This window comes from Carex rostrata, chromosome 18 (genome assembly GCF_964058835.1).
Source record: "Carex rostrata chromosome 18, lpCarRost1.2, whole genome shotgun sequence".
In the NCBI taxonomy this organism is placed as follows: Eukaryota; Viridiplantae; Streptophyta; class Magnoliopsida; order Poales; family Cyperaceae; genus Carex; species Carex rostrata.
In genome coordinates, this window is record NC_135935.1 from 3,444,131 (window position 1) to 3,588,309 (window position 144,179).

At 34.7% G+C, this 144,179-nt stretch overlaps 6 protein-coding genes and 3 long non-coding RNA genes across 26 annotated transcripts; 3 read left to right on the plus strand and 6 right to left on the minus strand.

Moving 5' to 3' along the window:
• The first annotated feature begins 15,334 nt into the window (after positions 1-15,334).
• LOC144569192 (uncharacterized) lies at positions 15,335-35,077 on the plus strand. The gene is made up of 22 exons (XM_078319414.1): positions 15,335-15,400; positions 16,618-16,772; positions 17,046-17,177; positions 17,493-17,624; positions 17,864-17,959; positions 18,040-18,186; positions 21,580-21,630; positions 21,992-22,666; positions 22,768-22,968; positions 23,497-23,586; positions 23,902-24,033; positions 24,273-24,368; positions 24,449-24,595; positions 24,792-24,899; positions 28,796-29,470; positions 29,572-29,787; positions 30,323-30,412; positions 30,729-30,860; positions 31,100-31,195; positions 31,276-31,422; positions 34,230-34,791; positions 34,927-35,077. Exons 2-21 carry the CDS (start codon positions 16,674-16,676, stop codon positions 34,419-34,421), a joined length of 3,654 nt encoding a protein of 1,217 aa, XP_078175540.1. The 5' UTR covers positions 15,335-15,400; positions 16,618-16,673; the 3' UTR covers positions 34,422-34,791; positions 34,927-35,077.
• Positions 35,078-37,796: 2,719 nt separating this feature from the next.
• Positions 37,797-41,600, minus strand: LOC144569193 (choline monooxygenase, chloroplastic-like). Of its 2 annotated transcripts, none has more exons than XM_078319416.1 (10): positions 41,214-41,534; positions 40,644-40,689; positions 40,406-40,557; positions 40,037-40,111; positions 39,720-39,932; positions 39,247-39,342; positions 39,024-39,142; positions 38,822-38,915; positions 38,293-38,343; positions 37,797-38,198 (listed from the first exon to the last, which is right to left on the minus strand). In XM_078319416.1, the coding sequence occupies exons 2-10, from the start codon at positions 40,660-40,662 to the stop codon at positions 38,058-38,060; spliced, it is 960 nt and encodes a 319-aa protein (XP_078175542.1). In that variant the 5' UTR covers positions 40,663-40,689; positions 41,214-41,534; the 3' UTR covers positions 37,797-38,057. The 2 variants fall into 2 exon arrangements, with proteins under 2 accessions (XP_078175542.1, XP_078175541.1); XM_078319415.1 differs by having other exon boundaries at positions 37,826-38,198; positions 40,406-40,541; positions 41,214-41,600.
• A 1,478-nt stretch (positions 41,601-43,078) lies between these two features.
• LOC144569195 (uncharacterized) lies at positions 43,079-57,962 on the minus strand. Of its 17 annotated transcripts, XR_013516016.1 has the most exons (14): positions 57,615-57,962; positions 57,316-57,480; positions 56,633-56,692; positions 56,446-56,505; positions 56,112-56,195; positions 54,867-54,967; positions 54,599-54,629; positions 54,137-54,251; positions 52,332-52,464; positions 52,004-52,055; positions 45,435-45,497; positions 44,958-45,026; positions 44,679-44,727; positions 43,079-44,308 (listed from the first exon to the last, which is right to left on the minus strand). XR_013516016.1 is itself a non-coding variant. In XM_078319418.1 (6 exons), the coding sequence occupies exons 1-6, from the start codon at positions 46,053-46,055 to the stop codon at positions 43,729-43,731; spliced, it is 384 nt and encodes a 127-aa protein (XP_078175544.1). In that variant the 3' UTR covers positions 43,079-43,728. The 17 variants fall into 17 exon arrangements, 1 of the variants encoding a protein (XP_078175544.1); XR_013516015.1 differs by lacking the exon at positions 52,332-52,464; XR_013516014.1 differs by lacking the exon at positions 52,332-52,464 and having other exon boundaries at positions 54,137-54,629; positions 54,867-54,954.
• A 17,631-nt stretch (positions 57,963-75,593) lies between these two features.
• On the plus strand, positions 75,594-77,748 carry LOC144569194 (uncharacterized). Its single transcript, XM_078319417.1, has 4 exons — positions 75,594-76,210; positions 76,391-76,486; positions 76,668-76,763; positions 77,396-77,748. The coding sequence occupies exons 1-4, from the start codon at positions 75,782-75,784 to the stop codon at positions 77,546-77,548; spliced, it is 774 nt and encodes a 257-aa protein (XP_078175543.1). The 5' UTR covers positions 75,594-75,781; the 3' UTR covers positions 77,549-77,748.
• A 4,512-nt stretch (positions 77,749-82,260) lies between these two features.
• On the minus strand, positions 82,261-83,785 carry LOC144569481 (uncharacterized). Its single transcript, XR_013516067.1, has 3 exons — positions 83,457-83,785; positions 82,837-83,369; positions 82,261-82,749 (listed from the first exon to the last, which is right to left on the minus strand). It is a non-coding gene; the product is annotated as an uncharacterized LOC144569481 (long non-coding RNA).
• A 20,585-nt stretch (positions 83,786-104,370) lies between these two features.
• LOC144569355 (protein OXIDATIVE STRESS 3 LIKE 4-like) lies at positions 104,371-105,764 on the minus strand. The gene is made up of 2 exons (XM_078319659.1): positions 105,275-105,764; positions 104,371-104,963 (listed from the first exon to the last, which is right to left on the minus strand). Exons 1-2 carry the CDS (start codon positions 105,559-105,561, stop codon positions 104,591-104,593), a joined length of 660 nt encoding a protein of 219 aa, XP_078175785.1. The 5' UTR covers positions 105,562-105,764; the 3' UTR covers positions 104,371-104,590.
• A 13,402-nt stretch (positions 105,765-119,166) lies between these two features.
• LOC144569645 (uncharacterized) lies at positions 119,167-120,878 on the plus strand. Its single transcript, XR_013516115.1, has 3 exons — positions 119,167-119,294; positions 119,661-120,081; positions 120,416-120,878. It is a non-coding gene; the product is annotated as an uncharacterized LOC144569645 (long non-coding RNA).
• A 352-nt stretch (positions 120,879-121,230) lies between these two features.
• LOC144569079 (uncharacterized) lies at positions 121,231-122,572 on the minus strand. The gene is made up of 2 exons (XR_013515970.1): positions 122,323-122,572; positions 121,231-121,552 (listed from the first exon to the last, which is right to left on the minus strand). It is a non-coding gene; the product is annotated as an uncharacterized LOC144569079 (long non-coding RNA).
• Positions 122,573-140,480: 17,908 nt separating this feature from the next.
• On the minus strand, positions 140,481-143,369 carry EXO70G1 (exocyst subunit exo70 family protein G1). Its single transcript, XM_078319540.1, has one exon. It carries the CDS (start codon positions 142,973-142,975, stop codon positions 140,924-140,926), a length of 2,052 nt encoding a protein of 683 aa, XP_078175666.1. The 5' UTR covers positions 142,976-143,369; the 3' UTR covers positions 140,481-140,923.
• Between the last annotated feature and the right edge of the window lie 810 nt (positions 143,370-144,179).

Here is a 144,179-nt window from a genome sequence, read left to right on the forward strand (position 1 = left end):
TCCTTAGACACAAACTGTAGTGCCATGGTAATGAATGAATTGCCCAAAAAGTTGGATGATCCGGGTAAATTTTCCATACCATGTTCTATCGGAAATGTCCAATTCAAACGTGCACTATGTGATCTAGGAGCTAGTGTAAGTCTCATGCCCAAGTCGGTCTATGATAGGTTAGGTGTAGGGGAACTTAAGCCAACCAGAATTTCTCTTCAATTGGCAGACCAATCAGTTAAGTTACCCCTAGGAGTAGTGGAAGATTTACCGATCCAAATTGGCAAGTTCTTTGTACCAATTGACTTTGTTGTGGTTGACATGGATGAGGACACTCACACTCCACTCTTGTTAGGTCGACCATTTCTCAATACGGCAAAAGCCGTGATTTATGTTCATGATGGAATTATAACAATGAACATTGGTGAAGAAAAATTAACATTTGACATCAAAAGATCCATGAGATATCCATCTAATGATCAAAGTGTTTTTAGTGTTGAGATTCTTGACAGGTTGATAGATGAGGAGCTGTTGAACAACTTGGAGAAGGGTTCCTTTGAGTATTGGATGGATCAGGAGTGCGAAAAAGCCAACCAAACGGGTTCTGTAGATGTTATTGCGGCCCGCAATGAAAGTTATTGCGGTCCGCAACCAATCCAGACAGAGAAGGAAGAGATTCGCACAGTTATTGCGGCCCGCAATGAAAGTTATTGCGGCCCGCAACCAATTCAGACAGAGAATCTGCAGAAATCAGAATTTATTGCGGCCCGCAATAACCCTTCCCAGATTGACAAAGAGCCTATTCTGAGCTCAATTTTTCAGGTTTCAACCGCCGAGACCCTTCCAAACTTTGCCGAAACCTCGAAGGATGCACCCAAGGTTGAACTTAAGCCATTACCTTCGACCCTTCGATATGAATACCTCGGTCCAAACCAAACCTATCCCGTTATTGTCAACGCATCCCTCAACCAAAACCAAACCTCACAACTTCTACAAATCTTGAGGATGCACCGAAAGGCCATTGGATACACCATTGATGACCTCAAAGGAATCAACCCTTCCATCTGCATGCACCGCATTCTCATGGAGGAAGGACACAAGCCAACCATTGAAGGACAGCGAAGATTGAACCCGAACCTTAGTGAGGTGGTGCAGAAGGAGATTCAGAAACTTCTTGATGCCGGCATCATCTATTCAATCTCCGATAGCAAATGGGTGAGCCCAATCCATGTGGTGCCAAAGAAGGGAGGGACAACAGTGATAAAAGGGGAGAATGGCAAACCGATTGCAACACGACTCGTGACGGGATGGCGCATGCGCATCGATTATCGAAAGCTCAATATCGGCACGCGCAAGGATCACTTCCCTCTTCCGTTCATTGATCAATTGCTTGAACGGCTAGCTAAGCACTCTTTCTTTTGTTATCTCGATGGTTATAGTGGGTTCTTTCAAGTACCAATTCACCCTGATGACCAAGAAAAAACCACTTTTACATGTCCATACGGTACCTTTGCATATCGTAGGATGCCCTTTGGTTTGTGCAATGCACCTGCAACATTTCAAAGGGCTATGATGGGTATATTTTCTGACCTAATTGAGAAATCTATGGAAGTTTTCATGGATGACTTCTCGGTTTATGGTACCACTTTTGATGAATGTTTGCTAAACCTATCCAAAGTCCTACAAAGATGTGAAGAGGTAAACCTTGTCTTGAATTGGGAAAAATGTCACTTTATGGTACAAGAGGGTGTTGTTTTAGGTCATGTTATTTCTGCTAAGGGTTTAGAGGTTGATCGTGCAAAGATTGAAGTAATTGAAAAATTGTCTCCACCAACAAATGTTAAAGGGGTTAGAAGTATTCTAGGACACGCTGGGTTTTATAGAAGGTTCATCAAGGACTTTTCTAAAATTGCCAAACCTTTGACTAACCTGTTGCTTAAAGATGCCCCTTTTGATTTTAATGAGGATTGTCTAGATGCCTTTAATAGGTTGAAGGAAGCTTTGATTTCAGCACCTATCTTGCAACCCCCAAATTGGAGTGAGCCATTTGAGATTATGTGTGACGCGAGTGATTATGCTGTTGGAGCAGTTTTGGGGCAGCGAGTCGACAAGAAGCCGTATGCAATCTACTACTCAAGTAAGGTGCTAGATGAGGCCCAAGTCAACTACACCACAACTGAAAAGGAGTTGCTTGCGGTAGTCTTCGCCATCAACAAGTTCCGCCCTTACTTGGTGGGTTCTAAGGTCATTGTCTACACTGATCATGCGGCAGTCCGTTACCTCCTTACAAAAAAAGATGCAAAACCGCGCCTCATCCGATGGATCCTCCTCCTTCAAGAGTTTGACCTTGAAATAAGAGACAAGAAGGGTACCGAAAACCTAGTAGCTGATCATCTTTCACGCATTGTGGCTGAACCTTCAAGCCAAGAAGTGCCAATAGATGACTCTTTTGCCGATGAGCAGCTCTACCAAGTGGGTAGGATCGAATACCCATGGTTCGCAGACATTGCCAATTTTCTTGCATGCGGGGCTCTACCACCAAACCTCACATACCAATCCCGAAAGAAGTTCTATGCGGATGCCAAGCATTACTATTGGGACGACCCATATCTCTTCAAGCTTGGTGTTGATGGGATTCATAGAAGATGCATTCCACATGATGAGGTTCAATCGATTCTCTACCACTGTCATTCATCACCCTATCACGGATATGCTTCAACCAACAAAACGGCCGCCAAAGTCCTGCAAGCCGATTTCTATTGGCCAACCCTTTTTAAGGACACAAGGTTGTTTGTTCTCTCTTGTGACAAATGTCAAAAGATGGGCAGCATAACCAAGCGACACGAGATGCCTCAACAAAGCATTCTGGAAGTCGAATTATTCGATGTATGGGGCATCGACTTCATGGGGCCATTTCCAAGTTCATGCAACAACAAGTACATCCTTGTAGCGGTGGACTATGTCTCCAAGTGGGTAGAAGCAATACCAAGTCCAGGAGCCGACTCAAAGACTGTCAAGCGCCTTTTCCAAAAGATAATTTTTCCAAGATTCGGTGTTCCAAGGGTAGTGATCAGTGATGGAGGTTCTCACTTCATCAACCGCTCCTTTCAAACCCTAATGGAGAAATATGGCGTAAGGCACAAAGTCGCGACTCCGTATCATCCGCAAACAAGTGGCCAAGTTGAAGTATCGAACCGAGAGATCAAGCACATCCTCCAAACCGCTGTAGGCTTGACCCGAAAAGATTGGAGTTTGAGACTGGATGACGCACTTTGGGCGTACCGCACAGCCTACAAAACCCCAATTGGCATGACTCCTTTCAAGCTTGTCTATGGCAAGCCATGTCATTTGCCCGTTGAACTGGAGCACAAGGCGTTTTGGGCTATCAAATCTCTCAACTTTGACATGCTTCAAGCGGGTAACAAGCGCGTCCTCGACTTGCATGAACTTGAGGAAATCCGCCTCAACGCATATGAGAATGCCAAAATTTACAAGGAGAAAACGAAACAATGGCATGACAAGCACATCATAAGAAGGGAGTTTAATATTGGTGATTATGTTTTATTGTTCAATTCACGTTTTAAACTCTTTGCAGGCAAACTTAAATCCAAATGGAGCGGCCCGTTTCAGGTGAAACGCGTGCATGAACATGGGGCGGTAGAAATCTGGAGCGAACGAACTGGCGTATTTAAAGTAAATGGCCAGAGGCTCAAGGTGTACAATCATGGAGAACCGGTTGAAGGGAAGATTAACATCTCCCTTACCGATGCACCAATGAACTAAAAGAGGAGAATGGTCAAGCTCGAGACCCTAAACGAGCGCTTCTTGGGAGGCAACCCAGGCAATTTACCTTTTTGCATTTTTAAATTTCGTATTTTAAAATTTATTTGCATTTAGATAGGTTAATTTATGTGTTTCAGAAGATTTCAGCCTTCTTTGCGGGCCGCAATTAATTTATTGCGGGCCGCAATGAAGCAAACAGAGACTTCTGAAGCTCAAGTTTTAATTTTTGAGTGAATTGCGGTCCGCAATTAATTTATTGCGGGCCGCAACCAAGCAGTCAGAGTCAGAGTCAAAAAAAAAAAAAAAATTCTCAGGTTCATTGCGGTCCGCAACCAACCTATTGCGGCCCGCAATGGAGGCCCAACAGGCGCGAATTTGTGATAAAAAGGGGACCTTTTTGCAAAATTCTCTCTCTCTCTCTGCCATTCTCTCTTCCTTTCTCCCTCTTCCCGCACCTCTCTCCATATCTCTCTCTCTATCTCTCTCTCCATCTCTCTCTCACATCTCTCAATCTCCCTCTCCACCTTTCTCTCCATCATTCTCTACAACCCTTTCTCTCCATTTCTCTCTACAAAAGCCAAACCATCTCTCTCTCCCAAAGCAGCCAGATCAGCCGCCGCCTCTCCACCGCGCGCATCGCGGCCCGCAACACCGGCTTTTGCGGCCCGCAACCAAGCAGCCAGATCAGCCACCCTTCTGACGAAGACCCATTGCGGCCCGCAATTCCATTTATTGCGGTCCGCAACAAAGAAGACATAGGCGATTTTTGAGATCTCCACGGCTATTGCGGCCCGCAACCAGGTTTATTGCGGCCCGCAATAAGTTAAACAGAAGGCATTTCCTTACTGATTTTGATGGAAATTTGGCGCATCGACTCGGCGTTTGGACTTCTCGGTTGCTCTACTCGACTCCATCACTTCACATTGGTTTGATTGCACACATTTGGTTGTATCTGAAACTCTCTTTAATTTCAATTGCTTGAATTGAATCATATTGGTAAATTGTGAATTACCCAAATTGAAGAAAATTGTGAATTGTGATTCAACCGACCAAATTGGTAATTGAATTGAGTGTGAATTGTATTTGAATTGAACCAACTGAACACCAACCATGCCACCAAAAACAAGGAACAAGGGTAAGGCGGTAGCAGAGGATGACTTCATCCCCTCAAAGCGTTCCAAACAATATAGGGGAGGAGCCAATACCACTAGTGGATCTGGTGATATCGAAATGTCTGACCAACCTGACTGGACCACTTTACCTCAAAGTCAGTGGCCTGAAAACCGTGAATCTGACTATGGTCTAAGGTTTGTGCATCCAAAAGCACGTGAAAATTTTCAGATTCTTAAGACCAAAAAGGTTGTCCAGCCCAAGTACGTTCACATACCTACCCTTCAGCAGTTGGGCATTTTAGATGAGGTTCAGTCCCTTGTGTCTTCCCTTGGTATTTGGGACTATTGTACCAGACCATTTCCTACGTACCGCACTTTAACTTATGAGTTTTTATCTACTCTTCACATGGAGGATGATACTTTACTGCAGTACTATTTGGACGGTGCGGAGTACCAGATCACACTTGAGGAACTCAGCAACCTCCTGGGGTTCCCTCACCAGCCTGAGGCAGTGACGGTGCCAAATTGGGAGCCGGATTCCAGTTTTTATGACTTCTCCTGCCAGCTGATCGGTGGTCCTCGGCGGACTTACAAGGCCAGTCAGATCAGCCACCCAGTGTTTCGCTACATCCAGCGTGCGCTCGCCTTCACTATCTTTGCACGCGGTGAGACGGTGGGTACCATGGGCGAGTGCGAGACATACTTCATCTATGCCATGATCCATGCTCTGACCAGTCCCGAGAAATTACCCCACGTTGGCAGCTTCTTCATTGACAATCTCCTGAACGTGAGGACAAATACCACTCCGGGCGGTATGATCTCATGTGGTGGCTTTGTGACTCGTCTTGCCATTTACCATGGGGTCATTCCTGCAGACGGGCCAGTTTACAAAGTCCCTGCCCATCGCCTCCAAAAGCAAACCGAGTTCATTGACATGGCATATCTTCAGTCAGCTGGCATTTTCTCTCACATTGGAAACTCCTTCTTCTTCATCTCCAGCGGTCGGCAGATTCCTATGCCTTTGCCGATACCGGTCGATAGGGCGGATCCCTCAACTTGGATTCTGCCCCTTAATGTGGCATAACCACACCATCCTGCCGCACAAGCCGCTGTTGATCCATTTGGGATCCCTCCACCTGAGCAGCCTCAGCCTCCTCCTCCATTTTGGGCTCCCGGTCCCAACCAAGTGACACCGCAACAAATGTACGAGTTGATGCAGACTATGAACACCAACATCACAAAATTGCGCGATTATGTGGATGAGCGGTTCAACTCTGTAGATCGCCAGATTGCCGACCTCCGTACTCACATAGGAGGGCAGTTTACTGAGCATCGGACCTACATGACGGGTCAGTTCGGCACTTCTCATTCCGACATGACTCAGCTCTCCGCACAGATGGGGCGTATGCATGTCCAGTACACGGACCTTGCAGGGACGGTGGATGAGATAGCTGAGCAGCAGCATGGTACTTACCATCGGACGGATCGCATCTACGGGCATATGTCTGACTCCGGCTTTGTTTCCGCTGACCCGATACCGCGGCGCCGCCGACCTACGCGTCCCTCACCACCAGCGACTGGTACATCTTCTCAGGGGACTGATCCACCACCTCCACCTGCCTGATTCTCATTGTGAGTTTCTTTCATCTCCTCTTTTTACCTTTCAATAGCTTGTTTATTGCACCAAGGCGGTGCCAATGTTTAGGCTTGGGGGGGGGTAAAAATTGGAATTGTATCTTAGGGTTAGGTTCTATGATATTTAGGGGAAAAACAATTAAATTTGAAGCCTTGAGAAAACATAAAAATCTAAGTGGGGATTTCAATGGTATAACCACATGGCGCAAGTTGGCATAATACTTGGTGAGATTATGTTTTATGACACTTTAGTACTTGTGGTCTTAAATTAGAACCCCTCTACATGTTGAAAATCAAGTCTCAGATGCGCAATGCCAAGAGTTTCAGAAAGGCTTGGTGCCCGTAGGAGACTTTGCGCGAGACTCAGAAATCCTTTTCTAATTGAACTTAATTGAACAAAGGTGTAGGCTGAAAAAAAAGTGAGCTATGTTGGATTGAAGTCCATAGGACAGATACATCCGCATAATAAAAAAAATAAAAAATAAATAATAAAAAATAAAAAAAAAATAATAAAAAAAAAATAATAATAAAAATGAGTGGAAAAATGAGTGAGCCAAAAGCAGACGGATGCACAAGTAAAAAAAGTCAAAGCATCAGGCACAGTCTACACCCCTAACAAAAACTTAATTTTTCAAAGGAGTTTCTGGAATTGGTTGTCACTTGTAGAACGGGGAGAAAAATTTAAGATTAACTAATTCTAAAAGTATCATATAGATATAAGCTTGCTTAATTAAAATCAAAACTTGCGTTTGTGAGGTGAAGAAGATCATTGAAAGAAACCCGCATAATTGTTCTACACACTCATGCTTTGGATTGAATTGTTTGGACCCTAATTTGCCTCGACCGACCAATTTTATGTTTAAGTTTTTATTATTAGGATAGTTTAGATAACTTGGTCTAAAATACATTAACCAGCCCCGGGGATTCCTGTGAGTGTTTAGACTTGCTTGGGACAAGCAAAAACTAAGCTTGGGGGAATTTGATAAGCCAAAATGATATATGTTGAAACCTAGGGTTTGTTGTGTAAATTAAGCCGAGTTTTGTTGAAATTAGAATTTAATTAGGTTAGAAATGTTTAAAAGTTCAAGTTACTGCCCTAGTTGTGTTTATTTTGTAGGCAATCAAGTGCTTGGAGCTCAACGGAGAAAGACGAATTTTCTGGAGCAAGACAGCACGAATTCTGGCGAATTTTCTCTTTTATTGCGGGCCGCAACCAACTCAGACAGAACAGCATTTTCAGAACAGATTTCTGTATTATTATTGCGGCCCGCAATGGAGGTTATTGCGGCCCGCAATAAACAGTTCCAGAACGATATTTTTGCTATTATTAGTTGTTTTTATTTCTGGAAGAAGAATAACTGTTTTTTTTGGAGGACGAATTTTAGACATTAGAAAGAGAGAAAAGCAGAGGAGAATAGGGAGAGAAAGGAGAGACAAAAGGAAGGAGAAGAAGATAGCGAATTATTCGAGCGGTTATATTGACTTCTTTCTTTTAGAACTCTCTTACTTGTTTATTCTCTTTTGTGCTTTAGCCATGATCGGCTAAGGTCATTTCTAGGGTTGATTAGGGTTATGTTTGAAACTTGTGTCATGAATTAGTTGATTTTATATTATATTTACTTGTTCCTTGGTATGATCTATTCTTTATATTATTTGATTGTGATGACTTAATCAAAATTGCATGAAACCCTAGGATTTTATATTTGCAATCGAGAGATTGAATATTTAGTCCTGACCATAAAGAATAGGGTATTTGATAGGCTAAGTACCGAGAGGCGACGCTTGTCTTATACGGGCTTCACCCGATAGGTTAGAAAATTGTACTAAGTACCGAGAGGTGATGAATAGCTTTCTACATCAATTGGGACAGTTAAGGACTTAATGACTTTGGATTAGTGTAACCAAGTACCGAGAGGTGACATTTATACTAATTTAAAGATGGTATTAATATAGAGATATCACTTTATACCTATAACACTCGACTGTGCCTTCATAATTATAAGAACAACTTTAATAAATCAATTAATCGTGACATTAGTGGATAGGAACCCTAAGAAACCCTAATTTCTCATTCTTGCTTAAAAACCACATTTCGACCTTAGAATTTAGTTAATTCAGTTTGATCACCTACAAACAAACATAACTAAAAACAACAAATTCCTTTTATTTCCTGTTACTAAATTAAATTGATTAGGTAGGGTCTAATATTCTGAATTGTCCCTGTGGAGACGATCCTTAAATACTACTTGATAAGGTTGTACACTTGCAACCGGATTGAGTGCCATTTAGGATTTATTACTTGTGTAGTAAAGACCACATCACAAGTGACACCAAGACGGAATGAAGTCACTCGGCTCTGCTCAGCTCTCACCAGTGCATGCGTATGCACGTAAAATAATAATAATATATTGTCTTCCACGAGAAGAAGACAAACTAATAACCTAATATTCTAATAATATATATAATATTATTTAATTACTCTACTCCTAAAATACAGTAAATTCGGATTTTTCAGGGTTTATGCAATTCTATCTAAAGTGCAGAAAAGGATAAATATGCTCTACAGTTTTAATGCAACTACTTAAAATAAAGTGCGGATGTCAGGTCAGATGGATCGACTGGTAAGAGTACGCCCACGAAAGAAAATAATTCATATATCCCACACTTGTATGGCTGGAGTCTCTATCGCTAATAATCAGCGTGCTCCGTGTATGCTCCGAACTACGGGTCAGTCGGATCGGTCCACGGGTCGGACTCGTACGGAGTTGACTGATCTGTGATCACGTAATTTAAACTAATTAAAATCTATGCTAATTTTATTCTAACCCTCATCCCAATTAATGTGCAAGTCAAATTCTCGATTATTTTGATTTTATAAAATTACCGGTTCAGCCAGTCTGACTGATCCGATTAGGCATTTATTAATTATTTAATTTCATGTCATTGAGCTTAGCATTAATCTTAATTTCTTTATAAGTTCGTCAGATATTGATCATTCACCTTGATCTAATTTAATCTAATTTAATCCTAATTAAATTTATATTTTTAATAATTTAATTTGATGGTATATTGCTTGTGAAAATTTAAATATCGAATTATTTCCAGACCAAAAATAATTATTCGAGAATTATGACAAATTAAATGTGTTTTACTTAATTATTTTATTCTAATTCCTTATCTACTTTAATTTATTTTAAATGATTATTTTGCCATAATTAAACCCTAAACCCTAAACCCGTACCCGTCCCCATAACCCGTACCCGACCCAGATTTTGAAATTCAAATTCTTTTGAATTTTTCCGCCGGTTCAAGAGGGGCACGGGCCGGGTCAAATCAAACCCGGCCGGACCCACCCGGGTCACCTCCACCGGTTTTTTTTATTTTTTTATTTTTTTATTTTTTATTTCAAATTTTATTCCCTCTCCATTTTTTTCTTTAAATACACCCCTCTAATCCTCTTCCTCTCCACATTCTAAATTTCTAACTCAAATAATTAGATTTATATGTGAACTTGTGAAATAATTAGATTTATTTTGAATATGTTAGATTTTATTTTTGAAATTCGGATTTATTTTTAATAGGTTAAAAAAATATGTTAGATTCATTTTTGTGAATATGTGAAATATTTTGAATATGTTAGATTTATTTTTGAAAATGATAGATTTATTTTGAATAAGTTATATTTATTTCGAATATGATAGATTTATTATTAAGATTTATTTTTTGAATATGTTAAGTAATTGTATTTATTTTTTAATATGTTAGATTTATTTTTAAATAGATTAGATTTTATTTTTGTTTTTTCAAATTCTTTTTTTTTCTGTTTTTTCCGGATTTTTTTAATTATATTTTTTTCTGTTTTTTTTAAAAAGAAGTTGTATTTGAAATTCATTATATAACTAGGTTAGATTTATTTGTTGAATATGGTAAGTAATTGTATTTATTTTTGAATATGTTAGATTTATTTTTAAATAGATTAGATTTTATTTCTGTTTTTTTTCTGTTTTTTCCGGATTTTTTTAGATTTATTTTTTTCTGTTTTTTTTTTAAATATAGTTGTATTGGAAATTCATTATATAACTAGGTTAGATTTATTTGTTGAATATGGTAAGTAATTGTATTTATTTTTGAATATAGGTTTACATTTTAAAAAAATGTCATCTCATCGTGATTCGGTGCAAGAAGATATCGCGAGAATGTCGGCCGATATTTTTGGCCCCGAAATACCAACTACAAATTATCCACAAGATTATCCACAAAATTATTTTGATAGTTCCTCTCAAATGCCGCCACCTAATTATCCACAACCTCCCCAAAATTATCAAAGAAGAGACCAAATGCTACAAACAAATTATCAACAAAACCCCCAAACGGGTGCACCGTATTATACTTCAAATGATCCAAACATATTCATTCCACAAGAATCACATCAACTACCACCACCGTATGCATATGGAGGCACTTCTTCCATTGCATCGTCGAGTCAACTCAACCTCCCTATTTCAGGTACTCCTTCGACAAGTGTCACTGAAATTCAAGAAGAAGGTCTCGCTCCTCCTCCGCCAATTGTCCCCCGCCCCCCACAACAACCAGCAGCAAAGAAGGCTAGAAGACCTCCCGAATACAACCAATATTGGTTTGAATGGTATGATGTGACCAAAGATGACGACGGTTACTTGAAAACTCTTTATTGTAAGGTAGACCATTGCAAGAAACCTTATTTTGTTTATAAACAAGCTAGTGGTATGAGTAGCTTTAAAAGACATGTTGATGTGTATATTAGAAAGGGTGAAAACTATAACCCGAATAATACCGCGCAAATTCAAACCCAAATCACCCCGGATGGTACTTTAACCAACGCAAAATTTGATGAAACAAGAATGCTTAGTGAATTGGCCCGGTACATAACCCACAAAGAACAACCAATCAGTATGGGTGGTTGCACAGCCTTTGCCCGGTTGGTCATTCGGGGGTCTGCTCAACCAATGTACAAGAGGATGCATCATAGAAAGTTGGTTGGTGAAATAAAAAAACAGTTTACAACCATAAAAGATGACCTCAAAGGTACATTTGCATATCAATCCAATAAGGTCTCAATTACCTCCGATATATGGACTGCTGGTAAACATGGCATTGGATACTCTTGTATTACTGGGCATTGGATCGATGATCAGTGGGTATTACAAAAGAGGATATTAAGTTTTCGAGTGTTAGATTCCCCGCACACCGCAAATGTAATTTTTAAATCTATTATTGAGGTTTTACAAGAGTATAACCTTAAGAGGGATATGGCTAACAAGGTTTTTTCAATATCTTTCGATAATGCTAGCAACAACATTGCTTCCATTGAAATTTTTAAACGGTCACTAAACCCGATTATGAATGGTGAAATGTTTCACCAAAAGTGTGCTTGTCATATACTTAACCTCGTCGTGAAGTCGGGACTTAAAACAGAAGCCATAAAATTATTGATAGTTAAATTTAAGGATGCCCTCAACCACATTGTTTCAAACCATGAAAGAAGACAAGAGTTTGCGAAGTTGTGTGTAACCTATCGAATAAGCAAGTTGAAAGTACCTTGGGATATAGATACCCGTTGGAACTCAACCTATAGGATGTTGAACCGATGTCTTCCTTATAAAGCTGTCATAGGGGAGTTTTTGAGGGGATTCACCCCTCAGGGAATGCAATTGGAACTCACCGTCGGGGAATGAGACCAACTATAAAGGCTTTCAACATTCATAGGAACCTTTTTTGAAGCAACCGTCAAACTATCCTGCTCGTATTCACCGACGACATTTGAGTTGTTGGGGGCAAATCTATCAAATTTCCAAGGTTTATCGTAATTTGGAACAAGCAGAAACCCACGATAAATCTCTCACACCGATTGTAGAGGCCATGAAACTAAAATTTCTAAAATATTGGGAAGATGTACCCCTCTTGGCCATTATTGCAAGCTGCCTCAACCCGGCATACAAGAAATATTACACAATCAAAATGGTTGAAGCGTACAAAGATAATCTACATTTAGTCGCAACCGGGGTCGAGGCATACGTGGATGCGAAGTTCGCTGAGATGTTTAACATATACAACTCAAGAATTAGTGGCAACCAGAACCCCTCTTCGTCCCGGGCTGGTCCTAGGTATGAATAAATATACATTATGCTTTTAATCTTTATTATTTATAATATCTACATTATTTGTCCACTAATTTTTTTTTATTTTTTAATAGTTCCACTTTCAGGAGCACTAGCAGTAGTGGATTGTTAGCAGATTTTCAATCAGATAGCGAACCGCACGCATCCACAAACGAGTTAGTGAGCTATTTGAATATGCGCAATGAAAATGAAAACGTTGACATCGTGACGTGGTGGAAGAGGAATCAAAGGTCTTATCCAACACTGGCGATGATGGCCCGCGACGTCTTTGCCGTACCCGTGTCAACCGTCCCTTCAGAAAGTTGTTTTAGTTCGGCGAACAGGATCCTCTCCGACAAACGCAGTAAATTGGGTCCACATATTTTTGAAAGACTTGTGTGCTTGAAAGATTGGATTAATGCTGACGAGCGCAACCAACATCAAGCTCAAGAATCATCTTCTGCAGCTGATACTGAAGAAAGCGTTAACGAGCCGCAGCCTCAACCTAATTCAGATTCAGACGGTGCGAAAGAAAATGAACAATGGTATATGAATCCAAACTACTAGATAGGTAGTGTCGGTATAATTTTCTAACCTCTTTTAATATTTATGGTTATTTTAAAAATTATAATTTCTAAACATTTCAAATAGTTTTTAAATTATTCATTTTAAAGAACAATTACTAACAAAAAAAAAGTTAGAACTCCGCCTATGTTATTTTACATAGCCGGTCCCAAGCCCGGAATAAAGGAGGAGGGTAACTTTTATTTTTTAATCTATTGTTTTCAAATTATTCATAATTATTTTTAATGTAATAAATTAATTTAAGATATTATTATTTATATTTTATTGTTTTAATTATAATGAGAATTTGAAAATAAAATAAAATGACTTGCTTAAAGAAATAAATAAATAGATTTGTACTTAGCCATATAAATATACAAATTTTCGTACGAATAATTTTTATATATAAGGTACAAATTTTATTCATTTATAAATTATAAAGATGTGACTTGATAATTTCATGTATATATATACTCTATTTGATATCGAACTATTCATATTATAAAAATCGAATTATAAACACGTAATAATATTTACACGACACTGTAAAAAAAAACAGAAAAAAAATATTAAACAAAACGGGAAAAAAAAACAGAAACAAAGACATAAAAAAAAAACGGAAAAACAAAACAGAAAAAAAAAACTAAAAGAAAAAAACTGAAAAAAAAAAACTGGAAAAAAACGGAAAAGAAAAACTGAAAAAAAAACTGAAAAAAAAACGGAAAGAAAAACAGAAAAAAGAAGAAGGAAAAAACAGAAAAAAAAAAAAAACGGGCGGACCGGATCCGTACCCGGATACCCGTACCCGCGGTATCCGCGGTACCCGTACCCGTCAACCCGCAACGGGTAATAAACGGACCGGACATAGGTTTTGGAAAAATTACCCGTCTACCCGTTACGGATTTTACCCGTACCCGACCTACCCCTTTACCCGTCCTACCCGTTACCCGTAACGGGTAACCCGTTAGCAAGTGTCTACATTTGCCTAGTTCACTTAATTCACTTGATTTTTGTTTATTATCGTTTTGAGATTTTGGTAATTACTCCAAATGCTTTATCGTTTTGCATTTCTTTAATCAGGTCAACAATTTGTGCCCGAACAGTTCGTGCTAGAAGAAATAATTCGTGTATAACACCTTTTGATTTTTTTTTATTTGAGCAAAACAGAAGGTAAACTCGCAGAACAAATTTGAACAAACACTTTAATAGTTCACACAACAAATTTATTGAAAAGGAAAGAATATTTTCGAAATGAGAGGATAAAGATCAAGAAGAAAAGAGATTTATTGTAATTTTCTGAAAATAATGGATCTCATCTGAAAGATAAAATTAAATACATTACTCTTCTAACTTTTAATCTGCTATTTTCGTGAAGAATCACCGGAGATGAGGTTGAAAAGAGATGGAGAAAGAACTTGTTTCTCTCCTCTGTAACTGTGCAAGAAAGAAGGATACAAATAATAAAAAATAAAAAAGAAGTTTCACGTCACCATAAATGGTAAAAGAGTTTCCTTTTATTACCTATTCCCACGGAATATTCAATTCCAGAGTTCCCTTGGAATTAAAAGGGTTGGAAGAGTATCCATTTCATAGTTTCTAATCTGATTAATATAGAATCTGTTTAGCAGGAATTGGGGCTTTATTCCACTCAAATTCTCTATTCCGGTTCAGCTGAACAGGCCCTGCACGATCCGAATGTACTCTTAAACATTTATTCCAATTTTCCACTCTAAACAGCCCAAAAAACAAGCTTCTTGCTATAAAAATGGAGCCCACCTCTGAGCTGCAATTCTTCCTTCGGCAACGATGCACCGGATACACATAAATATATAATAGATCATGGTTATATCTGTAATTATGACATTGTGGTAAGTCTAAACCAGGAGTCGGGGGTTTCAGACGAGCATGGGCTGTTGGAACCGTCAGATTTGCTTTAGAATTCGTGTGTCGGATTTTAAAGCAGACGCGAAATTGCGGGCGCGACTCCTAAAGCAGATCCGACGGTTCCAACAACCCATCGAACAGGATTTGGTCCGATGCCCATCGGACACCCTCCTTACCCGTCTAAACCTGAATTTTCGTCGAATGGAAAACAGGTAAATAACAAAGAAAGAAATCTTGTTCACTATCCTTTTCTTTCTCCGATTCTGACCTCCAAAAAAGAAAAACCATGCTGGGTGTGTTTGGATCACCCAAGAATAGAGCTATTCTTGGATTAGCTCCACTATTCTCAAATCTTGGTGATCCAAACACAGATTTGGAAATAGGATTAGCTCAAGAATAGCTCTATTCTACTAATCCAAAGAAATGGTGGGTTAGCAAGAATAGCTATAGTGGGGTTAGTGATATTAATAAAATATTTGATTCCTCTCAATTAAAATATGTTTAAATATTAAATTAGTACTAAATATAATATAATATAATATTAGATCAGTATTAAATAAAATATTTGTGTAAATATTAAATATAATATAATATCAATTTAAAATATAGATTAGTATTAAATAAATATAATATTAAATAAAATATTAGATTAAATATCATATCGTAGTCATTTAAATAATAAATATAATATAATATTAGTTTAAATATTATATTAATATTAAATAAATATAATACTATATTAGATTAGTATTAAATAAAATATTATATTAAATATAATATAATATTAGTTTAAATATTAAATGTAATACAGTATTAGTTTAAATGTTAAATGTAATATAATATTAGTTTAAATATTAAATGTAATATAATATTAATTTAAATATTAGATTCATAATTAAATAACTATAATATCAAATTAGATTAATATTAAATAAAATATTAATTTAAATATTATATTAGTATTAAATAAATATAATATAATATTTTTTTGAATATTAAATAAATATAATATAATATTTTTTGAATATTAAATGTAATATAATATTACTTTAAATATTAGATTGGTATTAAACTAAATATTAAATCAAATATTAAATTAAATATTAAATTAAAAATAAAATAATATTAGTTTAAATATTAGATTAGTATTAAATTTAATATTAAATTTAATATTAATTTAAAAATAAAATAATATTAGTTTAAATATTAATATAATTTGATATTAATTTAAATATTAGATTGAAGTATTATTGAAAAATATGATGCTATATATATATTTAACAAGTCATTATAAATATAAAAGTTAGTTGAACAAATAAAAACAAATAAATCATTATTATATTTCTTCCCTCCATTTGCTATTCCTAACATACAATCCAAACAACATTTCTACAAATTCGGAATAGCCAAAGTTAGTGCTATTCTTAAATTCCTTGGGTTAGCACTATTCTCAATCACTAACCCAAAAATCGCTATTCTTGAGCTATTCCTTGCACGATCCAAACGTACCTAAGAACAAGAGCGAAATACTACTTTAATCGTTGAAAGCTTGAGCCTTTATTATTCCACTATGGATGCTAGTCGGAAACTTCAAGGCGAGATCGAGATCGATCGAGTCCTCAAGAAGGTCCAAGAAGGAGTCGATGTCTTTGATAGTACCTGGAACAAGGTCTTATTTTATTCCACTATGTGTATCTCTCCAATCATTAGCGATTTTTATTTTTATTTTTGTTCACATTGTAAATATTCCACAAGGTCTTTGATAGTATCTCTCCAAGCTTGAGCCTTTGATAGTATATCTCAAAGCTTGAGCCTTTTAGTATCCACGAGATCGAGATTGATTGAGTCTTTGATAGTATCTCTCCAAGCTTGAGCCTTTACTATTCCACAAGGTCTTATTTTGTTCACATTGTAAGTATTTTTTTTTTTTTTTTGTGAATAGGTTTATGAAACAGAAAATGAGAACCAGAAGGAGAAATTTGAGGCTGATCTACAGAACGAAATAAAGAAGCTTCGGAGGTATAGACATCAGATCAAGACATGGATCCAATCAAGCAAGATAAAGGATAGGAAGGTCAAATAATGAAACCTCAATTTGTATTCAGGCTTTTATTCATCCTAATTCTCACTGTCATTTACTGAACATATTTAACCATGAAAAGCTTCTAAAACCATTTATAATTTGGCAAAGTACTCCTCTCCTCTCACAAAGAATAATTAAAACGTGACACCTTTATTTGATGATAATTTGATTAAGGTGCATACTGCATAATTTCTTAAATTGGGCTTGATATGATGATATATATTGCTGGTAAACGCTACTGAACATATATTTCTAAGATTTGCTGCAACCGGTGGTTGACATGGATAATGCATTTTATGAGAATAGGCTGTTAAGGATGTGTTGAGATCTATGGCACGTAAGCAGATTGAACGAGAAATGGAGAGATTTAAAGTGTGTGAAAAGGAAACCAAAACTAAAAACTTCTCCATAGAAGGCTTGGGCCAACAACCCAAAACAGTCAGAGTTTTCTTTTATCCCTTCCAACTTATCTTTTCTTTTTATCTTCAAACAATACTGTAGTCTTGTCGGAGATTATCTACTGTAATCTGTTAGGATCCTAAAGAGAAGGCAAAAGCTGAAACAAGAAATTGGTTGAATACTGTGTTATGTTAAATTTAACTTCTGCTTATTCCAATTTATTTTTACTGAATTGAGATATTTTAATTTGACTATATCCATCAACTATTTCATATTAGGTCGGAGATTTGGGGAGCCAGATTGATAACTTTGAAGCTGAGGTAGAAGGCCTCTCTATTAAGAAGGGGAAAGGGAAACTTCGGCCACCCATATTGGTAAGTTAAATAACTATGAACTATGAACTATGCTCTTATTCTTGTTACTAACTGGTTATCTTGAATATATATATTTTTAGACACATCTAGAGACGTCAATAACATGGCACAAAGCTCACATAAAGAATCTTGAGTCCATATTGAGACTACTTGAGAATGATGAATTGTGCCCTGAGCGGGTGAACAATGTAAATGATTTTCCAGAAGACTGTGTCGAACGAAACCAGGTATATTTGTTTTATCATCACTTCTTATGGCCGTCTTTTTACTCTTTTCAATTTCTTCCATATATGCTTTCCTTTTTAAGTGTACTGTAAACATCATCTCTGGCTTAGTAGTTTATCACAGTTCATCCGGTATCCCCAGATAAAAAAAATAATCTTTTGGTGGAGCCCAAGAGATAGTAACGGTTCTTTTTATTTTTCTTTAAAAAAAGACACAAAGCCCAACTCTGTTGAACTCCAAATTTTAAGACTGTCAAATCTTTCTAACTCTGTTACTCCCTGTCTGGAAGCTGCAACTCAACATTGTGACATTTTTCCTCCTTTACCTCAGTTACAAATGGTTTCTATTTCTTGTGAAGAGTTGTTTCTTTTGAATTGGTGGTTTGCCTGACTTGTTATTTTTGGAAGTGGCGGCCTTTTCTTTTTTTGAGTTGGTGGTTGACCTGACGTACTTTTTTGTGAAGCGGTGGTTTCTATAAGTACACTTATGTGGATGCTGTCGTGAAATCTGACGTAAAGTGAATGCAGATAACATGCCATATAGTACCTTTGATGAACCGAAGGTGGTTTCTTGATATTTTTCTTAGTAATGACTCGTACATATTCTATATTCCGTTTTCGCGAATATCACGTCAACAGATATGGTTGCATTGCTTTATTAGACTTTACGCTAGTTTTCCGTCCATTCTCTCCGAATGTTATATAACATAGGAGCTTTACCCATTGTTTCCTTCCAGAGCTCTCACGGTCCATTCTGTATCCAGCTACTTGTCCATTCAATTACAGTATTCAGATCAGAAAAATGTCCAAAACACCGAAGAGGGGAGCAAGAAGGGAGCAATGAGAAATGATGCCAAGGGGCATTTAGATTTTATTCTGATGCATGTGATAGAGTCATATTCTTAGTACCCACTTTCCAGCATTCACAAAGATATTTGCATGATCAACAAAATGTAAGGGTCTGATCGGAACACTGAGGGTGTTGAAGTTCAATTGATTTCAATTCAATGTAATTCAATAGAGATGATTTCTATTTGAACTTTGTTGATTGGAATAAAAATAGAGAAGAATTGAATTCTTCTCTATTATTGATTGAAATGTACATATAACAAAAGATAGATAATTTCATTTGAATAAAAATGACTTCTATACCCTTTAAATAATATACTTCAAAAGATTAAAATAACAAAAGTGATACTAAGCACCGATAAATACATCCACTAACTCAGTACTAGTAAATACAAAACAACATGACACAAGTTGTCTAGATTACATGATTTAGTAACATGAAATGAAAACTTATGAGAAAATAAATTAAAAAACAGTGCAAGGGGTATGGAAAAAAAAATGAATTAGAAAGTTAGAACATTCAATTATTGGCAGTACTTGGAGAATTTAATGCTCACTACCAGGTTCAATACCAGCGCCCACTGCTACCTGGTTAATTTGCAAACCAGCCCTCCATTTTCTTCTATAATTTCCTTTGCCATTGGTTGTGCTGATTTTTGCAAACCAGTGCCTGGAGATTTGAGTGCCGACTATCTGCTCCAATACCAGTGCCTAATGGTATCTGTGTAATTTGTAAAGTGACCCTCCAATTCTTCAATAATTTCCCTTGCTATCAGTTGGCTATCAGTTGTGCTGATTTTTGCCAAATTGAAATAAATAAAGTACATGAGCCCTTCAGGAGTACTCAATGCCAGACTGAAAATAACAAGCACTACATGTCTAAGCAATCAAAATATTTTAATTAAAAAAAGGAACTATAGTAAACGATCTATCATACACATCTGCCAGTGAAGATCCTCTTAATTACAAAACTAATCATCATTCTAAGAGAAAAGCATTAATGTTGTCCTGGTCTGAATCAAACGCAACTTCACTTGCTTCATCATCTCCAATGTAACATAAAATATGACAATTTGATTGAAATGTCGGAATGCTCGCATAGGCACATGCATTGTCCAGACACATTAAAAACTTGTAGATCTGAAATATTAAGAGTCACCAGAACAAAATTATATTTGATCAAATTTATATTAAGGTCGATCATGCCTCGCAGGAGTCATATTATTAAAGGAACAAAATGAACCTTGAATTAGTTTTCACAATGCACTAGCACTGCTTATCAATTCAGTAATAAAATCATTTCTGAAAATTTTCTGAAGCGCACGGCAAGCAAAGAATATTAAGAGTACTGTACCAAAACTTACAAGGCATTGTCAGTGTTAGGATTTGTGATTTTGACCTGAACGTAGTCAACAAAGCGACTTGCTGACTACATACGGCTGCATTCTTCTCGGCCTATCATTCTTGATATCCCTCCTCCTTCGGTTGTTAAGTTAGCGCGTATGAATGACTGTGACTGTGTTGGTGCTGCAAATATTAAGCATCGGAATCTTTTTTATTCTTATTCAAGGACTTCAAACTTGGATTTTAGTCGGTTGGGCATTGAAAGTTCTTATCATACCAGTATTCCCAATTTTATGTTTTTCAATTGCTTGCCAAGTCAATCGACAATCTCACTTTTTTAGTTTGATTTTTTGTTAACTAGAATATTACCTCAAAACTCTCTGGACATTCCCCTTGACTGCCTTACCAGCTTTCAGTTACCTAGCAATTTCACCTTCTCTTCAAGGTGAGCGGCTATGGCTGAGTGATACATGGCGTCAGGATAGGTCCGTGTTTCCGACATCTCCTTGCGATGCACTTTCGCCTTCTCTTCGGTGAACGCTGCAGACCTCCGCCTTGCCACCGGCAGATCCGTCGCTGCTGCATTCTGAGATGCGACAGAGGTGTCCACAACTGTGGTCGGGCTCCGCTGACATTCTGACGAGTGGCGCCCACCAGTTTGGGTATCGGGAAATAGTAGCGCAGTTCTCGGATCTGCCATTAGAGGCTGCTGGAGCGCTGATTCTTCGGAGAGAGGCACGAGCGCAATGATGAGGAGAAGGTAGAGACTCGATTTGAGAGAGAGAGTGGGGGTATTGCTGGAAATAAATTACCGTTAGTTTTTTTAGCAAATGAACTCTCGCCAAATCTTTACATTTTTCACGGCAATTAATGGGAGGAAAATTTTCTCGCCAAATCGCGTTAAAAGAAATCATCTCCTGTCGCTTCCGCTGATCCGATCAGAGAATTTGAGTAAACTTCAATTCCATTTCTCGTTTTGAATAGAAATTGATGGTTCCGATCAGACCCTAAAAGTGCTATTTGGAATCTTCGGAAAATAGGAAGAAGCGGCACAACGGATGTTGCCATATTTTGTCGGCATATAGATTATATTTGAGTGTGTGTGTATGTACATGGAAATTCTTCCTTCATTTATACTTTGTTGAGATCGAATGTAATCCTGGTTTCATGTTTATAATATATCACACGTCTTTTGTTTTCTAGGGTATTGCTTCTAGTTCTGCGAAGAGCTCTACAGCTAGTTCGGGGGCCCAGGTTTTTGTGATCTTCTTGTTGGGTTACTTGAAATACAATATATTTGATTATCTTTTTTATCGCTCTAACATGGCACAAGTTCACGTTCAAGTTTGATTATTCCTTTTATTGATGCTAATTAGAGTCTATATTGACCCTGGTTTAGTTGCGTCATGTAATGTTTATTTGATGCAAAAAATTGGACTGAACGGAATACCAGTTGCATAATGAAAGATTTTGGTTCATTAATTCAGATATTGGTTGGCTTAATTGTGATTTGAGTTATGTACAGCTTACCATACTTGTACTCTCCATGCAGGTCTAAAACTCCACATTTGACTTTTTGATAACCAATGGTCTTTTGTTTTTCCTATTTTACTAGGCTACCGCACCATCTGCAGCTCCACAACCCCCATATCTAGATCCGCTTGAAGAAACAGTATCTCAGGAAAGCAACTCTGACATGCTACCCCGTACTCCACCTTTGAGAACTGGATCTGTGTCCATACCCTCTCCTGCAACTACACCATTGCCAACCAATCCCTCCCCACGCCCGCTGGCAGGCGGGCCCACTGCTGCATCAGTTGTTTCTGGTCCGGCATTCTCCCGCACTGCCTCGGATTCTGGATCAGCTGCTGCTCCATCTGTCACTGCCAATGTACCTGCGGCCGTTAAAAAAAATGACCCCACAAATTTGCCAGGCCGTAGGCCATCCCCGGCTATTCCAGCCCAAAATCGTGCAGTACAGGTGTCAGTGCCACAGGTTGCAGCCCAACTTCCTGTTATGGGACTGGTAACTGGTGGAACGGTTGGTAGTGTTCCTATGAAAAGTATAGTGGCCGGTGATGACAGGGCAGTGGGGGGTAATGTCACCCAACCGCTACGGTCACCTGTGGGAAATCGTCGAATGTTGCAACAGCAATTAAGTGAGGCTGGTGGTGGTGGTAGTGTGGCTATATCGCTTGGAGCGAGGATGTTTCCATCTGCAGCAGCTGCTTCTGGCACTCTGTGGAGACCTCAGACTCCAGGTGTCACTTTCCCAACTCAGAGTGAAACGGTATTTCAACATTTCCTCTTTTATTATTATTCACGATTTGATGCAACATGGAAGCTTGCAAAGTTGGCCCGTGCTGATTAGGGGTGTTGCATGAGTTTCAGGGACAGAGGAGGCCAGAGATAGCACCAGACCATAGGGAAAAATTCTTGCTGAGACTGCAGCAGCAGCAGGTGCAACAACAGCAGTTGCAACAGCAACAGGGCGATGCTAATATGGTGACCATGCCTTCTGACCTCTCTGCTGCTAATCAGAAGCCATTTCCCTCCATTTCCCAAGACGAGCAGAACCTTCTTATGCTACAGGTCTTCTCTCTCTCTCTGTTCTTCGGCACTTATCTGTCTGTATCCGTCTGTAAGTCTATGTTTTATGAAAGCTGAGGATGCACAACCTGTTCTGTATGGTTCTTCCACTGTTATTGGAGTAATTCTGGTGATTAATTTCTAACCTCGATTTATACATAGACCCCTAACTAACCTAGTATAAAAAATGAGAATAAAAACGAAACTCGGACCGTAGAGAGGCTTTGAAATGGTGATATGCACATCGTGTTCAAGTATGAATGGTTTAGTTTCTCCATTGGCAAGATCTGAATTGTATACCATACTAGCTTGGTATTACTTCGGCAGTGTTGCTTCTATTGGAATTCTTTTCAATTTGCTCTTTAGAGACCCCTTTATATATGATCCTCAGCTAGGTACTAGTTTAGTTATGGAAACCCACATAAATGCGTAAAGGAGATCCAAGACTACGTTTCATGCCTCTGATGAACAGCAAAGTTGTTGTGCCCTCTTCTACTAACTAACCCCCTTTTTTTTTTGGTGAAATTTGAGGCTGATATGAAGGAGAAAATTGAGAAGCTTCTGAGGCCTAGAATTGAGTCGAAGACCTGGGTCCAATCATGCATGATAAAGGATGGGAAGGTAAAATAATGAAACCTCAATTTGTATTCAGGCTTTTATTCATCCTAATTCTCACTGTCATTTACTGAACATATTTAACCATGAAAAGCTTCTAAAACCATTTATAATTTGGCAAAGTACTCCTCTCCTCTCACAAGGAATAATTAAAACGTGACACCTTTATTTGATGATAATTTGATTAAGGTGCATACTGCATAATTTCTTAAATTGGGCTTGATATGATGATATATATTGCTGGTAAACGCTACTGAACATATATTTCTAAGATTTGCTGCAACCGGTGGTTGACATGGATAATGCATTTTATGAGAATAGGCTGTTAAGGATGTGTTGAGATCTATGGCACGTAAGCAGATTGAACGAGAAATGGAGAGATTTAAAGTGTGTGAAAAGGAAACCAAAACTAAAAACTTCTCCATAGAAGGCTTGGGCCAACAACCCAAAACAGTCAGAGTTTTCTTTTATCCCTTCCAACTTATCTTTTCTTTTTATCTTCAAACAATACTGTAGTCTTGTCGGAGATTATCTACTGTAATCTGTTAGGATCCTAAAGAGAAGGCAAAAGCTGAAACAAGAAATTGGTTGAATACTGTGTTATGTTAAATTTAACTTCTGCTTATTCCAATTTATTTTTACTGAATTGAGATATTTTAATTTGACTATATCCATCAACTATTTCATATTAGGTCGGAGATTTGGGGAGCCAGATTGATAACTTTGAAGCTGAGGTAGAAGGCCTCTCTATTAAGAAGGGGAAAGGGAAACTTCGGCCACCCATATTGGTAAGTTAAATAACTATGAACTATGAACTATGCTCTTATTCTTGTTACTAACTGGTTATCTTGAATATATATATTTTTAGACACATCTAGAGACGTCAATAACATGGCACAAAGCTCACATAAAGAATCTTGAGTCCATATTGAGACTACTTGAGAATGATGAATTGTGCCCTGAGCGGGTGAACAATGTAAATGATTTTCCAGAAGACTGTGTCGAACGAAACCAGGTATATTTGTTTTATCATCACTTCTTATGGCCGTCTTTTTACTCTTTTCAATTTCTTCCATATATGCTTTCCTTTTTAAGTGTACTGTAAACATCATCTCTGGCTTAGTAGTTTATCACAGTTCATCCGGTATCCCCAGATAAAAAAACAAACAAACCTCTTACCTCTTTTTTATGCTTTGCTCAACAATAAATAGGACGACTTCGATGACTTTAGTGATGTTGAGCTCTATACAATGCTGCCTTTGGAAAAGGTTGAAGCCCTTGAAGATATGGTGTCTCTTGGTCCCTCTACTCTCGCAAAGGTATTATCGCACACTTGTAAACCCTGTTCCCCATTTCCTTCATTTCTTATTATTTCCTTTTTTTTTTAATGTACTTCCGCAAAAATATTATTGCTCTTTATAACTCTGTCCTATGAACGGTTTCCCTTGCAAATAATATTTAAATAGAACTGGGTGTGTTTCTTTCAAATAATTAACAAGCAACCTACCCTTGCATGAAGTTGGCATGATTTTCCATAAAGCGCACGCTGTTTGAAGCATGAAACAAATCAAGGTTTGCTGCTGACAAATCTTTTGGTGGAGCCCAAGAGATAGTAACGGTTCTTTTTATTTTTCTTTAAAAAAAGACACAAAGCCCAACTCTGTTGAACTCCAAATTTTAAGACTGTCAAATCTTTCTAACTCTGTTACTCCCTGGCTGGAAGCTGCAACTCAACATTGTGACATTTTTCCTCTTTTACCTCAGTTACAAATGGTTTCTATTTCTTGTGAAGAGTTGTTTCTTTTGAATTGGTGGTTTGCCTGACTTGTTATTTTTGGAAGTGGCGGCCTTTTCTTTTTTTGAGTTGGTGGTTGACCAGACGTACTTTTTTGTGAAGCGGTGGTTTCTATAAGTACACTTATGCGGATGCTGTCGTGAAATCTGACGTAAAGTGAATGCAGATAACATGCCATATAGTACCTTTGATGAACCGAAGGTGGTTTCTTGATATTTTTCTTAGTAATGACTCGTACATATTCTATATTCCGTTTTCGCGAATATCACGTCAACAGATATGGTTGCATTGCTTTATTAGACTTTACGCTAGTTTTCCGTCCATTCTCTCCGAATGTTATATAACATAGGAGCTTTACCCATTGTTTCCTTCCAGAGCTCTCACGGTCCATTCTGTATCCAGCTACTTGTCCATTCAATTACAGTATTCAGATCAGAAAAATGTCCAAAACACCAAAGAGGGGAGCAAGAAGGGAGCAATGAGAAATGATGCCAAGGGGCATTTAGATTTTATTCTGATGCATGTGATAGAGTCATATTCTTAGTACCCACTTTCCAGCATTCACAAAGATATTTGCATGATCAACAAAATGTAAGGGTCTGATCGGAACACTGAGGGTGTTGAAGTTCAATTGATTTCAATTCAATGTAATTCAATAGAGATGATTTCTATTTGAACTTTGTTGATTGGAATAAAAATAGAGAAGAATTGAATTCTTCTCTATTATTGATTGAAATGTACATATAACAAAAGATAGATGATTTCATTTGAATAAAAATGACTTCTATACCCTTTAAATAATATACTTCAAAAGATTAAAATAACAAAAGTGATACTAAGCACCGATAAATACATCCACTAACTCAGTACTAGTAAATACAAAACAACATGACACAAGTTGTCTAGATTACATGATTTAGTAACATGAAATGAAAACTTATGAGAAAATAAATTAAAAAACAGTGCCAGGGGTATGGAAAGAAAAATGAATTAGAAAGTTAGAACATTCAATTAGTGGCAGTACTTGGAGAATTTAATGCTCACTACCAGGTTCAATACCAGCGCCCACTGGTACCTGGTTAATTTGCAAACCAGCCCTCCATTTTCTTCCATAATTTCCTTTGCCATTGGTTGTGCTGATTTTTGCAAACCAGTGCCTGGAGATTTGAGTGCCGACTAACTGCTCCAATACCAGTGCCTACTGGTATCTGTATAATTTGTAAACTGACCCTCCAATTCTTCAATAATTTCCCTTGCTATCAGTTGGCTATCAGTTGTGCTGATTTTTGCCAAATTAAATAAATAAAGTACTTGAGCACTTCAGGAGTACTCAATGCCAGACTGAAAATAACAAGCACTACATGTCTAAGCAATCAAAATATTTTAATTGAAAAAAGGAACTATAGTAAACGATTTATCATACACATCTGCCAGTGAAGATCCTCTTAATTACAAAACTAATCATCATTCTAAGAGAAAAGCATTAATGTTGTCCTGGTCTGAATCAAACGCAACTTCACTTGCTTCATCATCTCCAATGTAACATAAAATATGACAATTTGATTGAAATGTCGGAATGCTCGCATAGGCACATGCATTGTCCAGACACATTAAAAACTTGTAGATCTGAAATATTAAAAGTCACCAGAACAAAATTATATTTGATCAAATTTATATTAAGGTCGATCATGCCTCGCAGGAGTCATATTATTAAAGGAACAAAATGAACCTTGAATTAGTTTTCACAATGCACTAGCACTGCTTATCAATTCAGTAATAAAATCTTTTCTGACCTGAACGTAGTCAACAAAGCGATTGTCAGTGTTAGGATTTGTGATTTTGACCTGAACGTAGTCAACAAAGCGACTTGCTGACTACATACGGCTGCATTCTTCTCGGCCTATCATTCTTGATATCCCTCCTCCTTCGGTTGTTAAGTTAGGGCGTATGAATGACTGTGACTGTGTTTGTGCTGCAAATATTAAGCATCGGAATCTTTTTTATTCTTATTCAAGGACTTCAAACTTGGATTTTAGTCGGTTGGGCATTGAAAGTTCTTATCATACCAGTAGTCCCAATTTTATGTTTTTCAATTGCTTGCCAAGTCAATCGACAATCTCACTTTTGTAGTTTGATTTTTTGTTAACTAGAATATTACCTCAAAACTCTCTGGACATTCCCCTTGACTGCCTTACCAGCTTTCAGTTACCTAGCAATTTCACCTTCTCTTCAAGGTGAGCGGCTATGGCTGAGTGATACATGGCGTCAGGATAGGTCCCTGTTTCCAACATCTCCTTGCGATGCACTTTCGCCTTCTCTTCGGTGAACGCTGTAGACCTCCGCCTTGCCACCGGCAGATCCGTCGCTGCTGCATTCTGAGATGCGACAGAGGTGTCCACAACTGTGGTCGGGCTCCGCTGACATTCTGACGAGTGGCGCCCACCAGTTTGGGTATCGGGAACTAGTAGCGCAGTTCTCGGATCCGCCATTAGAGGCTGCTGGAGCGCTGATTCTTCGGAGAGAGGCGCGAGCGCAATGATGAGGAGAAGGTAGAGACTCGATTTGAGAGAGAGAGAGTGGGGGTATTGCTGGAAATAAATTACCGTTAGTTTTTTTAGCAAATGAACTCTCGCCAAATCTTTACATTTTTCACGGGAATTAATGGGAGGAAAATTTTCTCGCCAGATCGCGTTAAAAGAAATCATCTCCTGTCGCTTCCGCTGATCCGATCAGAGAATTTGAGAAAACTTCAATTCCATTTCTCGTTTTGAATAGAAATTGATGGTTCCGATCAGACCCTAAAAGTGCTATTTGGAATCTTCGGAAAATAGGAAGAAGCGGCACAACGGATGTTGCCATATTTTGTTGGCATATAGATTATATTTGAGTATATGTGTATGTACATGGAAATTCTTCCTTCATTTATACTTTGTTGAGATCGAATGTAATCCTGGTTTCATGTTTAGAATATATCACACGTCTTTTGTATGTACATGGAAATTCTTCCTTCATTTATATTGCTTCTAGTTCTGCGAAGAGCTCTACAGCTAGTTCGGGGGCCCAGGTTTTCGTGATCTTCTTGTTGGGTTACTTGAAATACAATATATTTGATAATCTTTTTTATCGCTCTAACATGGCACAAGTTCCCGTTCAAGTTTGATTATTCCTTTTATTGATGATAATTAGAGTTTATATTGACCCTGGTTTAGTTGCGTCATGTAATGTTTATTTGATGCAAAAAATTGGACTGAACTGAATACCAGTTGCATAATGAAAGATTTTGGTTCATTAATTCAGATATTGGTTGGCTTAATTGTGATTTATGTACAGCTTACCATACTTGTACTCTCCATGCAGGTCTAAAACTCCACATTTGACTTTTTGATAACCAATGGTCTTTTGTTTTTCCTATTTTACTAGGCTACTGCACCATCTGCTGCTCCACAACCCCCATGTCTAGATCCGCTTGAAGAAACAGTATCTCAGGAAAGCAACTCTGACGTGCTACCCCGTACTCCACCTTCAAGAACTGGACCTGTGTCCATACCCTCTCCTGCAACTACACCATTGCCAACCAATCCCACCCCACGCCCGCTGGCAGGCGGGCCCACTGCTGCATCAGTTGTTTCTGGTCCGGCATTCTCCCGCACTGCCTCGGATTCTGGATCAGCTGCTGCTCCATCTGTCACTGCCAATGTACCTGCAGCCGTTAAAAAAAATGACCCCACAAATTTGCCAGGCCGTAGGCCATCCCCGGCTATTCCAGCCCAAAATCATCCAGTACAGGTGTCAGTGCCACAGGTTGCAGCCCAACTTCCTGTTATGGGACTGGTAACTAGTGGAACGGTTGGTAGTGTTCCTATGAAAAGTATAGTGGCCGGTGATGACAGGGCAGTGGGGGGTAATGCCACCCAACCTCTACGGTCACCTGTGGGAAATCGTCGAATGTTGCAACAGCAATTAAATGAGGCTGGTGGTGGTGGTAGTGAGGCTATATCTCTTGGAGCGAGGATGTTTCCATCTGCAGCAGCTGCTTCTGGCACTCAGTGGAGACCTCAGACTCCAGGTGTCACTCTCCCAACTCAGAGTGAAACGGTATTTCAACATTTCCTCTTTTATTATTATTCACGATTTGATGCAACATGGAAACTTGCAAAGTTGGCCCGTGCTGATTAGGGGTGTTGCATGAGTTTCAGGGACAGAGGAGGCCAGAGATAGCACCAGACCATAGGGAAAAATTCTTGCAGAGACTGCAACAAGTAGGGCAGCAGCAGCAGCAGGTGCAGCAACAGCAGTTGCAACAGCAACAGGACGATGCTAATATGGTGACCATGCCTTCTGACCTCTCTGCTGCTAATCAGAAGCCATTTCCCTCCATTTCCCAAGACGAGCAGAACCTTCTTATGCTACAGGTCTTCTCTCTCTCTCTCTCTCTGTTCTTCGGCACTTATCCGTCTGTATCCGTCTGTAAGTCTGTGTTTTATGAAAGCTGAGGATGCACAACCTGTTCTGTATGGTTCTTCCACTGTTATTGGAGTAATTCTGGTGATTAATTTCTAACCTCGATTTATACATAGACCCCTAACTAACCTAGTATAAAAAATGAGAATAAAAACCAAACTCTGACCGTAGAGAGGCTTTGAAATGGTGATATGCACATCGTGTTCAAGTATGAATGGTTTAGTTTCTCCATTGGCAAGATCTGAATTGTATACCATACTAGCTTGGTATTACTTCGGCAGTGTTGCTTCTATTGGAATTCTTTTCAATTTGCTCTTTAGAGACCCCTTTATATATGATCCTCAGCTAGGTACTAGTTTAGTTATGGAAGCCCACATTAATGCGTAAAGGAGATCCAAGACTACGTTTCATGCCTCTGATGAACAGCAAAGTTGTTGTGCCCTCTTCTACTAACTAACCCCCTTTTTTTTTTTGGTGAAATTTGAGGCTGATATGAAGGAGAAAATTGAGAGGCTTCTGAGGCCTAGAATTGAGTCGAAGACCTGGGTCCAATCATGCATGATAAAGGATGGGAAGGTAAAATAATGAAACCTCAATTTGTATTCAGGCTTTTATTCATGCTAATTCTCACTGTCATTTACTGAACATATTTAACCAGGAAAAGCTTCTAAAACCATTTATAATTTGGCAAAGTAATCCTCTCCTCTCACAAAGAATAATTAAAATCTGATACCTTTATTTGATGATAATTTGATTTAAGGTGCATACTGCATAATTTCTTAAATTGGGCTTGATATGATGATATATATTGCTGGTAAACGCTACTGAACATATATTTCTAAGATTTGCTGCAACCGGTGGTTGACGTGGATAATGCATTTTATGAGAATAGGCTCTTAAGGATGTGTTGAGATCTATGGCACGTAAGCAGATTGAACGAGAAATGGAGAGATTTAAAGTGTGTGAAAAGGAAACCAAAACTAAAAACTTCTCCATAGAAGGCTTGGGCCAACAACCCAAAACAGTCAGAGTTTTGTTTTATCCCTTCCAAGTTATCTTTTCTTTTTATCTTCAAACAATACTGTAGTCTTGTCGGAGATTATCTACTGTAATCTGTTAGGATCCTAAAGAGAAGGCAAAAGCTGAAACAAGAAATTGGTTGAATACTGTGTTATGTTAAATTTAACTTCTGCTTATTCCAATTTATTTTTACTGAATTGAGATATTTTAATTTGACTATATCCATCAACTATTTCATATTAGGTCGGAGATTTGGGGAGCCAGATTGATAACTTTGAAGCTGAGGTAGAAGGCCTCTCTATTAAGAAGGGGAAAGGGAAACTTCGGCCACCCCTAGTGGTAAGTTAAATAACTATGAACTATGAACTATGCTCTTATTCTTGTTACTAACTGGTTATCTTGAATATATATATTTTTAGACACATCTAGAGACGTCAATAACATGGCACAAAGCTCACATAAAGAATCTTGAGTCCATATTGAGACTACTTGACAATGATGAATTGAGCCCTGAGCGGGTGAACAATGTAAATGATTTTCCAGAAGACTGTGTCGAACGAAACCAGGTATATTTGTTTTATCATCACTTCTTATGGAAATGCATGATCTTTTGGAGTAGTCGGTGATGACCAACTTAGAATGAAATGCATTAATGCTTGAGCCTCACAATGACTTTTATACCCTTTAAATAATATACTTCAAAAGATTAAAATAACAAAAGTGATACTAAGCACCGATAAATACATCCACTAACTCAGTACTAGTAAATACAAAACAACATGACACAAGTTGTCTAGATTACATGATTTAGTAACATGAAATGAAAAATTATGAGAAAATAAATTAAAAAACAGTGCAAGGGGTATGGAAAAAAAAATGAATTAGAAAGTTAGAACATTCAATTAGTGGCAGTACTTGGAGAATTTAATGCTCACTACCAGGTTCAATACCAGCGCCCACTGGTACCTGGTTAATTTGCAAACCAGCCCTCCATTTTCTTCCATAATTTCCTTTGCCATTGGTTGTGCTGATTTTTGCAAACCAGTGCCTGGAGATTTGAGTGCCGACTATCTGCTCCAAAACCAGTGCCTACTGGTATCTGTGTCATTTGTAAACTGACCCTCCAATTCTTCAATAATTTCCCTTGCTATCAGTTGGCTATCAGTTGTGCTGATTTTTGCCAAATTGAAATAAATAAAGTACATGAGCACTTCAGGAGTACTCAATGCCAGACTGAAAATAACGAGCACTACATGTCTAAGCAATCAAAATATTTTAATTAAAAAAAGGAACTATAGTAAACGATCTATCATACACATCTGCCAGTGAAGATCCTCTTAATTACAAAACTAATCATCATTCACATCTGCCAGTGAAGATCCTCTTAATTACAAAACTAATCATCATTCTAAGAGAAAAGCATTAATGTTGTCCTGGACTGAATCAAACTCAACTTCACTTGCTTCATCATCTCCAATGTAACATGAAATATGACAATTTGATTGAAATGTCGGAATGCTCGCATAGGCACATGCATTGTCCAGACACATTAAAAACTTGTAGATCTGAAATATTAAAAGTCACCAGAACAAAATTATATTTGATCAAATTTATATTAAGGTCGATCATGCCTCGCAGGAGTCATATTATTAAAGGAACAAAATGAACCTTGAATTAGTTTTCACAATGCACTAGCACTGCTTATCAATTCAGTAATAAAATCATTTCTGAAAATTTTCTTAAGCGCACGGCAAGCAAAGAATATTAAGAGTACTGTACCAAAACTTACAAGGCATTGTCAGTGTTAGGATGACCTGAACGTAGTCAACAAAGCGACTTGCTGACTACATACGGCTGCATTCTTCTCGGCCTATCATTCTTGATATCCCTCCTCCTTCGGTTGTTAAGTTAGTGCGTATGAATGACTGTGACTGTGTTGGTGCTGCAAATATTAAGCATCGGAATCTTTTTTATTCTTATTCAAGGACTTTAAACTTGGATTTTAGTCGGTTGGGCATTGAAAGTTCTTATCATACCAGTAGTCCCAATTTTATGTTTTTCAATTGCTTGCCAAGTCAATCGACAATCTCACTTTTTTAGTTTGATTTTTTGTTAACTAGAATATTACCTCAAAACTCTCTGGACATTCCCCTTGACTGCCTTACCAGCTTTCAGTTACCTAGCAATTTCACCTTCTCTTCAAGGTGAGCGGCTATGGCTGAGTGATACATGGCGTCAGGATAGGTCCCTGTTTCCAACATCTCCTTGCGATGCACTTTCGCCTTCTCTTCGGTGAACGCTGGAGACCTCCGCCTTGCCACCGGCAGATCCGTCGCTGCTGCATTCTGAGATGCGACAGAGGTGTCCACAACTGTGGTCGGGCTCCGCTGACATTCTGACGAGTGGCGCCCACCAGTTTGGGTATCGGGAACTAGTAGCGCAGTTCTCGGATCCGCCATTAGAGGCTGCTGGAGCGCTGATTCTTCGGAGAGAGGCGCGAGCGCAATGATGAGGAGAAGGTAGAGACTCGATTTGAGAGAGAGAGAGTGGGGGTATTGCTGGAAATAAATTACCGTTAGTTTTTTTAGCAAATGAACTCTCGCCAAATCTTTACATTTTTCAAGGGAATTAATGGGAGGAAAATTTTCTCGCCAGATCGCGTTAAAAGAAATCATCTCCTGTCGCTTCCGCTGATCCGATCAGAGAATTTGAGAAAACTTCAATTCCATTTCTCGTTTTGAATAGAAATTGATGGTTCCGATCAGACCCTAAAAGTGCTATTTGGAATCTTCGGAAAATAGGAAGCGGCACAACGGATGTTGCCATATTTTGTTGGCATATAGATTATATTTGAGTATATGTGTATGTACATGGAAATTCTTCCTTCATTTATACTTTGTTGAGATCGAATGTAATCCTGGTTTCATGTTTAGAATATATCACACGTCTTTTTTTTTCTATGGTATTGCTTCTAGTTCTGCGAAGAGCTCTACAGCTAGTTCGGGTGCCCAGGTTTTTGTGATCTTCTTGTTGGGTTACTTGAAATACAATATATTTGATAATCTTTTTTATCGCTCTAACATGGCACAAGTTCCCGTTCAAGTTTGATTATTCCTTTTATTGATGCTAATTAGAGTCTATATTGACCCTGGTTTAGTTGCGTCATGTAATGTTTATTTGATGCAAAAAATTGGACTGAACGGAATACCAGTTGCATAATGAAAGATTTTGGTTCATTAATTCAGATATTGGTTGGCTTAATTGTGATTTGAGTTATGTACAGCTTATCATACTTGTACTCTCCATGCAGGTCTAAAACTCCACATTTGACTTTTTGATAACCAATGGTCTTTTGTTTTTCCTATTATACTAGGCTACTGCACCATCTGCTGCTCCACAGCCCCCATGTCTAGATCCGCTTGAAGAAACAGTATCTCAGGAAAGCAACTCTGACGTGCTACCCCATACTCCACCTTCAAAAACTGGACCTGTGTCCATACCCTCTCCTGCAACTACACCATTGCCAACCAATCCCACCCGACGCCCGCTGGCAAGATCCGAATAGTATACCATACTAGCTTGGTATTACTTCGGCAGTGTTGCTTCTATTGGAATTCTTTTCAATTTGCTCTTTAGATCCCTTTATATATGATCCTCAGCTTGGTACTAGTTTAGTTATGGAAGAAGCCCACATAAATGCGTAAAGGAGATTCAAGACTACATTTCATGCCTCTGCTGCACAGCAAAGTTGTGCCCTCTTCTACTAAGTAACCTTTTTTTATTATTTTGGTGAAATTTGGGGCTGATCTGAAGGAGGAATTTCGGAAGCTTCGGAGGTCTAGAAATCAGTTGAACATATTTGAGGTTGATCTGAAGGAGGAATTTTGGAAATTTTCGGAACCTGGGTCCAATCATTCAAGATAAAGGATGGGAAGGTAAAATAATGAAACCTCAATTTGTATTCAGGCTAATTCTGACTGTCATTTAATGAACATATTTATCCTTGAAATTAATCACAATTTTTTAAAATAATGGAATCTATCTCATTTTTTTTAATTTATATCTTGCAGTTTGTTATCGCCCCTGGTCCTTCACGGATGAATGAACCGGAAACTTAGGTATTCACGGAGAAATAGAATGTTTGTTGCGCCTTACTAGAATCGCATGGAATCTGTATATTTAATATTTTACATTATATATATATATTTTGTTTTAAATAAAGATGGAGATTAAACTATTAAACTATTTAATGTCTTGTTATTACGACAAAGGATATTTCTCATATGATTTTGAACCTATGACCTTTTACATAAAAATTATATTATATGTATTTGTTACAAAATGAAAGACTAATTTTTCATTATGCGCTTTTCTTTAAAATTTACTGTTTAAATAAATATTCATTTCGCCATGCCCTTTTTAAAACTGTGTGAACTTTTTTTAATTGTTTAATAGAACGACGACCGCAGCTCACGAGAAACAATGAGCTCCTCCAGTTGCACAATTAATAAACCAAATCAATGAGCGAGCGGTGGGTAGAATATTTTTAAGGTATATCATTGATCATGATTGATATGGTCTGAAAGAAATAAAACTTATCTATTTATTTCATGCATCGATAATCCGTATAAGAATTCTAACTCCAACTTGATCGTCTAAAACAAGGTAACTACTTCAACTTTTTCAACAAAATAACTCGTACTAAAGTTGACGTTGATATTGTAACTAGTTATCAAAGTAGTAACCGAGTTTGAGAATCTGTATTTTGTTACTGACACATTTTGGAATATTTATTTTTAATCTTTTATATTGGATATAAAAGATAACGGTTTTAAGGAAACAAGGAGAGATTGCTAAGTTAATCCTTGATTAATTATAGTTTTAAGAAAATTTAACATAATTAATCTGAGTTATTGATATATTTGATAGATACTAAAGTTATATTGGATAAATATGTGAGTTCTTAAATTTTCAGATTGTAAATATGTAATTATAAAATTTGGATGATAAATATGTAATTTTACAGTTTTTGAGTGGTATATATGAAATTCTCCTAATTGTACGGATCTGATCAAACCATTCTATTGTCTAAACATACTTTATTGTTATTATTATTATTATTATTATTAAACTGAACTGATTTGTAAAATTTAAATAACTGAATCATATTTATAAATTGAATAATAAGTCAATAACAGAATAACTAGTAATCGTGGCCGTGCACAGCAACGGGAGCAAATTATGTAGTAGAAAACATTAAGCTCCTTAATAAGAAGGAGAGATAATTTAAATCAAATTTGTAGAGAAAAATAGTTAAATACTATATTTATTTACAAGATAACACATGTGAACTCTAGTGTAGTGGTAAGAATTTTGGCACCAACAGAACCCAACTGGGTTCAAATCCCGCCTTCAGCAGAAAAAAGAAAAGAAAAAGGGTGCGCGGTGCACAGGATCGGTCCGCAGGTGCCGTGCGTGGTTCAGAGGCGCGGTCCACGGGTGCGGCGCACAGTCTACAGGAACTGGGATCATATGCGGCGCAGCACTAGGATCATATGCGGCGCGACCAATGCATACTTAAGTGTTGAAGCTCATAATTTGGAAAATTCATCCATGTGCGATCTGAAAATTCAACGGCTGAGCATTATTCCGAAAAAAAAGTAAATCAGAACCCTTGCAGGATCTAGACATTAAGCTCCTTAATAAGGAGGAGAGATAAAGTATGTTTGTTGTTTGATTTGGTCAAAATCAATTCAAAGTTCTCTTGTTATTAATTTTATTATTTCTGACTCCTTCATTATTGATGTTTTTGGTTCAGCATTTGGTGAAATCTTTTAAATAAAACATATAAACTGAATAATAACATAGTAGCAATGATGATAAAACATATAAACTATCTTGTATGTAAAGATGGATTGTTCATTTTTTTAGATAAGGGGGTTTTACTTCTTGTACCCCCCAGATATATTTACAATTCAAAAAATGCATATAGTTAATTATGAAAGTGTTCATACTTTAGTTTGATTGGAATAAAAAGTCAAGTTATACTTTTACTTAACAAAGTAGTTAACTTTTAAATTATTAAAAAGAAAAAAATAATGAACACTTTTTATGCTAGATAGACATACTTGTGAATTCAAAATGAACAAATTATGTGCTGCATTAGTGCATATAAAGAATGCGACAACATCGGCTGTAAGAATATTTTATTAGTTATTGTTATTAATATTATTAATATGAGTCATGTTCTGACATCTAAGTTTTTTAATGGACTTAATTTAAAAATATATTAGATTGATTTTAAATGATAAATCTATACCGTTAGAACATGTCGTAATGTGTAATTCAAAAGAGATTACGTACAAAATTTACAAATTTTCCGATTAATATATAAAGTCAACAGATCGCAACGAAAAACAGCAGGGTGCAGGGCCATCTGCAGGACCATCCCAAAGTTGAAATGATTGATAAATCCTTGCCTGTGCTGAAAGGGATGCATGGTTCTATCTATGCTTCTAGTTGTTTGTATTAACAAGTTTCGGGAATTTTAAATACAACTGTAGTGCGCAAATGTGCTGTGATTGCTTTTAAATGTTTCTTCTACATTAAGATTTTTGCAATTTAAATTTTTATTTTTTTTTCTCATGATATATGCTTTGATAGATTGCTAACATAGTGGTGTTTTTCGAATTGTCTGGTCAGATATATTAATGTTAGCAAAAATCCTGCATTTCGAAGCCTAGTTCTTCTTAAGCATTTGGCAGTTATGGGTGTAACCAGTAGCAAAAATAACAACAAACATGCTAATAGCAGAGCACTTCATTTAAATGCGATTATCAGGGAGAAGGGGGCAATTAAAGCTGAAGCATACCCTCAGATCATGCCATCAAACAAATATAAAGTATGATATTTAGTCGAAAAGTTATATAGACATGAGAAGAACGGAGCACAAGCAAAAAAAAAAAACCAGACTAATCCTGGTTGAGATCAAAAGGAAAGATAGCATTGTCAACGTTTTGTTATGCATATATCTTATTTTTCATAAATAACAAGTAGTCACAAATAAGTACAAAGTCTAAAAGCACCACTTCAATGTTATTTACTGATCACAAAACTAACACAGATGTCACCATTTTTCCAAATTTGTTGGTGGGGTGAAGCTTATTTGACATGTACAATTGACAACAGTTTTCAATTTTGCTCACGGGATAGTGAGACTGCTATGGAGGCGGCAATGGAAGTGGTACATGGCCTTCTCAACGGATGGCGCATATCTCCCACAATTGTAAGCTGGTGATTCAAGTCCTCTCTGCACCCCTTCACACAGTTCTCTGTCCTCCACCTGGTACACAATACACATACATATAATAACTGCAACATTTATACATCAAACCCAATCAGGAAATTTTGGAGAAATTGCAAGTAAAAGACTGCACCTGCACTCTCTCGCTCTCTTCTAGGCTTCTTAAGACGAAAGATTCATCCTCCTAAGAAATTTTGTATACAGCAAATATAAAATTTCATGAAGTACAATAAGTCCATGATAATTGCATTATTTGCAAATTAACAGATTCAAAATGTAGCGAATTCCTGAGAAATTGCTGCCAAGCTCAAGTTTGGCAGGCAAGTACTCTCTACTCTGCATCTCGTCAGTACAGTGATTGGCATGTCATGGCATCAGAGTCCTAATTTTACCCAATTAGGCCTCAATACAACCTCATTTCAACACAATGATGCTCTATTTGTCCTAAATTTAACCCAATGAGCCTGACCTGTTCTAAACCAATTTATCCTCACTAAAAATAAATGAAATATAATAAGAAAAATGAGGAAGACATTGCCTACCAGCAAGAAAACTGGTTTTGGTAAAAGATGGAGAAACAAGAGTATTGAACTTATTCACAATCCCCATTATAGAAGTAATCAAATCCCAACTACAACATAAGAGGTGGTTTGTAAGCTCACCACATGTGCAGGATCTAAGAAGTAATCAAATATGACTTGACACTTTCTTGAGCACAAAGGGATGACCAGGTTAGTGTCCATCCATGGACCGTACCTAAGAATTTTTTAGAACAATCAAAGCTAATCACAAAATCTTACAAAAAATGTAATTTGGTTTTGAGTTTTGAATTTAAATAATCTGTAAATACAGTACCATACACACCTGTTTATCATAAAGTTTGGGTAAACAAATGCATATAATGCTTTGGATCCCAGTCTATCAAAACCGTCCTCTGCTGACGTGGTTCCCCCACATCTTTGAACACTCACCTTCTCATATGTCTATGTAATCCAAATAGCCATCATTTGTTACCCAACTTTATCTTCACATAATTGCTAAAGTGGTAGCGGGAGAATAAAATTTCGTCATAAAAAGAAATGCATACAAGGGTTTCGTAAGAGCTGAGATCAAGGCCAGATGAAAGCCCCCCATGAGCATACAGCACATGATATCCTCCATCTAGATAATTGTCACAGAACACCTGTAGTTGAAAGAAAAAAGTGTACATTGACTCAAAACTAACCAATATACAGGTAAATTGATTCAACAACTAACCAAAATACAACAGTTAAAGCTTCCGCATTTTTCACAACTGGAAGTTTTTTCCTTTTAGTTTCTAAAGTCGAGGTGTATAGCTACTGACCAGTCTGGGACCAGCTGCACTTGACCCGGTCAAGATTTTCCATAGCATTAGGCCAAATCTTTATGTTCAAGCACAGACTCACAAAAAAGAGAGGAAGGAGAGGAAAAAGAGGAATTGAATCAAGCAAGGAAAATTCTGTACTAGTTCAATAAAATACCAGAACTGTACCTGAGTAGTACAGTAAACAAAAGTCTAGTGTCCTGAAAACATTGAACCTTCCAGTTGCAGTTGATAGTGTAGTCTCTCCTGCAAACATGTGTCGAAGATGTATCGATGCCATTAGTACTCAATAAATGTGAAGCAGTTCCTAGCCACTCATCTCCTACTCTCTCTTCATCCCTTCCATCACAGGATATTGCATCATTGTCCAGTCGGATCAGCACAAATGGACCCCATGTCGCTACTTCTATAGGTTTCAGACCAAACTCCTGTTCTCCACCAAAAAATGACAATAAATGATCCCTAATTTAATAGGGTTCTGGCCCTAACGAAAGAAAGTATACCAAGCATGGAATCTAAAAAAGGAGCTTACGTTGATGTTAAAAAACTTTATGCCTGTTATACGAGTAGCTTTCAGTAGCTTTCCATTTAACCCATATGTCCATCCCTGGGCAAAAATGATAACATATGTAAATCAAGGAGATGTAATACAAGAAAACATGCCATAATCAAACAAAAAAATTTGAGAAGGATTATTTGTTTACCATTTTTAATGAAAGTATAACAACTACAATGAGTACTCAACTATTTATATGATCCTCTAACTAATTTTCTAGTAATGCAATTCAGCAATTACTCGAACACATGCTTACATGCATGTAAAAAATCAACAGGAAAAACCTATCAATCTCTAAAGGCATCAGTAAATTAAAAAATATATATATTTAAGTAGAGAACACACATGATAGGGGCATTCAAGGCAAGTCTTTTGGCCAGAGCCAAATGCAAGGAGAGAGGCATGGTGCTGGCAGACATTGTGAAAACAATGGAGGCCTCCATCTGTATCTCGACACACCACATACTCCACATTTCCTAATCTGTTTTTATTTTCATCTACATTTTATTAGATTGTTTCCATTAGAGCTTTTGCAATACTAGATTGAACTTTTTAGGATGTAGGTTTGGGGAGATGGGGGTACCTTCCGGTGAAGAAATCATGTGGATTTCTAATTTGCTCGATGTATCCTGCAAATAGACAGATTCGAGAAATAAATGGATGAAGATTTCATATTCCCCTTAATGCTGATTTTATGAGACGAAAGATATTTGATTGCCACTACCAAAATTAAACTGTAATGGTTTTTGGCATATCTGAATTGTCTCTGTTATTTTTATATATTATAAGTTTGGACTCTCCACGTCTTGAATTGCATAAGCTGATGAATGCCACTATGGAAAGAAGGGATTGCACAAAACCACATTTGGTTGTATATTTGATTGTAAATCATAACGGGAATGATGGTTTCAATTAACTGTGAAAGTAAGAATTCAAGTCCCGTACTTGCACAATTTTACTTGTGCATATGAACAATGTACAGACGCCGATATCATAGAAGTAACAACGCCAAGTTCTGGTAATTACCCCTTTTGTAATTATGTTTTCCGGTTAATGGAAAATGGGCTTTTGCCTCATTTAAAAAAAAAAAACAACGCCAAGTTCTCGCAAACAAAAAATGCTTCAAAAAGGTACTATGATGTCAGAAACTCACCAACAGCCTGCCATCCTCGGAAAAAAACGCGCTCGAGCTCGAGGGAAAGGAAGCTAGGCTGGGTGTACCATGAACCAGGAGGCGTCAACGCTTCCTCTAGAGGTATGGTTATATCGAAAGCGTCCACCGTGCACCGCAGCGGCCGTGCGCTGGAGAAAGTAGCCGAGACACCGGAGATACGCAAGGAGTGACGGAGAGAGAGGAGAGGGTTGGAGGGAGAGAGAAACGGTGTTCGATACAGGGTTAGGGTTTTGGAGGAGGGAAGGTATGCTAAGCTTTGTGCGATCGCCATGGAAGAGAATTTGTCGATGTTGGTCTGGACTCTGGAGAGTGATGTGACGTCCCACTATGGCCTTCTCTGTTCTCAGTTCTCACTTCTCAGCTCCTCTTCATCTGTTTCTTGTTTCTTTGCAGTACTTTTCAGATGCTCTTTCTCTCCAGAGTCCAGAATTCACATTAAGTGTAATACCTGAGGTGCAATTAATGAATCCGGACCGTTTTTTTAACCTGACACAAATCACAAAACAAATTTCTATAATTTTTATAGACACCGAATTAAGTTTAACCGGCTGAAATTAATCCGGACTCTCTCAGATAATTCATCCTTAAGAGTTAACTCAAATTTTGAGTTAAGATCTAAACCGTTTGATTTAAATCCTCATCAATATTAAAGGGTCCGTGTGTTATAGACATGAATTGAATTGATCTGAATTTTGATCCCACGGTTTAAAAATTAATTCAAACAGTACGTTAATGCAGAGGGCAAGGATTCTCAACAAACGCACTGTATTTTTTGTTTGGGTGGGATTACTTCAAAATAATTTTAATTATATTTCTTTAATCATATTAAGAAACAATTGAAGTATCATTTTATGAACATAAAACTCGCATAAAATTTTAATCTTTTTTCATATATAACCTATATAAAGTATAGATATGCATTTTATTCGTCAAATTTTAAAAAATATAAATTATTATCATGGTTGTCAAGATTATCAAATTAATTAATTATCAGTGAATCCGCGCAATTTTTATTCACTCGTTGAACTAAAATTATAAAGTTAACATAGTTAATTTTTTAGAGTTATTTGCTTTTGTTTCCATCAGAAATTCTACTTACTTTTTCCTCAAAAATTAAAAAAATATATTTTTTTTCCTTTAAAACTTAAAAGCCTTTTATATTTCCTCTTTCTTCATTTAATTAGAACTAGTCACCTCTGTTGCGGCTTTGCCGCAACTGCTATGTTGTGTTGTTCGATATCGTACGTAGTTTGTTTGGGTAGGTATTCTTCCTAAGCAGTATCATAATTTGAGGCACTCTTGTACACTGGCAATTTTTTAGTTAAATACGGACATATTTACATATACAGTTCTGGATATAATGCAGTAAACATGTAAATCTATTAGGAAGTGTTTCAAATTATGGTGAAATATGTAAACGTATTCAACAAATACATACAATAGAGATTGCAGAATAAATGGAGAACATAACTATCTTACATAAGAACAATATTGAAATTGAAGAGGCCAAGTGGTTGACACTATTATATAAACTAATTCAATAATGAATCAACATTAACATAGTTTACAGTTGGTGAAAAGTCCAGCTTTTTATTTGCTAGGTGCGTTATTGTTACGGCTCCGCTGCAACTTCATTTTTAGTACATATTGGTGTACACGTATTAGTATACATGGACGATATTATTTTATATTATTTTGTTTACTTACTGTAGCAGATATTTCCCTCGAAATCTGACAAAATAAAAATGTAAGCAAGTACATAGAATCACTGCGACAGTAAATCTTAAAATATCATATGGTATTATTTTCCATGATTTGCAAGTCAAACATGAACACATCAAATATATACCGAATATTCAACATTTTTTAAAAATTTTGTTACTTTGATCTATACAAGGAATTCTATATCTAAGAGATAGTAACAACTAAGTAAAATATATTTCCAACAGTACAATTAAGAAAAAAGAAGCAAACAACAATATATCCAACCCTTTAACCAAAGCTGCACTGGACCTGTATCAAAATGATCCAACTCAAGTTGATATGCAATTAGATGTGAATAGAAGCAACACAATTTGATCTTAAGAATATCGGAAGACCAAAGAAAGACTCCTGACAAGTTTTGGTAATTGGTATAGCAACAAAGAGAATTGGTACAGGAGATAATTAAGGTACGAGTTGATTCCAAGATTTCATACTATTTCATTTTAAAGGAGCTAACCATTCATAGCTTTCTGCACACATTATTCCAGTGATGTAAGGACTTGCTCCCAAGGTTTGAAAATACTCTCCACACTTCCAGGAATACTTCGAGGAATAGACTCGTTCCAGGAAGAAAAATACAAATGTTACCAATAAGCAAAAAGCATGTACAAAAAGTCACATAATATAAATTAAACGAAATAAAGTAAATTGAATTTTGCATTAAAACAGGAAGCGTGTACCGATCAGTATTTTGGGGTTTGTTGAGAATGCTTAAGGTAGTCCACGTTTGTTACATCATAATCCCTATATTTCATGTTAATGTGAAATATATATTTCTTGTTATGGATTGTCCATTTCCACCAAATTTTAGGTTATCAAGTACATAACTTGACAACAATCGTAATAAGTAGAATCAGTCATAATTAACAGTATATATTTTGTTACAAACTGATTAATCGGCGCACCTGAACACTTTCTTATCATTTGTCCTGATACATTAAGATAACCAGTCCAAATAGAATCAATAATTGATAAATGAGATGTATTTTTTTTGCTTTGCATTTTCCCTTTTACCAAAGTTGATAATCTCGCCCCTTGTGTATAATTTACTAAGACATGCATCTATTTGGTACAACTGGTTTCTAACATTAGTTATTACTGGCACACACCTCATCTCCTCTACCCAATGTTATAAATCCCGTATAGTTCCATTACTACATCAATCCAAAACTTGAAGAAATCAATTTCTTCCTTTGGAAATATCAAGCGTTACCTGTAAGTTGTGGGCACGGTTTTCTTGTTTTTCTTGATGGCACCTCTATGGCACCTCCGAGCACTTTCACAACTCCGCCGGTGTTGTAAGCCTCAATCTGCAAAACGACCAATGCTATTGTATTCACAATAAATAAACTTTAGCCCAATGCACCTTTCCAGTTACATGAGGTTGTATTCTATAACAATAAAAAATTGCATGATGAGTGTAGAAGGATTAATAAAAAATATTATATGAGATTGTAAGGCTTGATACATGCAGCAGTATGTCAGTCGCTTTTAAATTTTTTAAAAGCTATGTCAATTGCCAGGACATAAAGATAAAACCAAAAGAAAACAGAAAAGCAGTGAGCTTCTGTTCTCAGTCTCGGGTTACGTTCATTATAATCTTTACATTTGATTGTCATATCCACACACACAGTACCATGAGAAAAGTACCTTGCAAATTAAACTTAGAAGACACTATACCTTCAAGCTAACATTCGACAATGAAGTTGCTCCTACTTGGAGACTGTTTCTGCGCAAGTTGAAAATAAAAAAAAAGATAAAATTAAGGAGGAAAATAAATTGTTAATTACAGCATTGAAGGTTGTCTCATGGCTGGTAAATATTCTTAGTATTATCTGTTGCATCCAGGTACCATATTACTATATCCTTCCAATGAAGATTTTTGGTAATGTATCAACATAGTATATGTATAGGTGGAATTCTACAAATGGTACTAACACAATTTCGGAAAATTTTGACCTTGCCTGGAGGGTTTCTCCTAGAATCTTAAATGATGCTTCTTGTGCTGGCCAACATGGTCCTTGATCGCTGCATACAGTGTTTTTTTTTTCAAAAGAGTGAAATGCGTGTGTGAAATGCAATTCTAATGAAATGAAAACAGTGAGCACTACAGAAAATAACTCATATTTTACCCTCATTTGGCTCATATTTTTTCAGTCTAGACCCTATAATTTTCCATTTCTTTGAAGCAAATGCTATAATCTGAGCCAATTGTGTAAACCACTTCCTAGATCAGATGGCTTCTGTAACAATGAAAGGACGTCACAATGCGAAAACATTAATGAACAAATAGAGGGAGAAACTGATACTCAGAAACCATAAATCAAACTCGTACGAACTACAGAACCTAAATGGAATGGAGGTTTGACAAGCAGTACAGATGCTAAGTTAGTAATCAATAGGAGGAGAAATTGGGGAGGAACAAAATTTACGCACCTGAGTTTGAGTAAGATGGGAGAAGCTGAATAGATGGCAGTACCCAATCCCGGCAAAACCGAGCTTCATAGATAGTGGACGAAAACCAAGGTAGTGAGGAAAAAAAAAGGAGATAAACAGTTAAATTAGAACAGGGTGAAACTGTGCCGACTATCAATTTTACTGACTGAGTCGATTTTGTTGCCAAATAGTGAAGTAGGTGTGAAAATTACTAAGCTTTAAACAGATCATACCAGCTAGAGGAAGGATTAAAATATCAATTTACAGAATTGAATGGCAATATGGAAATTGTTGAGATTGGGACAATATGAATGATGCTATAATTGTTTGTTTGCCCATTGATCTTGTTCTATGTCAAGTGGAGTACATGTATACAAAACTATAATGGGATTTTGGAGTTATTTTTATGTAGGGTGAAAGAATTAAACTATCAATTTACATAATTGAATGCAGCTGGTTATTGATACGTGATGTTTAACCCGTCCTAAATGAACCCCACTAATTATTGGAATCAGAAAAAGTTACGCACTTGAAGTTGAGTAAGAAGGGAGATTCTGAAGCAATGGCAACGCCCAACCCTGGGAAAACCGAGCCGCATGAATAGTGGAGGAAACCCAACATGGCTGGGGAAAATGAGATAAATATTGAAATCAGAAAAGGGGAGGAATGTGCCGACTATCAATTCACTGGAGCTCGGCATCTCGGGGAAAGCTGTTGATGACGATGGATAGTGGGAAGTGGGGCGTCTCTTCATCGTGCCAATACAAAGTGAGGTGGGAAGGTATTGTACGCAAACTGGAGGAATATAATATGTGAAGGTTGAAATACGCACATGTAGAAAGTAAATAGCAAATCAAATTTACTGTTGGCAGGCAACATGGTCAAGAATCATGATGGGTGGTTGAGGAACTGTTGAGAATTATGTATGTTTATCGTATTATGAGAGTTGTAGGGTTATATAGGCAAGAAAGGTATTATAGAAGTTGTAGGGTTGTGTATGCAAAATGTACTGCCTATATAGGCCCAAAAGAACAATGGAATCAATTAGAATTCATTTTAGAACCATTTCCTCTTTGTCAATTTGGTATCAGAGCTGAAAAAAACGAAACCCTAAAATCGCTACTGTAGCGCTACAGTAACCGCGATTTCACAGATTCAAGGCAGAGCCACCTCCGCCCAGCTCCGCCCGACTGCCTGAGCTCCGCCTCTCTCCTTTCAGGTCGCCTGACCCTCCTGGTCACGGCCTGAGCTCCGTCCGGCCGCCGAGCTCCGCCCCGCCCTAGTTCTATCGCCACTGCCATGATCTAGGCTTCTCTGACCTAGATCCGCCGTCCAGCTCTAGATCCGCTGCTCCTCTCTCTCTCTCTGCTCCGCCTTCCCTTTCTCTTGGCCGAGCAGCACTGTAGCTCCGCCTAGCTCCGCCTTGACCACCAGCCATCTTTTCTTTCTCTTCTCTTTGGCTGTTTTTTCCTCTTTTCTAGGCCGTGCCACCACTTCTAGGGCCGGCCAGCCACCAAAGGTAGGTTCCGAGTGTTGATTTGGCCGGCGTGGGAGGCCTAAATCCCACGGTACCCGAGAAGCGGGTTCTTGGTTGGGTTTGATTGGGTTTAAGCTCGAGTCTTGATGCGCTAAATCAAGATCGGGACAAGAGGAAGAGAAAGAAAGGGGGAGATGATGTGGATGTGGATCTAAATCGGGTCAAGAAGTGTCAAGAACTTGATTTTGTAGAGGTGATTCGGACTTAGAATAATACGTGAGGCGTAGATCTAAGTCGGATCAATGTCAGAAGGGGAGATTGAGAACCCGTTCACGAAGGCTTGCGCGAAGCTGACTCCTGATGAGCTTGCTATCATGGTGCGAGCGTTGGCCGTGAGCCAAGCTCCTGTGGAAAGCAAGCCGAAGTCGCAGAAGTTGGAGCTTCAGTCTGTGGACATAAAACTGGATGGGCTAGCCTCGTATTTGAGCTGGTCGCGTCGAGTTAAGAGAGCTCTGGTAGGGAAGAACGTGGATGGGTATATCACGGGTGAGATGGAAGTACCAGCAAAGGATTCAGCTGAGTACAGTGTGTGGAGGTCTACCAATAGTATGCTGCACACTTGGCTCCTAAACTCGATGAATGCCTCTGTTGCCAAGACAGTTGATGCAATAGAGGACGTGAGTGAGGTTTGGGGGAAGTTGATGCGGATCTATGCGGGGATTGACAACAACATGAGGGTGTTTCAGATTGAGAGAGAGATCGAGGAGGTAGCACAGAGAGGTAGGTCGATTGGAGAGTATGCCGCAGATCTGGAGCGACTGTGGGCAGATTACGACCACTTCTCTCCTGCTGAGTGCTGTTTGGATCCAAATTGCAAGAAGGGTGTGAGAGATGTTCAGAGAAGAACTATGCACTTTCTGAGGCATTTGGACTCAGCATTCGAGCAGAGGAGCGCTATGTTGCTAGCCATGTCGAAGATCCCCTCACTGGATGAGGCGATCTCGGCAATGATACAGGAGGAGAGCCGTATGGGATTACAGGCTGGGACAGGGGGGTCTCCAGGAGTGAGGTCAGCACTAGCGATCTCCAACTCAGGTAACACTGGGTACAGAAGTGAGACTCGACAGTGCTACAACTGTGGTGAGGTAGGTCACCTGAGGCAGGCTTGCCCTAAGCCACCAAAGGAGAGAGACACAGGTGGAAGGGGGCAGTATGGGAGTCGTGGTCGCGGTCGTGGAGGCCGAAGAGGTGGAAGAGGCAACCGGGCACATCTGATGGTTGCTGAGGGGGAAGAAGAAGCTGGTGTGGGCTTGTCAGATGAGGATCAGGCACTTGTGGAGGCCTATTCTCAGGGGCTCAAGAACAGGCAGAGACCGACAGGTGATGGGAAGAGTGTGCGCGATGATGCATCCACCTCCTCCCCTTCTGATGTCAGGGGTAATTTTGCCTCTGTTGCTTACTCAACTACAGGTACTAGTGATATACTTGCTCTTTCCTCTAGATCCATCGCTAGATCATCAGATTGGATAGTCGATTCCGGTGCATCTCGCCATGTGACTGGTGCTGCTAAGGAGTTCTCTTCCTATACTCACTTAGCGGTACCAGAGAGCATCCGGACAGCCGATGGTACGGCCCAGCCGGTGGTTGGTAAGAGTACAGTGAAATGTACAAACACTTTGACTTTTTCTAATGTTTTGCATGCTCCTGCTTTTCCTGTGAATCTCCTATCTATAAGTGTCATTATCTCACAACTAAACTGTGTTGTTTTGTTTGATAATCCCAAGGTGATCTTCCGAGAGAAGGGGACGGGCAAGGAGATTGGAACTGGCACAATGCATAGAGGACTGTGGTACATGGATAAAGAGGGTATGAGCTCGGCCCTCTCATCCATTGTTGAGAGAAGTGTGGAAGACCTACTGATGCTCCATCATAGGCGATTGGGTCACTCTTCGTTTCCAGTTTTGAGTAGGATGTATCAGTCTTTATTTGAAAAGGCGAATAAAGAAAAATTGGTGTGTGATGCGTGTGAGTTGGGCAAGCACACCAGAAACTCTTATGTTAGCTCTGGGAGTAGGAAGCCTTGTAGTTTTGATTTGATTCATTCGGATGTATGGGGACCTTGTCCTACAACTACCTTGAATGGATTTAAATACTTTGTGTCTTTTATTGATTGTTTTTCTCGTGTGTCTTGGCTTTACTTGATGAAAAATAAGAGTGATGTGCTTGCTTGCTTTAAAGATTTTCACAAAATGGTTCAGACTCAATATGGTGCAGTTGTGAAAGTATTGAGGTCTGACAATGGGACAGAGTACACTAATAAGGCATTTGGGGAATACTTGTCATCTCAGGGGATACAGCATCAGAACACATGTCCATACACACCAGAGCAGAATGGGGTAGCGGAACGGAAGAACAGACATCTCCTTGAGGTAACTCGGAGTATGATGATTTCGATGAAAGTCCCAAAGCACTTGTGGGGGCAAGCAGTTCTGACAGCAGCCTATTTGATCAATAGGATACCCTCACGGGTATTGGATTGGAAGTCTCCAATTGAGATGCTGACAGGTAAGAATGGAGATATTCTTCCTCTCAAAACTTTTGGGTGTGTGTGCTTTGTACATGACAACAGACCCAATGTGGAAAAACTTGATCCAAGGGCCGTGAGGTGTATCTTTGTGGGATACTCAGCCACTCAAAAGGGGTATGCGTGCTGGAGTCCAGTTGAGAGGCGAATGTTTGTGAGTATGGATGTTACTTTTCACGAGCTTGAACCATACTACTCCTCAGAAGCAACATCACCATTTGAAAGCTTGCTCGATACAGGAGGTATGAGGCGAGAGGAGGAGAGTAGTGGTGATGGTGAGAGGAGGATGGTGAGTGTGGGTGGTATTGGTTGCCCCATGCTCAAAGAGGCTGTGATTGAGCCGGAAAAGGAGACTTCGGCTAGAGTTGAGCCAGAAGTTGAGAGGATTGAGTCCGAGGGTGGTGGAACTCAGGCTCAGGGGGAGTCGAGATATAGTGAAGTGTATGTGAGGAGAAAGAAGCAGAATGAGGGAACCGTGCCTACAGTGCCTACTATTGTGCCAAGTCTCTTGTCCCTGCCCGCTCCGACTCTTGAGACACCTTCACCATCCACCTCAGACCCAGAATACACAGGTGATATGATTCCTCTCTCTACTCCTCCCACTCCCTTATCGGTAAGGAGGACTTCTCGCGAGAATGCAGACATTCCTCCTGACCGGTATGGTTTCCCACATGACATTGCCCAGTTTGTCTCTTACTCACACATATCACCTGTACATGGAGCATTCATTGCATCATTAGACATTGTCTCTATCCCTAAGTGTTGGCAGGTTGCTAAAGAAGATCCGAAGTGGAAAGCAGCCATGTTAGAAGAGCTCGAGGCCCTTGTGAAGAACAGAACCTGGGAGCTCGTGTCACTACCACCAGGCAAGAGGGCAGTTGGATGCAAGTGGGTCTTTACAGTGAAACAGAATCCTGAGGGTCTGGTTGAATGCTACAAGGCTCGGTTGGTAGCGAAGGGGTACAGTCAGACCTATGGAATCGACTATGATGAGACCTTTGCACCTGTGGCGAAGATGAGCACAGTGAGGACACTGGTTTCCATGGTAGCGAATGGAGGATGAAAGTTACACCAACTCGACGTGAAAAATGCGTTTCTTCATGGTGACTTATTAGAGGAGGTGTATATGGAGATACCATCAGGGTTTGGCACGAACCAGACAGTGGGTAAGGTGTGCAGGCTCAAGAAGTCGCTGTATGGGTTGAAGCAATCCCCTCGGGCCTGGTTTGATAGGTTCAGGAAGACTATGGTAGGCATGGGCTACTAGCAGATCAATGCAGACCACACGGTGTTCTTTCGACAACATGGCGGTCACATTACTATGTTAGCTGTGTATGTTGATGATATGATCATTACCGGGGATGACGAGGGGGAGATTGCACAGTTGAAGGCAAGATTGGGGAAGGAATTCGAGGTGAAGGATCTGGGACTGCTTAGGTACTTCCTTGGAATTGAGGTGGCTCGTGGAGCAGAGGGAATTGTTCTATCCCAAAGGAAGTATGTCCTAGACTTGCTCACTGAAACAGGCATGTTGGGGTGCAAGCCTGTGGTTTCTCCAATCGATGTGAAGGCCAAAATAAGTGCAGAGACAGGAGAACAGGTTGATCGTGAGAGGTACCAGAGACTGGTAGGCAGATTGATCTATTTGAGCCACACTCGTCCCGATATCTCATTTGCATTGAGCGTGGTGAGCCGCTACATGCATGACCCTAGGAAGGGCCATATGGACGCAGTGTATCACATTCTGAGGTACCTGAAGAGTGCACCAGGAAAGGGCTTGATTTTCAGGCAGAATGGGCACATGAACATTGAGGGCTATTGTGACTCGGATTGGGCTAGTTCTCTTGATGACAGGAGGTCCACAGCTGGCTACTGCATGTTTGTAGGGGGCAACTTGGTCTCTTGGAAGAGCAAGAAGCAGCCAGTTGTTGCGAGATCGACAGCAGAAGCCGAGTACAGGGCTATGGCATTGGCAGTTGCTGAGATGGTGTGGCTGAAGAGGTTGTTGGAAGAACTCAAGGTGGATAACGGAGCTAAGATGAAATTGTGGTGCGATAGCAAGTCCGCGATTAGCATTGCCAACAACCCTGTGCAGCATGACAGAACCAAGCATGTGGAGATCGATAGGTTCTTCATAAAGGAAAAGCTAGAGGGTGGACTATTGGAGCTGAGTCATGTAGCTACTAGAGATCAAGTAGCTGACTGCCTCACCAAAGGACTTAGCTCGATAGATCTAGATAGGTTTTGTGACAAGATGGGCTTGAAGGATATCTTTTGCCCATCTTGAGGGGGAGTGTTGAGAATTATGTATGTTTATCGTATTATGAGAGTTGTAAGGTTATATAGGCAAGAAAGGTATTATAGAAGTTGTAGGGTTGTGTATGCAAAATGTACCGCCTATATAGGCCCAAAGGAACAATGGAATCAATTAGAATTCATTTTAGAACCATTTCCTCTTTGTCAATTGAAACAATATGTAGGACGCGTAAAATGAGAGAGAGAACTCACTTTTAATGGATATACAGTACGAAGAGCGGTGTAGTCCTTAATGATGGATGACCTGCAATGAACATGATAATATAATGAGGGATGGGTTAGTAAGGAATTTGGCAATCGAACCAAGGATAGTTAGACGGTGAAAATGTTGTACACATTTCAATAGATAAGAAAATAAATGGAAGGTAAGGGTGATGTAAACTACTAAATGGGAAGTTGCATCCAGTGTTAGTCATATTCATAGGGCGGAGATATTACATTGGAGGTCAACTTTCACTTGCATTGAAAATAGAAATAAAACATAAAATGACAAAGGAAGAGAAAGAGGGAGAGTGAAAACCTCGTAGATGGAACAGTGATAGGTAGGCATACCGATCCGTCTATTCGCGCAGTATAGGAATGCCAATATTGGAGATTTGCGATTATGCATTTTTTTGGAGGAAAAACATATTTTTATACCAAAGAGATGATATCTGAAACAATGAGGTATGTAATGGAGATTGGAATTTAATTTGGAAATGCATCGAATTGAGTAAGCATATACGACCTGACTATTTTCATTGCAGCAGACGAAGGGGTGAAATGGAAAAAATAGAAGAAATTACACATATACGAGTAGGAATCAGTGGGACATAATTTAAAATTGAAGGGTTAATGTCAATTAAGTAAACAAAATAACACGAATACATCTGAGATTTGTCTTCATTGGGTGGACTTAGTAAATGATAGCAAAAATTTGTGATTTTTTGAAATTTTTAAATGACAAACGTCTTCACAATGGTGAATTGGAACCGGTCAAAAAATGGCCGGTTGAGATCAAATATATATATTTGTTTTAGAAAATATTATGATTTTTTGTATTAAAATATTAGAAATATTTTATATATTTCTTTCAAAATAGATGCAATACTAAATAATTTGATTTATAAGAAGGATTACAACAAATAATCCTGATCAATATTTTTTATGCCGGATTTTTTGAGGCTGTAAGAAAAATTAAAATATTTATTTCTGTGTTATTGGAAAAAAATAAAAATATTTTGAATCTGAGTTATTGACCTCGGTTCAAAAATCACTTCTAGGTAATACATAAAATATTGTGATCCTTGTAATACATTTAATTTCTAAAAAGTTGTATCTATTTTTAGAAAAAATTTAATAACATTCATTTTGTCTTGATAATTTAAAAAAAAAATCAAAATAGATAACTTTTTAGAAATTAAATATACTAGAAGGACCACAATATTTTATGTATTTATCTAGAAATGACTTTTGAACCGGAATTAATAACTCATATTAATTTTTTTTTATTTTTCAATAACACACAGAAATATTTTAATTTTTCTTACAACCTCGAAAAATCCGACTAAACAATATTGATCCGGTTTATGTGCAGTTAGGAGTGTAAATAGTCGGATACGGATCGGATGGTGATCAAACCGTATCCTTATTCATCATGATTTTTCAGATACAGATATGGATCGGGTATTAAACGCTACGGATATGGATCTGATATCGGACAGATACGGATGAAGTATGAATATAATTCATATAATTAAAGATAAATTACTAATGTATATTCTAGGAAAGAATAACATCTAAATATAATGTTTCATTTATAAATTAAATTTAATATTTTTTATAATAAGTTTGTTGGTTACACAATATATTTAATATTATTAAAATATTAGTCACTAATCATGTCATAGTGTTATATTATTCATAGAAATATATATGTATATGATGCAGTGTTTTAAATAGCGCGCTATAGCGGCGCTATAGCGTTTTCCGACCAAAAAAGCTATGGCGCTATGCCCAAATAGTGCCGCTATAGCGCGCTATTCCGCGCTATAGCGCCGCTATTTGAGCATAGCGCGATTTTTTTAACCCGTACGCTATTTCGCGATAAACGCTATTTAAACCATTGATATGATGTTAATAAATTATTGGTATAAATATGTAATTTAATAATATAAGTAATTTTTTGGATTTGGATCCAGACGACATCGGATAATATCTGATTTGTTTACACCCCTAGAAGAAAAAACTCACGAAGCCTGAATGTAACAATCAAGAACACTGATCCAATTTCATTTGAAATCCGAAAGGATGAAGGGAAGAATATGAAGGAATAAGAACGTTTACCTGATGATGCTTCCTATTTGAGATTTGGATAAAGCTTATCAGCACCAATTCAATATAGGTCAGATTTTCCCAGCTTACGTCAACCTGTGATCGGCTATAAGCAGATTGTATCAACCTGAGAAATGAAGATACTAATTTGCATTTACTAATGTAATGATCTTAAACTTGAAGGTAAAAATTTCGTTAGATTCTCATTGAGGAAATATGCCGAAGCACATCCATGACATGGTTGCCATGAAATTAAGTTAAGTTGGCCTAAATTAAAGCAAGTTGAGCTGGACGAAATTGTAACATGTAAGTACAAATATGATGATAGTGGAAACCAATAGTGCTTTGTAAATTTTGACATGTAGGTTTAAATATGGTGGTAATGGCAAAAAAAATAGTCTTTGTAAAAATATGAAAATACTAATGTTCACATAATTTAAAAGTTTGAAGTGGAAAGTTTCAGTCAAAGATAACCGGAAATGACGCAGCAGCTGCTCTCCATGACCTATTACAGTTAAACAACACATTGGAAGAAATGCAAGAAACTGAAACAAATTAGCGATTTTTTTTACTCGCACTTAATTATGGCTAACAAAATCTGATTTAACTTATGTTCCTGGATACCTGCAAGAAATAATTTTGAGCAAATAATGATTAGGAATAACACAATTCTTTTTTAGTACCAGGGAAATGTAATTTTGAGCAAATAATGATTAGGAATAACACAATTCTTTTTTAGTACCAGGGAAATGTGGTAATAAGTAGGTGAAGCAGTAAGTTAAGCAAATTAAGTGCTCCTAATCGAAGGGCCCATAGGTTGATATCAAATCCTATATAATTCCACTACATTTAGTCAAATAAAATAAGAAGAGTCATCAATAGTTACAAAATTCAAATAAATTCCACATCCAAAGCAAGCGCAAATATTATAATATTGGTTACAGAACAGTTTTGAATCCTGAACTCTTGATTCATATATGACAGATAGCATTAGGCTTACCAGTACAAAGGCTAAAAGAACAATATAAGGTAGCATTAGGCAAGTAGAACTACCAACAATTGGTACAGAAGCTATTTCACACAGAAGTATTTTCATGGTAAATGCAGAACCGGCAGATACATAATATCTGACCAGAATGAACATAATATAAACAGGAAAAGCGCAATACTGGAGACTCATGGCCGAAGTTCTGTACAACCCTGTATGTACGAATATTTCTACAAGAGGGAAATTTACCTTACCGAGGGTGTGCAAAATTTAAGAGAGAAAAGGTGTCAAGATTTAATAAACGGGAGATTTTAACTGAAAGGTGTCAAAATTTGAGAAACAAAAGGGCCTAAGTAAGCAACATATTAAATGCTATACTATTTGGAGACTATATCTTAATCTGGAAAAAAAAAATAATCTTAAGAAGAAATGCAATACAAGGTAGAAAGCAGGAGATTTTAACCGAAAGGTGTCAAAATTTGAGAAACAAAAGGGCCTGAGTAAGCAACATATTAAATGTTGTACTATTTGGAGACTACATCTTAATCTGGAGAAAGCAAAATTAATCTTAAGAAGAAATGCAATACAAGGTAGAAAGCAGCTCATCGGAAAAAATAATACGAAAGTTGAAAATCATGAAGAGAGTTACGATAAAAAGAGGAAAGAATGAGCAATTGAAGAAATTCAAAAGGAAGTTTCCAGCAGACAAACACCAACACAAATAAAACAGGTACAGACTGTGTTCTGAAGAGTAAATTGCTCTACATATAACATTAAGTACAACAGAGTAAATGAGGTTAAAATTATGTAACATTTTGAATGTGATGGCTATGTAAATTTAGGTTTCTGTAGAAGCCATCCATTCCTTCTGGGGAACATTTAATTGGTAGAAATATTGCACATCGACAAGTTGAAATTTGAAAAGTTTGATATATATGTCAACCTCAAATTTTTAGGTAGAATATGGAGGAAGCATTTCTCTGTAGCTAAACAATGTACCTGCCAGTATCTTCACAACCTTGTGGTCTTGTCGGCCTGACCTCAGTTCAATATCTTCCTCTTTTCTTGCGAGTTCAAATTTTGCTGGGTCCGAAGGTAAAAATTAAGGCATCAACATTAGATTAGTACTTCTCATAAATCATTGACGTTAACATTTCAAATGGCTATCTAGGAAGAAATATTCTTCTTGGCAAGCTTTGGGAAAAGACAGGCTTGGAATGGGTTGCCTACTAATAATATGGTTTATGGAGCAAAGCCATATTTTTTATTTTTTTAGTTATAGTACGTGTCATAAAATCTCAACCTCAAAAAAAAAAAAGGGAAAGTAACTTACAAAAGTGGGAGCATAAAATTTCATCACAACTCCATCGAGATTCTCATTTGTTTCTTTCACCTGGATAATAAAAGCATCAGCAAACATGATTCAATGTGATTTGATGAATATTTGAACGAAGTTTTGACAAATTCAATGATATCATACAATACGGGACAAGTAAGAAACAATAGAAGAAGCAACGTACCAAATTGGGTTCGGTAAGTTTCCTGAAAGCTCCATCAATAATATTAGTTGTTTCTGTCACCTGGTAAAGGAAAGCATCATGAAACATGCTTGATTGTGCTTTAATGAACAATTGAACAATGTTTCCACAAATGCAACAGTAATATAAAATGCGGGTCAGCTCTGAATGGAGTGGTCTTCAGTGAATGAACACCAAACCCAGAAGAATAAAATTAGAGGGGGGGGGGGATTTGGGAACTTTCGGTTACGAGGTGTATATTGGACATAATTTTGTAAATATGTAAGGAATGGTAAGAAGGTTTGGGGAAAATAAAAATTGGTCTTAAATTCCATTTTCGAATTAATATCGTACAATTTCTGTGGGAAGACAAGAAAATAACAATAATGAAAAATGTGTCAATATTCTTCCACTTTGTTTGAAATAAACCAAGGAGTACCAAATTGACAACACAGTTGTTGACCCACTGGTACTACCTGCTGATGGTGAGAGTACAAGTAAAAAATATATATTTGAAGCAGGTGGGAAGTGCGAAATACTGGCAGAGATAGTTGGCGTGGGAAATGTTGCTGAACAATTCTGATGTATGGAGTTGGAAGCATTAGCAATTGAAATCATTACAAAGGATGTTTGCAATTACTGACATAAGTGGGACCTGTGCACCGGTATAGTTGAGGGGAACTTACCGAATAAGGAAGAAGAATACTGAGGAGACGGAGAGAAGAACAGTGTTGATAACAGTCAGGTTAGGTTGGCGGCGGAGGAGGAAAAGAGGAGAATAACCTCGACGGGGGAGGACCGAATGAAGAAAAACAGAGGAACATAAGGGAGAAATGAAGAAATTGGAGCTCCTGTAACCTCAAATTAGGAAAAATATTAGAGTTACAAATTCATAAAAATTGACCAATTTGGGCATAGAGTACCATCTGAAATGTTGAATAGAAATGAGAGATGAAATCGGATTTGAAACGAAGGAGAATCTTACCAGATGATTGAAGCGTGGGTGAGGTGACCGGTAGGTAAATCAAGAGAGAAAATCGCAGCAGAGAAAGAAGCGGGAACGCTTCTTCGTTCCCTCTCTAGGACGGCCAAACAGAGAGAGAGGTCGGAGGTGTGGGGCTCGTTGCTCAGCGACAGAGAAGGAGACGGGAGGATGGGCTCTCTGTGAAGAAATTGGAGCTCCGAAGCAGAAAAAGAGAGCGGAGAGATGGAGCGGGAACGCTTCTTCGTTCCCTCTCTAGGACGGCCAAACAGAGAGAGAGGTCGGAGGTGGGGCTCGTTGCTCAGCGACAGAGAAGGAGACGAGAGGATGGGCTCTCTGTGAACAAATTGGAGCTCCGAAGCAGAAAAAGAGAGCGAAGAGATGGAGTGAACACGCGGCCTCAAGCTGAGAGACACGCGTGGAAGAGGTAATGGAGGGAGGTATCAGAAATCGACGGCGGGATGGAAACTGAGATCCGCGCAGATTGAGCGATTTCGTATGGTGACAGTAGATGACATCATATAAACAACTATGAAGCACAGGATATGAATCAGATGGAATGGAGACAGTGTGGCACTGTTGCTAGCTACAGTAACCCCCATTGCCCTTTAATAATATATAATATACTCAATTAAAATTTATTTAATATATCATTATTCTCATGATGATGACTAAAATTACTAAATTACCCTCATTTGGTTTCTAAGTTCTAACACCCCTTCCATACTATTCTTCATAATCATGGTATAAAAAATGTGATAAATTTTATTTCGAGAGAGGAGTACAGTAATTAGTTTTGAATTGACATATGAGAAGTTATTTTTTAAGCAATTATAATTGAAAAGACAAATATATCCTTCTTCTTTTTTCAGAGCTCTTCTCCCGATTTTTTTATTAATATCCAAAAAAATAAATAAAATTTAAAAAAATATCCAAATCCCGAACAAATTTCAAAAACTATCCAAACTGGTTATCCAATAACCGGATTTTCGACAAATTTCCGGTTAATGGTTTCCCGGACTCAAAACAGTATATCCGGTTAACCATTAACATGAAAGTTATATTTTCATTTTTTTTATAATAAAAAAATCCGGTTAATGGTTAACCGGACTTGTATTTTTTTTTTTTAAGTTGTGTTTTTTTTTAAAACAGAAATTTTTTTATTTTTTTATTTTTGTATTGAAATATTAGAAATGTTGAATATATTTCTTTAAAAATAGATGAAATACAATATAATTTGATATATTAGAAAGACTGCAACAAATAACTCGGATCAATATTTTTCAGGCCGGATTTTTCACGGCTGTAAGAAAAATTAATATATTTCTTTATGTGTTATTGGAAAAAAAATAAAAATGCTTGGATTGTGAGTTATTGATCCCGGTTCAAAAATCACTTCTAGGTAATCCAGAAAATATTGTGATATTTCTAGTACATTTAATTTATTAAAAGTTGTATCTATTTTGAGAATTATTTTTGAAAAACAATCATTAAATAAATTAAAGTTTTTATTTATTTTTTCAAAAATAGATACAACTTTTAATAAATTAAATGTACTAGAAATATCACAATATTTTCTGGATTACCTAGAAGTGACTTTTGAACCGGGATCAATAACTCACAATCCAAGCATTTTTATTTTTTTCCAATAACACATAAATAAATATATTAATTTTTCTTACAGCCGCGAAAAATCCGGCCTGAAAAATATTGATCCGGATTATTTGTTGCAGTCTTTCTAATAAATTAAATTATATTGTATACCATCTATTTTTAAAGAAATATATTCAATATTTCTAATATTTCAATACAAAAAAAAAATACAAATCAAATTTCCGGTTAATGGTTAACCGGACTATTTCAAAGGGTCCGGGAAATGGTTAACCGGAAAATTGATTTGAGTCCGGTTACTGGTTAACGGTTTGAGTAATTTTGCAATTTTAATAGCTAGTTGGTTATTTTTTGGATATATATAAAAAAATCGGGCTCTTCTCTCTTCTCAGCTTATAATCTGTGGCAGAGTCACATTCAATCAGAAATAGACAACATGCAATTGTCTATCTCTAGATTTTAAATATCGAGTATATGTTCATGTATAATCAGATTGTTGCTTATTTTCGGGCAACGCAAAATTTGAATTGATTAAATTATCCTATTTCGCAATCAACTAGTCACATCAGCAATTTTGTTTGCCTACTCTTGTAAAAATTATGACCACGACCTTGTCAAGTTTTGTAAGTTTTGTAAAATATGAAGAACAGTTGCATAGACAAAAAAAAAAAAACGTTGGACGAGCTGAAATGGAGCTCTCCATTTCAAATGGTAAAGGAGACTTGTTGAAGTTGGACATCGTATGGCTGAAATCAGCAATAGTTTTTTTTAAAAAAAAAAAAAAAATCAAAGCTGTGTGACTGTGTGAGTGTTAGAGGAAGCTTCCAAACTCTAAAAAACAAAAAAAATAACAATTTGTTGGCGTCATTCAAACAAGTATGCAGAGATGGTGGATTTTATATAGAAAGTTGGAAGGTAAGCTACGTTCTCCGTAAGAATCTAATCAAACAATTAAACAAATCTGAAATCTGAACTTTTTTTTTGAGAAAAAGTCCTTAATAATAAGCAGAATGTCTCTTACAGTAATAATAATAAAAAAAATCTGATTAGGTAACCTACGGAAATAAGCAGAAACAACCCTAGAAACATGAAAATTTAAAATACTCTCCTACAGCCTTGTTTTGCTGGCGTACACTTTCCTTGTGTTGAGAAAGAAAGCTAATCTTCTTTTAGCTGTGATTTGTTCTTGTCTGAAATCCGAACTTGCAATCGAAGATTATGCAAAAAGCGAATGGAAAATTTGCTTGTCATAGTCCGTGATGGACCAACTAGAGAAAGTCGTGGACACGACAATTTTCATTATTAGTAAATACCAAATAGAATATGAATTGAGTTTAAAGAATTTGTATCCCCTCGGGTAACTTGGGAAATTGCAGGGAAAATAGGACGCTGATAACAGTCCCCGCACCCTCCACCCCGCAAAAAACCCCGCACAAAATGACAAAAATAATGACTGGACAAGTAAATCATGCGGGTAAAATGCGAGTATTTAACATTGATATGTAAACTGTTAACACTAACACATTGAAGTATTAATCATTAAGAAGTGAACTCAATTTTTTAATACCAATTTTGTCGATCCATTATCCCCGCACAACAATCCCTTCATTTTTCGTTTTGTCCCCGCACAACTCTATGGTCCCGGAACTTCTTGGCCCAAACTTCATAAGTCGGTACTATAAAAATGTTTTCTAGATAACTCATGGCCCAAATTTGTGGGCCGATACAAATCCAACTCGAACATTCTCTAATAAATTCAAAAGTTGCCTTAACTACTCTGAGATTCGTGCTACTTCGAGATTACGAGAGATGTTACTTCTCAGAGATCGAAACGTTTTCTCGAATAACGAAAAAGTTAATCTGGACGAAAATCGATTCTAACCATCGTCGAATTATAATTGATATGCACCTCTCTGGAGGGAGACGAAGCGACGCTTCGAACTCTCTATAAATACTATCTTACAACAAGGCATAGTACAACACTATACAAAGATAAATACTACTTAACGTATGGCTGCCATCAAGGAAGAACCAGAAGTGATCAACGCCGCACCCCAACCATTCGTGCCTCTTCCCAGGGTACCACCAGGGTTTGAGAAGTATCTCAGGAGAAGCTGGCCGTGGCCACCGCGGCAAAAGCCAAGACGAAGTCCAAGGGGCCATCCTGAAGCAAAGCCCTACATCCGTAGGGCCAAGCGTCTGCCACCGCGTTCCGTTCATCCAAAAGACGAGCCATGAACTGGTCTTTAATTAGATTTTTAGTGTCAACTATGTTTTGTTTTACTTGCTATTGGTTTTTTGCAATTTTGTTTGTTTCATTTTGTGTTACCTGGAACTTTTGCTAAATGCATGTTATCATTGTTTAATATATTACGATTCTGTAATCTGTTGTGTGCTGTTTCAAATTCTCATTTATGCTTTCAAATAGTTAACTACCAAATAGTGCGTAAGGATAAATACTAAATAACGTAAAAATTGAACTTTCAATGAATAATGATAAATACTTGCTTGTCAACGTAAAAAATTAAAAACTCTGAAATTTGAAGATAAACAGTTGTGCCTTTAAAGTTAAATACTTCGATACTTAAAGATAAACACTAAGAAATTAAAAATAGTTATTGAATTGAAACTTATCATCATCAAATAGCTGTTAACGCTAACAAATAATTTTTCATAAAATTTGAAACTTATCATTATCTAGAATAAATACTAAATAACATAAAAGTACAACCTTCAATTGTAGAAGGATAAATACTATGCTGTCAACATAAACCTAACAACTCTGAAATTTAAAGGTAAACACTTGTATGTTTGAAGATAAATACTTCGATGCTTAAACATAAACACTATGAAATTGAATATAAATACTTGTCAAATTAAAGTATATACGCGGGGATGAAGATGCTTCAAATCACAAATATATGCGGGGAAACTGTTAATTGCGGGGTCCACTATATCGTTAATTAGTCAATTATTCTGCGGGGAAAAGGGGGGGACAAGGTTGAGGGGATTGTTATAATTATTCGGAAAAATAACAGTCTAATTAGTCTCAGCCGAATAAAAACGAAATCTGTACATTTTGTAAAAATGGAAAATATGTTTTTAAATAACAGTCTGAATTTTCTAATTGTATTTGGAGAATACGAATTTAAGTTTCAATGACTCATGTTTTTCATATTTTAATTGTGCCTCACATTTTTTTTTTTCTATTTTAAAGTTTAAAGAGTCGTTTCAAACTGTTCAATATGATCTTCATATCAAAATGTACTTTAAGACTAAATCTTTTTATGTTTTTTTTACCTTTTTTTAGATAAGTATAAAATCACTATCTTTTTATGTTTCAAAATTTTATAAAAAAAAAGTGATTTTGTATTTATCTAAAAAATAGTAAATCTTTCCAAAAAAAAATTAAGTACGTTAAAATATGGAGGCCGTGTTGAGATGTTTCGATTAATATTTAGACTTTAAATAAAAATAAAAAAGATATGAACCACGATTGAAACGTGCAAGAGATATGTGAACTCGTAGAATAGATACTATTGTATTGTATGGAGAAAAGACTAGCAATGAAGAGAGAATCTTTTGATTTTTCTTTTCTCAATTAAAGGTAAACCAGTAATTTTCTAAATAGATAATGATAGTTAATATATTAATATATATGTGATGGACAAATAAGAAATACTTGCAATAGTTGAGGGGAACTACGAAACAATGAAAAGTAGAAGAATAAAATACTTAATGAAAAATCAAAGGTACAGAAGATATTAAATCAAAATTTATTTTAAATTAGTATGATGTCTGAGAGAATAAGAATCTATTTTTTTTTTTTAAAAAGTGGGTTATATACCTATATCCATTAGTTTCATATGAAACATAACAGTTCAATTACAAAATTCGACAATAAGCATTTGTCTCGTACAAATAATAAAAATTAGTACGATGTCCGAGAGCATAAGAATCTTTTTTTTTTTTTTTAATAAAAGTAGGTTATATACCTATATCCATTAGTTTCATATGAAACCTAATAGTTCAATTACAAAATTCAACAATAAGGGAGAATTCATCACTGCTACAGTTAACAAAAGATTAAGGATAGAAAGTTCAATTAACATAACAACAAGCATATCAGAATTAAGTAGAAAACTAAAGGTATTACAAAACATAGTTACTCTCAATACGACTACTATCTAAAGCATCATCACAAGAAAAAAAAAGTAGCAGCTTGAATCAAAAGAGTCTAAGGGAGAAACAAAAGTTGGAGGAAGCAATCCAATAGTTCTATCAATTTCTTGGTAGGCAGCCCGGTCAGTCATATAATTCTCCAAAATATCGAAGTCTGAAATCTCTATAATAGTGTCTAATTGATTCAAAAGATCAACATCAAAAGACAATAAATAAGAATCTATTATACACATTTTATGTACGTAGTTTGCTTATATATATAATGTCTCATTGATTTTATGTAGTATGTTTTAATCCTATAAGAGACAACATCGAATTGCAACTTAATTGATTTCTACATAAAATTAATGAGACATTATATATATAAACAAACTACGTGCATAAAATGTGTATAATAGATTCTTATTTATTGTCGTTTGATGTTGATCTTTTGCATAAGTTAGACACTATCTTTCACACTACGAATGTACTTCTATGCATTAATGCATCCAACAATAAGAGCCAAATATTTCCCTAAATATCAGTATCTCGCAAGTTATAAAAAATAATTTCTTAGTACATTAAAAACTTTATGATTATCTCTTATTGCAGCAAGATATGTATTTTATGTCACGCTAAGAATTTTAACAATTATATCTTAAAAAATTTGAATTAACTACATTTTGCAATTCATTCTAGTTTCAATTTAAAAAAAAATAAAGTATCAGTATATAATTTTTTTTTCATCCTTGTAATTTATTTTTTACATTCATGTAAGACAATTTCAAGTGATGACAAATTGGTAATAAATTACACTTATTAAATTTGCAATTCTTTATCATCCTTATAATAATTAGTTCTTGCAATTGGGATGGCGATGCTCCCAGTTAATTTCATATTATCGTCATTCCTGTAAATAATTTCAATTTCAATTGTGGATTAGTAATTTACACTTTTAAGTTTTATATACCTGCAAATGACAATTATCAAAATTTGCAATATGATGCGGCAACTTATAATGGAAGGAGATATCTTTCACACTTGAAATTTTGTTTAATAGCCGCTGTCAAATTTTTTTATAAAAAAAAATTGTTTAATATTGAATCACCTTTTGGTCCAGAAAGTAGGCTGTTACTGTTGCTTGAAACTACAAATCAAACCAATAAAGATTTAGCCCGATTTTTTTATTTATATCCAAAAAATAAATAAAATTTAAAAAATATCCAAATTCCTACTAAAATTCGAAATTTACCCAAACCGGTTATCCAATAACCGAACTTAAGAAATATAACCGGTTAATCACTAACCGGAAAATTGTTGTTGTTTTTTTTAAAAAAAAAACAGAAATTTCTATTTTTTTATTTTTTGTATTAAAATATTAGAAATTTTTGATATATTTCTTTGAAAATAGATGGAATACAATATAATTTGATTTATTAGAAAGACTGTAACAAATAATCCGGATCAATATTTTTCAGGCCGGATTTTTCGCGACTGTAAAAAAAATTAATATATTTCTTTATGTGTTATTGGAAAAAAAATAAAAATGTTTAGATTCTGAGTTATTGATCCCGGTTCAAAAGTCACTTCTAGGTAATCTAGAAAATATTGTGATCCATCTAGTACATTTAATTAATAAAAAGTTGTATCTATTTTTGAAAAAGAAAACAAAAACTTTAATTTATTTAATGATTATTTTTCAAAAAGAATTCTCAAAATAGATACAACTTTTTATTAATTAAATGTACTAGATGGATCACAATATTTTCTAGATTACCTAGAAGTGACTTTTGAACCGGGATCAATAACTCAGAATCTAAGCATTTTTATTTTTTTCCAATAGCACATAAAGAAATATATTAATTTTTCTTACAGCAGCGAAAAATCTGGCATGAAAAATATTGATCCGGGTTATTTGTTGCAGTCTTTCTAATAAATCAAATTATATTGTATTCCATCTATTTTCAAAGAAATATATTCAACATTTCTAATATTTTAATACAAAAAAATAAAAAATAATTTCTGTTTAAAAAAAAAAGAAAAAAAAAGAAGCAAAATGCACAAATCCGGTTAACCAATAACCGGACTCAAATCAAATTTCCAGTTAATGGTTAACCAGACTATTTCAACGGGTTCGGGAAATGGAGGACCGGAAATTTGATTTGAGTCCGGTTTCTGGTTAACCGGTTTGGGTAGTTTTGCAATTTCAACAGCTAGTTGGTTATTTTTTAAAATTTTATTTATTTTTTTGGATATATATATAAAAAAAACGGGATTTAGCCGGCCAGTACTTTCGCACCGGGTAAAGGAAGGTTGGACTTAGATGGTAAGTAGGCATTTAAAATTATTTATTATATGGAAATTTTATAACAATATTTTAGACTTTTTGTCCATCTTTGTTGATTGATTCTAATTTTGTAATGAGGAGGGTTCAAATGCCTCCATTTTTTGTGCCTCCATCATGCCTCTATTTTTTAAAACTTTAATAACTCAAGATTTAAATCTTAAAAGTCAAAATAAAACCGTTAGATGTGATCTATGTTATTTTCTCTATGTGCTCATAAAAAATTGTCACATTTCAATTTTGTTTTTATGTGAATCAATAAGTTCAAAAATCAACGTCTAGAAATGATCCAAATTAGTGCATTTTTTACAAGCTCTTGATGACAATCAAAATAAAATTGAAATGTCATAATTTTTTACATGTGCATAGATAAAATGATGTAGATCATATCCAACGGTGTTATTTTGATTTTTAAGTTTTAAATTTTGAATTATTAAAGTTTTAAAAAATGGAGGCGTGGTGGAGGCACAAAAAATGGAGGCATTTGAACCCTCCTCTTTTGTAATTAGGATTTATCTGATTTTTTTTGTTGTCAAAATTGTCGGGAATTTAAATAGAGGCTTCAAATTTTGCTGAATTGCAAGTGTAGCAATGACAAGAAAAATGCTCTAATGATTTTAACATGTTGAGATTTTAAATGCAGGACGTGTATGTACTATGTACATTTATATATTTTCTATTTAAGGGAAAAAGAGGGTTATTTCTGCATAATAGACTAGATTAGTTCCTTAATTTGTTAAAATAAAACAAAACAAAATAATAGGTTTAAATGTTCAGAAGTATAATTCCATAATTTTACAGTCTATAATTTAAGTCAGTAATATTCTAATTATGTTTTAGTGAATATTTTATGTCATTTGGAATTACTATCAAGTTTATGTTAAAAGTCAAGTTGGCTGCCGTTGCCAAGGTTTAAAAAAAAAGTTTATGTCAAGAGCATCATGCATTTCATATACAATTGTTTATTTATTAGTGGAATCGTCAATCATTGCATGGTTTAGGTTAATATATAATAGTGATCCTTAGGGCTTAGAATTGTATTTTGATTATGTTTTTTTGTTAGCGCTTAGTGTTGGATTTTGTAACAAATTTGAATATTAGTTCATATATTGTACTTGCTTATTTATATACCGTGTTGTTTTTATTAATAGTATATAATGACTAGGAAAGAGATGGCGGTAGAGATAGAAGAGTTAGGCTGGGGTGCTATGGATAGCATAGTGGCCTCTATGCTACGGCTCAATATTCGAGTTTTCAAAATCCAAACGGTCGATCCGAACCGTTCATCTTATTCTCCATATTAATATCTGCTTGGAGACCAAATTTTACATTTTTCTGAATTTTTTTACTATTTATTAAGTATTTTACAAAATTATTGATCCAACGGTGGCTGCACAAAACAGTAAAACCGTTGGATTAACGATTTTCAAAGTGGCTTAATAAATAGTAAAAAAATTCAGAAAATTATAAAATTTGGTCTCCAAGCAGATATTAATATGGAGAATAAGATGAACGGTTCGGATCGACCGTTTGGATTTTGAAAACTCGAATATTGAGCCGTAGCATAGAGGCCACTATGCTATCCATAGCACCCCAGCCTAACTCGAGATAGAACTAAGATAAGATGTCATCAAATCTAACACAATAAAACATCAAACAAGTTGATCGTGGTACAGCAGCCGAGGCCCAATTGCTCTACTTGCATGTTCGATTTTTTTTTTTAAATAGTATTCATTGAAATTATTTCAACAGAATAAGTCTTCTTTGAACGGATTTTCGAAAACTAGCCTTCACCGATCCCTAGAATCGGTGGAGCAAAAAAAACCCCATCTACACCGGTCCTAGGGACCAGTGGAGTCAGTTTTACACCAACGGATAGCCTCGCCACAAAAGATCTCTCATCTATACCTCCACTGATCCCTAGGACCGGTGAAGCCTTGATTTCAATTTTTTAACACCACAGCTTTGAGATTTCTCCTTTGGAAAGTGTGTTTTTTTTTTTTTTTTTTTTTTTTTTTTTTGAGCTGAAATCTTTGGAAAGTGTTGCTGATCATCATGCTTTATGGTCTGTGCTATTATGCTTTATGCCTAGACCTAGATCCAACCTATCAAATCTCACAAGATCCTGTTCGCCCAGAAATTTTTTAACACCATAGCATAGCTTTGAGATATCTCAAAATATAAATATTAAAAAAGAGATTCCAAAAAGTCACGCAGGGGGCAGTATTATTTAAACGGTTGAGATGTGAATTCAAGCCTACACCGGTCCTGTGGACCAGTGGAGATGATTTTTCAAGCTACACTGATCCACAGGATCGGTGTAGGTTTTGATGTGGTCTTTGGTGCAGCATATCTGTGGCGAGGTAAATGTTGACTCCACCGGTCCCTAGGAACGGTGTAGGTGGGTTTTTTTTTTTCTCCACCGATCCTAGGAATCGGTGGAGGCTAGTTTTCGAAAATCCGCCTAAACAAGGCTTGTTCCATTGAAATAATTTAAAGGAATACTATTTTAAAAAAAAAAATCTGCATGTTCGATGAGGTGTATCGCATTTAAAAATTAATTAAAAAAAGAAGAAGATAAATCTAATGTTTTTTAAAAGATAAATTATTTCTAAATGTGCATAATTTTTACCAACCTTTTGTTGTTGCTTTTTGTCACACCCCGCGGCCACGGGTCGTAACAGTCCCCCGCCGTAAGCATACAACGCCGTGTATGCTTACAAGGCTACTCACATTTCAAACCAAACAACAAGTAATTCAAACAAGTTTCTAATATATATATCAGAGTACACAGTCTGGTCAGCATATAATACAACAAAAGTATCTCATCCGGATACCAACCACGAGGCCTACCCTAAATCTATACAACAAAAGATATCTAGGGTCATATACTGGTAAGCTACTAAGGCCTACTACTCTCGTGCCTCTCCGGAATCAGTCGCACCAATACCTGTAAAATAACGGGGAAGGTGGGGGTGAGAATAAATTCTCAGTGCGAATTTGCCACATTTGAATTATTGGACTTGCAATCAAACTCTATATTCAATAATGAAACCCAAACAACAACAATGCAAACAGTTATATAAGAAAACATAAATAACAGAATGCCACTGCTCGACAACAGTTAATCAACCTGAAACACAGTTTACGGAATTTCCAAGATGAATCTCAAACACAACATATAATTTGGCTTAACTCGATTCCTAACTCAGTTCAGTAGGGCTTGTAGCAATTACAGATGTTCTTTCGAGCTGAACCTTTATTAAACCCACATCTGTAGGGTTACTGACACCTACAGATGGCCAACCGCTGGACCCTTTATCTGACACCCATCTGCAACCGCTTGGCTTAACAGTTTATTAAGGTCTGGTTCAAATCATGTAAAGAAAATCCACTTTAGAATCGTTTCCAATATTCGTCATATTCAATCGACCGTTCAAATGCATTAACACGTAGGAAAATGCTACCGAGCCATAGACGTTACACAAGTCAACCACGATTTCCAATCACACATCTCATAACATAATCACCCTCCCTCGTCCCAACCGGTACTGGGAATATCGAGGGCCGTTCACCTAAGGCCATTTAGGATCCTGGGAATCCAAGTCAGCATACAGCCCGACTTGGCAAATTCATTGGATCCAAGTGCTTAACTTCGTAAATCCATTCACATACATTCACATACACAGTTCGTGGTGACTTTCAATCAAAATCAGATCACAATAGATCAACATAACCTATAACCATACCAGCATGCAAATCATTCAATTCAGATCAATTCGAGCTTAATTTAATTGGGCTATGCAAATGCTCTACGCAATTCAGTGATGCAATCAAGGATATTCAACATGACAAACGAATACACAGTTTAATTCCTGAAAATAAAGTATCAAACAAGTCCAAGAATCCCGCACCTGTTTGACGAGCGTACCGCTTAAGCTAAGGATCGGACGTCTCGTATGGTCTCGCAAGTTCTTGCTCGACCGAGCCTACACCTATATCATACGTATACTTGGTTTAATTCGGGTTCAGTGGTCTATACGTTTACTTAGGGTTGGTACAGTCCCAAATCAATTCTTTTCGGATCCTTCTTTATTACCAAAATCCTCTAAAACTACACAAAATCTCATCTAGGTCCTCTGGACCATACAACTCTCCATTTGGTGACCATCAATCACCGTTTCACTACTTTGGTTCTCGGTTCATTTCAATTTACCATTTGGTTAACCCTAATTTGGTCAAAACCTCAAATCAGCCGTTAAATGTTCTAGAAATTCACGATCAGGAGGCAACCCTACCGATTACAAGTCTAATTGGTCGGGTTAAGCAAATCAAATCACGATTATGCCAACTTTCAATTTTGGCACGAAACCCTAGAAATCAGATTTCATAAATCGGAAGAAATCGGGAAAAAGAATGACAAACAAACTAGTAAGAAGTGTAGAGGAACTAGTCCTCGAGCAATTCGAACACAAATCTCGGGTTTAAAACGAGAATCTGAGAAATCGAGAAAATTCGAGGTTTCGAAAGTAACAAGGAGAGAAAGAAATACCAATTAGAAGGGTTCGGAGAGATCCTCGGCTGCTTTCTCGGTTCCAGACTCGATTTCTCGCAACAATCGGGAGTCTGAACGAAACGGAAACTCACGGGATCTTTTCCTTCTCTCTTAACCGAAATTCACTTGAAAATGGGGAAAATGGTGAAGTGAGAGAGAGAGAAGGTTTAATTTGGGTTTTAGGGTTAAAATTACCCTGAATGCGGATTAGCCAATCCGCACTGCGGGTGACTTAATCCGCACTCGAGACTTAGTCGGTTGTCAGCCGAATCCAGGAAAAGTCCGAGCCTACTGCGGATGAACCTGATCCGCACTGCGGTTCACCCTCATCCGCACTCACTACTTAGCCGATTTCAGGAAAAATTCAGTGCAATACAGAAATTCATGAGTGCGGCTAAACTCATCCGCACTGCGGATCCCTCACCCGCACTCACTACTTAGTCATTTTTTTGGCAAAATTCCAGAAAAAGCCTGAGCCACTGCGGATGGCTTCCACCCGCACTGCGGTCAACCTAATCCGCACTGGGGCTATAAAATTCCGAAATCTCAAAATTTCGACGCGGTTTCAATTCACAATTAACTTACTTATTTAGGGGAACCTTAATTAAGGTTTAAACTTCCATTTTATTAACATGATTTATCGATTCTTTCTTTTAAATCATTCGAATTTAATTGTAAAAATTTCATAACGTAACACTTTTAAATCCATAAGTAGTCCAACGCATGCTTGAACAAGCACCTTGCAAAATAATCAAAATCAGACATTGACTTATATGGGGCACTGTAATTTTCTATGGTATAAAGAAAACATTAATCTAGATCCCACCAAATTTAATATCTGACTATGGTATGACGCTGACAATAATTAATGAGACTGGAGAGAAATTTCTTCTGTTGGTGTCTCTTTTTTTTCTCTTCTTGTGTTTTTTTAAATGGTATAAACAGACATGGATCTAAGACTTGGCGAAACCGTAATTTTTAAATATATCATATCTAAAAAAAATTCAAATAATTATATTTTTTGAAAAATTCGAATTTTGACACAGTCACATTCTCTAAGTGTGGCCACTTTTATGGAGGGACGCATCTCCGGAGATGCGGACAATAATTATCTCAATTCAAAGCAAAAGATAGGCGCATCTTTAATTTTTACGAGTCGCTACACAGTGATATTGGTCAACACTTGCCGCAGATGATATGGACTCTATCTGCTTCGATTATGCCCATTTGTCTGAGAATTTTTTATTCATAGTAATTATAAAAAAGAGATGTACGGAAAGAGATAGAGTACCTCGTTTTTAACTAATATAGTAAGATTATCAGCATGGATCACGATCCATATTTTATGGATCTAAGGCAATGTTCATGATCCATTTTTTTTTAAAACTTAGACTGCAGTTTTAAACCGTTTTACAAAAAAAAAAAAGATGGATCGTTGTCAATGCCCACGATCCATAAAAAGTTGAATCGTAATTCGTACTGACGATCTTACTATTATTATTGGAAAACAAGGTACTCTATCTATTTCTGTACATCTCTTTTTTATAATTACTATGAATAAAAAATTCCCCATTTGTCTACTCTAAACCATGGAAATAAATCTGCTGTGATTTCAAAGATCCGCAAGACTGCGAGTCCCTGCGATACCAAATTCCTCTCATTTTTTGAATGTATGGATCTCAAGAGCATTTATTCTTTATGTATGAATTTCAAAAAAAATGAAAAGAGAAATTTCAAATCGCAGGTCCTGAGATTTTTTGGAATCGCGCCAGTTTTATTTTCCTAAACCATACCAACCATTTGAGTTCTGAAAGTCTAACTATTTCCTGATTAGAATTTACAAAAGTAAACCCACCTCTTAGATACTCTGGAAAGTCGCTAATTTGTAATCAATTCTTTACTTAATTTGAAGAAACATGTACAATTACATTGCACTTCGCCTTTATTATTTATGGATAAAAAAAAGTCTTAGCTTCGCAATATCTTTGAAAATAAATAAAAGAAATGATTCGTTGTAGTGATCTAACTAGACCGATAAATAGAGAAAGCTTGCAAGAAAAGGCAACAATTGATGGAATAAATTATAGCAATATCTGTATCTCCGTACTCGTCAATCTTTATCAATATTTATATCTAGTCGATGACTTTAATTATCAGCTTGTGATTTTTTCCCAGCACAAGTCCGTTTCTTTTCCCAAATTTGAAATGTTCTTCCAAACTCATGCCCCGCATGGGTCTCTTTCGGGAGATGATATTCACACTACTGAATTTGTAATTAACACAACAGAACTTAAAATTTAATATTGATTGACAAGTATGCCCTTATTAGTCCAGCAGTTATGACGTTTGTCATACTAAATTAGTACATCTTTAGTTTTCTTTTTATTTATTTTTTCTTTTGCTTATGTTTCCTTTTATTTCAATCGAATAAAATAAAGAGAACTTTATACTGTTTCATAGTAATTAGATCCTTTTGATTTTTTTTATTAAATATTTTAATTTTCCTAGTTAATATGCACAGAACAAAATAACTATTAAAGTGAGAAAACAAAAATTGCATGGTAGTGAAATATCAAATTAAAAAAAAAAAGAACTAACTGATGCACAATATAATAGTTATCTAACAATGATATCAGTTGGACAAAAATCAAGTTAACTACACAATTATAATAATAAGAAAAGAGAAATATTTTTTGCAACAATTATAGTTATTTTTTCTTTAATCAATAAAATTTCCAAGCGATTCTTTTTTAAGTCGAGTAATTAATTTAATTATGTTTTGTTCTCATTTCCACAAAAAAAAAATTCAAACCTCAAATGTTAGATGGAATAGGAAAAAGGAACTTCTACAAAATATACTGATTAATTCTTTGCACAAAACATAAATTTTAATTCATTTTATATTATTTTCATTGATTATATTCAAATTCAATTCATGAATTGAACTTGATTTTGGTCCAGTTGATTTTATTATTCCATAACCATTATACTTTTCATTAACTAGTTCTTTTATTTAATTTTATATTCCACTGCGATGCAACTTTTTATTTCTCGTGTGAGTCGCGTTATTCTTTTGTTTGGTGCATATTAACTTGGAGAATTAAATGTTTAATAAAAAATAATCAAAATGAAAATAGTATCAAGAGTTCTATTTATTTTGTTAGATTGAATAAAAGGAAACTACAGCTGTGCTAATTTGGTATGAGATGGCAATAATTGCTAGATTAAGTTTTTAAGTAGGGGCATATTTGTCAATTAATTTTAAATTTTATGATGTGTTGTGTTAATAACAAATTTAGTAGTGTGAATATGAGCTCCCGTCTCTTTCATACCCCAACTATTGACCTTCTCTTCACAAGTTTTGAAATTCAAAATACAAAAATCAAACTACTGCTATTTATAAATAGTAATTTTAATGTACATTTAAATTTATGATGTATATTATATTTTAATATAAGAGGGTTCAAATGCCTTCATTTTTTGTCTCTATTATGTCTTTATTTTTAGAACGACAATTATTTAAAAGTTAGAACTTAAATGTCAAAATAAAACTATTTGATATGATCTATATTATTTTGTCTATGCACATGCGGGTTTTAGATCTAATAGACGTAACGAAATAAATCTGATAGACGTGTTTTAGATCACTTTTTTCTACACACATAAAAATTACGGTCTTTCAATCTTGTTTTAATTAAACCAATAAATTTTAAAAATAAAATATATATTAAATAAAAGAAAATAACATATAGAAATTGTCCACCGAAATTTTTATAAATATTAAAAAAAATACAAAACTTAAATAATTGAGTTTGAAATAATTCTTCAGAAAAAAGCCTGGATTCGGAGAATTATTCTTCAGGTCAGACAGATTTGGAATTATTTCGATTTTGAGTGCAAAATGTTAAATTTGTTATTTTTTTAAGAGTAAAGATGTTGTCCCCCTTGAATCTGTCCCCTATCTGTCCCCCTAACAACTTTCCTTTTTTGTTCCCTTACGTGGTCAAAACCCACCCTCTTCAATCTTCAATCTTCTCACGTGGCGAGGAGAGCGTGGTGCACCGTCGAGATCCGGCAAGGAGAGCGTGGTGCACCGTCGAGATCTGACAAGGAGAGCATGGTGCACCGTCAAGATTCGGCGGAGAGAGCGTGGTGCACCATTGGAGGGGGTCCATGCTAGCCCAGCGAAGGTTGTCATAATGCAACATATGAATACTTCATTAGTTAGATATGAATACTTCAGTTGTTAGATATGCGTACTTCATGTTACATATGAATACTTCTTGGAAGAGGTGGGATGAGAGAGATGAATCTGACTTTGAATTTTGAATTGTATAAATTATTTTGAACATGTATGAATACTTCGTAATCGTCAGTATGAATACTTCTTGGAAGAGGTGGGGTGAGAGATGAATCTGACTTTGAATTGTATAAATTATTTCAAACATGTATGAATACTTCATAATCGTCAGTATGAATACTTCATTTGTTTAGATATGAATACTTCTATATTTAGATATGAATAATATATAGTTTCGCTGTAGTGGTCCCCAATCTTGGCAAATGTCGCTTTCAGACGATTGCGGTCCCCAATCCAGGCTGTCACAAGACGTCAGCGGTCCCCCTGGTTGTTACTGGTCCCCTCCAGCTTGTGTTTACATATGACAAATGGTTCTGATAATAAGTATGAATACTATAAATTCGTAGGTATGAATACTATACGTTTTGACTATTAATAAGATAGCATTAATCTTGCTCTTTGGTGGTAGTTAGCACGTTTTAACTATTTTTTTTGTCTTTTAGTGCGGAGGACAGATAGGGGACTGTTAGTCGATCCCTTTTTTTAATATTAAGGAATTGTCCATATAAGTTAATATCTATAAATTCGTGATGCTAACAAGAGAAAATCATAATGCTGTAATTTCTTACGTATATACAAAATGCCAATAATCATATCCAACGATTTTATACTAACCTTTAGGAATTGACAGGCTTTTTTTTTTTTTTTTTCCTCTGTTGGAGCACGGTTTTCTGCTGAAATCGACGTTGTCACTGGTCTCTACTCTTCTCTCCTATCTTGGTACGAATATGTTAATGCACTGAATTAGCTGAGTCCAAAAATATTAAATGGCTGAGTGAATATGAAGGTTAATATAATTTGTTCTCCAAGCATATTATAATATGGTGATCAGTGATCATGTTGATTGTTTGGACTTTGAAAACGGAGATAAGAATGTGAGGCATGATTGGGGCACAAAAACAAGAGGGCATTTTAACCCTATTCATCTTTACGTTGCTTTGTTTCATATGAATTTTTTTGTTTTTTTTTAATTGCATGTGCACCTTCATCTGAATTATGACTTCAGAATTTGCACTTGGATCTCCTTAAAAGTATTTCCTTCTTATCTTCAATATAGTAGTGCCCATTTTCGTGAGGTTTTACTTACAGGTACTAGACTTTGGCTGGTTCCTTTTCTTTTTTTATGTTTATAGGAGAAGATGCCAGACCAGTCAGCGAAGCGATTTTCCATGATAATAAATTTAATCAAATCCCTAGATAGTTCAGTACAGGGACTACAAGATAATTCCCCCGTGCGGAAGAGGCATCCCCGCTCTGTATTAAAAAAAGTTTCCACTCTACTGGAAAAGGCGCCGTGGCAATTCATACCTGATATCGTGTCCATTGTACCAAAGCTGGTTGACCCAGCTGATCATACTACTGCTGCATCTTTGATACTTAGCCAGGTGGCCCATAAATTGGATTTGGAGCAAGTCATGAAAGAATTGCTGCAGGTGGCCCATAAAGTGGAGGATGATAATGTGAGGCTCGAGGAGGAGAAGAAAGCTGAAGTTGCCAGGTTTGAGCAGGAGAAGGAGCTCTTGAAGAAGAGGGCTGCTGATTCTGAGGCAGCCTGCAACCTCTTAAAGGTACTCTTTCCTCTCTCTAAATGTATATATAGACACACACACACACACACAAATTTGGTGCCTGGTTGTGCTAGTATCGTTCAGTGTATTTCAACACTTAAAATAATTTTTGTTTCCAGAATATAAGCCTCTATTCTTCTCTATTTTAGTCTTGACCCTCTCTAAATTTTTTTTTTCAAGGAGGAGAAGAAAGCTGAAGCTGCCAGGTTTGAGCAGGAGAAGGAGCTCTTGAAGAAGAGGGCTGCTGATTCTGAGGCAGCCTGCAACCTCTTAAAGGTACTCTTTCCTCTCTCTAAATGTATATATAGACACACACACACACACACACAAATTTGGTGCCTGGTTGTGCTAGTATCGTTCAGTGTATTTCAACACTTAAAATAATTTTTGTTTCCAGAATATAAGCCTCTATTCTTCTCTATTTTAGTCTTAACCCTCTCTAAATTTTTTTTTCAAGGAGGAGAAGAAAGCTGAAGCTGCCAGGTTTGAGCAGGAGGAGGAGCTCTTGAAGAAGAGGGCTGCTGATTCTGAGGCAGCCTGCAACCTCTTAAAGGTACTCTTTCCTCTCTCTAAATGTATATATAGACACACACACACACAAATTTGGTGCCTGGTTGTACTAGTATGAGTTCAGTGTATTTCAACACTTGACATAATTTTTTTTTCCAGAATATAAGCCTCTATTCTTCTCTATTTTAGTCTTAACCCTCTCTATTCTACTCTACACTAGAATAAGAATCTCTATTCCAGATCTACATCCTTATTATTACCCTTAATTCTCTCAAAATCTGAAAAATATTACCCTATTCTTCTATTCTTACAGATCTATTCTCTTTATTCCCTGTTGTCTCATCTCTATTCGACAGATATCAGTTAATGCAGAGTCTTGTTGCTATTATGAGTCTTGTTTTACCAGTTGTTAGTCTGCTAGGAACAGTTATGGTTTTGTTCGTATTGGACAAATTTTTTTAGTTATTTCACTATGATGTGCCAGTCTACATGATGTTGCCACCTATAGTTAAAATGACAATACTGTTAGTACTGGTTAATGAACCAACTTGGGTCTTGTAGCTCATTACTTGTAAACAAAGATAATAATTAGTTGATACTATTTTTATTTCCTAGGTTATTCTTTTATATGAAAATTTATTTTTCTTTTTCCTTTTTTCTCTGTCTGACTTGAAGGAGGAGAAGGACCAATTTGCCATTCAACAAGAGAACTTATTAAAAGAGATACACATGAAGGAGATCAAGCTTGATTTGCTAAAAACAAAGAATAATATGCTAAAAAAACCGAAGGAATGGTCTCTTTTAGATTTCCAGGCAAGTATATATTAGATTAAATATAGACTTTTGATCCTTGACGACATTTTTATGACTTTTAAGGGTCAATAAGATGGAACAGAGAAAAATAGAATTTGATCGCATGAGGGTTAATCGCAACATAAATGAAATCTTATGGGTCAAAATTGCTGTTGGCTGCAAAGTAAAGGCATTGAGGTCGGATTTGAAAATAATGGTAAAGTTGCAGGATTGAGGCCTAAATGAAGCAAAAGATATATGGGTAAACCATTTGGGTTCAATTGCAGAGTTTGGAGTTGATTCAAGGCATAACTGTACTGGATTGCATAATGTACTGTTTTTTAAGCTTCATCAGACTCTTATCTAAAACTGTGGGAATGGGTCTCAACAGAATGACGTGCTAGATAGAGTGGAAGAAAGTGACTTAGATAGAATGGATAAAATCGAGGCTACACAGGACAATGTGGTGGAGCTTCAGGAGAATATTATTCACAAAAAAGAGGCAGAGAAGAGTGAGTTACAAGAGCAGGTCACTCGGTCTGAGACCTATATCAACGACCTTAAGGGCAAGCTCAAAGTCTCGCAAGTAAGACTGCTTTTTTTATTTTTTGTTTAATAGGGACATGGTTGAATGAAGCACTGTGAATTTGATGTATTAAAATGAGGACACGATTTATAGAGTGAGTCTATGGTACTATGCATATCACGGGTTGTTATCGTGCTACGGGTCTATATTTGAGTTTTCAAATCCTAACGGTCGATTCGAACCATTCATCTTGTTCTCCATATTAATATGTGTTTGGAGACCAAATTTAAAATTTTTTGAAATTTTTTTACTATTTTTTTAGATATTTAGAAAATCACTTGATCTGAAAATTCTGGACCATCCAAAAACAGTGATTTTCAATAAATCTAAAAAAATAGTAAAAAAATTTTAAAAAATGTAAAATTTGGTCTCCAAACACATATTAATATGGAGAACAAGATGAACGGTTCGGATCGACCGTTAGGATTTGAAAACTCGAATATAGAGCCGTAGTACGGTGCCAAATCGTAATATGCATAGTACCATAGACTCACTCTGATTTATATGTAACTTTTCTCTTTTCTTGGATTGCACAAAATCGCAAGGAAGTTTTAAATTTCCTGTCCTGCTAAACAAAACCAAAATGTGAATTATCTGGGAGTAGAAACTAGGAATGTTTATGATTTTCTGTTCTGTTTTTTTCCTATCTCCCTTGCAATTACTTTGAATATTACCAAACTACCCTCTTTTTGCTCCCTAGGCAGAGAGGAAAGAGTGCTAAGTTCCACACTGTTAAAGAATACCCATAACAGTATCTAATAGCTATAGTCTGATAATATAGAAGAGTTGGTGAAACTTCAGCTACTATATGACAGTTTATTGAAATAATTTGTATGCCACAGGAAAAGGTTCATCTTCAGGGGTTATTAATTCCACAATAAACAATATTTTTGTCATGTCCACGATAAACTTTGTTTGTCTCTGCAACTTATGTATATTCACTCTGTACTTCTCGCAAACTCGAAATTTGATGGTGTTAAGAGCAATATGGTGTTATTTTCCAAAACTTAACTATTTTCATCATTTTTGTTTGACAGCAATTAGCTCAAACACTGATGAAGTCACTGCATGATGATGAGATGGAGAACCATGATCCTTTAGAAAATATGGGCCTTGAAAAGCTAAACTCAAAAGAGCTTAAAACTATGTCAAAGATACATGAGTCAGGGCTCTGTCAAATCAAGGCAATTCAACAGAAAAGAGGAGAATTATAGTCAATTTCAGTAAATGATATTTTATAACTTTTTCTTAAGCAGTACTGGCACAACACATAGCTGTATCCGTTCTAATTGCATTGACTGCTTTTTAATCTCTATTTTAGTGAATAGAAAATTAATTGGAGGATAGTTAGTCGATCCCTAATTTCAATGCATTAATCTTTAATTCATTTTTGACAGTTTGAATTTATACTAAATTAATTTTTTAATTTTGTATGTGAACAATTTACTAATAAAATATATCAGTTTCAATAATTTGAATTTGTAATTTAAAGTCAATCTAATATATTTTAAAATTAAACTTATCAAATAACTTGGTAAGCTTAAGAACAACTTTAACTCTACTATGTAATATAAGAAGAGGACTTGTTTTGAAAAATATAAAGAGGGCTCAAATGCCTTATAGTATCCGTAGTACTAACACAAGTTCTATTTTACTATTAAAACTGTTCTATTGTAAGCAATTGTGGATTTTTTTGCTCCTGTTATATTTTCATTTAGAATTAATTTTGCCCTTTATTAAAGAGTTGAAATGTCGCTATTTTTAACTCTGTTAGTAAAAATTTTAAAACTTAAAATTTAGAATTTAATGTTAAAATAAAACCATATGATTTATATTTTTTTTTTTATGTTTACATATATAAAAGATTCTGACATTTCAGTTTTGATTCAATTGTTACCAACTGCTTGCTAAAGTCGATTAATATGGATATTTTTAATCTTTGATTTTTTAATTTATTTTTTCATATAAAAATAAAATCAAAATTTGATAATTTATATATGCATGTCATGAAAACAATACATACCACATCTCACAAACTTATTTTATGATAAAATAAATTTAATTTTTTTATTATTGGAAACTTAAATTACAGTCTGGGCCAAATTTTTAATTACAGTCTGGACCAGACTAGAACTAAACTCGGTCCGTACCGGCTTGACCTAATCTAATCTAGCTGCTGATATATGGTGTGTTGCTTGTCTACGGGCCTTTGAAATTCAATAAAAATAAAAATAATATAGGGTGGCCTGCGTAAAAACGTGACCACATTGCAAATGAAACAAAAGAAATGAATGTGATATTTGCAAACGACGACTTCAATTCTTTCCAAATATCCTTTTCGGATCAAGTGACCGCTTTGTTAAATCTGATGCTGTTACGATGTCACACACACACTGACAGACTGTCACAACATTAGTACATACATACTAATGTTGGCTCAATAGGCTGTTACGATGTCACAAATACACTGGCACAAAATACATACTAATGTTGGCTCAATAGGAAAATAACATGAATTCAAATAAACCGAGTAAATAGATATCAAGAAATTGTAGACCGAATGCTCCTAAATCTCCTTAATCTTAAAAGAAAATCAATCTTTCTTTTCTTTATTTAATTTACATTTATTGTTTAAAACTCATCTCTTCCGGATATTAAACCTAAACTTAGAAATTTTAGAACAAACTCCCCCAATTTTGCTTTATTCTACTTTACTTTCCTTATTTATCTGAAATTATTTAGTAGTATATAATGACTAGGAAAACAGATAGTGGTTGAGATAGAACTAAAATAAGATGTCATTAAATCTAATTAAGGTTCTAAATAACTAGCTATAGCTACGCAATAGCTGCTTGCTGCTTTATAGTTTTTTCAGACCTCAAAAGCTATAATGCTGGAGGCCCCTGCCAAGAGGAGAAATGCTCGACAACATTAGTTTGCATAATTACCATTTTATTTGAACTAAGTTGTACTCATTTTGTAACAGGTGCATCGACTCAATAAACTCGTAGGATTTAGGGATTTCTAAGTTTAGGAATGTATCTTATTTAGATATTTTTATTGTATTCTAAGAATTTATGTTGACATCTTTATTGTATTTTTAGGAATGTATCTTATTTAGACATTTTTATTGTATTCTAATATTTTTATATGAAAAATTCTTTTAAGTCATGATATATAAGAATGTAAATTTTTTTTGTAAAACTGGGTCCAGAGCAATGTGAAATATGTGTTTTTGTACAGGGGAATTTGCTAGTAAATGGCAGCAACATTTTTCTGCACAGCTGAATTTTAAAGATTAATTCCCGCTAATTGGCTACACCAAATTTTGTGTTCTTTATATGAAAAATTTCCTTAAGTCATGATATATATGCATGTAAAACTCGGTCCAGAGCTATGTGAAATATGTGTTTTTGTACAGGAGAATCTGCTGGTAAATGACAACAATATTTTTCTGCACAGCTGAACTTTAAAGATTAATTCCTGTCAATTGGCAATACCAAATTTTGTGTTCTTTATATAAAAAAATTCCTTAAGTCATGATATATATGCATGTAAAACAGTTTTGTAAAACTCGGTCTAGAGCTATGTGAAATATATGTTTTTGTACAGGGGAATCTGCTGGTAAATGGCAGCAATATTTTTTTGCACAGCTGAACTTTAAAGATTAATTCCCGCTAATTGGCTACACCAAATTTTGTGTTCTTTATATAAAAATTTTCCTTAAGTCATGATCTATATGCATGTAAAACAGTTTTGTAAAACTCGGTCCAGAGTTATGTGAAATATGTATTTTTATACAAGGTATGTGTTAGAGTTCTTATTCATTGTAGTTTAGCAATATTGAATGTTGGACAAATATATACATGAATTTCAAATATGATTCAAATAAGCATAATTTAAACATCACATTTAGCCATGCTACAAAAATCCAAAAACGCAATAATTTAAAGGATAATTAAAGTTAGTCCAATTAAAGTTACAATAGTCCACTTAACATTATAGATAGCATACATATAATAATGGATCCAATCTAATTACTCTTCAGATACATCTGCAAAAAAAAAAAAAAAAAAGGTATCATGCATTAATCAATAAATAATGGATCCAATTAAAAAATTAAAAGGTATCATGCTTAACAGAGGCACTTACTCAGTAGAAACTTATTAACGCCTTCATCAGCGCGCATGCGGTGGTCCAAGGGCGTCAGTCTCGGGAGTAAACGGCTGAGTAGGATTCCTTCTACGAGGTCCAAGAGGCGGACCTAAAGTGGATGGAGCATAATCTGCTGTAAGATTTTCCAGATCTGCAGAGGATGGTCCCATCATACTAAAGCCTCCCGTTAGTTCATCGATCATGAACTGAGATATAGATCCATGCTCTGTGCCACTAATGAAGTTCTCCCACGTCTGAGGAGGCTCTGGAGTTGCAAGGCGACGATAATGCTGATCAGGTAATCATCATCCAAATTGACCATGTCCAAGTCCATAGGGATCCCATCACTATCGAGTATGCCTCAGAAGATGTGGATCTGATCAATATCCTCCATAATGTCACGAGCATTCTCGAGCATCATCTTGCCATATGCCACTTGTCTCGGGGTTTTCACCATGTCTATTGCCTGCATAGTGAATTGTATCTCTCGAGAAATCTGCATAACACATTTCGAACTGTGACATATTGTACATTAATATTGAAAAATCTAGTTTAATTGAAAATAAATAAATAATGTACGAACCACACGAGAATACCTATGACCATGAGGAACGTATGCCAGTGTAGCAACATCTCTTGTCCACGGGGGAGCCTGACGTCGTAGAGCTTGTGGATTGTTATCTGATAGATACACTGATCTCATACCACGCGCATTGAACCAATGCATGTACATATGATGCCTCGACATGTCATATGGTCTCCGCTCTCCAATTAATACTGCAGGCTTCTCGATAAACTCACTAAGAGTAATCGCCCAACAACTATCCCTTGTTGAATTGCCATCGTGATACCACATCTTTCGTAAATAACTGATCTCATCCCATGGTAGAGGAGGAGAAGGCGGGACCTCTTGGTACTTACTAAACTGGTGCATGACCCTATCCGCATGCTGAAACTCCACCATCCAAAAATGGATCACGTAACCGCAGTTCATCCAATACCTTTTTGGTCGTCGGACATGTCGAGGTAACTGATCATAATAATCAACATATGGTAGCCAGTTAACTGTCTCAACAGCTAGTCTATCGAAACTATCTCTATACGTGGCGGTACCACCTGTCAAAAAAATATAAATATAAATCTTAAAAAATAATTATAAATTTTATCGAAGCTATCTTGAATAATAATTGTAAATCTTTTTACCTAAGTGAGGGTTTTCTGGCCACAAATGGAAAGTGGTCCACTTCACACCGAAAGCATTCCTCGTATCCTCATCGGCACCACCGAAGGGAGGTGGCTCTGATCAGGGTATAGGCCAACCAACAGTCAATCGACTCTATGACCAAATTTGTAACAACAACATCGGACCCGCTATCGTGTCTGCCCCCGCGTGGCAAGCACGTAACAACTCTCGATAGAGATGTGCAAGTATAGCACCTCCCTAATTGTATTCTCGTGGAGTTTCTAGATCATTGATAAATTGCAAGTACATCGTAGGGACTCCAACCGCACTTGAATCTGGAAACATAATCGACCCGCACTTACATTATACTACATGAACACTTAATTACACAAATTTACACTACATATATACCAAAATTATACTAAATTAACATCAAATAAACTCTAAATTAACACTACATTACCACTAAATTACTAAATATACTCCAAATCAACACTAAATTACACCAAATATTAATTTAACACTACATTTCACAAAAACAATCTAAATATACTAAACAAACTAAATTAAATTAGTTATTCATTTTTATTTGGCTAAAATAAAAAATTATACAAAGAGATATTTACCTTATCAAAATCGTAGATCTGAGGAGTTCCTAATTCTCTTAGATGATCCAGAAATTTTGAAATAATTGGATGGAGAAATGATTGAATATATTGAGAGGATAAAAGAAAAAGAAAAAAAAATAAGGGTTCGCTTTTTGATGGAAGAAAAAAAACAATGGAGGAAAGGAAGAGACAGAGATAGAACTTGACGGGATGAAATTTTGAAACCCAGTCTACACCGGTCCTAGGGACCGGTGGAGGTGTAGAACGGATCTTCTGTGGCGAGAGAATGGCGTGGTGAAAAACAGGCTCCACCGGTCCCTATGACTGGTGTAGAATGGGTTTTTTTTGCTCCACCAATCCCTAGGATCGGTGGAGGCTAGTTTTTGAATATCCAACCAAATAAGGCTTGTTCTGTTGAATTAATTTTGAGTAATTCTATTTTTTTTTTTTAAATCGCCCATTTATCTATTCTAATTTCTAAACCATGGAAATAAATCTGCTGTGATTTCAAAGATTCACAAGACTGCGAGTCCCTGTGATACTAAATTTCTCCCTTCATTTTTTGAAATGTTCCGATCTCAAGAGCATTTATTATTTTTGTATGAATTTCGAAACAAATGAAAAGAGAAGTTTGAAATCACAGGTCCTGAGATTTTTGGAATCGTACCAGATTTATTTTCCTAAACCATACCAACCATTTGAGTTTTGGAAGTCTAACTATTTCCTGATTATAATTTACTAAAGAAAACCCCTAAATCCACCTCTTAGACACGCTGGAAAGTAGCTAATTTGTAATCAATTCTTTACTTAATTTAAAGAAGCAAGTACAATTACATTGCACTTCACCTTTATTATTTATGGATAAAAAAAAGTCTTAGCTTCGCAATATATACTGAAAATAAATAAAAGAAATTATTTGTTTTAGCGATCTAACTAGACCGATAAATAGAGAAAGCTTGCAAGAAAAGGCAACAATTGATGGAATAAATTGTAGCAATATCTGTATCTCCGTACTCGTCAATCTTTATCAATATTTATATCTAGTCGATGACTTTAATTATCAGCTTGTGATTTTTTCCCAGCACAAGTCCGTTTCTTTTCCCAAATTTGAAATGTTCTTCCAAACTCATGACCCGCATGGGTCTCTTTCATACCCCAACTATTGACCTTCTCTTCACAAGTTTTGAAATTCAAAATACAAAAATCAAACTACTGCTATTTATAAATAGTAATTTTAATGTACATTTAAATTTATGATGTATATTATATTTTAATATAAGAGGGTTCAAATGCCTTCATTTTTTTGTCTCTATTATGTCTTTATTTTTAGAACGACAATTATTTAAAATTTAGAACTTAAATGTCAAAATAAAACCATTTGATATGATCTATATTATTTTGTCTATGCACATACAAAAGATCAAGATGTTTCAATTTTTTTTTAATTAGTATCAAGAACTTGCAAAAATATATCGATGTGGATAAATTCTAGACATTGAATTTTGAACTTATTGATTCATATAAAACCAATATTGAAAAGTGATATTTTTTTTATGTGCATGTAGAGAAAATAATATAGATCATATCTAACAGTTTTATTTTGACATATTAATCTTAGAATTTTTATTATTAGAAAATTAAGAAATGAAGACATTTGATCCCTCCTCTTTTAATACTCAAGTCTAATAATCATTTTTAATATTTTTTATAAACTCACCTTCTAAACATTTTTATGAGCCTTTCACACACTTTAAAATGCAAACTTGTCTATTGTGTTGATATCAAAATTCTAAATAAAGATTATTGCATCATCGCTGAGGTTTAAAAAACGTTATAGTGCTATAGCGTCGAAAACGACTGATAGCGCTATAGCTTTTAAGGTCCAAAAACAATATAGCGCCTCACACATATCTATTTAAGTTAAGAATAATTATTGATAATTGTTAATAGTTGTCTTGGTTTTTCAGACTCCTTTTTTTCCGAACCTTTTAATACACACTTGGTTAATAGACGTACACTTGCTTATTATTATTATTCTTCTTTTTTGGATGTTGTTTAAGTTGGAGATTGTTTACAGGTGAGAAATTAGGAGCTACATAAAATATTTATTTACTATATATATCCTGTGACTAAAATTTAAATTTGAAAATCGCAGTTATTTTCTTTTTCAATTCCATCTTTTTCTATTTACTTTCAAATAAAAAAAAATAGTTTGTATATAATGTATAGCCATCGAGATTCTGAAATTTTAATACATTTTATCTTATATATATAAAAGTACTCAATTTGATTATTTTTCTGCCCTTTCAAAAATAATTGTTATTATTGTAAATGCAAGCTAAAATATGATTTACATAAAAAATTGAATGTATTTATCTTGCTCATTACAATATTTCTCTTGTAATACTAGCATTTGAGAAAGCTCCACTAAGTAATTGAAGGGAGGTTTTAATTTTATACAAAAGACTAATTTTAATATGTAATCAACTAATTTAAATTATTTATATCCGTGTGACCAAGCAAAAATCAGTTGCACAGATGGAAGAAATATATTTGTTAGGCTACAAAATCTTTCCATGAAGTGACGCAATTATAGTAAACCGGGGCCAAATGGTAGTATCGTGTCAAGTTGACCTTAATAATAAAATTATACAACGATATCTTTAATAATTGTATAATTAATTAATCTTTAGTATTAATGTTGTTGAATGAGCTATCGAATGAGTAAAAAAAGGCAAACAACATATTTTTCTTCTTTTTTTGGTGTGTCAAGAAAGTCTATGTATAGTATTTTGGGGAATTTTTTTTAAAAACCATAAATAAAAAAATAATATTTTATTAATCTAACTTGATTGCTTTGGTTTTTACAAAAATCATAAGAACCAAAATACTATTTTCACAAGTTTTACCATCATTTTATTTATCAAAATTTGTGAAAATGGCTCCGACCTAAATGACATTTCGGTTCGAAAAAAAAAATTCGGACCGAAATAGCATTTCGGTTCTTATGATTCTTGTAAAAACTAAAGCAATTAAGTTGATTTGGTAATATATTATTTTTTATTTATGGGTTTTTGAAAAAAAAAAAAACTATTTTGGGTGTACAATTACGAGCAGAGTCGCGGAGTTCCGATCCAGTGCGGTACCCTACTGTGTAAGATGATATATGTATCATCCATTTTAATCCAGCACAAATTTAAAAGTGGAAACCCTATAATACGAGGATGGTTCAAATGCCTCCATTTTTTGTGCCTCCACCATGCTACCACTTTTTAAAACTTTAATAACTCAAAATTTAAAAGTCAAAATAAAACCATTAGATGTGATATATGTTATTTTCTCTGTGTGCTCATAAAAAATCATCACATTTCAATTTTATTTTTATGTGAATCAATAAGTTCAAAAATCAACGTCTAGAAATTAGTCACATTAATGTGTTTTTTACAAGGCTCTTGATGACAATCAAAATAAAATTGAAATGCCATAATTTTTTACACGTGCATAAATAAAATGACGTAGATCATATCCATCGGTTTTATTTTGACTTTTAAGTTTTAAATTTTAAATTATTAAAGTTTTTAAAAATAAAGGCATGATAAAGACACAAAAAAATGAAGACATTTGAACCTCCTCTAATTTAAATAAGCATCCAAATTATTTTAACTCAATTGAGCCCAAACTTCAACCACTTTGTTACCGTCCTCTTTTCTCTATCATAATCTCTATCTATCGCTTCTAAACGTTCACCCCATTATTATTATTTTTTTAATCTTTAAAGCATACCGAAACCTCTAGCCAGACGATGCTTCTAAACGTTCAGACTCAAAAGTTGTCTTGGTTTAAAGCATACCGAAACCCGAATTTTTTATTAATATTCAAATTTTATATTAAATTTTAAAAAATATCCAAATCGGTTGAAATCTATCCATTCCGGAAAAAAAATTTCCGGAATTAAACTCTAAACCCGGAAAAAAAATTTCCGGAAATTTTTTTTTCCGGATTTAGGATTTCTTTTTTTTTTTTTTTTAAGAAATTTTTTTTTCCGAAATTTTTTTTTTTCAGTTTTTATTTATAATTTATTTATTTTTTGTATTGAAGTATTACAAATATTTAATATATTTTTTAAAAAATAGATGGAATACTATATAATTTGATTTATTCGAAAGACTGCTACAAATAATCCGGATCAACATTTTTCATGTCGGATTTTTTACGGCCGTAAAAAAAAATAATATAATATAATATATGTATATGTATATATATGTATATAGAGATGGGCTACGGTGAGTTGCGAAGTAAAGTGACTATTTTACTTCACGCTCATATTTTGTGATTTTTAAGTTCAAAACGTCGATCCGAAACGTTCATCTTGTTCTCCATATTGAAATGTGCTTGGAGACCAAATTTTATATTTTTTGGAATTTTTTTACTATTTATTAAGCAATTTTGAAAGTCGCTGATCTGATGGTCCAGAAAATTTTACTGTTTTTTACTGTTCACAGCAAAACAGCAATTTTCAAAAATGCTTAATAAATAGTAAAAAAATTCCAAAAAATGTAAAATTTGGTCTCCAAGCACATTTCAATATGGATTAAACATCTAACGGTTCGGATCAGTCGTTTTGACTTTCAAAATAAAAATACGGCTGAAGTAGAAACGCGTTTTACTTCGCAACTCACCGTAGCCCACCTCTATGTATATATAATATATGTAGGCTGTGGCTAATTTGCTGCCGGCGGTGCTGCCACTGTTTTTTCTATTTTTTGATGTTCAAACGACAAATCTAAACCGTTAGATGTTTAATCTATATTATAATCTACTTGGAGACCAAATTTTACATTTTTTGGAATTTTTTTACTATATATTAAGCTGGTTTGAAAACCGCTGATTTCAATGCTGCAGAAATTTACTGAAATCAGCGGTTTTCAAACCAGCTTAATATATAGTAAAAAAATTCAAAAAAATGTAAAATTTGGTCTCCAAGTAGATTATAATATAGATTAAACATCTAACAGTTTGGATTTGTTGTTTGGACATCACACGACTAAATATAGCCCCGGCAGCACCTCTGCCGAAATGCTGCCAGCAGCAATTTAGACAGACCCAATATATGTATATATAATATAATATATATGAAAATGAAGATATAAAATATGAGGTATGATGAGGTATAAAAAATATGAGGTATTGGAACCCTCGTTTAGTGCCTCAAAAATTCAGTTTAAGTTTTCGTTCAACGGTAGGCATTCAACGATCGGTATTTTCAAAGTTTTCAAAGTCCAAACAGATCGTTGAATACCCTTGTTTGATTATGTTTAATTTTCTAAAATTTATATATTTTTAAGTTTTCGTTCAACGGTAGGCATTCAACGATCTGTTTGGACTTTGAAAACTTTGAAAATACCGATCGTTGAATGCCTACCGTTGAACGAAAACTTAAACTGAATTTTTGAAGCACTAAATGAGGGTTCCAATACCTCATATTTTTTATACCTCATCATACCTCATATTTTATATCTTCATTTTCATATATATGAGGTGGGCTACGGTGAGTTGCAATTTTGCTGTGAACAGTAAAAAACAGTAAAATTTTCTGGACCATCAGATCAGCGACTTTCAAAATTGCTTAATAAATAGTAAAACAAATTCCAAAAAATATAAAATTTGGTCTGCACATTTTAATATGGAGAACAAGATGAACGGTTCGGATCGACATTTTGAACTTTAAAATCGCAAAATATGAGCGTGAAGTAAAATAGTCGCTTTACTTCGCAACTCACCGTAGCCCACCTCTATATTATATTATATATACATATATATACATATATTATATTATATATACATATACATATATTATATTACATATACATATACATATACATATATTATATTACATATACATATACATATACATATATTATATTATATTTTTTTTTATGGTCGTAAAAAATCCGGCATGAAAAATGTTTTTAGGATTATTTGTAGCAGTCTTTCGAATAAATCAAATTATATAGTATTCTATCTATTTTTTTAAAAATATATTAAATATTTGTAATACTTCAATACAAAAAATAAATAAATTATAAATAAAAACTGAAAAAAAAAATTCCTAAAAAAAAAAATCCTAAATCCGGAAAAAATTATTCCGGATTTAGCAAAAAAAAAAAAAAAAAAAAGAAATCCTAAATCCGGAAAAAAAAATTCCGGAGTTAGAACCTAGTTTCCGGAAAAAAAATTTTCCGGAAATAGAGTTTAATTCCGGAAAAAAAATTTCCGGAATGGGTAGATTTCGACAAAACCAACCGATTCGGATATTTTTTTAAATTTAATATAAAATTTGGATATTAATAAAAAATTCGGTACCGAAACTCTAGCCAGTTGTTGTCGAGATTTTCAAAAGAGAAAAAAACAAAAAAAGGCAGAGGGAGACGTTTTACTCGACAATCAAATGATTTTTCAAGTTTCTTATTACTACGTCATGCGATGAAATTGAAGAAAGAAGCTAGAAGAGAAGAGAAAAGCATCTCCCTAAATAGGGGAAAGAAAATCACATCCGACCAAAAAAAAAATTCCCATGAATTATTGAAGTGACAGAAACAAACATAAAAAAATCCAAGCTAATAGAAAAATAAAGTGGTGAACTGACTTTTGAGAGTGTTTGCCAAGCATTATCAAAATCCCATCCAATCCTGAAAAGGATGGGATGAAGATTAGGCCGATTTTTTTTATTTATATTAAAAAAATAATCACTTCGGCGTTGAAATTTAAAACCAATCCGGTTATCCAGTAACCGGATTTTTTTTTTCCGGTTATTCAATTCCCAGATTAGTGAAATGAGTTCGGTTATTGGTTAACCGGAAATGTAAAATGGGTTCGGTTATTGGTTAACCGGAAATGAGGAAAATGTTTGATATGTATATGTCCGGTTAATGGTGCACCGGTTTTGTGATTTTTTTTTTTTTAAAACAGAAATTTTTTATTTTTTTTTGTATTAAAATATTAGAAATGTTGAATATATTTCTTTGAAAATAGATGGAATACAATATAATTTGTTTTATTAGAAAGACTGCAACAAATAACCCAGATCAATATTTTTTAGATCAGATTTTTCGCGGCTGTAAGAAAAATTAATATATTTCTTTATGTGTTATTGGAAAAAAAATAAAAATGCTTAGATTCCGAGTTATTGATCCCGGTTCAAAAGTCACTTCTAAGTAATCTAAAAAATATTATGATCTTTCTAATAGATTTAATTTATTAAAAGTTGTATCTATTTTGAAAAAAAAAATAAAAACTTTAATTTATTTGATGATTGTTATTCAAAAATAATTCTCAAAATAGATACAACTTTTAATAAATTAAATGTACTAGAAAGATCATAATATTTTCTAGATTACCTAGAAGTGACTTTTGAACCGGGATCAATAACTCGGAATCTAAGCATTTTTATTTTTTTCCAATAACACATAAAGAAAATATATTAATTTTTCTTACAGCCGCGAAAAATCCGATCTGAAAAATATTGATCCGGGTTATTTGTTGCAGTCTTTCTAATAAAACAAATTATATTGTATTCCATCTATTTTCAAAGAAATGTATTCAACATTTCTAATATTTTAATACAAAAAATAAAATAAAAATTCTGTTTTAAAAAAAAAAAAAAAAAAACCATAAAACCGGTGCACCATTAACCGGACATATACATATCAAACATTTTCCTCATTTCCGGTTAACCAATAACCGGACCCATTTCACATTTCCGGTTAACCAATAACCGGACCCATTTCACTAATCCGGGAATTGGATAACCGGAAAAAAAAAATCCGGTTACTGGGTAACCGGATTGGGTAGTTTTCAAATTTCAGCACCAAAGTGGTTATTTTTTGTAATTTAATTTATTTTTTGGATATAAATAAAAAAATCGGAAGATTAGGCCCGGCAAAAGAGCTTGTAGCTCATGTATTGATCGTGATTTGCATCTGACTCGATTGCTAACAACTCGTTCGTTAGTGGACCGAACTGTTAACGAGTTATCTCATCACTAGCTCGATCCAAAATTAACAAGTTTGAGCTGGGACCTAACTTGCTCGCGAGCTGACGAGCCAGTTCGGACCAAGTATGAATTTGTGTGAATTTAGTATGCATATATTTATTTTGTGAACTATGCTTGTATGAATTTGGAGTTTTAGTACTTTAGTAAATATGAATTAAGTTATAAAACTTAATTTATGGTAGTTGACTTTATAATACATTATTTAATACATTTGGACTTTTGACCCATGAACTTTCATTAGCTGAGTCGGCTCGCTCGTTGTCAAAACAAGCAAGCCAAGAGCCACATTTTCAGCTCCGATCCGAATGTTGGCTCGCTTATGATTCGCTCGTTGCTAAATCAAGCGAGCCATGAACTTGGTCTAGCTCAAACCGAGTCGGCTCGTTGCCAGCCCTAAGCTCTATACATAGCTAGAGAAAAAAAAAATACTATCTAATCTCCTTCGGAATTTTATCCCATTAATTAACAGGAAGGGTGTTAAAAATGTTATAAGCAGGATTATTATCAAAGGCCCGTGGGAGTGTTCACGGATATAACTAGAAAATTTAAATTGAGGAGTTGAAACGTAAAATACATAGTGTGTGGTCCAGATTTGTTTTTTAATTTTCAAAGTCCAAAAATTGATCCGGACCGTTAGAAATTTCTTGTAATTTTAAATTTTGTTTTGTTTTTTTTGTTTAATTATTTTTAGTTTTGTGTTTGATAAATTATTATTATACTGTTGAAATGATATTTTAAGTTATTATTAGTCTTGTATTTCAATTTTTATATGCATGTATTTTAAACTATTTTAGCTTAATCACAATTTAATGAATTTAATAAATAGAAAAAAAAATGAAAACTTTGATTAATGAACAGTGAGAAGGGGATAGAAACAAATTATAGCTCCATTGTGTTTAATCACAAATGAGAATAAGAATTTTAATGAATTATTATTAGCAACTTTGGCTCCATTGCATTTATAATTTATTATTTCTGCGAAGAAAAAAAACAGAATTGGGAGTTCATTATTTTCCTCATGAATAATAAGGCAAGAGATAGGAACAAAAGTACAAAATTCATAAGGTATTACAAATGGAAATTAGAACTAGACCACCAAACACCTTACTAGAAAAAAATACCCTTTACCTCATTCTTTTTTCAAAATTCCTCTGCTGCCGGGTATGGGTATGGATAATGATTTTTTGTATTAGCTAAACGAATAAGAGAACTGGTAAATACTATTTCGTACATGTTATCCTATAGAGTAATTATATAAAATAAAATTATATGATAATGTTTGAGCAATAACTAGCGATGGTGAAATTTATTTGCGTGATATTTCATATGATAATGTTTGAACAAGAATTAGTGATGTACTTTTGTTATTTAGTGTGTGTGTTTTGCTATAAAAATGTTAAATATATTACTTTTATTTGTATGTATTGTTATTTAGTTAAATAATTGAATTTGTCCAAAGAGATATTTGTGTTTTAAAATTCTCTTGCTTTATCAAAAAATAAATTAGTTATAATTAATTGTATATTTGTATTTTTTTTTTATTAGTAATGTAATTGTATATGTGTGAAATGAATGAGTATTGATAGTTTGTTTGTGAAATAAAATAAAATAAAATATTATATTAATATTATTTGTTATTTACTGTTACTATTTTATTATTTGAGAATAATAATAAGTAAAAATAAAATCAAATCAAATCAATTTAATGAGTATGAGTATAAATATATTTTTACTCTACCCATATCTTACCCATTAACACCTTAGTCAATAGGATGTTATTTAACTTATTTTCAAGTAATGTTGACCAAGTCAACCAAAAAACAATTAGTAGATAGTTCAAGTCATATATTGTTTCTAAATGTATATTATTTAGATAAAATAATAACGGAGAATCAAACAATTGGACCAGAAGCAGATCCGAATCTTTCCAGAAGATATAAGCTTATTATAATAAGGAGAATTCAGATTCTTCCATTCCCTTATTGTTATCATACCGTTTTGAATACCTGTTATAAAATTATATAATACACGTAACGAAATAAATCTGATAGACGTGTTTTAGATCACTTTTTTCTACACACATAAAAATTACGGTCTTTCAATCTTGTTTTAATTAAAACCATAAATTTTAAAAATCAAATATATATTAAATAAAAGAAAATAACATATAGAAATTGTTTTATAAATATTAAAAAAATACAAAATTTCAATAATTGAGTTTGGAATAATTCTCCAGAAAAAAAGACTGGATCCGGAGAATTATTCTTCAGGTCAGACAGATTTGGAATTATTTCGATTTTGAGTGCAAAATGTTAAATTTTGTATTTTTTTTAAGAGGAGGGTTCAAATGCACCCTATCTTTCAAATCATTTTCTTCATTTTCAAAGTCCGAATAGTCAATCCGAACCGTTAGATACGATCTATATATTAAGATGTGCTTGGAGACCAAATTTTACATTTTTTGGAATTTTTTTACTATTTATTAAGCCACTTTGAAAATTGCTGATTTTGCATTTTCTGGACCATTGAATCAGCGATTTTTAAAGTGGCTTAATAAATAATAAAAAAATTTCAAAAAATATAAAATTTGGTCTCCAAGCACATCTTAATATATAGATCGCATCTAATGGTTCGGATTGATTATTCGGAATTTGAAAACAGAGAAAAAGGATAGGGTGCATTTGAGTGCATTTGAACCCTCCTCTTTTTTTAATATTAAGGAATTGTCCATATAAGTTAATATTTATAAATTCGTGATGCTAACAAGGGAAAATCATAATGCTGTAATTTCTTACGTATATACAAAATGCCAATAATCATATTCAACGATTTTATCATGGCACATTTGCGTTAAAAAGAAAATCTTAAAATTGGAACCCTCCTTAAATATTAAAAAGCCACTTGAAAAATTATACTTTTAAAGCCAAGTTAATAAATTAATACTCAAATTTTAATACTATAATAATTTAATCATATTTTGTATATGATTTTAACGTTGCTTAAAACAGTACATAATTTCCACCTTTGTATAATGATCTAATCATAATTTAACGTTGCTCAAAACAATACATATTTTGTAAGTGAAATTGGAACCCTTCTTAAAACAGCACATATGGGCAGTAGGTGCATGAACGCTGTGAAGAGAAAGGAACAGGAAATTGTTCTCAAATAAACGGAGAACAGTTCATTGCCTCATAAATGAAACCGCTTTGGAGATCGAAACTTGGAGTAGTATATATTAAGCAGAGGTTTATTTTTTTTTTCTTTTGCAATGAGAATTTATACAATATCCGCCTTTGTATAGTAGATTTCGGTGGATATAGTATTTATTCTAAAATTTTGTAACTAAACCTTTTCTTATCAATATAACTGTTTTAGGCATTTTGCCTGTAACCATCAAAAAGAAAAAAAAAAAAAAAAAAAAAAAGTACATAATTTGGTTGAATTATTATCCTCACATTAATTCGAAAGGATGGTTGTTGGAACTAAAAGTTTGAGATGATAATTCTAACAACTATAAGAAAATTAAAAACTAAATGCGTTATCATTTGGCTGGTTAATTTGTTGCCTTGCCATATTCTGATCTAGTCAATACTCTGCCTAGATATGTTTTTTTAAATTACCTAACAAGGCTGGTTGTTTAGTTGTAGGCCTTAATATTGTTTTGGTAGAAACATTAATATAACAGTAGACAGTTATTTGATTTTCAGATTAAAAGTTCAGCTAGAATTTCTGCACAAACCCCAGCATGAACAATTATATATATATATATATATATATATATATATATATATATATATATATATATATATATATATATATATATATATATATATAGAGTTAGGCTGGGGTGCTATGGATAGCATAGTGGCCTCCCGTGCTACGGCTCAATATTCAAGTTTTCAAAATTCAAACGGTCGATCCGAACCGTTCATCTTGTTCTCCATATTAATATGTGTTTGGAGACCAAATTTTACATTTTTTGAAAAATTTTTACTATTTTTTTAGCTAGGTAGAAAATCACTTGATCTAAAAAATTCTGCACCATTAAGATATTTGATTTTCTACCTATCTAAAAAAATAGTAAAAAATTTTCAAATAATGTAAAATTTGGTCTCCGAACACATATTAATATGGAGAACAAGATGAACGGTTCGGATCGACCGTTTGGATTTTGAAAACTTGAATATTGAGCCGTAGCACGGGAGGCCACTATGCTATCCATAGCACCCCAGCCTAACTATATATATATATATAGATGGGCTACGGTGAGTTGCGAAGTAAAGCAATTATTTTACTTCACGCTCATATTTTGCGACTTTAAAGTTCAAAATGTCGATCCGAACCGTTCATCTTGTTCTCCATATTGAAATGTGCTTGGAGACCAAATTTTATATTTTTTGGATTTTTTTTTACTATTTATTAAGTAATTTTGAAAGTCACTGATCTGATGGTCCAGAAAATTTAACTGTTCACAGGAAAACAGCAATTTTCAAAAATGCTTAATAAATAGTAAAAAAATTCCAAAAAATGTAAAATTTGGTCTCCAAGCACATTTCAATATGGATTAAACATCTAACGGTTCGGATTGGTCGTTTGGACTTTCAAAATAAAAATACGGCGTGAAGTAGAAACGCGTTTTACTTCGCAACTCACCGTAGCCCACCTCTATATATATATATATATATATATATATATATATATATATATAGAGAGAGAGAGAGAGAGAGAGAGAGAGAGTCCGGCTAATGTCATAACGTTATAATTTCAACCTAAGTTATAACGAGTCAGTTTTTGAGATTTCAAAGTCCAAATAGTCGATCTGAACCGTTCATCTTGTTCTCCATATTAATATGTGCTTGGAGACCAAATTTTACATTTTTTGAGATTTTTTTACTATATATTAGGCCACTTTGAAAATCGCTGATCCAACGGTGCATATATATATATATATATATATATATATATATATGGTCCGGCTAATTTGCTGCTGACAGCATTTTAGCTGGAGGTGCTGCCGTGTTTTTTTTTTTTTTGTGATGTCCAAACAACAAATCTAAACAGTTAGATGTTTAATCTATAGTATAATCTACTTGGAGACCAAATTTCACATTTTTTGAAAAATTTTTACTATTTATTAAGCTGGTTTGAAAATCGCTGATTTCAGTAAATTTCTGCAGCATTGAAATCAGTGGTTTTCAAACCAACTTAATAAATAGTAAAAAAATTCCAAAAAATGTAAAATTTGGTCTTCAAGTAGATTATAGTATAGATTAAACATCTAACGATTTAGATTTGTTGTTTGGACATCACAAAATAAAAAAAAGGCCGGCAGCAAATTAGCCACAGCCTATATATATATATATATATAGGAATATGCTAGCATGCTATGCATAGCATAGAGCCCCTCCATGCAACGCCTTGGATTTTGACTTTTCAAAATCCTAACGGTCGATCCGAACCGTTCATCTTGTTCTCCATATTAATATGTATTTGGGGACCAAATTTTACATTTTTTGGAATTTTTTTACTATTTCTTTAGATTTATTGAAAATTGTTGTTTTTTTTATGGTCCAGATTTGCTGAAAACAACGATTTTCAATAAATCTAAAGAAATAGTAAAAAAATTCCAAAAAATGTAAAATTTGGTCCCCAAGTACATATTAATATGGAGAACAAGATGAACGGTTCGGATCGACCGTTAGGATTTTGAAAAGTCGAAATCCAAGGCGTTGCATGGAGGGGCTCTATGTTATGCATAGCATGCTAGCATATTCCATATATATATATAGAGAGAGAGAGAGGGGTAGGCTAATATACAATCGATTGTTCCTGAGGTCCCGTACAACCAAGTTATTTTCCAATTTTTAAAGTCCAAATGATCGATCCAAACCGTTCATCTTGTTCTCCATATTATTATGTGCTTGGAGACCAAATTTTACATTTTTCTGAATTTTTTTACTATTTATTAAGCCACTTTGAAAATTGCTGATCCAACGGTAGCTTCCGGTTTTACTGTTTTGTTAAGCCACCGTTGGATCAGCGGTTTTCAAAGTGGCTTAATAAATAGTAAAAAAATTTAGTCTCCAAGCACATATTAATATGGAGAACAAGATGAACGGTTTGGATCGATCATTTGGACTTTAAAAATCGAAAAATGACTTGGTTGTACGGGACCTCAGGAACAATTGATTGTATATTAGCCTACCTCTATATATATATACTAGTATCATACCCGTGCGTTGCAACGGGGACATATTATAAGAAACAAATATATCAATGAAAATAATAATTATCTAAAAATTAAAACACATGTTAATAGAAAATTTATATGATTATGTATTTTTAATTAACTTTAATCGTGATCTCTGATAACAATTTGATGATGTGATGATTCTTTATTTTTAAGTACCAATGATATCAAATAATAGCTCGATTTGAATCTAATATCAAATATCATATAATAATTCAATATCGACATATAATATGTGTTACGTTATGAAATTTTTACAATTAAATTCGAATGATTTAAAAGAAAGAATCGATAAATCATGTTAATAAAATGGAAGTTTAAACCTTAATTAAGGTTCCCCTAAATAAGTAAGTTAATTGTGAATTGAAACCGCGTCGAAATTTCGAGATTTCGGAATTTTATAGCCCCAGTGCGGATTAGGTTGACCGCAGTGCGGGTGGAAGCCATCCGCAGTGGCTCAGGCTTTTTCTGGAATTTTTCCAAAAAAATGACTAAGTAGTGAGTGCGGGTGAGGGATCCGCAGTGCGGATGAGTTTAGCCGCACTCATGAATTTCTGTATTGCACTGAATTTTCCTGAAATCGGCTAAGTAGTGAGTGCGGATGAGGGTGAACCGCAGTGCGGATCAGGTTCATCCGCAGTAGGCTCGGACTTTTCCTGGATTCGGCTGACAACCGACTAAGTCTCGAGTGCGGATTAGGTAACCCGCAGTGCGGATTGGCTAATCCGCATTCAGGGTAATTTTAACCCTAAAACCCAAATTAAACCTTCTCTCTCTCTCACTTCACCATTATCCCCATTTCTAAGTAATTTTCGGTTAAGAGAGAAGGAAAAGATCCCGTGAGTTTCCGTTTCTTCCAGACTCCCGATTGTTGCGAGAAATCGAGTTTGGAACCGAGAAAGCAGCCGAGGATCTCTCAGAACCCTTCTATTTGGTATTTCTTTCTCTCCTTTTTACTTTCGAAACCTCGAATTTTCTCGATTTCTCGGATTCTCGTTTTAAACCCGAGATTTGTGCTCGAATTGCTCGAGGACTAGTTCCTCTACACTTCTTACTAGTTTGTTTGTCATTCTTTTTCTCGATTTCTTCCGATTTATGAAATCTGATTTCTAGGGTTTCGTGCCAAAATTGAAAGTTGGCATAATCGTGATTTTATTTGCCTAACCCGACCAATTAGACTTGTAATCGGTAGGGTTGCCTCCTGATCGTGAATTTTTAGAACATTTAACGACCGATTTGAGGTTTTGACCAAATTAGGGTTAACCAAACGGTGGATTGAATTGAACCGAGAACCAAAGTAGTGAAACGGTGATTAATGGTCACCAAATGGAGTTTGTATGGTCCCGAGGACCTAGATGAATTTTGTGTGGTTTTAGAGGATTTTGGTAAGAAATAATGAACCGAACGAATTGATACCAAAAACATCGAAATTGATTAGGGAAGGTATAAGCCCTAGAAGTAACTCGAGTAAACCTCTCGACCCTGAACCAATGTTAAACCTAGTATACGTATGATATAGGTGTAGGCTCGGTCGAGCAAGAACTTGCGAGACCATACGAGACGTCCGATCCTTAGCTTAAGCGGTACGCTCGTCAAAAAGGTGCGGGATTCTTGGACTTGTTTGATACTTTATTTTCAGGAATTAAACTGTTTATTCGTTTGTCATGTTGAATGATTAATTGTTGCATACTTTGGAATTCATACTGCATATTGATTCTTGCATAAATGAGAATGATTGAATTGTTTTAGTTAAGGTTGATTTGCATGTTGGTACGGTTATTAATTGTTTAGTTCTGTGAATTGTTCTTGATGTGAATGAATCTGCCAGGCCGACCTGTTTAGGTGGCTGGATAAGGTAACGGTGACCTATCCGTTGACCTGTGTTTATGAATTTGCCAGGCCGACCTGTTTAGGTGGCTGGATAAGGTGACGCTGCTGACTTATGCGTTGACCTGTGAGAATTTGCCAGACCGACCTGTTTAGGTGGCTGGATAAGGTGACGCTGCTGACTTATGCGTTGACCTGTTAGAATTTGCCAGACCGACCTGTTTAGGTGGCTGGATAAGGTGACGCTGCTGACTTATGCGTTGACCTGTTATGATTTTGCGAGACTGACCTATATGTGTGGCTTTGATAAATATATTTGTTGAGATTAAGCAAAGTTGACCTGTATAGGTAACTTTGATTCCGTGTGATTGCATTTGTGTCAAGTTGACCTGTATTGGTGACTTGTAACCGGACCTTAGGAAATGGTTAAGCCAAACAGCAATTGCAGATGGGTGTCTGATAAAAGGGTCCAGCTTGGTTGGCCATCTGTAGGCGTCTGTAACCCTACAGATGTGGGTTTGATAACGGTTCAGCTCGAGAGAACATTTGTAATTGCTACAAGCCCAATTGAACTGAGTTAGGAATCGAGTTAAGCCAAAATATATGTTGTGTTTGAAATTCATCTTGGAAATTCCGTAAACTGTGTTGCATGTTGATTTAACTGTTGTCGTGCATTGGCATTCTGTTATTTATGTTTACGAATATATATCTGTTTGAACTGTTATTGGTTTGGGTTTCATTTTTGAATATAGAGTTTGATTGCAAGTCCAATAATTCAAACTGTGGCAAATTCGCACTGAGAATTTATTCTCACCCCCACCTTCCCCGTTATTTTACAGGTATTGGTGCGACTGATTCCGGAGAGGCACGAGAGTAGTAGGCCTTAGTAGCTTACCAGTATATGACCCTAGATATCTTTTGTTGTATAGATTTAGGGTAGGCCTCGTGGTTGGTATCCGGATGAGATACTTTTGTTGTATTATATGCTGACCAGACTGTGTACTCTGATATATATATATTAGAAACTTGTTTGAATTGCTTGCTGTTTGGTTTGAAATGTGAGTAGCCTTGTAAGCATACACGGCGTTGTATGCTTACGGCGGGGGACTGTTACGACCCGTGGCCGCGGGGTGTGACAATATGATATCAAAAAACATAAATAAAAAGTGTTATCATTTGTATATATAGGATATATATATACACACACACATTATAAGAAAAATATATATTCACACACACGTTCCAATTTATATTCTTCTTTGTTTCCAATTTAGAACACACACACACACACACACACATTGATATATTATATATTGGAAATATATTCTAAATTGCCCACACCAATATGTATAGAAACAAAGAAAGAAAAATAAGGAAATTAAAAAAAAAATTTCCATTGTGATTCGTATAGAAACGAAGAAGTAAGGAAACAATAAATAAGAAAATGGAAGGTGGAGTCTTCTCAATTGAAGATGAGAAATATGGAAATAAAGGAATAAGAAAACAAATAAATATATCGCTAAATTTTAGAATTTGTTCATTTTAAATTGTAACGTATCGTGTGGCAACACATGTGGTAGGTATGTTTTTAACTAAATTTAGACTTCTATACATAAAAGAGATGCATTTAATCAAAAGAAGACAAATTATATAATTGGAGAGCTGAGATCAAATCCGAAGTTTCATCTCTCAATCATAGCCGTTGGCGGATCGGACACCCAACGTGCTTAATAATAGAATGGAGATATATATATATATATATATATATAGAGTACGGCTAACGCGCTTCCTCTAGCATATGGGATGAAATGCTTCCGGTGGAAATTTGAAATTTCAAAATCCAAAAAGTCGATCTGAACCGTTCATCTCCTTCTCCATATTAATATCTGCTTGGAGACCAAATTTTACATTTTTCTGAAATTTTTTACTATTTATTAAGCCACTTTGAAAATCGCTGATCCAATGGTTTTACTGTTTTGTTAAGCCACCGTTGGATCAGCGATTTTCAAAGTGGCTTAATAAATAGTAAAAAATTTCAGAAAAATGTAAAATTTGGTCTCCAAGCAGATATTAATATGGAGAAGGAGATGAACGGTTCAGATCGACTTTTTGGATTTTGAAATTTCAAATTTCCACCGGAAGCATTTCGGCCTATATGCTAGAGGAAGCGCGTTAGCCGTACTCTATATATATATATATATATATATATATATATATATATATTTTTTTTTTTAAGAAAGAAAATCATGCCTATATAACAGTTATTATTACGATTATTAGTCAAATATATATCATATATTAACCCACGATTTGAAATGAAGTTCTAATTTTCTTTTCTTTCTTTTATAATGGGATGCAAAAATTTGACCTTGCTTAGCAAGATTTTTTTTTTTTGTAAGATTGTGATGGAGGAAAACCAGTGGGGCCTAACAGTGACCAGCTTCGATGCTGACGGATTTAACAAATAATTTTCATAATCACATATGAATATATGATACAATAGAAAAAAAACAGCTTTGCATTGCGTAGTTTATCATGTAAATTGTTAATTATCCGATGAGTTTTTGAACTAGCAATTATAATGGGAAAAGGATAAGAATATCCCGATGAATATGTTTTAAGATAAAATTCAAGTGCGTTGAATTGAAAGATTTGCATATAATAATTGTGTTATAAAACCGGACGGAATCACTAATACTGTAATTGATTAATCAAAATCAAGCAAGGAAACGGATAAGATCTCCACGCCTTGCCAACCTGCATCATACTGCTCTTTTCTGGTCCGGTGGGCCCCGCAGTCCTCTCCCAACATCATTATCCTATTCCTCAACCCCCCTTAATTTAATTAAGAAATTGAAAGTTAATCCTAAATCCTAATGCAGAAATTAAAGACTTTAATGGTTACCTAATATTTCCCATTTTTGAAGCAATGGTGTAGTGTACTCCTTAAAGAGTTTAAGGTTGTGCTTCCCAGAGAAGGAACAGAAACGAAGGGAAAGAGGAGAGGAATGCGGTCTGTCCACGTCGTTCATCCGTTTCAGAAGAAGGTAATCGGAGAAGGAAAGAGAGGAACGCGCTACTGTGGCGAGGGAAAGACGTTATACAAAGTTCTGAAATTTATAACTCCAAATCAGGATGTAGGTTTCACTGTAGCGAGAGGAACCACGCTCGGGCTTTTCCTTCCTCTTCCTTCTTCTTTTTCTTTGGAGTCTGTGCCCCCCGTACCTTAGGTACAATTTTAAAAAATGGACGGCCCAGATTAATCCTAGCTGGGTCAAACTCAATCTGGAACCACTTGGAACTATACGTAGTCAGCTTTAAGATTCGTGCCACTGAAAAAGAATGGTCTAGATTTACAGCTTGCACCTCAATACCTGGGGTGATACGGATTCTTCTCTTTGCGTTGCGTTTGTGGAGCACAGCCTAATAGTACCTAACATGACCTGCTACACAAATAGTTGCACAATTTGAGAAAAGAGTAGGTGCAGAGTGTTAAGTTTTAGTAACTGGTACTTGTTTAGTGACCAATTCTGGCAAGTGGCGGGTTTCAAAAGTTTGATCCATAGACAAGTGGATCTTATAATATCACTCTAATAATACTAATATTCCTTTCTGTGCTCGTTTCTCCTCCTAATACTCATATTAAAAAGCACCAACATTTTCCTTTCAAACAAAATATATGATTTCGAACAAGATTGAGTTACTGGAACAGTTTCTTTAATGTCACTAATTGTGGACCCAATTTTGACCATCACGTGGCTAACAATTATCATTCAAGTGGTAATACTGAGCAACGTCACTACGTCAGCAATACCAAATGCAAAGGGTTTAATTTTTACAACAACCGTTTCGAACTTTCAATACTAGCTTATTTTAATAAAAGCTGTTGTTTACTCTGTCAAAGCATTTAATATTATTTATCTTTTGTTATGGGCATTTTTGCATGCATGTATGGTTTTTGTTTTAGTTGAATTTTTTTCTTACTTTTTGGGGCGTAGGGGTCCCGGTCACCTGGTAAAGTATGTTTTTTTTTGGGTTAATTCAAGTTTTTTTAAATTGTTGCTACTGTTATTTGAAGTCGTGTGATCTAAGTTCTGCCAAAATGTACGCGGCTTTCCCCCAAAAATAAATAAATAAATAAAATGCGTTTGTTTAAGATGTGTTTTGAAATTTCGAATAAACTACCATCAGACCTCAAAATTTTCTGAAACATCTAAATTATGATGATCCATATATTTACAACAAAAGATGCCACCACCAAACGCACACAATTTTATACACTGGTTATCTTGCCACATATTGCAACACAAAATTGTAAGTTTCAATTTTCCCTAAGAAAAAGTACCAAAAAACCTTCTGTATTTCGTCCCGTTCATTCCACCTTTTCTTCTATCCAAAGAGATGCTTCACGCACTAAACATGCCGTAGATCACAAAGAGAGAACGATCTAGGAGAAATCAAGGATCTATTCAAACCATTTTTCCCTTTAATCATCCCATTATGCGACAATTTAACCAATGCTGGTTTCGCCTCTTTTTCTTCATCGCTATCATCGCTTCTCTCTTCATCATCTTTTTCCTCAACTTCGTGCTGTGGCGACAGCAGTGGAGGCAGGGATGTAACGAATGAACTGTATGATGCTCTCCTGTTGCACGTCAACAGAATCCTCCTGCGCTTATTGAAGGGGTTCTCAGGCTTTGCCAGATCGGTCGCACTGGAGTTTATTACACTGGAGAGGGTTGCGAAAGACTTTGACTTGCCTGAGAAGAAGTTCGACAATCCCTTCCTGAAATTGTTACAAAGAAAAATATTTTCAATTCTAGTTTACTTCATTGATATTTTTTTTCATTCCGGTAACAACAAAAAAAAAAGTCTTATAAATTAAAGATATACTATTTTATATAGAGAGAACATATTCTTATGAATTTTTTGACCAAAAAGGGAATTGGACTTGGTGTCGTCTCTAAAACGGAAACTCAATCACTAATTTTTCTGTACGCCTCGAAGCGAAAAAAGGGGAAATTTCATGTAAAGAGAGCTGATACGAATAAACAAACTAACGAAAATTCAAATTCAAATTGTCATTTGAGTACTTACTTGATAGGAAGCGACTCCTCCAAAGAATCGAAAGATCCTAACCCTCCCTTAACACTCTCGTTACTATTCACCTCTTCTTCCTCTCCAAACGAAGATGTTAGAGAGGAGCTACAGTTGGAATCAACACCAATTGAAGATTGATCCGATCCGATCTCTTCTTCGTCTTCTATGTAAAACCCAGAGCGATTGTTCCTTTCCTCTCTCTCCACCTCCTTTCTCTTCCCTTGGCGCACGCCATTGTTGTACGGATCCAGTATAGGCCGATCGCACACCACCGACATGGCCATTCCTTGTCCGTGACTGGTTTACTCCAAGGTGGATCCTTAATCTAGCTAGCGCTTTATCCCGATACAGCTAACTTTACTATTTTACTCGACTAACGCCAGTTCAGCAAGCAAGGAAGGGGAAGATGACAGAGGAGAGAGAAATGGAAAGGTGAGGTGAGGGGGATATAAAGAAAGAGGGACGGGGAGGACAGATAAAGAAAGAACCCGGTCTGACACGTTCGAGGAAACGTGGCCTCATAGCTATCCTTGATTTCCTTGGACCTGTTCCATGACTACTTTTGAAAGGCTTCATCAATAATTGTTGGTTTTATTATTTGTATAAGTATTGATATTGTTTTTTTTTTTGATAAAAAATATATGCCAGTAGTTATCCATATTACAGACATCATAGTAATTCAGAAAAGTAAAAAAAACTACAAAATGAACAAATAAAAATGCAATTTCTAATTGTATGATAAATAGAGTATACATTTTTTTTGCTCACATTATATACTTAAATTTCAAATAATTTACTAGTACGTATGTCAATAAACTTGAATAGATGTATTAGTTAATAATTAATGTTATATATTATGTTTAATCGAACTGATTCAAATCTGTTACAATAAGCCTTTTTATCATAAAGTAGAAAAATATTTGAACCGAGAATAATTACCAAAAAAAGGAATTATCTCCAATTTATGTATTAACACTTTTCATGTTCAATAAAAAAATAATCGAAACATTAGAAGAGGAAGCATTTGAAAAACAATAGAAGAGAAGAAACATTGAGTTTTTTTCTATAAGGTTTGTAATCAATTGAAAATATTTAATTTGACAATCTCGACATTATTTTGCAAATTAAGTCATAAATTTCCAAAATAAAAAATTATAGACATATTGTTGGATTTACATATTGATATTGTAACAAAATCCCCTCAATATATACGTGTCATTTGATTTTTCATCAGAAGTTTTTAAAATGAGCTTTTACTGATTTCAGATAGTTTGTTGGATGAAAAAAAAATATAATCTGATTTTATCATTTTTACTGCATAACGTACATAAAGTGTGATCATGTTTCAAATATCAAACTCCAAAATTATCAAATTTGTTGACACTGTCAAAATTATTATATTAATTCATTGACAATAAATCTCCATCCATATTAAAAACAGACAATCAATATAAATAATATAGTCAACGTATAAAAAAATCAATGAAAAAAAAACCGAAATTTTTATAAATGCCCAAAAAAAATAACAAATTACAAAATCTACCCTAGTTTGGATTGGATTTCGAAATCTAGCCAATCCGGTTACCAAATAACCGAATTTGGCATTTCTTTCCGCTGACTGGGTGCCCGGAAATGGAGATGAGGTCCGGTTAATGGATAACCGGAAATAAGAAAAATGTTTGGTTATTGAATAACCGGTCATAGGTTCGGTTAATGAATTACCGGAATTTGGAGTTTTTTTTTTTTTTTGTAAAACAAAATTTTTTTAATTTTTTTTACTTTTTGTATTGAAATATTAGAAATATTGAATATATTTCTTTGAAAATTGATGGAATACAATATAATTTGATTTATTAGAAAGACTGCAACAAATAACCCGGATCAATATTTTTCAAGCCGGTTTTTTCGCGGCTGTAAGAAAAATTAATATATTTCTTTATGTGTTATTGGAAAAAAATAAAAATGCTTAGATTCTGAGTTATTGATCCCGGTTCAAAAGTCACTTCTATGTAATCTAGAAAATATTGTGATCTTTCTAGGACATTTAATTTATAAAAAGTTATATCTATTTTGATAATTTTTTTGAATAATAATTATTAAATAACTTAAAGTTTTTTTTTTTTTAAATAGATACAACTTTTCATAAATTAAATGTCCTAGAAGGATCACAATATTTTCTGAATTACCTAAAAGTGACTTTTGAACCGGGATCAATAACTCAGAATCTAAGCATTTTTATTTTTTTCCAATAACACATAAAGAAATATATTAATTTTTCTTACAGCCGCGAAAAACCCGGCCTGAAAAATATTGATCCGGGTTATTTGTTGCAGTCTTTCTAATAAATAAAATTATCTTGTATTCCATCTATTTTCAAAGAAATATATTCAATATTTCTAATATTTCAATACAAAAAGTAAAAAAAATTAAAAAAATTTTGTTTTACAAAATAAAATAAAAAAAGAAGCAAAAACTCCAAATTCCGGTAATTCATTAACCGAACCTATGACCGGTTATTCAATAACCAAACATTTTTCCTATTCCCAGTCAGCGGAAAGAAAGGCCAAATCCGGTTATTTGGTAACCGGATTGGCTAGATTTTGAAATCCAATCCAAACTAGGGTAGATTTCGTAATTTGTTATTTTTTTTGGGCATTTATAAAAATTTCGGAAAAAAAAACATCTAGCCTATTCAGATTTATCCTATTGTTTGAATAAATTAGATGGGATTTTAGCACCAATACAAAGCCCTATTCATTAGAGCTTCTACATTCGTGAAACTCTTGGAGTTTCTAAATAACTGTTAACTAATTTTTAGAAATTTTGTCTCTGAAAGTTTCTAAACCCTCACATCTTTGAAATTAAAATTAGAGTTTCTTAATTGCCACATCAACAAATAAATTACAAGAGAGAAGAATTTCAGCAAATTATTTGGCCACGTCAGAGTTTATAAACAGTTTCTTATTAAGAAACTTTGGAGCAAAGTTGCTAAATAAGAAACTCATCTGCATCCTTGAAACTGATTTAGAAACTGCCACATCAGATAAGAAACTCCAAGAGTTTCAGAGATGTAGATGCTCTTAGGTGTTATGTGTTAACCTTATCAATTTCTATTTGGTACCTCTTACCTAAGCTATCAATTTTTTTTTTTGAGAACCATCTCATCTGTAATCCTCTCAAGTATTGACAAATGAATTTTTCTTTTATGATACATAGTTATTTTTTTTAATCATTCATATGTTCAGCTTGAATTATTATATGTAAAATAATTTTTCATTAAGTACATAAATTGCAAGGTTATAGCTACTAAACAACTAGATCAATTATAGGGAATTTTTTTTTTTCAAACTCAATTGTGCAAAAATACTATGGAAAAGAACTCATGAATTAATAAAGAAAATTACTCGAAGACTTTTATTTACAAGGAAATGGAATTATTAATTAAAAAAAATAGTAAAAAGGTTATATATTAGAAATCATCCAACCATGCATTAAACTTTGATTTTTATTCTATAAAAAATTCAATGGTATGAAAACAACGATTTTGTAAAACACTTAATAAATAGTAAAAAAAAATAAAAAAAAAATGTAAAATTTGATTTGCAAGCACATTTTAATATATTCATCATGTTGAACGATTTAGATCGACTATTTGGACTTTAAAAACTTTAAAAATGTATGGTGTAATTCGTTGTCACAAAAAAATATATATAAATGGATCCCTAAAAACAACTTGCCTTGCAAAATAATAAATTTTAATAATTACTTCTATAACACAATTGAACGGTGCACTTTTATATTACATGTAAGTTCTAATACTCATAAATTTAAAATTAAATTACATAATTTTAAAACTACAAAATTTTATCTCGCTACATTCCATTTTATGGCAAATTTGAAACAAAAGTAAATAACTCGGGGTTTGTTGGCTCAAGCATTAAATGTCAGACCATATACAAGGAAAGAATTATGTTGTATCCTGAGATCATGTCACCGAGGCGAAAACCGCAGACGTGGAATGGATTAGCACCACGATGTGGCCCACCACGATATCGTTTAATACCACTTTCCCCTATTTCCCATTTTGTACAATCATTTTCATTTTGTTCATATAACAAATCAAACCTTATCCTTTTCCCCTCTCTCTCTCTCATCGAACCTTATCCTGTTCTCTCTTGCCCCCGGTCATACGTAACCCCACGGTGTCCCCAACATGTCTTTATACAGTGCATTAATTGATAACACATCGTATCCTAATCCTAACCGATGCATCAATCATCTCAATAGTGTAAAATCTTTTATTCTTAGGAGAGAATGGAACGCGTCAGCAACTCAGCATGCATTGTTAGCCATTAATCAAGGGAATTGCTGTACTGAATAGTATAACATAGAGAAACAAAACAAGATTTTAATATAGATAAAGCTTTAGATGCAAATTCTGTAATTGCCACGCTGTACACCGAATTTGACGGACTCGTTCATTTACTTGTATTATATCAAGAACGTTATTCTGATAAACAACAGGTGGCCTGGATAATATGTCTTCAAAGTTAATATATTATTTCAATTGTTTTCAAGTATTTTTTTTTATTTCTTCATCATGGTTTATTTATAAAATATGAATAATTTAATATTGAAATTCAATATGAAAATAAAACTTTCAAATATTATCTGATCATTTTTTTTATTTAACGTAAAATATTACAACATTCGCCTTTAATTTGATTAATATAAGTGCTTATAAAATATATTAATGTGGATAATTTATGAATGTAATTATTCAACCTATAGATTCATACAAAAATAAAATTAAAAAGTTATTTTTTTACGTGCATATATATAAATAAAATAAGAGTGATGCTTCTATGGACATAAGGACCTATTTGTAAAATGAACATATTTTTATTTTCAAAGTTCAAACAGTCGATCTGAACCGTTCAACTTATTCTCCATATTAATATGTGCTTGGAGACCAAATTTTATATTTTTCTGAATTTGTTTACTACTTATTAAGATGGGTACAAAAAATATCAAATTCAGACCATTGAATTTTGTACCCCTCTTAATAAATAGTAAAAAAATTCAGAAAAATGTAAAATTTGGTCTCCAAGCACATATTAATATGGAGAACAAGTTGAACGGTTCGGATCGACTGTTTGAACTTTGAAAATAAAAATATATTCATTTTACAAATAGGTCCTTTTGTCCATAGAAGCCTTTGCCATAAAATAATATAGATTGTATCTAAATCAATTATATTAACATCAGTTTTAAAATTTGTATTACTAGAAAACTAAAACTGAAAATGTGATGAAGCAAAAAATAAATACATTTGAACTTTCCTTTATTTAGGGGTGTTCAAACGGTTGTTCGGTTGAAACTGAACTAAATAATTAAATCAAATTTTATTTGGATTTCAAAAATAGAATCGAATCAAACCGATTAAATTTATAAACTGATTAAGAACTAAACCGAACAAACCGAAATTAATTTCAGTTTGTTGGTCCAAACCAAAATAAACCTATTGATGTCATTATTAACAAAAATACACATGTTCATACACAAGTTGTTTAATTATACAAAATATGTAGATGTTCTAAAATATTTAAACTAAAATGAAAGAAATAAAGCAATGATTGAACCAAATAAAATATAAACCATACTTGAACCAATAAAATTCGGTCGGTTTGATTTAGTCAGTTTTAAAAAGTCTAGACCGAACCGATCCATTTAAACCGAAAAAAATTCAAAAATTCAACCGAACCAATCCATTTAAACTCAAAAACTGAACGATTTAAACTGAAAATTTTCAGTTTGATAGAAAACCGAAGAAACCAAACCGTTTGAACACCCCTACCTCTATTCACTATTGCTTATTGTTCATTAAGTGTTGAGGAGAGTTCAGGTCTTAATTAGGTATAAATTTAGTGACCTTCGATGTTCTCATATGTTGTATGTATAAATACATAGCTACTTGGGCTCTAGCCGTGACTTGTACAAAATATGGAATTCATGTTCTCACATATTTGAATTTGCTTTACAGCTTAGGGGCAATAATTATCAACAAATAAATGGAGGAAGGAAAAGATGAGGAATATGCCTTGTTTACATGCCATTCGAAAGAAAATTGTAAAATAACAACTAAAAGGGGTTGTTGGGAAAAGATCCTTACCGACATGTGTTAGATAAGATCATAAGATGCAAATCTGATTATTGATCTATATATATCCTTTCGACAAGAAATATTTGACCAAGATATAAGTACTATAAGAATCATCTACCCTTAATAAAATTATTGTCATGTCCTTTTCATTTGTCGTAATCTCACGACTTTTCTAACAATTCATTAAACCGCCAATCAGAAATCTCCTTAAATGAGACAACAAAATATTAATTACTTTTCAACTCTACGGCGGCGACACATTTATTCAACCACAACTTAATTAACTTTTTTTTTTTTTTTACATTACATATCTTACTGGTAACTAACGAATTATGCAGATACAATTAAGCTAGCACATTAAACTAAGTATCCTTTATAAGTATCAATTTATTTTCAAATTAAACCAGTGATCATCAGATCATGTATGGAGAATATACATGTAATAATTTCATAATAGCACAAGTGTTTTGTCATTCAGGCTACGTTTGATGTTAGTGACATGTGTTAATAAGACACGAGATCAAATATTAACAAAAAATAGATGGGAATTTTAATTTGAAGGGTGTGTCAGCAGCCGAATTTTTTTAGAAAAATTATTTTTTGAGTTAATGCAGAGGATACGAATTCAACGATATAGGGGATCGAGAGGGGAAACGTATCCTCTGCAGAGCTTTTAATCCGGTCCGTTCGTTTCGGATCGGACGGATCAGATCAGATCTTGCAACTTTTGAGAATATTTTCTTTTTTTTTTCAATTCGGGCAAGATCTGATCTGATCTGATCCGTCCGATTTGAAATAAACGGATCAGATTAAAAGCTCCACACAGCTCTGCAGAAGATATGCTTCCGATGGGGTGGGGGGGGGGGGGGGGGGGGGGGGGGAGAATTTTATGTCACTCGTTGTGTAAATCTAGGTGTAAATAAGGGTGGATCAAACTTGATTCGTTCAGGTAGAGGTTCAATTGATGGCCCATTGATCAGAGTTAACTTGATGAACCAGATCCAAATTAGACCATAGAGCCTGGCATAATTTTACATCGAAAATTCAAGAGCATTTATAGAATTATTGCAAGGATGTTGCATGTAGTGCACAGTATTTTAATTTAAAAAAAAATCAGATGGTGTGTTGCCAAGGCTGTGATAAAAAAAATTTATGCATTTGTGGTGGTCGCTGATGCACATATAATTTCTAAACATTTCGTATGATCAAAATCAGATGGCACACAATTTTAATTTTTTTTTTCTGTTTATTATGTATGCTATTACCTTTCAATCTACGTATATTCAAAATTTATAATTGTCTTTTAAAATTTGAAAATTATATATGCATTTGATTTTCTAACATTTTCAATCTCAATTTTCTATTTTTTTTTTCCTTATATAATGTGTGTGAATGAGATATATGTGTTCCTACACTTGTAGTCTTGTACTAAAAAAAATATATGTATGTTTTACCTTCATCCTTTTTTTCACAGTTAATCCATCATACAGTTTCACAAATTAAGTTTCTTTTTTTACAATTCTTCACCATTTTATTATTCTTTTTAACAGCATTTTTCCTTGTCATTTAGTTTATCCCTTTATAGCAAAATTTCTCTCCACGTCTTTTATTTCTTACTTTCGTAACAGAAGTTATCATTAATTTTTTTTTTTATAATAAAAGTGTTATATACCATCGATTTCATATTAAAATCCATATCTGATTCGGTACCTAAAATAGATATCAAAATCAAACACCAGTTTAACATTTGTTCTTACAACAAAAACAACAAAATATCAACAAAACATAATAGAACACCCTCTGACAAGTCTATGAAAGAAATATGCATAAAAGACCCTGCAAAAGCACTAATCAAACTAACAAATCACTATTTTTATTCTAATTAATGTTAAAGAGATGTAGAACATAAATGGGGGGTTTCTTTTTTACTTTTCTGAATTTCCCCTTTTGCAAAAACCTTACTATTTCCAAAAAGAACTGGGCATAGGTGATATTTAATTAGTATCACTTTTTTATAAATAAATGTTTAAGAAACGAAGTATTATATAGGTTTGTGCATAATGATTATTACAAATTAGAATAAACACTGTAACATATTATCTACAAGCACATATTTATGCAAGTTTTAATACTGAGCAATTTGAGTTTAAACACCGAGTAATTCAAGTATGAAGAATTTAAACAGTGCATCGTTAAAGTCCCACACATTTCCAATTTAAAAACATGATGTATAGTTTAAGTAACATAATAAATGTAAACACCACATAATTTACATGGAAGTACACATGCATGCATGTCTAACCACCGGACAATTCAATTTTAAACAACATATAATTTAAAAGTTTGTATCCTCTGTATTAACTCAAAAAATAATCTTTTGAGTTAATGTATATTCTTAACCGTCTGATCAGCTTTGAGATTCATGCAAATTAGATTAGCACTAAAATTAAAGACCCCTACGTTATTGGGGGTTTGGGGGGGGGGGGGGGGGGGGGGGGCTCCGTTTATAATCGAACGGCTGATATCTATCTATTGAGTTAATGCAGACGATGCGGACTCATAATTTAAATATAAACACCTTGCACTGTGAAGTGTTTGTGTATGCTAATTAGTACCTTGTACCATATAAGATAATAAATACAATTAGCAAATTGTGTAGGTATAAACTGTTGGATTTATTAATAGGTACACTCATTATGGAAAACCCGAATCCAAAACCTGATCCGTTATGAAAAAGTGCTGACCCGTTATGAAAAGGTGCTGATCCATTATGAAGAGGTGCATTGGTTTTTATATAAACCCAACCCTCTCTCTCTCTCTGTTACTTAACAGAAATAATAGATCCACTAATTTCGTAATACAAGAAAAACGCCAAGAAGTACTCTGTTAATACTTGAAGATCTTAGGTCGTGGAAAACGCAGGACTTCCGGCTTCGGCTTGTGATTCCTTGCAGAACCAGTGATACTGCTGCACTCGCAACATCTGCTTCCGTACAAAGATTAACAAAGTAATTTGTAAGTTCTATCCGTTAATTAACATAAACAAATAACAATATAGATATGAACAATTAATATTGTCCGTAAGTGTAAACATCCATGCACAATTATATATTGACAAAAGCTGCACATGAACACAAGTAGAGGATGTGAAATGTGAGCATTAGACACAAGATAAGGATCCATCCTTGTTACTATAAATGATCAAATAGCTAGATAGGGGCTAGTGACACAAGATAATGATATTTTACCTACAATATGAGTTTTAAATTACACAAAAAGTTACATGTCATATCTGCTACTATAGCTCGCAATTAAGCAATTGAGCCAATCTCAATTGCTTAATTGCGATTGATAATCGATCGAGTGAATAGAGTTGATGCTGAGTTGGATTGAGCTAAGCACGTTACACCTACGGAAGAAGGGGCCAAAAATAGTTTTGCTAATGCTTTGGTTAAATGATAGGTGAGAAGATTAGGTACTTGTTTTCAAGCTGAATGGTGATACTTCAGTCTAATTGTGAGAAGAGACTTTAGACTAGATAATGTCTTGTGCCCTTTGTCCCAATAACATTTAGACAATATGTAATTACAGATTCCATCTCGTATGGCACAGTCTGCTTTCCTTGTGTTTGCCTTCTGACATCAGTTTCTATATCCTTCTTTTTAAATTAGAGGGCCGGTTTTTAGAAAGGGAAGGAATGGATAAGGACAGAAATGTCATTTCATTTTTTTCAATAGTATTAATTAATGTTTTTAATTGATTAAATGACAAAATGGGGATATAAATAAAATGAAGAATAATTATAAGGAACCCCCAACTCCCATCCCCCCATTTTCCCCGCACTCTCTCTCTTCCTTAACTGTCATATATCTCCCCACTAATTTCACTAAAAGTTTCTTTTTATCCCCGTATTAAATTAGACTGTCATTTAATACCAATCCCCGCATTAATTATGCCTTCCTCTAATAACAATTCCCGCATTAATTTTTCCTTTAAAAACAATATCCGCATTAATTATACTGTTATCTAATAACAATCCCCGTTAATAAATGCTTATCTGTTAATTGATGTTCAAAAAAATATTTATCATTATTTCTGAGAAATATTTACCCTTGTAACATAGAGTATTTATCATTATGTCTGAGAGTATTTATCATGGATGTTTTACTGTAAGTTGCAATTATGTCTGATAAGTATTTATCTATGTAATACAAAGTATTTATCCATATAACATAAAGTATTTATCATTATGCATGAGAATATTTATCATTTATGTTTTACTGAAAGTTGCAAGTATGCATGAGAAGTATTTATCCATGTAACATAAAGTATTTATTCATATAATGTAAAGTATTTACACATGTAACATAAAGTATTTATCATTATGTCTCAGAGTATTTATCATCGGGTGAGGGGATTGTTTATTTAATGGTCTCCAGTTGTGCGGGGACGATTCAAAAAAAAAAGAAATTTTGTGCGGGGACAATTAAAGGATTGATTTATTCTTTTATAAATAGAGATCATTGCATAGGGTTTAATACCTGACAAATTCAAGTTAAATATTTTGATGCTTGAAGTTAAATACTAACAGTTTTTTAAATGCTCATTAATGATTGAGCGGTCCCCCCATGTTTAATGGTCCCCAGTTGTGCGGGGACGATTAAAAAAAAAAGAAAATTTTGTGCGGGGACAATTAATGGATTGATATATTCTTTCATAAATAGATATCATTGCAGAGGGTTTAATACCTGACAAATTAAAGGTAAATACTTTGATGCTTCAAGTTAAATATCCGCAATTTTTTAAACGCTCATTAATGATTGAGCGGTCCCCCCATGTTTTTTTTGACAATATCTGCGGGGATAAATGCTAGGATAGACCTGCGGGGATTGTTATCATGATCCTAAAATGAATGGGTTTGAATGGGGATTAATTAGAAGATGAGCATTCCTAAATATTGCCATCTCTCGATATTAGTTTAATTAATGACATGTATGAAGTTTTATTTTTAGAGTCAGTGAAATGATTTAAGCCCCTTGTATTAAATATTCGGTTAAAACCATCAAATTGATTTTGGATTTGTGTATATACAGATTCCGCAAGCTTTATTTACTAAACTAAACCTGTTTTTCCCAAAATATAAATGAAGCTATTTATCTAATATCAAAATTCAAATCTCTTGTGCACTCTTCAATTGTAGCTTAATTATTAACTATGTTCTCTTTTCCACTTGTAGAAGATAATTCCTCTTAATTTTACCGAACAATTTTTATTCTTTTAGATCAGCAATATTTATATTTTTTTTTACCAACTTTTTTCTTTAACGTATTTGGTTAAAAATATTCTTTTTAAGCACGTATAACTTTCTATAACAAAAAATAGTTACTTTCGTATTGAAAATAATCAAAATTTAAAGGTCAGAATCATGGATATAGGGGTGTTCATCGATTCGGTTTGGTTGAAACCGAACCGAACTGGGCAAACCAAAGTTTTATTCCGGTTTCAAAAATAGAACCGAACTGAACCGAACCGTTTTAGTCTATTAACTGAACCAAACCGAACCGAATCGAAGTTTTACTTCAGTTTATTCGGTTTGAACCGAAATTTGACTGCACAACATATAATAACCAGAAATCCAGAAAACCAAGTATAAAAATTAACACAAAAATCAAGTATTAAAAACAGAAATCCAGAAAACCACGTAATAACAGTACTTAGCAAGAAATCCATAAAACCATCTCACTAATGACGCCATATCTTTGTTCATTTCCAGAAAACCCAGTATAAAAATTAACGGGTTCAAAGCATCATCAAAACCCATTATGAATTTTATGAGAAACTATCAGATCTATCGTTACTTAAGCCAAATCATTATTTAACAAGGTCAATGGCGCTTTTAAATTCCTCAGAATCACCCTTTTTCTTTTAACGAAAAACCTGAAATTTCATAAATTGCATGGAGGTCCTTGTCAGTCCCATCACAAAAAGACCCTCGAGCATCAAACTTCTAAAGAATCAAGCAAGAATTAGATGACCATGATGGATATAAACAAATTTGTTCCTGTCCTAGAGGATAGCCGGACCTGCTATTCTAGAGAGAGAGAGAGAGGAATTGCAGCAAATTTGAACTCTATAAACATATATTCCCATATGCCTGATTTAAGATTTATAATCAACAATGACTTATGATTGAGTTGTCTTTTTATGGTAAATTATAAATGGGAAACAGCTAACAGTCATCGACCCTCAGTTCTCCGAAAATGCCCAGACTTTTTATACTAATCCTATAAACAAGTTCATTAGATCCGGTAATACTATGAAAACAATCCTATAAACAAGTTCAATGGATGTTCTGCAGATGAAACCGCGTGGTCCCAGATGAAAACGCGTGAAAGCTGTTGAAAACGTGTGGTCAACGAACAAAGTACAATCAACAGTTAAACTGAGGACCACCTTCTATGAACATACGCATATTATCCTGTGAACATACAAATATTATCTTGTGAACATACACATATTATCCTGTGAACATACACATATTATCCTGTGAACATACAAATATTATTCTGTGAGCATACATATTGTACTTGAAATTATGGCAGTTGAAAGCGCGTCGTTGCCGGTTATGGCAGTTGAAAGCGCGTGGCAAAAAAAAATCAGATCAAAAAAGAAAAGAAGGTTCAAAAAACGATTCAATTTTTAAAAAAAAGAAAAGCGGTAAAAATAGGAAGGGCTTAAATAGGAAAAATGGCGGTTGTAGTAGTGGGGACCGCGTCGTTGCCGGTTATGGCAGTTGAAAGTGCGTCGGAACTAAGCTAAAAAGAAAATGTTTTTATACACGGAGATTTTCGAAGGACTGTAGCCTGGGAACCTTACCTTTTCTCTTATAAATGTACCTTTTATTTTTGGTAACTAAGAAAATATACAGGGAAAAGATTGTGAGATGAGATATCATGCCTCGTTTTTAGAATTAATATTGAAAGAATTGAATCATATGCCAACAGAAAGCTCTAAGTTAATAGTTCACTGTTGAACTGAATCAATTGGACTGATAGTTTTTTGAAATACTTATATATTTATGAGATATAAGTCTTATAATGAAAATTATAATATATTATATAGTGAAAATTTCCACATAATACTAAATAATGTACTTTAAAATTAAATTATAGATGATTAAAAATGCAAGAATTTTTTTCATACTAAAATATGTGGAACTTCTTACAATATGCTTTCTTTTACATCAAAGAGATTTTATAGTTTTATACTTCATTTAGAATTGAAAAATTACATAAAAATTCTTCATTTTTTTGGATCAAACAAACTTCCGACGACCCATGTTTAAATTTCAATATATATATATATATACATATTGAGGAGGGTTCCACTGCCTCAATTTTTCCTGCCTCCACCGAACCTCCAATTTTAAACCGTAGATCAACCATATTCATCAACGGACTAGATTAAAAACTCCTCAGCGAAAAAAATCCCTCCAGTTCGCTTCTAGTTTATATCCATCGCCTCCAGTTTCCTTTTCTTTCTTCGTTCCTCTCTATAACGTGAACCTCTTCGCCACCACACTTCGCACCCCTCCGCCACCACCATTCGCACCCCTCCGCGCCACCTAACCCCCTCTTTGCCACCCCTCTCTCTCACACACAGCCTCTCCTTGACCCTTCTTGCTCACCACCTGATGAAACCCTAGATTCCGAAAGGCTCATCATCAGATCGGTCGAAGAAGAAGCGATCCCTCCCCCTTGCGAACAGAAATCAGGAAGGCTTCTCTCTCTACAGACCCCTTGTTCCCTTGGATTTAGGTCTCCAGACTATACAGTACAAAGAAGGCTTATACTTGTATGATCTGTTCAACTCGATGTTTTTGCTTCAAATAGTTTAATTTGACCGGTAAAACCATACAGTACAAGTATGAGATTTTTACTGTTACACTCAATGTTCTTCAAAATTACTTTAATTTTGTGGAATTTGCTTAAAATTAGCTGAAATTTACATTTTTTTTTTCTTTAGAGAAAGCCCGTAGGCGTGCATTAATTTCATACATAGTTTCATTACATCAAGATAAAAACTGAATATAAACTCTATTCCTACTGTTACTAAGATGAAGAACAAGTTAAAAAATAAAAAGTTGATTATGTAAAGAACAAAAAAAATAAAAGTCTAGGACTATAAGTTATCCTAGGTGTGTTTTGCCTGTTCCTGTAGGAAGCTGCATGGTATTGAAGCGCAATTGCTGCATCCCATATGAAAACATTGCCTGAGTAACTCTTGACTCTATTTCCATTCTTCTGCAGAAATTCTCACTTGGGTGTCCACTGAAGGTTTGTTTCATCCTTTGAGCCCAGTTGGTTAAGTCGTGTGTTGTTTTGAGATATTCCCCTTTAGCAAAGATTATCTTAATTCTATCCCCCATCTGTTGTCACTTGCATTGTCCTTGCTATGATTTTAGCTGCTTGCCAGGAGTGTAAGTCTTCTATGCTCTTTCCTTCAAAAGCCTTTGTCAGAATATTGGAGTCTGTATAGATCCGATATTCGGTGGATCCGTCAACATCCCCTTCTCAACAATCTTCTCAACCATTGAATTAATCCCTATTGCCTCTACTTCTAGTGCATCCTTTGCCTTTAGGTAACTATACTGTATTCTCACCAAATTACCTTGTTCATCAAAAATTTCCGCTCCAACCCCCTCAATTTCTGAAATGTCCCATGACCCATCTACCTGTACTGTACCAGTCGGAACTCCGATGGGTGTAAGGTGTTGTTGGTGTTGTATTTCCTTGTTCTGCAGTCTTTCTCTTGTGAATTGAAGTGCCTTTGCTCTTGAATTATATGCATTATTACCATGATTATTGCTTTTAGTATGACAAGAAGTACACTGCTAAATTATCTAATTCCCCCTTTTCTTCTCCTTGTTTCATTATGTAGAGGCTAATATCTTGCCATTTTTTCTAATTAAATAGCTAAAAGAAGAGATGGACAGTGACATGAGCGAGACAGAGCTTGTTCAATGGAGAAATTGTACTATTATATTTTTTTGATACCAGTCAATTGGAGATACAAGAGCTTGTTCAATGGAGAAATTGAAGAATCAATAGTGGATGCTTGTTCTTCATCGTGGTCTTTGTTCAATTTTTCTTTGTTTTTTGTTTATTCTACTGATACTAGCACATATTTGTTAGGTGTCACAATCTTACTTAAGGTGTAGAGTGGTACACCTCTGCCACCCTTTAAAGAGCATATAAGGGTTGTATTGGTAGTATGTCACAAATTTGGGGATGCAAGTGAGAAGTTCATTTTTTTCTTGCTTTTTTGTTTCTATTTTGAAAAAGTGAAAACAAATGTGTATATTTGTATGATTTTGATTCTATTATTATTTAATGATTGTTGAGATGGGAATCTATAAAGCTACTTGTGTGTTTTAATTTGTAATTGTAAGATTGAGTTGTTAAGCGTGATTCAGATGACAGAAATGGATTTAAATTAAAAGGTTGCTGTAACTTTGTGATTCAGATGATAGAAATGTATATCTATGTCACTTGTGATTCTAGTTATAATTGTAAATTAAATTTCTGACTCACAATTGTGATTGAACTTGTGTATTTGAATGCTAACTTTTCTGTTTTTCTAAAGACATAAATATTGTACCAGTGTATGGCACTTGCTAAGGGCAATAATTGAGACAAATTATACAATACATGTTTGAGCATACACTGTCATGACAAAAATAATGGCATATTATGCATACCATATGCTTCCGTACCAGTTGGAATCATGGTACACAAACAAAAAAGGTGCAAAGCTTGTTCCATTAATTACTTAATTGTATACAAAGCAACAAGACCGCACAGCTAACTTAGTAATCCTACATCACAACACAAAAATTACATCTCATACATACTATCCCTATTTTTATCAGACCAGCACACAAACTCAAGTTTGACAATTCGGTTTATTAGCAATATTTTTCCGATAGTTGTGCATCCAGTTCAATTCTATCTGCTAATCGACATGGAAGCAACTTGATGAGCTCAATACGAGTATTCAAATCAGGTGTCTTCCTTTTGCATTGTCTTTTGCCCCATCTCTGTCAAATTAAGCTACAAAAAAAACAACAACAAAACTCATAAACAAACAAACAAAAAGATATAACTAGATGACTACATCCTTGGAGAAAGCAAATATTACAAAATAGCTAGTTCTTATAGGACTATTTCATGGACTGGCACAAAATAAGAATAGTTTCATCACGCAATAGCAAATTCTTGAAAGGAAAACACCTAATTAGTGAACAAGTAACTGTTATTAAAATGACAAGGGATTTCTTGATTTTTCCTATATACACTAGAACATTAAACTTTTCGTAGAATAATGATGAAACAACAACTAATCAGCAATCTTAAATATAAATCCCTGTAACTCCTTTATTGTTGCTGGTTTTCTGACAAGTTGTGCCTGCTCTATCTGATAAGAGATGAGAATACATAACATGTATCAATTTCATCTACATTACCAGTATGGCTCCAATTCGTTATATTTTACAAAAAAAATCACATTTAACATGATATTGTATAAAGTTATATCATCTTGAATAAATTTCAAATTTACAAAAATACCATTCTAAGATATATCCATTTTTTCACCAACTATAAGATAAAATAAAGCAAATTAGACAAAATTACAAAATCAATTCAGTCCCATTTTTTTCAATGTCCCATGATACCAGTAGGAGCTTTATTTGCACACTATGGTCTTACCATACGTTAATAGCAAAGAAAATTGAAAACTTTGCAACTTATTTATGCATTCACAGGAAAAAAAATAGCAAAAAATGGAAAAAGAAATCAAGAAACAAATAGCTTGTACGGACCTAAATTCAAGAGGAGAAGTTGTAACTCATCGTCCCATCCTTATTTCTCATTCGCAAAGGGGAGGGATGAGAGGAGTTAGACAGCGAAAGATAGGCTTTGGAGAGGAGGAGATCGATGGGGGCAGTGTGCGCGGAGGGAGGAGGGTGGAGGCGGGGGCGCGCGGCGCGCGTAGGGGGGAGGGTAGAGTACGGAGATGAGGTCGAGGGCCAGACGGAGGGATTTGCGAGGGGGATAACAGAGATAGGGAGAGAGGCAGTACTGGAGGCGAATTGAAATAATTTGTTAGCTGTTGAGAGTTTTAATCCAGTCCGTTGATCAAATTACTAATAGACGGTTTATATTTGGAGGTTCAATGGAGGCATGAAAAATTGAGGCAGTGGAACCCTCCTCAATAGAGGTATATATATATATATATATATATATATATATATTTTGTAACAATATAGCTCGAAGTCTTGAAAAAAAATTATTTCCTTATATCAGAATTTTAGAGGAGCTCATTCAAGACATGAGTATAATTATTCAACAGAAAATGAAAGCTTTGTTTTACTTTTATTGAAATACAAAAGACAACACATAATTGTCCACATAATAATATATTCTACACGCTACTTTAATACGTTTTCTCCTCAAAAGGTACTTTACATTTTCTTCTTCAAAATGATTCTAATCTACTGCTATTATGTAAGAAAATAGCATGGCCCTCCTCTCTCAATTTTTTTTGTAAACTTTCTCAGATACTGCAAAGTCATAAGAGGTATCCAACTCTCTATCTTTGAATAATCAACAGTTTTAGAATTTTTTTCTTAATCAACTATGCTACTTCACCTTTCCTCTCCTCTCTTTCTCTTTATGCTTCTCTCTCTAAAACCTTTTTTATTTTTATTGGAATAACAGCTGCTTGCCAATATTTTGTGTTGGTTCACAAAATTAAAAAAAAAAGCTAATTATTTTTTAGTTGGTTCACCGTTTTTTTTGAAAAAAAAAAATTGACTGGCTTTTTATTTTTATTTTCAGTATACATATTTGATCTTTTGTCAGAACCGAACCATTATGGTCCAGATTCGGTTTTTTCCGATCTAATTGCCAGTCCGACTCGGCTTTAATAACAAAGCTCATAATAGTAGAAGAGACTAGAGAGTAAAGATCGGAACAAAAATGAAGGAACCAAACGTAAGAGTAATTGCGTTAGAAGTACTAAATACATTTTTGTACGAGTCATCATAGCAGAAGAGCATGGTAACCTCTTATTGGTCGGTTAAGCTGTGGAGATTGGCGCTCTTCGTTTTGACGGTACACTTGTCGTCCGTTAATTAGTTTGTCGTTGTTATCACTTGCCAAATGAAGACAATATATGCTTATGGATAACGATTTTAACATAGCAGAAAGCTCACATATTTGAAATAGAATCTATTGAAATTCTCCGTCAGTGAATAGTATTCCTGAAATTTTTACCTTTTCAAATCCAACTAAATTCAGTTGTCCAACTTTTTTATGCACGAGTCTCAAAGCGATTCAGAAAAGAAAATATTTCAAAATTACTGTTCACGATTGAGAACTTCAGTAGATTTGTATCCCACATACTGTAGAAGCAAAACAATGTTGCAGATGGTGCGCTGCATAAAACTAAAACTGCTCTGCTAAAATCTTTATCAATTTGTTATTCCCCACACTTCTTTAAACTAATTAAAGCTCAACATTTGAGATTGTTAACATTTGGAAGCCGTTTGGATAAGATTTGTCGAAAGCTCTTCTAGTAAGAAATCTCATTTTTTTTAAAGTGTAGTGGAAACTCTGCTTCAGTTTTACTTACATCTAATGTGTTGCTGCTACGGCAATTATATTGTATGTATGATGTTAGGAGTGATTGCACTTGCAATTCAATTGTTTGGAATGATGCAACTAAAAATTAGGTTGAATGTCAATTGATATTTCAAGTATTATAGTGTTGATCCTTGAGCACTTAAATATTGGTAATTGATATGAAAATCAAGTAGAAAGAATGCCAAAGAAATTGCAATTAATTTGCAATGACTGTAGACGGCCTATCAGCTGGGCTTCAAAGCAAGGAAGCACGTAAGAAGTGGATGACCATAATTTCCTGCACCTGCTGGAATATCTGGATTGAAGGACGAAGAGTCACAGCTAGTGTCCTAGCTGATTGGATAGTGAGTGTTAATTAACGGATAGAGCTTACAAAATACTCCGTTAATCTTCGTGCGGAAGCGGATTTTGCGAGCGTAGTAGTATCACTGGTTCTGCAAGGAATCACAAGCCGAAGCCGGAAGCCCTGCATTTTCCACGACCTAAAACCTTCAATCCTTAACAGAGTGCTTCTTGGTGCTCTCTATCTTTTCTCTCTAATTTTGGTTGTTACTATTCACACGTTTTTCTGATTATTAGAGAGAGAGAGACAGGTATGGATGGTTTATATAAAACCAATGCACCTTTTCATAATGGGTTCGCATTTATTCATAACGGGTCGGGTTTTTAGTTTCCCATAATGGGCGTACCCTTTATTAAATCCAACATCTCCCACTCGCACAAAATGGGATACCCGCTATAAACTAAGAGAACGTAATCTCTAATCTCTGTTAAAATTCATACAAGGAAATAGGTCGTGGCCAGCATATCTTAATTTGAGAGTCTATGTTGTTATCCAACTGTTAGGTATGTATAACAACATCTAAGTAGAGTAAATATGCAGTACCCCAAATCATTAAGTTACATTTTTAAGTATTACAATATCTCTTTTATTTATTGATACAACCATATTTATATATTCACAATTATGTTACATAAAGAACCTCTTGTTCTTCCGGGACATACTGAATTTTCATGACCCAAATTTCATAATTATCGTCATTCAGTTTTTCACCCTTATTGAGTTCTGCCACAATATTCCTAAATGCAGATGTCATTTCACTAAGAATTTACAATTAAACTAAGTTATGACATATCACAGTTTTGATGGCTTAATACAAATTATTTAATACCTAGCATAACAATTCTAGTTTTACAACAACTGTGAAATAATTTAATAATAATAATACTTATAGATTAAAATTGAAAGATCACTAAGTTTCACAATCATCATTTAATTCTATAAATTTTATTACTATTAATTATTCACTGTGCAAAAACTCCCACTGAAAATTATACATTTAATATATAATTTTAACAAACAAACCAAAATTGGTATAAACAGATTAAAATAAAATCCGTACGGCCAAAAAAAAATTCATGGCTAATAAAAAATATATATATATATAATTTAATATAATATATATATAGTATATATAGTATATATATATATAATATATATAAACAAAAATTCCAGTTGCAAAGAAAATTTTTATCAACTTCGGTTTTGTAGTATATATAATCTATAGAATGAATAATAGAACAAGAAATATAATGTGGCATGGTGGTAAGATCATTGTCTTCCAAGGTACCCAACTGGGTTCAAGCCCCAGCGGCTTCAAAATAATTTTCATTTGGACCAAAATATTCTTGAACCCGGTTGGGTACCTTGGAAGACAATGATCTTACCACCATGCCACATTATATTTCTTGTTCTATTATTCATTCTATAGATTATATATACTACAAAACCGAAATGGTTCTTTGGACGCTTGTGATTCATTTGGACCAAAAAATTGTCCAATCAGTTGTATTAGATCCATAATAAACTAAAAATGCATTGTTTTGCTTTGCATCTCCCATTTTCACTATACAACATCACTGTTTTGCAATGCATCTCCAAAAGATACATTTTAAAAAATCTCCAAAAACAGTGAATACAATTAAATACGTTTTTAAAATAAAATTCGTATTTAAATTGATTAAATTTACAAAAAATAATTGTAAATTAAATCTGAAAATTAACCACTGTTATAATTTTCAAAAAAAATAATTTTATAATTTCAAATTATTTCGTTTTTCCTGAAACATGCATGAAATTAATTTTCGGAAATTCTCAGAAAAAAAATCTGAAAATTGCTATACAAAATTTTCAGAAAAAAAATTTCGAAAAAAAAAAATTATAATTTCAAATTATGCGAATTTTCAGAGCAATCCGTGTTATATATTAAAACCAGAATACATGCTATAAAAGCTCTGATACCAATGTTAATTAACGGATAGAACTTACAAAATACTCCGTTAATCTTCGTGCGGAAGCGGATCTTGCGAGCGTAGTAGTATCACTGGTTCTGCAAGGAATCACAAGCCGAAGCCGGAAGCCCTGCGTTTTCCACGACCTAAAACCTTCAATCCTTAACAGAGTGCTTCTTGGTGCTCTCTATCTTTTCTCTCTAATTTTGGCTGTTACTATTCACACGTTTTTCTGATTATTAGAGAGAGAGAGACAGGTATGGATGGTTTATATAAAACCAATGCACCTTTTCATAATGGGTTCGCATCTATTCATAACGAGTCGGGTTTTTAGTTTCCCATAATGGGCGTATCCTTTATTAAATCCAACAGTGAGTGAAGCCACTCTATGGGAGAAATACTGCTAAGATAGAATGGGAAAAGGGAAGTACGGTTAAGTGTTTGTTGTATGCTATCTAGTAAATAACAGGGGCATGCGAGATATGGAGACCTAGCTAGATGGAATGAATGTTGTGTTCTTGTTATGATACACTAGGTTGTTGCTAGCTAGAAGAACATGCATGATGTACCATATCTCTTTCTTTTTCAATCCAATACATCTGGCAGACTCTGCCTGATTTTGCTCAAAAAAAAAAAAGCTGGGCTTCAAAGCTATTATGATTTAATTTCTTAGAAAAATTAGTTTGCCTAATAGCTTTTTGAAATGAATAATTTACATGTCGATTACCAAATTTTACATTGATTTTAAACGTATGCATTCAATAATTTTGAAATGTGTGTTCATATCAAGGAAAAAATTCCAAGTGCCCAATATGTCGAATCATATGATCATATCTGAAACATTAAATCATAGTGCGTCTAGATACTTAACCAAGAAAAATTAAAATGTCTAAATCAAGCATTCGGTCGCAACTCGCAAGTATAATTTTGGCAATTTTTTTAAAGAGCGGGAAAGACTAATTAATGGTTTCTGATGTGTCAATTTTATTTTGAAATACTTGTTTGACGAGAGCAACGTCTTTTACAGGACTTTGCAGGATCTAAGTCTATCTCTCTACCTCCCGTGAGTAATGAGTTAGGCTACTATGACATTGGTGTTATTTGAAATTAAATAACACCAACTTTTAAATCCTTAGATCTGCCTTGAGATTCGTAATATCCGCTTTTACTGTTCAAGCACTTTATTTTGTACGAATCTCAAGGCAGATCTAAGGGTTTAAAAGTTGGTGTTATTTAATTTCAAATAACACCAATGTCATAGTAGCCTAGCCCGTGAGTAATATAAACCTTTCAGACACATTAAGGTCTCAGGACTCAACACACCTTCATCGACAATCTACCTAAAACCAGCTCGGACGAGTTCAGATCCTCCCCGGTACCGTAATAGGGAAATTTTTACAATTACTGGATCTGAACTGTTCTTTTTAACTTGGCACGAATCAAAAAGCCCAATAATACTGCCCCCTGCGCTAGTCCGGATCCCAAAGCAGCTGGGAGTTAATTTCAAACCGTAAAGTAAAGGGAATCTTTTACAGTAATGGAGAGAATACTTGTCCCTGTACCAGCAAAATCGGTACAAAAGCTATGTGCTAGCAGACTGTCACAGACCCACCCAATTAACATCATCGACCCGAACAATGCACTTTTTTCCAATGTTTTTTAATTATTATGATAAATAAATGTACCCTTAAAATATGAAATAAAAACGAGTTAATTTATTACGGTATTGTTTAAGTGATAGAAATAATTCCGTATTATGTGCTGGAGTCATTTCTTTATTATTATATTTTCCAACGGAAATAAATTAAATGGATTGATCTTCAAATCTTATTGTTTTGCATTTTCTGCATTGAACCAAGACATCTTTCATGCCTCACGTCTGCCTTGTAGAATTCACATCTCCTGAGATGATCTGTAATATATTTGGATCGTTTAAATCCTTTCTGCACGGATCTCAAAGTACAATAATATTGATCTCTGCATTTCAAATAATACAGGATTGAAAAATATTTGACACGGCTTCAGATATGAATCCGTATCACCCCAGGTACCTGAGGTGCAAGTGTTAAATCTGGATTGTTCTTTGTACTTGGCACGAATCTCAAAGCAAAACCCCTATAGTTTTAATAGGCACCGGATCGAATTTGATCCAGCTGCGATTAATCTGAGCCGGCTGTTTTGATTGTGCCTCGGTTACCTGGTGGGACACGGACTCTTCAGATATATCCCAGAAGATTTGGACTCCTCCCTTGTAAGCGGTATAGAACAAACATTAGAAAGCGGCCCATAAAAAGCCCAGAAGCCTATTAAGCCCAAAATAAGACCAGCAATGAAAAAGGATACCAATAACCTAAAAGCAACCCAACCCAATAATGAAAGTATGAACTAACGAGAATCGCGAACAAAACAGAATGTACCCTGCCAGTCCTATTCGTACCGGTCTAATAACAGATACAGTTGTACGTCTTCAGGAAATATGAAAGCCGTCTTTCATGACTCGGTCATCTCTTTTACAAAAAAAACCCTTCTAAATTTTTAGCATATAAACTAAACTATTACGTACTGACACAACTGGTGCTCTGATACAGTTTTCTTTAGTACATAATTTCTCCTTATCTAAAGTTAACTAATATTACCTTTTAATCATGACAAGTATTCTTTTCAGTTTTTGGTCAGAATTAAATTGCCCCCAAAATTACAGACAGTGTCGGAAGAAAAATTCCCTTTTCTTCGCTTGAAAACGCCCTTTACCAGGAACCATAATGCAATCTTACAATTTATTTTATTATTATTATTTTAAAACAGTAACTGTTTTCCATTATTAGAATCTGATCACATTTTTTATTCGCTCAGCTCAAAGCCTCAAACCAAAACAGCTTTATACTTAAAGGAACCAGCAAAACTAACAGTAAGCATCCAGACAACCATTATTACTCATGTCAAATTGTAATCAAAACAATTTAAGCGGGATATTTGTTCTTTGGAAGTTCGAACAAAAAAAAAGAAATTCAAACTAAAAAGAAAGGCTAATTATCTACCATACAGGGATCATTCATCAGAATAAAAATAAAGCTGTTTCTGTAATTAACACCCATAATTAAAAGAGCATTTTATAAATATAAAAAAAAAATCTATAGGCTTGTCAAAATTGCAACGGACAATTGGATCTAATTTTTCTAGCTTTTTACAAAGTATGTCATTTAAGATCCCACAAAACAAAACCAGAATAAATACTAAGATTCTCTGTTTCTTTATCCTAGTGGAAAATCACAAAAAAAAAAAAAAACTGGAATAATCAGAAGTAACTATCGAATCAGATGTGTTCCCCCACGGAGTCGCTTCTTTGGAGGAAGAGAAGCAAATACCAGCGTCAAATCGCGTGCCACCAGGCGGCGCAAATTAGGTAACTTCTCAACCTTCTTCCTCTTTGGTGGTGGGGGCTTGTGTGGGGCCGGCGGGCACTCCGTCAGAGGCTTGATGCGGTGCTCCTCGGACGTAGGAGTCACACATCCTCCCACGTCATCGCCAGATGTCTTCTCCCCCAAAGAATCGACATCTTTGACGGGTTTGGTTTTAATTTTAGGAAGAGAAGGGACGGATTGGTCGATCGTTCGGATCGAGGCGCCTTCTGATTGCTCCATGGATAAAGAATTGGAATTCAATTGAGGTTGCGATCGAGGGCGAGAGAGAGAGAGAGAGAGAGAGAGCGCGCGAATGAAATTGGTGGGTAAAGGACTATATATAGATACATAGATCGTGGAGAGGAGAGAGAAAATAGTTGTCGAAGTTTTTTTTAGATGGAAAGAGAAAAATAGTCTTCTTATTTCAGAGGGTCCAGGGAAAATGCATGGTAAGCCAAAAAAAAAGGAAATCAAATTTTATACTTACAATCACTTGGCCTATGAAATTATTACTCATCGTAACCGTGGCGTGCTTCTACTGGTCTACTGGAAGACTAACAGTTAAGCCAGATCATCGTAGTAGATAATCGTAAATATTCAGATGTGTGTAAGACGCCGCGTGCTTTTTCTTTTGTGGGGCCTGAGTCGTCCCGATAATTTTCAGCAGTACAAGGAATCCAAAGTGTACCGCTTCGATTTAAAAATAGTAGGACCCAAATGTCATTGTAATAGTTTCCAGATATAATTATGTACCTGGTGTATCTAATTTATTATCGAGATTTTAGTCCGTTGGGATTCCTTAACCTCAGGACACCTGTCACGGCAGCGTTGGCTCAGAACATGTTTTTACAACAAAACAGCCCTTGATTAGAAAGTAAACTACGAAATTGCCATCTCATTTATTTAAGGTTCCTAATCTATTGTATTTGACATCATGATAATTATAGTAAAATAACCTATGTTGCATTCATAGTGTTGCCAATTTATAAACCGGCATTACAAAATAGTAGCTGAGTCAAGAAAGGAAGCTTGGTCATGTGCATAAGTTACCGTAAATAACTTGACAAAAAAAAAAAAGGTCCTTAAAGCATTCGAGGTTTCATCTTATTAACAGGTCATGCCATTAGTTGTGTCAATAAATATCCAACTAATGAGTTGAAAATATTTCTATTTTTTAAGTATCTTATAATTGAGGGGGCTCAAATGCCTCTATTTTTTGTGCTTTCATCATGATTCCATTTTTTAAAACATTAATAACTCAAAAATTAAAACTTAAAAGTTAAAATAAAACTATTAGATGTGATCTATGTTATTTTCTCTATGAGCTTATAAAAAATTATCACATTTCAATTTTGTTTTTATGTGAATCAATAGGTTCAAAAATCACTGTCTAAAAATCATCCACATTAGTGCGTTTTTTACAAGCTCTTGATGACAATCAAAATAAAATTGAAATGTCGTAATTTTTTACACGTGCATAGATAAAATGATGTAGATCATATCCAATGATTTTATTTTGACTTTTAAGTTTTAAATTTTAAATTATTAAAATTTTAAAAAAATGAAAGCATGGTGGAGACACAAAAAATAGAGGCATTTGAATCCACCTCATAATTTATGCAGTACTTCCAACAGTAATTTCCAACTAATGAACTTGATTTTTCTATTTAATGTAGCTTTCTTTAAAAGTCATAAGAATCTTTTAATAGTACTTTTGAAAATAGACTTCCAAACTTGCAAGGTTGCAATTATACATATTATATTATAAATAGTTTGTAATTATACACGGAGCATTATTCTAGAAACAAGAAAGGCGAAAATTATAGAAAAATATATTGTGCATTAAGATAATTTCATAATAAAAGTCTCAGAAGATGTAATTTTTTAAAGGCAAAAACATTGTCATTATTATATCTAACTCAAGTGTTTAAAACAAACAGTAATTAGAAAATTTTCCAATTACCTTAACAAAGCAGTATTAAATAATATAGTGAATTATCCATATGAAAATAAATATATAGTTACTAGTTAGCAGCATTTTCTAAATATTTCTTCGGATAATTCTAGCTTTTGCATCCAATTTATATTGCTTGCAATTAATACACTTTTACAACCTCCCATGAAAAAATTATCCAAATATAAGAAATACAATTTTACATATGTAACTTATCATTCAAAATGTGGTAGAATTTAATATTGTGGTCTAAATTGGGATATTGCCAAAATATTTGGATTGGGTCCGATTTTCTCGCGATGTTTAAATGATGAAGAATTCATTTTTTAATTCTAACTATTTAATTTGGACAATATTAACAAATATTTTGTTTGGTATTACCACACAAAATAATGGATATTATAATTACTCTATAATATATATCTTTCATGCATAAACGAAAATCATTATTTACGGTGCAACTTTCTCTGATATCTTTAGAGCTTGTGCGGTGCAATTTACAAAATTGATAAAAGAGCATTAATTGGTGACAAGTAGGAAAATAATAATAAGAAATATCTCATTGATTCTTTCCATTAAATTATATTTTCATAGAAACAATTCAACAAGCTGAGAAGTAACAGAAATTAATAAGAAAAATCAAATTGATTCTTTCCATTAAATTATATTTTCATAGAAACAATTCAACAAGCTCAGAAGTAACGAAAATGCTTAGCCAAGGACCACTTCTTAATCACAATTCAAAATATTACATTACTGCGGCATTCTCTTTCGGTTGCATTGCTGGAGCTGTAGTTTGTAGTAAATGAATGCATAATTGACACAACTAATTAAATTGTGGCAAAGAAAACAATAAATACTATGAAATTCATTTACCGTATATTTTAAATATTTATTAATATTGTTAATCAATAAAATTTTATTTTGAAATTCTTTGATCATCAATTTTTACGGATTTATTTTATGTTAAAACCTAAATTTTACTAAAGAGGTGCCTTCATTAGTGTATTGAAATTGTGTCGCTGTGTCATAAAGTACTGAAGATGAACATAGTATGTTTACCAAAACAATACGACTTGATAAGACGTGTTTTGACATATCATGTTGGTAAGTGGTCGTTCTGTGTCTGTTTTTGAATTTTACAGTGTGCCAAATTTCTTTTTCTTTTTTTCCTTTTATCCTGATCTGAGGCATTTTTTATTTTGATTTCCATATCTGTTTTTTTTTCCCTAAAAAAAAATATGGATCTTAGGACAGAATAGAGCTTATAATAATAGAGTTCAGAGTAGGTCCGATGGAGCTTATAATAATAGAGTTTAGGGTAGGTCCGATATCTATGGGACCTATTTTGGTTCGATGAGTTTAATCACCATCTGATCTGCTATAAAGTATGTGTATGTCTGCTTCAATTTTTATGCACAGAAATCTTAATGCAAATCGAACGGTGTTGAAGCTCATTGAACCTAACAGTAGGTTCGATATCAAAATCTTGAGGAGGAGGGATGATTATTAAAAAATTATGACTAAAGATTTAAACTATATAGGATTGTATTGGTTCTCCTTTTAAAACTTAGTAGTTTATTAAGGAGTTTGACTAGTATAACATCAGTGCCATTTCAGTCTATATAACACCAATTCTAAAACCTATCAAATCGACTTCAAACGACTAATTCAAACCGTTCAAACCGATTTACATTATGAGTGATGCATTTACATACAAATTTTTACATTTTCAAGTTATTTTAGTATCAAATCAAGCAGTAAAAATATTGAAAAATTAATGTATTAAATTTAACTTAAAAACTCACACATTTGACCACTTGACTTAATACTAAATAAATTCGAAAAGTTATAAATTTTGCATGTAAACGCACAACTAATGAAGTAGATCGGTTTGAACGGTTTGGATTCACCGTTTGAAGTCGGATTGATAGGTTTTAGAATTGGTGTTATATATGTTGAAATAACACTGATGTTATGCTAGCCAAACTCTTTATTAAGCAACAAATTATGAATCTTATATGTCTTTGTGATGTGGAAGGTCGTGAGTTCTAAATTCATATGGAGAAAATAATTTGTTGTAATAATAGAGGTATTGAATTTGAAAGCTTGACTTTATTTTTTTTTTAATTTATAATTTTTTATGTTTGCTTAAATGAAAACCAAATATTTTTTATCCATAAAGTTATATAAAAGAAATTTTAAAAGTCTGATCTAAAATCATTCTTTATTAAATTGCCAAGTACTACAAATTTTTTTTTTCAAGTTGTTCGAGATGTTCTAATCAATTAAATCATAGGGTAAATTTCGCTGTAGGTCACTAAACCTTGTTATTTGTCACGAATTGGTCACTTAAGTTTGATTTGTCCCTTTTGAGTCACTCAACTTTGTTATTTGTCCCAATCAAATCCCTCTATTTTTTCCATCCAAAATTTTAACGGAATATGTTAATCCCGTTAGTATTTTGGATGGAATATGCTTATTCTGTTAATATTTTGGAGGGAATGAGTATATTCCGTTAATTTTTTGGACGGAATAGGAATATTCCGTTAAAATTTTGGATGGAAAAGTATAGAGGGACTTGATTGGGACAAATAACAAAGTTTAGTAACTTAAAAGGGACAAATCAAACTTGAGTGACCAATTCGTGACAAATAACAAAGTTTAGTGACCTTCAGCGAAATTTACCCTAAATCATAAATAAAGTGGCCATATAAAGTTATCTCAAAAAAAATGTTGATACTAAATTATTTTTAGATTCCAGTGATTTACATATTAGAAAAAAAAAATGTCTTCCAGTTTGGTAATCATTTATTTTATTATTTATTTTTTATTGTGACAGGTGCTTGAAAGAAAAATCATTTCTTTGAAAGAATTAGTTGTCGAAGGAGCTCTATGTTGAGAACTTTTTTATTTGTAAAAATTGATATAAAATATTGAAATAATTGCATCAATATTTTGATAGACAGAACTGTGAAAATAATTCGGATTTAACCAATGGAGTTGATGTATGAATGTATGCTAGCTTCAATGGATCTGACGTCGGATCGGATCCTTATTCCTTAGTTGGAACAGAATTTTTTTTCCGGTTCTGTCTAAGACATTTAAATCCATATGCAATCATTAGAATATCATATATTATTTTATATTAATTTCTATAACTAAAATATTTCCTCTGTCACCGAAAGTGAACCTTATCATTTTGAAAATTTTATTTTCCTGTTGTTCGTTACTGTTATTACTTCCAGATACAAATCATTACTGAAGCTTTAGCCGGCTATATATTAGCTGCCTATTTCCACCTTTCGACCAAAGGATACCAAGTTTTCTCTTGTCTTTGTCTGATCCTTCTCCCTCTAGGATAATTGGATTAGGTGACTTTTTCTACTAAAAGAAAAAAGAAAGAAAGAGATTAGGCGACTTTTTCCATCCTTTTTTTAGTGGTGAAATTTCGAATATACCCATCAAATTTTAACTTTCCAGAACCTATCAAAAATTTAAATTTAGATATCATTCATTTAAATTTTAAGTTGTCGTATACTTTCCCCAGGATAAGCTTAAACTTATCTAATTGATACCAAATATCTATATTCAACATTTTGACGAAATCGCCCTTTCTTTCATATAAGATCCGTTTGGCAAATCATTGGAATAGAAGAATAGTCAGAAAATGTAGAATTTGAAATAAACTTCAATTTTTCACTATTCCATCGTGTTCGGTAATAGTAGAAGAGTGAAAGAGCATTGGTAAACAAGCTAAATCTATCACTTGAAAGAAAAGTCAATTCTTCTATTCCACATTTTCCATAGAATAGAAAATTGGCTCATAAAGAAATAGATAAGGGACCAAAATGCAAAAAAAAGGAGTATCACTGCAATAGTTCAAACTCAATTTCACTATTCTCAATTCTCCAATTCCACACACTTCTATTGTTCAGTGGGAATAAAACATTTTTTCCACTCTTGCCGAACGGGCCCATAGGCCTCTAAATGGTTGTAGCCAGCCTAATGTCCTATTTATAATAAAGAGACTGAATAAGTTATTGTATTGTATTTTTGTTTTATAATAGAGATCAAAATATAAATATTTATTAAAAATATAAAAATAAATGACAAAATATTTTTAAAAAAAATTCATAGAGGAGAACAAAATTTGCTATTTCAAATATGTTTCTTGTATACTTTCCTCTTGTTTCATTGGTAGCAATTACATAATGTGTAAACTGTCTCTTTGGTGAAATTCATGCCGGGCTCATTGGCAAAATAAATAAATAAATAAACAAAGAAAAAGAAGTTTAATGAATTCTCAAAGTATGTGAGTAGTGTCTTGTCAAAACCTTTGCACAATTTAAATATAAGGTAGTTAGCGTTAGGATTTTAAAAGACTCGGTCTTGAATTGCGGTGAGTATTGGACCTTTAATGCAAAGAGGAATTAAAGAGAATAAGATGGAAAGGGCAATGTTGTTCAAAATTAATGCAGAGTTAATATTTATTTAATTAGTTTTGAGCATTTTGCTAGGAAATATCCAATACTTCAAAATTTAGATGGATAAATATTTAATTTAAACTTCTAATGGGAATATATCTAAATTTGCCTTCTTTTATTTGTCTCTCCCCAATTCTGAATACAAGAAACAACATGTTTGTTCAGAAGAAATTCTGAAAGCTAATCAGAGTTAGATTTGCTACAGCAAAGCATGCTTAGTTCGGGTCGCAGAAGATCTTAAACAGTAAATTCTGAAAGCCAAAACTGTTGACTGCTGGTGCCTGGTGTGGTGGCCATAACTATGCCAGATCGAGATGCTACCGCACTAGACACGTTGCCTCACAGTTGTGCCTAATTTGGTCAATCTGTAATCAGAATTCAGAAATACGAGTATAGTGTCAAAAATGAAAGTATTAGAACCAAACTTATAAAGAAAATGGTTGTAACAGATTGACTCGTGTTGACCCGAAATAGAATTATATACTGGAAATATGTTGAAAAGGCTTGAATCTCATTTCATGTTAACAAAAAAATTGAAGTCAGGCGAACAGAGGCGGGACTAATTTTTTTAATAAAGGAGGTTGAAAATTAAAATGCATCATGTAGTGTGTGGAATTTGAAATTTGAATTCAAGACCTCTTAACTATAAGATAAAATATTAATCATTGGACTACAAATAAACATTTGAATATTATTAAGGGGCTGAAATATATATATATAGAAAGTTCTGGAAAAAAAATTAATTAAATTTCAATATATGTAACTAATTAAATTCTGAGATCCATCCCCACAGACGAAACCATTTGAAATGAAGAATTTGTTTCAAAGAACTGATGTGATGTGAACAAATATTGCTTATTGTTGTAGTTTGATGAAAATATTGTATCAAATTGAATTCAAGTTATAGTAAATTTGGAGGCTTTTCAAATGGTTCTGTAATTTATAACTCATCTATATTTTAAACTAGATTAAAAAAATACATATATCTCTTTTTTTTATAAAATAGACATTTTATCTACAGTAAACAGCTAATTTAAAGTCAGTTCATAACTTAGCTCCTTTAATTTTCTTCTCATCTAATAAAAATATCCCTTATTTGTAAAATAGACATTTTATCTACTGTAAACAGCTAATTTAAAGTCAATTCATATCTTAGATCCTCTAATTTTCTTTTCATCTATTTCCTTTACAAACATTATCTTCGCTACAATTTGAAAAACAGAACAAACTAGAGACTTGCTTGATTAGGTTATATTTGAGCTTTGCTAAACTCCAGATATATCAATCCATCCATGCATGTACAAATTATACATGAATTGGTATAAAGTTAAATATTATTTACTGAATTAAGGCGGCGGCAGTACTCAACTAATATGACTGAGGAATGAGGATATGCACAAATTAGGCGGGAAGTGCTTGTAGCTATTAGAAGCTAGAAATCACTGAAGCTCTATTATCATCTAATTAATAGGTTTTAATAACCATTCATTTGGATGGTGCCCTTCTTGCTATTATACTTTACCAAAACAACAGTTCGTCCCGTCGGAACACTAAACAATAAAACGGGAATTTTATGTGGCAGCTTCTGTCACATTTCCTAAAAAAAAAAAAAAAACGGGAATTTACAAAAATAGCGATATTCGGATATGTACCAACTACCAATTATAAGGGCTTGTTTTTACCATCAAAGGAATAACAATGCTAATAGCATGCGGCCACGAATTCGTCCCGGACCGTAATATCTGTGTTGGCACGAATATTAAAAATGCCCCGTACATTTCATCTCGGACTGAATTGATCCGGATCCTAATCAGATAGTCAAGATGCATTAACTCAAGAAGATGCAGACTCCAAGGCCACGACAGTGAAAACTTGTATCAAGTCCTGAAGGTCATGTTTGGTTTTGGAGTAAAAGTTACTCCAAATTAAATTTCTTACTCTGAACTAAGGTAGATTAAAATAATTATATTTGGTTAGAGTTTGATAGAGCAAGTTCATAAAGAGAGAGAAAATTGTAATATGATGTTATTCTAACAGCAGAATCTACAAGTGAAGTTACTCTAACCAGAGAGATAAAGTAACTTACTTCGGATTAACTCAAATGTTATTGCATCATATTCTTTCAAATTTATTTTTTATTTAACTCCTTAAAATAAAGTAAAGATTCACTTCACTTCTTACTCCACAACCAAACATGACCGAAATGTTATATTTTGATCAATAATCAGCTGTTCAAACAGTAACCTAGCCCAAAATTCTTTGACACTATTCCAGCTCTTTCATCGCCATCTGGAATTAGGCCCATACATTTTCTTAGGGAAAGAATGAGGTCCTTGTGCGGGTGCGCCATAGCTGAAATTGGATGTTGGATACTTGGATCCCACAAAATACTATTTTTTTTTAGTGCCAACAGACGAACAGACGGCCATCTCGTCAGTCATCTGTGATTGGAAGCGTGCCACACATCCAACAAGACGAGGCGTGAAGTGCTCCCCGCAAGGGCTGCAACGGATGAGCTTTCTCAGACGGAAAAAGATCATTACCATTTGTATTTATTGTTGAGGAGGGTTTAAATGCCTCTATTTTTTTAAACTTTAATAATTCAAAATTTAAAACTTAAAAGTCAAAATAAAACTGTTGGATATAATTTACATCATTTTATCTATGCATGTGTAAAAAATTATGACATTTCAATTTTATTTTGATTGTCATCAAGAGCTTGTAAAAAACGCACTAATGTGGATGACATCTAGACGTTGATTTTTGAAATTATTGATTCACATAAAAACAACATTGAAATGTGATAATTTTTTATGAGCACATAAAGAAAATAACATAGATCACATCTAACGGTTTTATTTTGACTTTTAAGTTTTAAATTTTGAGTTATTAAAATTTTAAATAATAAAAACATAATGGAGATACAAAAAATGAAAGCATTTGAACCCTCCTCTTTATTGTTTACCGATGTAGCCTTCTCTAATATTATACTTCATGGAATATTGCAATGCTGGAGAGGGCTGTGTACTTGTTTCACTTTTTATAACGAACTGTTGCAGAGTGCAGACTAGAGCCGACATAAATGCAACAATCTCTTGAGGTCTGCACAAAAAAATTCACGTGCATTAAATCCAAACAATAAACGAAGCATGTAGAGACCAAAAGTTAGAAAAGAATACCTAGAACTAGAAGCACTTCTGTTTGAAACAATCAGCCCGTATTAATTGCTCCATAGAACCTTCTTTTCTTTGAAAAATAAATTTCTGCGCTAGACAATATGGTTTTGCTCCATGAATGCTGAGCTGGTAGCATTAGGAGATCAAGAATTTAGCTCATCCATTTTATAACATAGTCCAGATCATAATTAAAATTCACTTTAGAATCAAGACTGATCTTTATTACCCAATCTGAATTCAATGGGTCAGATCGCCAGGAGAACTTTTCTATATTATATTCTTCCTTTTTTGTTCTTACTGTGATGGTCTGAGTGGATGAGAGGACATGGATTTAATTTTTATTTAAATAGTTGTAAACAATATTATTAGTAAAAAATTAGAAGGTCGGTAATAAGCTAGCTAAATTGAAATTAAAATGGCAAATATGACGTTAAAAATGAAGCCAAAGAGTCTTCCCACTACAAGGTATGTCAAATAATGCATCAAGTAATAGTCCTCATAATTCATCAAGTAACGATCGCAAGGACAGGAGAAAGGGGAGGTAGCACAATTGGCTAGAAAAATGTTTTTAAGTTTTATACCCAAAGATCGAGAGTTCGATTTTCCCTCACGAACCTTGATAGCTACTACCAAGTTTTCAAAAAAAATGATCGTAAGGACAGTTAAGAACAAAAGAGCCTGGCTGTTAGGCTTGGCATTGTACCACTTGGGCTTGGTGCTGGTAACAGCCATGATGGCAATATTATGTATCAAATCATGTTTGCTTGATACACCTATAGGGACCAACATAAATGGGATAGCAATAATGAACACAAGTGAAAAAGGAACATTCACATAACTGTTTACATTAATTCACGTGCATTATGCATATACGGACATGTATTAACCATCTGTTGCATTGCTTATATTATTGTGTGTTCTTGCAAAGTTCAGTATATGTGTGATCTAATCAGTTACTAACAAGAAGGATTAAATAAGAGATAATATAGCCATATAGGACATCAAAAAACAAGCTCTTCATGGAAAAAGAACTTGCAAATATACCATATATTTCTACCTAATCATGACAGATAGTACAAAATTATAACTAATGCATATACCAGTGGCTGATCATCCCACCAAAGTAAACAAATTGTATACTAAACTACCCCATACAATTAAAAAAAAATATAGCTATCATCAATAACAAAATTAAAATTACAAAGAATCTGATGCGAACAGCCTCCAGCACTTTCAATTTAGCACCTGAATTTCTATTTTCCTTCCCCACCAGAAATTGGCTGAAACTTGCTTTTGCAACCCGCCACCTCACATATTCTAATTCTTTCCAAAGAATAAGACCAATACACTACCCATATCTAAACAGAATGTTATTAGAACCAACAATGGACCAGTTGAAGTTTTCAGGTGCCAAGGTGCAAATGCGGAACCCACATCGAGGGAGCCATGCAAACATTATTATTTACCTACTTAACAGTAGATGTAGAACGGTACAAACCTGTAACAGCATTACTAACCTTCCCATTTGAATGCCTAACATTAAAACTAGCTGCCTTTTTAGGCTTATTTTGGAAGAGTGAACCAAGCATATTCTCCAGTTCTTGGGCTGTAAATTTTGCATATTTACTTGCGCTCGCATCTTGTTCAACCAGAGGGCCATAATTTTGCATGTAGCTCCTGTAAACCGGTACGATAGCCTGTACTACCAAACTACACATCTTATCCCTCAACTCCTTGTCAGAGATAACCCATTTTAATTGCTTCTGGTACATTTCGTTAAACATCTCATTAAAAGATTTTAACCTCTTCTTGACCAAGTCCCGTGCTGTGGCCCGGCCACCAGAGAAAATCATCAACCCTTCCCTGCTAAGTAGCCCTGGCAATTTACCCCAAGTCTCCCTCAAAAACACAGCCACATAGTAATCCTTGTATTGTTCATGATCTCTCAGCCACGTGTCCCCCAGATAGTCCCCAAGACGTGTACCCTTAAGGTGCTTGAAGAAATGCCAATGTGTATTCATCATGAAAATGAAGGCCAAATTTGGGTCTTCATATCCCTTCGACCAGGTCTCAAAATTTAGCTCCAATGCTTTCACTATATTCAAAATGGCATCGATTAAAAGCCTTTCGTGAAACCTCTCCTGTTTCCAGCTCCGCTGGATTATCAGCACCTGTGTTAATACAGGTCTGTATTCATCAGAGAGAAGTCTATTGCAATACTCAGTAATGAAGCTGACGAGACTAGGGACCCTTCCATCAGGTGGCGGTGTAACATTTCGTTGTAGCTCTACTTGCACGAGCAGCTCGCCAAAAATCTCACATGCCCCTTCCACTACCCGTTTGATCAAATCCCGGGTTCGGGTCTGAATATCTGCACATGCCTTCGACCCAAAAAGCCGATTGAAATCCAACCTCAGCTTGTTAAGGGAATTGAAAATTTCTAACAGTCGCAAAAGTTTAATGGGGTCTTTCTTTGCATCGGACACTGTGCGACCAAATTTGATGAAGTCTAAAATCCCAGCCCGGGCTGCCACATCAGCAAAGCAGGATGCTGAGTCAGCAGGCCGGCGGTCAAACACCTCAGTGCAGACCTTGTATTCTGATTCTAAAAGGTGCTTAACTGCGAACTCGAGATGTCGTCCCCACCGCTGCACATGGGTCCCGAGCATCTGTGCATCATCTGAATTGGAGTCCAAGTAATCAATTCTAAGAGCCTCAAGACTCTTGCGCACATTCGACCCGCGTATGTCAACGAAGGCTGACACACATTTATCAAGGCGATTGTTCGCCGCCAATCTATCAAGGATCAATGAGAGTTTGCGGACTACGGGTACAGGAAGTGGAGATGGTGCAATGGCAATTGCAGTATCTCCAGAAGTCTCAGGTTGCTGCAAAGGGATAGGGGTTGAATGGGCTGATATAACCTGGCAGAATTCAGACTCAAGCCTGTCTAGTGTGGCTGACAACAATCCACCATCAAGTGGTTCGGGCAGGTTGTGGTCAGTACCGGAAGCTGATTTGAGGGAAGAAAGTGTGTCTGTTAGTTGAGAAATAAACCTGGGGTCGGCTAACGAGTGATCGGCCAAGTATTCAACAATATCATCTAGCCACTGAACTGCAAGGCCTGAGTTGTCAGAGAGGAATTTGAGGGCCTCCTCGAGCCGAGTTAATATGTCTAAGAAGGCCAACAAATCCTCTGCAGGCCCATCACCAGAGAGGAGAGGCCGTTCAAGCCCATGCACCGCGTCAAAAACCTTGAGCACAGCTGCGGCGGGTCCAACGGCACGATCAATGTGGCCACCAACCTCCAGCAACGCCTCACGAGGGGCTCGGATCGGCCGAACAGATGCTTCAAGAGAGGGGAGGCGGTGCTTAATCTCTTCCAAGTGAGGCCCGGCTCGGGAAAGGGCTGAGGCAACGGAGCGGGATTTGTCCAAGCAAGAAGCTAACGAACGGCGCGCAACTAGGAGGCTCTCCATAGCCCGGTCTTCGTCGGAGTCGGCCTGGCTCTTATCCATGGTTGGGAAGAAGGTTCTAGAAAGTGAAATGTAGGTGTAAGAAGAGCTTGGATTGGGGTTTAACAGGGGTGCTTTAAGGGATTGATTTGGTGAGAAAAATGGAGGGAAAAAGGGGGTGAGCGAATTGGGGAAAAAGGGAGAAGGAAACGGGGCGGAAGAAAGAGAGAGAAAGAAGAGAGGGGTTCAGAAAAGGTTAAGAGAGAAAGAGAGCGATGTCATAAAGGGGATCTGGGTAAAGAGAAGTGGGGCAGGGGGGAGGGAAGATGGATTTGTTTGTTGTTGGGTTAAGGGGTGGGAATTTGGGAGAATCTGAGAAAGAGAAAAAAGTGATTTTAGCTTAAGGCGGGGGGAAGGGGGAAGTCGAGAAGAAGACTTGGGTTGCTTTGTGGCAGAAGCGAGAACCGCACGGCTTCAGAAGTGTTTCACTTCGATGACTTGGGTTGCTGTTTCCATGCTCCCGGTGCACCGCTATGTACTATCAGATCCGCTGTTTTAGATTCTATGAAACGCATCCTGTTTCAGGTCACTAGATGGGACAGCAGGATCCGCTTACAGTGCCTGGCACAGATCCTGATTCCACTTATTTGGATCCATTAAATTTATACGGCCGGAAATTAGGATGGAATGGGTCCGCTGAATCAAGAAAAGAAGATATTAACATAATAGACCTTGTAATTTGTAAAATGGGCATTCAGTGGGTATAACCGTATAAGAAAGCACGTGGAAGTACAGGAGTATTGTTTAAAACTTTAAATGCAGCGTGAAAAAAAGAAAAATTAATCAGAGGGTATTTGAAATTTCGTATAGCAATATAAAGTTAATTTATGAACATAAAATTATGTTGTGACGAAAAGAAATATGAATCAGACAAAGATAAAGATTTTTATATTTTTTTGAAGAATAACGTGATACTTCAAATTAAAAATATCTCCATTTTTCCAATCCATTATTAAGTACGTTGGGTGTCCGATCCGCCAACGGCTACGATTGAAAGTTAAAATTTTGAATTTAATCTCAGCCCTCCAATTGCATAATCTGCCTTCTTTTGATTAAATATATCTGAATAATGTGTAAAAGTCTAAATTTAACTAAAAACATACTCGTCACACGTACCACCACACAATGCATTACAATTAAAATTAAATAAATCTGAAATTTAACGATATAATATGTTTCCTTATTTCTTCCTTTCCAATATAGCGAT

What these genes read in the sequence shown, in the direction of transcription:
- LOC144569192 (XM_078319414.1), top strand. Translation starts at nt 16,674, where the DNA reads ATGGATGCTAGTCGGAAACTTCAAGGCGAGATCGAGATCGATCGAGTC. An exon ending in AGAACCTTCTTATGCTACAG is followed by an intron (nt 22,969 to 23,496) that starts GTCTTCTCTCTC and finishes GTGAAATTTGAG; the next exon opens with GCTGATATGAAGGAGAAAAT. An exon ending in ACTGTGTCGAACGAAACCAG is followed by an intron (nt 31,423 to 34,229) that starts GTATATTTGTTT and finishes CTATTATACTAG; the next exon opens with GCTACTGCACCATCTGCTGC.
- LOC144569193 (XM_078319415.1), bottom strand. Translation starts at nt 41,505, where the DNA reads ATGGCGATCGCACAAAGCTTAGCATACCTTCCCTCCTCCAAAACCCTA. An exon ending in GCCTTGAATGCCCCTATCAT is followed by an intron (nt 40,112 to 40,405) that starts GTGTGTTCTCTA and finishes ATTTTTGCCCAG; the next exon opens with GGATGGACATATGGGTTAAA. An exon ending in TCAGCTCTTACGAAACCCTT is followed by an intron (nt 39,143 to 39,246) that starts GTATGCATTTCT and finishes TGGATTACATAG; the next exon opens with ACATATGAGAAGGTGAGTGT.
- LOC144569195 (XM_078319418.1), bottom strand. Translation starts at nt 46,055, where the DNA reads ATGTTGGGTTTCCTCCACTATTCATGCGGCTCGGTTTTCCCAGGGTTG. An exon ending in CCCTTCTTACTCAACTTCAA is followed by an intron (nt 45,498 to 45,963) that starts GTGCGTAACTTT and finishes CTATCTATGAAG; the next exon opens with CTCGGTTTTGCCGGGATTGG. An exon ending in TGTCGAATGTTAGCTTGAAG is followed by an intron (nt 44,309 to 44,678) that starts GTATAGTGTCTT and finishes GTCGTTTTGCAG; the next exon opens with ATTGAGGCTTACAACACCGG.
- LOC144569194 (XM_078319417.1), top strand. Translation starts at nt 75,782, where the DNA reads ATGCCAGACCAGTCAGCGAAGCGATTTTCCATGATAATAAATTTAATC. An exon ending in CAGCCTGCAACCTCTTAAAG is followed by an intron (nt 76,211 to 76,390) that starts GTACTCTTTCCT and finishes TTTTTTTTCAAG; the next exon opens with GAGGAGAAGAAAGCTGAAGC. An exon ending in CAGCCTGCAACCTCTTAAAG is followed by an intron (nt 76,487 to 76,667) that starts GTACTCTTTCCT and finishes TTTTTTTTCAAG; the next exon opens with GAGGAGAAGAAAGCTGAAGC.
- LOC144569355 (XM_078319659.1), bottom strand. Translation starts at nt 105,561, where the DNA reads ATGGCCATGTCGGTGGTGTGCGATCGGCCTATACTGGATCCGTACAAC. An exon ending in GAGGAGTCGCTTCCTATCAA is followed by an intron (nt 104,964 to 105,274) that starts GTAAGTACTCAA and finishes TAACAATTTCAG; the next exon opens with GAAGGGATTGTCGAACTTCT.
- EXO70G1 (XM_078319540.1), bottom strand. Translation starts at nt 142,975, where the DNA reads ATGGATAAGAGCCAGGCCGACTCCGACGAAGACCGGGCTATGGAGAGC.